The sequence below is a fragment of the Xyrauchen texanus genome, chromosome 9, assembly GCF_025860055.1.
Source record: "Xyrauchen texanus isolate HMW12.3.18 chromosome 9, RBS_HiC_50CHRs, whole genome shotgun sequence".
Taxonomy (NCBI): domain Eukaryota; kingdom Metazoa; phylum Chordata; class Actinopteri; order Cypriniformes; family Catostomidae; genus Xyrauchen; species Xyrauchen texanus.
Window position 1 is genome coordinate 34349180 of NC_068284.1, and position 131852 is coordinate 34481031.

At 38.3% G+C, this 131852-nt stretch overlaps 4 protein-coding genes, 1 long non-coding RNA gene and 1 pseudogene across 6 annotated transcripts in view; 1 reads left to right on the plus strand and 5 right to left on the minus strand.

The window, feature by feature from the left end:
- Positions 1–53207: 53207 nt before the first annotated feature.
- Positions 53208–65834, minus strand: LOC127649723 (programmed cell death protein 10-B-like; annotated as a pseudogene).
- A 157-nt stretch (positions 65835–65991) lies between these two features.
- On the minus strand, positions 65992–82430 carry LOC127649004 (Golgi integral membrane protein 4-like). Of its 2 annotated transcripts, none has more exons than XM_052133889.1 (14): positions 82000–82430; positions 81186–81260; positions 80969–81018; positions 80795–80848; positions 80464–80614; positions 79328–79404; positions 79101–79184; positions 73507–73674; positions 72940–73267; positions 72323–72402; positions 71678–71848; positions 69003–69071; positions 68818–68907; positions 65992–68590 (listed from the first exon to the last, which is right to left on the minus strand). In XM_052133889.1, the coding sequence occupies exons 1-14, from the start codon at positions 82184–82186 to the stop codon at positions 68579–68581; spliced, it is 1596 nt and encodes a 531-aa protein (XP_051989849.1). In that variant the 5' UTR covers positions 82187–82430; the 3' UTR covers positions 65992–68578. The 2 variants fall into 2 exon arrangements, with proteins under 2 accessions (XP_051989849.1, XP_051989848.1); XM_052133888.1 differs by having other exon boundaries at positions 79322–79404.
- A 2013-nt stretch (positions 82431–84443) lies between these two features.
- LOC127649008 (pentraxin-related protein PTX3-like) lies at positions 84444–91883 on the minus strand. The gene is made up of 3 exons (XM_052133892.1): positions 91575–91883; positions 87524–88084; positions 84444–85675 (listed from the first exon to the last, which is right to left on the minus strand). Exons 1-3 carry the CDS (start codon positions 91705–91707, stop codon positions 85059–85061), a joined length of 1311 nt encoding a protein of 436 aa, XP_051989852.1. The 5' UTR covers positions 91708–91883; the 3' UTR covers positions 84444–85058.
- Positions 91884–94922: 3039 nt separating this feature from the next.
- Positions 94923–99034, minus strand: LOC127649011 (uncharacterized). Its single transcript, XR_007971252.1, has 3 exons — positions 98828–99034; positions 95267–95461; positions 94923–95093 (listed from the first exon to the last, which is right to left on the minus strand). It is a non-coding gene; the product is annotated as an uncharacterized LOC127649011 (long non-coding RNA).
- An 8396-nt stretch (positions 99035–107430) lies between these two features.
- LOC127649006 (cyclin-L1-like) lies at positions 107431–114503 on the plus strand. Its single transcript, XM_052133891.1, has 11 exons — positions 107431–107734; positions 108027–108101; positions 108992–109101; positions 109214–109331; positions 109418–109482; positions 110535–110634; positions 112506–112610; positions 112727–112868; positions 112962–113061; positions 113173–113271; positions 113755–114503. Exons 1-11 carry the CDS (start codon positions 107495–107497, stop codon positions 114089–114091), a joined length of 1491 nt encoding a protein of 496 aa, XP_051989851.1. The 5' UTR covers positions 107431–107494; the 3' UTR covers positions 114092–114503.
- Positions 114504–125264: 10761 nt separating this feature from the next.
- Positions 125265–131852, minus strand: part of LOC127649005 (serine/threonine-protein kinase PAK 2-like) — a 14133-nt gene continuing 7545 nt past the window's right edge. Inside the window, exons 6-14 of the mRNA XM_052133890.1 lie at positions 131151–131283; positions 130946–131009; positions 130741–130789; positions 130484–130596; positions 128351–128468; positions 128167–128266; positions 127837–128033; positions 126103–126240; positions 125265–125950 (exon numbers count right to left, since the gene is read on the minus strand). Coding sequence (XP_051989850.1) covers positions 125864–125950; positions 126103–126240; positions 127837–128033; positions 128167–128266; positions 128351–128468; positions 130484–130596; positions 130741–130789; positions 130946–131009; positions 131151–131283 — 999 coding nt within the window. The 3' untranslated portion in view covers positions 125265–125863. The remainder of the gene's footprint in view (positions 125951–126102; positions 126241–127836; positions 128034–128166; positions 128267–128350; positions 128469–130483; positions 130597–130740; positions 130790–130945; positions 131010–131150; positions 131284–131852) is intronic.

The window sequence follows — 131852 nt, forward strand, 5'->3', positions numbered from 1 at the left end:
TTTGAAAACCGATACCTCATAGAGTGTTGGACTTTGGACTCAGAGACCCAGCCTCGAGTCCAGATAAGGAAAATGAATTGAAAGTGCCATCGAAGCGACACAAAATTACATGGTTTCTTCAGTAAATGTGCTTTTAATGTCGAATTTGCTTTTGAAACACTATTGGTAAGGTTTAGGTTAAAGTTTTAGGTTAGGGAGGTATGTTTTACTCATTTAATCCATCTGATATAATAATATACCTTAAAACCCTTTTCTGATTACAACATCATTTCACTCTCTTTTGGCGCCCCCCTGCTGGATATTTCCCTGTGAAACTGCTGCCAAACGTGTAATTATGCACGTAATTTTGGTTTGCAAAAATGTTGACATCGTCATGTAAATTTCATGAGATCAGGCTGAAATCAGTCTCCTTGGTGGGATCATGAGAGAAGCTTGATTACACGTTCTCTTGCTTGGTGTACATGCAGAGATTACTTTATGTCGCCTTTATGACATTTTTGGAGCTTGAAAGTTTTGGAACCCACTTGCATTGTATGGACAAGCACGCATTATAATATCCTTTAAAAATATTGCTTTGTGTTCTGTAGAAGAAAGAAAGTCTTATGAGTTTGAGACAGCATTAAATTGAGTAAATGATGAGGGAAATAACATATTTGGGTGAACTATCTCTTTATATAGTGACGGACACATATTTAGCTGGTTATTAGAGATAGGTGGCAACAGTGTTATGATAAGACATAACACACACACACACATTTTATGGGGACTTTCCATTGACATAATGGTTTTTATACTGTACAAACTATATATTCTATCCCCTAACACTACCCCTAAACCTAACCCTCACAGAAACGTTCTGCATTTTTACATTTTCAAAATACATAAATATCCTTGTAATTACCAGTTTGTAACCTAAAAAAAGTCCTCGTAAACCACTTAAACCTGCCCACACACGGACACTTAAAACTAGCTCCTTGCCCAGCTTGTTTAAATGCACATTGTCAAATCTGATATAAAATTTTGTTTTTTGTTTTATTAAGCATGCCTTACTGGAAAGCACTGCACTTCAAACAACTCGCCCCATGTGATATCTGATATGAATGATTGTTTTAGAGGAAACAATAAGGTTATTTTTCTACTTGCAAAACCTTCTGTCAGAATATATGTCAAATTCTGACCCATACTGCTAAACATTATGCATAACTTAAAATTCAAATACACAAAAAGAAAAAGAAACTATTTGTGGGTTTTCTTTATGAGACAGGATTAACAGTGGGTTGAGGTTAGCATTAAGACTGATCTGCCTTTTGTAATACACTATTAAAAAAATTATGTCAAGGATTACACAATAATTTTTAAGTGAATTATAGCCTACTACAATAAATTCGAATGACAGTACTATATTGGAATTATGGATTAAAACATTAATTCTCTAAGTATCCAGTATAATAATACCAGTGGATCTGGCCCTGTAATTTATTTTGCAAGCCTAGTTTAAATTCAAAGCACCACGCAATCCAAGAGTACAGTGGAGTGAGCAGGAATGGTAAAGTACTGCATTAGTACGTATTAATTCTTATGTTGATGACTGCAGAATGTTGATGATGGTTTGATGGTGTCAAGGGATGAGCTTGCATTATGACTTAGACTTCATAATGAGAGTGAGCAGATTCTCCACTCATTAGTACGCTAGTGAAAGGAAATTTGGTTCAGGGGTGAAAATAAAATTGTGCACAAGTTTGTTCCTTAATACTCAAATAAAACCTTAATGATTTCCTCAGCTGTAATGAATGGGTACTTCTATGCAGCCAGAGTTTAGCGGCTTTCATTATGAGTCTTTTTTACATTTCCTCCAAGCAGGGTGTTTGATTGTTCACATCATCGCTAGTCTCAATTCCAGAACGGTTTGTTTTTCAGAGCCTAGCGTCTTTAGAGAGTCTTCTCCACTCTAAGGCTTGCTGCCAACTGTCTCTTAACTCTGACTGCTGGAATAACACCTTCACCATATCAATTATTCCAGTCTGTTTCCCAGTCTGACACTTGCCATTATCCTATCAGATGCCATCGCTGTCATTGAAATTGAGCCAAGGCGGAAGCGTTTGTCTACCTGGGAATTTGCGTCTGTTCATCCCTAACATGGAATGGATGCACAGATGTCACATTAAAATGATGGCTCGTCTTTTGCACAACCCACATGTTCTATAGCACATCTATTGCTACACAGACCCCTGTAATAATTTGGTGAGCTTTAACTTTCTATAGACTCTTGAAGACTTGGAGGAGAGGTCAGATTACATGCATGTCATAGCGGTTTGCTTTGCATTAAATTCAAATTCTTTTTGAACTGTTTAGATTTGAGAGAGCAGCTCTTCATCCGGTAATGCATTAATGTAATTGCTCATTTGAGAAAACAAATAATTCTGTGAATAAGGGAAATCTGTTTGATTTCAGCCAGGCGGATTCTAGGAATTCATTGGAACCAGATATAATATATGTGACTGTTTTTCCAAAGGTAGTTTTGCATATGATTGAAATTCCATTAAGTTCAATTATAAAAGGCGCTGCAAAGTGAATACGGTAGTTATTTTACTGCTAGTATTGGCCTATAGTTATGAAATTATCAAGCCATCAAATATGTGAGTGCAAATAAGTCTGTGTGTGTGTGTGTGTGTGTGTGTGTGTGTGTGTTTGAGCAGGACTGACCTTGGCTAAAGCACCTGAAAGGGAAAATGACAGTGGCAGCAGTATGATATGCAGCGGTGCTGTCTCTTGCAGTCTCTTATTTAGGCCTAGTCCCCAAAGTCATTTGCAAGGATAATTAGAGAGGTACATGAATTGTATCTGCAGAGCTTCACTCCCCGTGTTTAATAAAATATTAAGTTTTAATGACAGTGTGGTGTTATGCACCATTCATTATTCATCACATTATGTAACCTTTATGTAAGTCCTTAATTAATAAGGACTTCAGTAAGTTTGAGGAATCAAATGTAAAGGTTTCACGGCTGTTTTTGATGTGGGTTCTGATTCAGAGTGGGACAGCCCTATGGAAATCCAGTTTTGAAGAGGAGCAAACAGTCCTGTATAACCATATCGTAGCTGAAAATGAAGAGATTAATCATTAAGTGGTTTTTGTTCATGTGCTAGATACATAATCTATTTCACACAGAAAGAGATTATTGTTGTACTTCAGCCGTGTTTCAAAGCATTGCATGCCTACCTGGTTAGCAGATTTCATGGCTATGGAGATAGAGATAGGGCGAATTTACATTTCCCTGAAAACAACACACAAACGCATGTTGTTTTAAGGGAATTAACCTTTGATGTTAATGAGGCACATTTCCAAAGCACATTTCAGCAGTCATATCTGAACTCTCCATTGCACACTATCAGCTACCATCAGTTGCCGCAAAGCAAACTGTATTCTCAATATCTCTCTCTCCTCAAGGCCACTAGCCAGGTTTTGTATCCCATAAGACCAAGAGGAAAGAGTTCACTGAATTATGGATGTTTTACAGTGCTAGGAATTCTGTGGAAATCTTCTGTAAATAAGCTTTAAATCACTGCAGAGTCAACGCAGATAAACTCACGGCCACTGAAATGCGGCCAAAAACCCTGCAAGCGCGACATTAAAGAAAGAATAGGAGGGCAATTTTGCAGACATTGCAGCACTAGAAGTAAAACAAAAATGCTTAGGCTAGTTGTTTTTTTGTTTGTTTGTTTAGGACATTTGTTGAGCAACAATTAAACCATGAATAGGATTATTAAAAAGATTTAAAGAAAGAAAATTAAATGAGGTTGAAACTTTAGCACACAGTGTAATTAAGACTTCCCTGCATTCCAACTGAACAAAGAGGTGAGCACTTGGCCACCGCATTGCCAATTCGGTTGAATATGCTTAAAAGAGATACTTCATTCATCATTTACTCACCCTCATGCCATCCAGATGTGTATGACTTTCTATCTGCTGCTGAAAACAAACAAAGTTGTTTAGAAGAATATCTCAGCTCTGGGGTTCCAGACAATGCAAGTGAATGGTGATCATACCTTTAAAGCTCCAAAACGGAGATAAAGTCAGCATAAAAGAATTCCATCAGACTCCATGTCTTCTGAAGCGATCCAGTTGGTTTTGTGTGTGAACAGACTAAAATATAACTCCTTTTTCACTATACATCTTATCAATGTAAGTGCAGCGTTGTTCTAGCGGGAAGACTAGCAGCTGTACATCATCGCACCATTAGCTAGGGAACTCCTAGCCAATCACTTGTAAACCAATGCTTTATAAGTTCACAATCATCTGACAATCTGCTCACAATCTATCACATTGCTGTTTCAGTGTGCCAACACGGCAACCTCCACCACCCCACCATCACCAGTCGAGTCCTGTCCTGCACGGTGGTAGGCTCCTTGACCCTGCCTCCTATCTCCGGCAGGATATGACGGTTTCAAGTACAACTTCTTCAGACCGCCAGATAGGGCTTACGCAAAAGAGAGACATTATATTTCTGTTTTATATTCATCAAATAAATGTCATCTTGAATTTCAATGAAGTCTGCAAGTCTTCAAATCAAATCAAATCACTTTATTGTCACACTACCATGTACACAAGTGCAACAGTAGGTGAAATTCTTGTGTGCAGTTCCGAGCAACATAGCAGTCATGACAGTGACGAGACATATACCAATTACAATAAACAACATACTTACACAAAACAATTTACAAATCAAATGTACACATACTTACACAACACAATAATTATATACAATGTACAGTAAACAATACACACAATATACAATGCAATAAGTAAGGAGTATATGAAATATATATATATATGAAGTAGTATATTGAGGAGAATATGTTGACAGTCCAGTGTGAGATTGTAGATGAATAAAGTGCAGAGCTAATTATTGATCGTGATAGATCAAGTGTTCAACAGTCTGATTGCTTGGGGGAAAAAGCTATCATGTAGTCGGCTGGTGCGGGTCCTGAAGCTGCGATACCGCCTGCCTGATGGTAGCAGTGAGAACAGCCCATGACTCGGGTGGCTGGAGTCTCTGATGATCCTTCGAGCTTTTTTCACACACCGCCTAGTGTATATGTCCTGGAGGGAGGGAAGCTCACCTCCGATGATGTTTCTGGCAGTTCGCACCATCCTTTGCAGGGCTTTGCAGTTGTGCGCGGTGCTATTGCCATACCAGGCGGTGATGCAGCCAGTCAGGATGCTCTCTACAGTACTGGTGTAGAACTGTGTGAGGATGAGGTGGTTCATTCCAAACTTCCTCAGCCGTCTCAGGAAGAAGAGGTGCTGGTGAGCCTTCTTCACAACGGCCTCAGTGTGGACGGACCATGTGAGTTCTTCAGTGATGTGGACACCGAGGAACTTGAAACTGCTGACTCTCTCCACCGGTATTCCATTAATGGTGATGGGGCTGTGTTCTCTGTCTTTCCTCCTGAAATCCACCACAAGCTCCTTGGTTTTACTGACGTTGAGGGAGAGGTTGTGCTCCTGACACCAGCGTGTCAGAGTGTGCACCTCCTCTCTGTAGGCTCTTTCATCATCGTCAGTGATCAGACCTACCACCGTCGTATCGTCAGCAAACTTAATGATGGCATTGGAGCTATGTGTTGCCACACAGTCATGTGTGTACAGGGAATACAGTAGGGGGCTGAGAACACAGCCCTGCGGGGCTGCAGTGTTGAGGGTCAGTGATGAGATGTTGCTGCCCATTCTAACCACCTGACGTCTGCCTGACAGGAAGTCCAGGATCCAGCTGCACAGCGAGCTGTTTAAGCCCAGAGCCCGGAGTTTCATATCAAGCTTGGAGGGCACTATGGTGTTGAATGCTGAGCTGTAGTCAACAAACAGCATTCTCACATATTACACTTCCTATCTTGCTCTATGCACGTGCGTCATACACTAGGAAGTGCAATCAAGCTTGAAATCATGATTGTGCTTAGATGATTGTGCTTAGAAACTGTAATTCTATCAGTTCCTGATAGAATTACAGTTTCTAAGCACAATCATGATGTCAAGCTTGACTGCACTTCCTAGTGTATGACGCACGTGCATAGAGCAAGATAGGAAGTGTAATCGAGCTTGAAATCATGATCACTGTCCAGACGTAGAGTGAAAAATTAGTTACATTTTGGTCTGTTCTCACCCAAAACCCACTGGATCACTTCAGAAGACATGTATTAAACCACTGGAGTCTGATAAATTACTTTTATGCTGACTTTATCTCCTTTATGGAGCTTCAAATGCCTGATTCACTTGCATTGTATGGACCAACAGAGCTGAAATATTCATCTAAACATCTTTGTTTGTGTTCTGCAGAAGAAAGGTCATGCACATCTGGAATGGCATGAGGGTGAGTAAATTATATTTTTAAATTACGTTTTTGGGTGAAATATCCCTTTAACATGCATTCTTGTGTTACTGTGGCAGGAACAAACCTATGGAGCCAGAATTATTTAAAAAATAATAATAATATTTTTTTTAAATAAAATTGTATAAAAATTATACAAAAATAAAATTAATAATGCACAGCACAATTCACATTCACAGTCAGATTCATAAATTCTAAATACAATTCATAAAAATTCAAGAGAGGGGACAAATATTTCCCCAAATTCCCACACAAATACATCTCACTTAAATAAATTCAAATAGTTTATACAAATATGTATCTATCAAGTTCTTGATTTAATTTGCATATAAACATTTGTGAATGTTGTTATAGTTATTTACATTGAATATGCATTTGCAAATTGTCATGTGTGTGGATCGCTATGGATTTGTGTGTGGCTTTTTTGTACACTTTCCTGCCAGGTTTCGATTCACATAATGCGTTTTCTTTATTTATATAATATATTTTAATATATATATATATATATATATATATATATATATATATATATATATATATATATTTTTTTATTTTATTTTTTTAGGAAGTCCGCTTTAGCAATCATGTTGAGCTTTTAATCCACCAATCATAACACGCCTAGCTGAACTCGCTGAACTTCGATCATGGTTTAGCATTTCCCCTTTACCATATTTACTCATTAATTTGTATGTATGAGAACAACAGGGAACAATATCTGTTAGATTTGGCTATTTTAAAAATGAAAAACATGACTAAAAGCTTTTGTGTAATTTTTTGCACTTCAGATAAAGCAATAAAACCCAGAACTGATTTTTATATTTTTTTTTTTATTAAATTTGATCGCATTTCAACCATAGAGAAGCGTAAAAAAAGAGCGCTGTGGCTGCAATTGACCAAATGCTGGATACATGGTTTAGTGTGTTTGAAAAACACTCAAGCGGATTCAAGACTAAATCAATCATCATATCATCACAACAGCGGTTCCAGCAGAAACATAATGATGAGTTAACACCAGAGAACAAGACAAGATACCTGAGAAAACTTGAGATGATCAAAGTGGAGTGCTGCTTATATTGGTCTTCATATTTTAATCATTATCAGTCTTCTCAGGGGATATTGTACTTACCGTTCAAGTACAGTTGCTGTAAATGTTTAGGTGCACCGTACAGTATGAATGTATACAAATTTCCATTAGCACTGTCTTTACTGCCAAACAAAGTACTTATTAAGACGAAATAATAATGAAGAATTATGATGAAGAATTATGCTTATGATTGTAGGATTAATTGTTATTACATTGCATGTTACTGCATATTTCGTGTTTAATAAAATTGATTTCATCCCCATATTTATTGAATTCCACTTCTATGTGTACTATTTTAACCTTACCAAAGCTTTCTTACATTGTCCGCTGAGGCTGTAAAATGTCTTGGTTATTTAAATTAATTTCAAAATATCATAAATGTGTGGACAAAACACTTTAAAAGATAAAAGTGACTTATACTGTCTGGATAGGCTGACCAATGCTACTGTATCCAGATAGTACTTTTAATTAGTCTCCATAGTTTCCTATGTACCCTTGGCTGGAATAATGTGAACAGTAATCAGAGGTAATGACTAACATTATTTAGGCTAACATTTTGTTGATCTAATGATTATATTTAGTCCCTACAGTCTAGGTACACTTAATTAATGCCAAATAGTTAGCCAGAATGCTAAGTTCTCAGAAGACATGCCCGATGCTCAATCAATGCTGAGCTGTTAATTTGTACTAAAACTGATCACAGATTTGTGTCAGCAAGGACTTAACAAATCTACTAAAGGCAAGAATTTCAGAATAAGTCAGATAAATATGTATCATGCCAATTACATAATTAATCATCCATCCATCCATCCATCGTCAACCGCTTATCCTGTGTACAGGGTCGCGGGGGGCTGGAGCCTATCCCAGCTAACATTGGGCGAAAGGCGGGGGACACCCTGGACAGGTCGCCAGTCCATCGCAGGGCCATAATTAATCAATTCAGACATAATCAATACAAAATATCAAATGCTCAAAGATGAATCTTAAGTGTAACAGATGCATACCTGGTTTCAGCAAAGTGCATAGCTAGAAACTACAGGGATTTCTGGCAACAGAAATTTCCAATGAATGTGCTAAATTTCCTTAACTAACCAGACCACAATAAAATGGAATGATGTGAAGTGGACCAAGGAAGGGACGGAAACAGATGTCAGCTTAAGGGGTAAGCTTTATTATTACAGTTAATTTAGTTTACAACTATTCTGTGCTTCGTGTCAGGCTCTCTCCCCATGCTCTGTGGCTGCTGGCTTTTTATCCGCTCTCCTCACGCTACTGCAATTAGAGACAGGTGTTAGACATAATTTAGCTCAGGTGTGGGCGCCCTTACCGCTTTTCTCTCCCGGACGGGCGCTTGACCACGCCCCCGCTGCCACATACCCCCACCGCCCGACTTTTCTGGAGAGGAAGTCAGCGGCAGCCATCTGCACCCCCGGTCTGTGGACCACCTTGAACTTAAAAGGCTGGAGGGCCAGATACCAACGGGTGATCCGGGCGTTAGTATCTTTCATGCGGTGGAGCCACTGCAGTGGGGCATGATCCGAGCAGAGGGTGAAGGCCCGCCCCAGCAGGTAGTATCGGAGGGTGAGGACCGCCCACTTGATGGCCAGACACTCCTTCTCCACGGTGCTGTACTTAGTCTCCCTTAAGGAGAGCTTCCGGCTAATGTACAGCACCGGGCGCTCCTCTCCCTCCACCACCTGCGAGAGTACGGCCCCCAGCCCTCTGTCTGAAGCGTCCGTCTGCAAAACAAAAGGGAGAGAGAAGTCAGGTGCATGCAAAAGCGGCCCCCCACAAAGTGCAGCTTTAATCTGTGTAAACGCCTGTTGGCACTGCTCTGACCATTGGACTGGATCTGGAGCCCCCTTTTTAGTGAGTTCAGTCAGCGGGCTGGTGACGTCCGAATAATTAGGCACAAATCTTCTGTAATAGCCAGCCAGCCCCAGGAACTGCCTCACCCTTTTTTGGTCTTAGGTCTAGGGCAAGTCGCAATCGCCGCTGTCTTATCAATTTGGGGACGCACCTGGCCATGACCCAAGTGGAACCCCAGATACCGTACCTCCACACGCCCAATCGCGCACTTCTTAGGGTTTGCTGTGAGCCCCGCCCGCCGCAGCGATCTCAGGACGGCCCTCAGATGTTGCATGTGCCGCTGCCAATCATTGCTATAAATGATAATGTCATCTAAATAGGCAGCGGCGTACGCGGTGTGCGGTCTGAGGATCTGATCCATGAGTCACTGAAACGTGGCCGGGGCCCCAAACAAACCGAAAGGAAGCGTCACAAATTGGTGTAATCCAAACGGCGTAGTGAAGGCTGTTTTCTCACGGGACATTGGTGTCAAGGGGATCTGCCAATAACCCTTTGTTAAATCCAAGGTCGAATAAAATCGAGCAGTACCTAACCGATCGAGCAGTTCATCAACACGGGGCATTGGGTACGTGTCAAATTTAGACACCGCGTTGACTTTTCTGTAATCCACACAGAATCGAACAGACCCATCACGCTTGGAAACAAGAACAACCGGGCTGGACCAATCACTGTGGGATTCCTCTATTACGCCCATATCAAGCATTGCATCTAATTCCTCCCGTACTATTTTCTTTTTATGTTCGGGTAAGCAATAGGGGCGGCAACGCACCACCGCGCCCGGCTCGGTCTCGATGTGGTGCTGTATGATGTCTGTACGGCCCGGTAGAGGGGAAAACACATCCACAAATTCCTTTTGTAATCCAGAAACCTCTGTGAGTTGCCGCGGTGAGAGTTGGTCTCCACAAGTAACCGGAGTGTTAAGATTGTAGTTTTTGTTTACCTCCGGTCCGAGCTCCGCCCTCTCCGGAACTACCGTGGCCAACGTCACAGAGGCCGCCTCCTCTCTCCATAATTTCAGGAGGTTGAGGTGATAAATTTGACGTGCGCCCCCTCTATCGGTACGTTTAACTTCATAATCGAGATCCCCTACTCGTCGTGTGACCTCAAAGGGTCCTTGCCACTTGGCGAGTAATTTAGAGCTCGATGTTGGGAGTAATACGAGTACCTTATCTCCCGGTGCAAATTCCCGTAGCCGAGCACCCCTGTCATACAGCTAGCGTTGGCGTTCTTGAGCTTGGAGCAAATTCTCCTGTGTTAGTCGCCCCAGTGTGTGGAGTTTTGCTCTAAGATCGAGAACGAACTGAATTTCATTTTTGCTATTAGAAGGTCCCTCCTCCCATACTTCGCGGATGACGTCAAGGACACCGCGGGGGCGTCGCCCGTACAGTAGCTCAAACGGGGAGAACCCTGTGGAGGCTTGTGGGACCTCTCGTACCGCAAACAACAGGGGGTCTAGCCACTTATCCCAATTTCTATCGTCATCGTGTACGAATTTACGAATCATGTTCTTGAGCGTTTTAATAAATCGCTCCACTAGGCCATCAGTCTGCGGGTGGTAAACGCTAGTGCGAATCGATTTAATGCCCAAGAGCTCGTAAAGTTCGCGAAGTGTTCGTGACATAAAAGTCGTGCCTTGATCGGTGAGGATTTCTTTCGGAATCCCCACCCGGGAGATTATCTTGAAGAGTGCCCCTGCAACACTACGTGCTGAGATGTTGCTCAGAGGCACTGCTTCCGGATATCGCGTCGCGTAATCCACTAGGACTAACACGAAGCGATGTCCGCGTGCTGACCGTTCTAATGGCACGACGAGGTCCATCCCAATTCTTTCGAAGGGGACCTCGATTAATGGTAGAGGGCGCAATGGCGCTTTTGGGGTGGCCGGTGGGTTTACCAGCTGACATTCACGGCACGCCGCACACCACCTGCGGACGTCACCGCCAATGCCCGGCCAATAGAAACGGGCTATTAGACGGAGAAGTGTTTTCCGTTCCCCTAGGTGACCGGCCATAGGATTATAGTGAGCCGCCTGGAAGACCATTTCCCGGCGGCTCCGTGGAACCAACAATTGCGTTACTTCCTCCTTTGTTTGAGCGTCCTGCGTCACTCTATATAACCGATCTCTAATCATGGCAAAATATGGGTATGAAATGGCGATGCCCGGCCGGAGCTGTTGACCATCAATTACTCTCACTTGGTCAAGAGCATGTTTGAGGGATTCGTCCCGCGACTGCTCCAGAGGAAAGTCCCCCTCAGGGAATTCCCTGAGAGGAGGGGCGGCCACCTCGCCCCTTCCCTCGTCATTCAGAGCAGCCGAGGACGGCCCCGGCTCCGCCTCCCCTGCCAAAGCATCGCACACCGCACACCTCTTTATGCAGGACCCATCCGCACAAATACCCTCTAAAATATCTTTAAAAATTCAGCCAATCGGTACCCAAGATTAGCGGATGGGTGAGGCGGGGACTAACCGCTGCCTCCACACTATGGTTTTTTCCCCTGAATTTAATCGCCAAGGTCACCACGGGATACTTGTGAACATCCCCATGCACACACCTCACCCTCACCAGTTTAGCTACACCCAAAGCCCCGGGTTGAACCAAGCGTTGGTGGATGGTGGTCTGGTTACAGCCGGTATCCAACAATGCTTGGTATGTACCCCCCTGGATCCTTACCGGAACACGGTACGCTCCAGCCCAATCAGGGGCAGCCTGCGGGAAGTCGGAGACCCGCACCACCGTCCCTATTTCCATCAGCGGACACTGATCCCGGAAGTGGTCCGGGTCTCCGCACCTCCAGCAGACCGGCCCAGGCGCCACGGCCGCACCCGTGCTGGCGGGTGCCACCACCTGAGGAGGAGAGCGGCTGAAGGACGGGGAAGGGGTAGGCAGGTTTTCCCACGGCCGGGAAGCTGGTCTCGTGAATCCTCCGCGCCTGCGGGGGGCAGGAACGGACCCTGGGGAGAGAGCAGAACGAGAGGGAAGAGGGGAGGGGAGAAAAACAGGGGAAGACACAGGGGAAGGGGAGAGAGAGAGAGAGGGCTCATCCGCCCTGGGAATCGCCGCCATGTGGTCCTCCGCGAGCCGTACGGCTTCCTCCAGCGACGCCGGGCGGTGGCACTGGACCCACTCCGCCGTTTTCCGGGGCAAGCGCTGGACAAACTGCTCCAGTACCACCCGATCGACCAGCTCCTCGACATCGCGGTCCTCCGCAAACAGCCACCTCCGACAGGCATCACGGAGCCGCTGGGCGAACGCAAACGGGCGGTCGGATTTATCCAGTTTCAAGGCCCGGAAGAGCTGGCGACTTTCTTCCGGACTCCGACCAACCCGTTGCATGATGGCTCTCCTCAGGTCGGTATAAGCCAGGAGGCTTGCTGCCGGAAGCTGTTGTGCCACGAGCTGTGCTTCCCCGGACAAGAGAGGGACGAGGCGGGCTGCCCACTGGTCGCGCGGCCAACCCCAAATTTCCGCCGTGCGTTCAAAGAGGTCCAGGAACGCCTCTGGATCATCTGCCGGCCCCATCTTCTGTAGCGAGGGTGGGGGCAGTGTGGCGCGGGGGTCCGGGGTCGCGGCTGCGTCTGGAGCAGCCTCCTGGCTGAGGAGGCTCCGGATGGCAAGCCGGTCTTCTGCTTGAGCCCGCATAATTTCAAAGAACCGGCGATCCTGGTCCTGTCGGAGCTCCACCAGAGCCTGTTGGTGTCCCTGATGGAGAGTAGCGAGGGACTGGAGGACTTCCGCCAGCTGGGAGGACTCTATGGGGCGACTCTGCTCCATAACTTGGGAAAAAAGATGTTCCTTCTAGTCCCGGGTTTCGGCACCAGTGTGAAGTGGACCAAGGAAGGGACGGAAACAGATGTCAGCTTAAGGGGTAAGCTTTATTATTACAGTTAATTTAGTTTACAACTATTCTGTGCTTCGTGTCAGGCTCTCTCCCCATGCTCTGTGGCTGCTGGCTTTTTATCCGCTCTCCTCACGCTACTGCAATTAGAGACAGGTGTTAGACATAACTTAGCTCAGGTGTGGGCGCCCTTACCGCTTTTCTCTCCCGGACGGGCGCTTGACCACGCCCCCGCTGCCACAAATGACAATAAGAATTTGGGGATGAATAAATTTGGAAGTCCTGGGGTCACACCGTATCTGCATACAGGATATAGGTACACCCCCAGAATGGTCAGAAATTCCTCCAAATTCTAAAAACTGGGTTATCATGTATTTTACTGTTAAGGTAATGAGACCTTCATAGCAGTCACACTGAAACTTTTTCAATGATATGAAACATGAATAGCCAGAGTGAGAATTAGACATGTGTTACTAAGATTTAAGTGTGTTTTAAGGTGGTTTTGAGCTGAGAGGGACAGGAGGGGGGAAGTAGAGAGAACAGATGTAGAAAGACAACGAGGCAATACTTGCTCAGTTGGGTGTGAGATGGTGTCTTTGCGTTCACGTTTCTTTGCTGATTTTCTCGGAGATCATATATTTGCTCTGCCTCCCTGGGGAGTTTTGTCCTGGCTTTGAATGCAAACACCTTGGCACCCCACCTTACAGTAGAATGAAAGGCAAATAAATAAATCAGTTCTGGGTTGTTGTTTTTTTTGGCTTCGTTTGAAGTGCACTTAGATTTTGAAAGAGAAAACTCCCAGTAGGTGCGGACTTCTCGACAGTTCACCCAAATCTCGCTATACCATCCCGTGGCGACGTTGAGAATGCAATGTGTACATGCGATTATTAATTGTGGTATGACAGATTTTGATACGCAGGTAACGCAACTACGCACAATGTCGAGCTTGTGTAGTTAGAACCATCTGCATTCATGTTTTTAAAATAATGTTTCTATGTAAACACACGGACATCTTTGACTGCTGTGTCTCGCTGTTTTTTTCAAATTCTCTCGAATGAGCACCGAGTTTTTGTTGTGTCAAGTTAGAGTATGTTCACTTCGTGTAAAAATTACTATAATTCCAACTTGTAAAAAGTATTCATGCCTTCATAGAACTCGTATTTACAAGTTGTAAACTTGGAATTCTAAGAAAGCTCGGACTTAAAAGTCGTGACGTCTGGTAAAAAGAACCAATATGGCAGTGATCTTAACAGGTGAATTTAGTGAACACATTTCAGTTTGATATGCCATTGTATTATGTTTTTGTTACCTAGATCACTTTCTATGTTGAACATTTTGCAAGGGCATTTAAAGGGACAGTTCACCAAAAAAAAAATATGTTCTCTCATAATTTACTCACCCTCATGCCATTCCAGATGTGTATGACTTTCTTTCTTCTGCTGAACATAAATTAAGATTTTTAGAAGAATATCTCAGCTTTGTAGGTCTTCACGATGCAAGTGAATGGTAGTCAGTCCTTTCAAGGTCCAAAATTCACATAAGGCAGCATAAAAGTAATTAGTATGATTCCAGTGGTTAAATCTATGTCTTCTGAAGTGATTTGATATGTGTGGTTGAGAAACAGATCAATAAGTACCTTTTTTCACTATAAATCTCCACTTTCACATTATTTCACATTCTGAAAGTGAAAGTTAAAGTGGAGATTTACAATGAAAATATATTCAAATTTGTATCCGTTTCTCATCCAAAGCTATTGCATTGCTTCAGAATACATATTAAATGTGAATTAAATTATTAATTTAGAACAGCTCAGAGAAGAATCTCAGAGTTGCCATTTTGTAAATAAAGTACAACGCAGACAGACACAAAAACACATTCAGTGTGAACAGCCCCTAAATCTTCATTTACTGGAGAAACAGCAACATTTTTTTTGCCAAGCTAACCCAGACGCTATACCCTTAGCCCAAGCTTAAATGTGTTCTCTCCACAGACCTCTGTGGCCCACTGTTAGACAGACAGCTACAATATGTTCCTGCCACAGGCCAGTTTTTATTCTTTTATTGGGTTTGGTCTGAGCTCTCTGGGTTATTCCTCTGTATCACTCTTCTCTCTGAAGCATCTGACGCTCCAGTTAAATCCTAAGAGATGTTTTTTCAGTGAAAGTTTAACCTCTCTAAAGGTTTAGAACAGAAGCTAAACAAAACAAGCAAACCACTCAGATGTATTTCTACACTTTGGTTAATAGAATTGCCATTTCATTTGTTGGATGTTGGCCACCTTTGAGGTTGCATCACATTCTCAGATCTTTTGAGAAGGTTTGAGCTTTCAATCTAATACTCTGCCTCAAAAATGCAAACAACAACCTTGGTTAGACGTTCTATGAGAACACATGGAACATTTCTTTGGTATCTCATATTGATATTGTGTGTGCAATGAAGCAATCTGATATGAAATATAAAAGAATCTGCCAGAGCAAAGTGAAAGATACTGGTGCAAGGGACTGCTGCAATGCAGAGAAATATTTATCTAGACTGTTCTTGAAAGGTCTGTTTGGTATATTATTTATACATATTTCATCATCGTTTCATCATCACCACAGTGATTGCATAATTTCTTGCTCTAAAATATTTGAACCCCCAGAATCCAGTAGAATTTCCCTTTGGTATTTTGTGGTTATTTTACTGCACTACTAATTTCAGCATTTATGTTTTGGATTTAATTTCAACACTCAAAGTTGAGTGTATATGTATGTGTGTGAGAGAATGTCTGAATATATTACAGCATTGGCTAAATTATTTCAATTCTGTTCCAAAGTTTGAGCATGATGAGTGTCAGAGTGTGCTATTAAGTATTGTGAAGTTCAGAGAATTCTGTGAGTTGCTTCGCACAATGGCTTTCATCTAGATTAATTGAAAACGACTTCAGCTGAGTACAGCCTTTACAGACATAATGTCTGTGCGGTGCTGTAATTATTATCCGTTGATTTGGACCATGCTGTACAATTTAGTCTTTCTCCTCGCTTTTTTCTTCTATCCATTATTGTTGTTTGGTAAAGTAGAACTACAATTTCACAGCTCAGAGGCTGGGTCAGGACTAGAATTATGATTAATAATATTCCACAGAAAATGATTCAGTCCTCTGTGTTTTGGTGAAAAATAATTACTCTTCTTAATTGTACAAAATAGTACTGCATGAGATACAGATAATTGAGGATTAGAAGCACTACGCTTGTGCAACTGGTGCTTTGTAATGTCCTCTCAAAGGCATGTCAGTTGTCTACAATTATTGATAATTTAAAGAGAATTTCCTATTGAATTATTCAAAAACATTCACATGGTCGTTTGGTTAATTTCTCAAGTTGTCTGCTTTATAGTCCCAGCTCCCCATTCAGATATTTGAGCCAATTAATTTGGCTTGGTAGGGTGATAAAGGCTTCAGCTGTGTGAGTCCAGTTATGACACTTCAGTTATTAATTACTGTATCTTATATTTGGTCATTGACTGTAATGCAAGGCTGTTAAATAGCCATCAGAACCCAGTTGAACATTGTTTCAATTTACATGAAGTTAGGACACTTTTGTAAATGCATCATCATTCTAACTTCTGCCCTGTAGCTCAGTTATTCTTCTCCTAATCTGATCCTTTACAGAAGCAAGCACACTTTATTTATCATATGACCAGTGTTGCTTGGCAACCCAAAGCCTTCAGTTGATCCACCAGCACAAGTAATATATCTATTATATGGAAAAGCAAAGTAACCTGCAAAGACATATACACTGCCTGGCCAAAAAGAAAACAAATTGCCGTTTGAAATTAAATTAGCAGATACTTAAGACCCTATGATTGGATCATTATTGCAGTGATTAATATATTTCAGCTGGCAACAATTCTTTTAACCCATACTGATGCAGTGTGTAGTTTCTCATTTCTTAACCATTTCAGAAGACGTATCCTGTGGTCGTGGAAAAGATGTTACGGTGTTTCAGAAGGGGTAAAATATTGGCCTGTATCATGCAAAGATAACAACTAAGGAAATGGCTGAAATCACTGTAATTGGGTTAATTGTCCAACTAATTATTAAAACCTTGAATGATCGTACATCACTAAAACATGTGGTGAAGTCACATTTTAATTAATCGACAGTAGAACTCATGGTTATGTATAATAGTAAAAGTAAGAGCATATCCACACGCACAATGTGACAAGAACTTAATGGATTGCGACTTAACAGCTGAGTGGCCACAAGAAGGCCACTTGTTAGTGAAGCTAATCTGAAAAATTACTTCAATTTGCTAGGGAGCATAAAGTTTGGAATGTGGAGCCATGGAAAACGGTAATGTGGTCTGATGAGTCCAGATTTACCCTATAGACGTGCGATGGGTGCTTCAAGGTAAGAAGGGAAGCGCATGAAGCGATGCACCCATCATGCATATTGCCCACTGTAGGCAGTGTTATGATCTGGGGTTGTTTCAATTGATCAGGTCTAGTCTCAGCAACGTTATGCACTACTTTAATGTATTAACACACTTTTTTTCAGGCAGTGTATACAACTCACTCCAGCATTTTGTGTGTCTATTTGTTGCCTAAAGATGAAATCTATTTAATGTATAATTGATGGGAGAAAACTGTGTATATGTAATGGGAGCCAGCTGGTAGGTAGCTGTGCAGTATGTAAACCTGATAGCTGTGCAGTATGTAAACCCCTGGCCTCAAGAGGCACATTAATGACTGATGCTAGAGGCTGTAGCCTTTAGCCTCCTCATTAGCACGCCTGCCTCCCATGCTGGAGATGCTGGTTCGAATCCTGTTTGGAGTGGGTCGAAAGGAACGGTAACAGTGGTGCCGTGAGCCAGATGGGAGTGATGTTTAGGGGAGTGAGTGTAATGGGAGCCAGTGTAATGAGAGTCAGCTTGTACGTGCTGTGCAGTGTGTGTAAACCTCACTCCCCTGGCCTCAAGCAACACACTAGCAATTGAAGCTAGAGGCTATAGCCTTTAGCCTCCTCGTTAGGGCATCCGCCTCCCATGCCGTAGATGTTGTGAGACTGTTGGGAGTGAGGTTTAGGGGGCTGTAGCCATTAGCCTCCTTGTTAGTGTGCCCGCCTCCCATGCCGGAGACGCTTGTTCGAATCCCATTCAGAGCAGGTTGAGCAGGACCGGTTACAGTGGTGCTGTGACCCAGATGGAAGTGAGGTTTAGGGGGGTGAGTGTAACGGTAGCCAACTGGTAGGTAGCTGTGCAGTGTGTAAACCTCAATCCCCTGGCCTCAAGAGGAGCACTAGTGACTGACACAAGAGAATCAGACTTGTTGGTCCAGCACATCCCACACTGGGGTTTTGAAGGCCAGGGCAACACCTTGAACTCTTCATCATGTTCCTCAAACCATTCCCGAACAATGCGTGCAGTGTGGCAGGAAGCATTATCCTGCTGAAAGAGTCTACTGCCATCAGGGAATAACATTTCTATGAAGGGGTGTACCTGGTCTGCAACGATGTTTAGGTAGGTGGTCAAATTGACATCCACATGAATGGCCGGACCCAGGGTTTCCCAACTGAACATTGCCCAGAGCATCACACTCCGTCCACCAGCTTGTCGTCTTCCCACAGTGCATCCTGGTGCCATCACTTCCCCAGGTAAATGGTGCACACGTACACGGCCGTACACGTGTTGTAAAACAAAATGGGACTCATCGGACAAGGCAGCCTTCTTCCACTACTATAAGGTCCAGTTCCGAGCTTGCATGCCCATTGTAGGCCCTTTCACTTGTGGATGGGGTCATCATGGGCACTCTGACTGGTCTGTAGCTCCATACACAGGAAGGTGTGTTGTGACACATTCCTCCCGTAACCATCATAAACATTTTTTGTGACTTATACCACAGTAGATCTTCTTTTGGTTAAAACCAGAAGGATAGCCTTCACTACCCTTGTGCATCGATGAGTCAGAGGAGGGACAAACCACAAACTGGTCGCCAACATCCTTTCGCCAGTTTGTGGTTTGTCCCTCCTCTTACCACTGTTGGTAGGTACTCACCACTGCTGACTGGGAGCACCCCAAAAGCCTTACTGTTTCAGAGCCCTGACCCAGTCATCTGGCCATAACAATTTGGCCCTTGTCAAAGTTGCTCAGGTCTTTACTCCTACCCATTTCTCCTGCATTCAACATGTTGGCTACGAGAACTGATTGTTTGCTTACCATCTAATCTGCCCAGACCTTGACATGTGGCCTTGTTAGGAGATGATCAACGTTATTGTCTTCACCTGTGAGTGTTCATAATGTTTTGGCTCATCAGTGTATGAGTGTGTGTATATATACTGATATATCAGATTAAGTCATGTACTTACAAGAGCTCATTGCTAAGTACACCTACAAATGTGACAATATTCTTGAAATATAAGTTTTGTGTTCAATCAATGGTATAACAAATTTTGTGGTATAGTAAATTCTGAGTGTAGATGAGACCAGCAAGTCTGTGCTATCTAAGATCTGTCTCTGGGACAAAGGATGAGTGTTGTCAATGCAGTTAATCTTTTCAAATAATACAAAAATTCTGTACAGGAGCCTCATAGATGCCTGTGAACCTCAGAGCAATCCAGAGTGTTTCAATACCAGATAAAAGAGAAACAATAGCTAGATACAATCTCTCTAAAGTGCCCACTTGATTTTTTAGATTGCCCCTGTGCTATCTGCTGGCAGATTATCCTGAGATCCTGTCACCAGTATGGGTGCACTGACTCATGTAAAAAAATAAATAAAAACACAGGTGAAGAGAGGCCATCTCAGCACTAATCTGTAAAAAATACCTCTGGATGTGTGGCGTATATTGCTTTATGCCACTTCACCCAAAGAGAACAAGAAAGTGAGCTGGCTTTGAATGTTTTCAGACTTCCAGCTTAATCTCTTCTACTTGGATGCACACATTCTGAAAAACGATCGAATGTGACCTTTTTTCCTACACAGAAGTGGGAGTATGTTTTTGAAAAGTTCATCTCACTGGCTTTGACTTGATTGCTCAAGCTGTGTTGTTTGTGCTCGCAGGCATCATAAAGAAACCTGGAAAATGGGGAATCTGAGTGCTTCTATTCATGTTGTAGAAACACAGGTCAATGGCAGAGCAGAAATTATTTACTTCCCAAAACAAAACTATACACCAAGTGCTTTATTTGAAACAGAAGCATTGTTCCATGTTCTAACCAGACGTGAAGTAATCGGATTCCAGTGACAAGCAATTTGTCTGTCCACACTGAACGTGGAACTGCTGTGCGACGTGCCACAATCACAACCAATCTGAAAATATTTGATGTTTAGTGTACAGTTTATAGGATTTTACAGTCAAAATAGAAACTTCATGTTGTGGTTGCGGCTGGCGAGGACAAAAAAAAAAAACAACTCTGATTAACATGCTTGTCAGCATAATCACACAGGAAGTCGGCATCAGTTCCTCTTCACTGTATTACATATTTTCCAGCTAAAACCAACTCACTTTACAAAAAATTTTGACACCCCTCTGTGGGCATTTCATCCAGAAACTGGAGCTCACATGCACCATTTCCTTTAAAAACACTTTCTGCTACGGCCACTGGGGGCAGTGCTTCGATTTTCAGTAAGCACAAACCGACTTTGCCTTATAAAAAGTCAACCTTCTGTTTCCAAATTCACTGTAAGATCATTTTCTGCTTGTTGCTTTAAGTGTTGCGTCTGGTTAGGACATGGTGGTATGGTATGTGGCCAAGGACGGATTACAGGACAAGCCAATGGCGCCCTTGGGCCTCTGACTATCAGGGGTCTCCAGCTAAGATGTTCATGTTGTTCTGAAAACAATTTTCCAGGATTTGTCCCGGTCGAGGCTTTCTAGCTGGTCTTGAGTGACGCAATCATGCTTTAAGTGACGTAATTTGAAAGCGAAGAGCGCGAGATCTTGCTGACAAGTCGACTGCCATTATCGCCACTATCACCATTGAGAAAGAGATCCTTATGGATTTAAAAACACAAGATGTTCTGCATGACCATGTGATTGTTTAATTTATTAATCAGGAAAGGAGGACTGATTTTCACTTCAAATTGGTAAGTGCTTTTTGCATTGTTATAGCAACATCAGGAGTTTTCTGAGTGTAAATTAGGTTGCTTGAGCATTCAGTGTCGGATCAAGTTTTGAAAAGTAGTGCTGCGTCCATTCAACTCGGAAAGTCGGATTTTCCAACTTCCTACTAGGAAAAGAACAATGGAATGCATCTTTAAGTCAGAATTACAACTTCTAGGCTCGTGTAGAAATACTTTTTCACAGAGATGCGGGGGCATGATGTCACACAAACATGTGGACAAGTTTCCACATTACATGATATGAAAGCTTGTTTAACAAATGCCTGCAGAAACAGGTGTATAAAACATTATAATCTCTTTTGATAATCGTACACCTGAAGCACAAATACTTGCACTTCAGCATTGTTTATCATTTGGGTTGCTAGGAGACATCTCTAATGAGAGTCAAACCCCTGCTAAGCTAACGGGAGCATTGCAGTTCTGAATGTCGGGGAATGGAATGCATTGATGGTTGGAGATATCAAGTAGGAATATCCCACATCCAACTTGAATGGAACGCAGCATAACCGAGTACTCTGATGAAACAAAATGTATTGCAAGCAACATTTAAATTGCAAATATTATTAGATAGATTTTCTCAGGTATTATCGACCTCCTTGGTAGATTCATATGAAAAATTATGATTTTTGAATGTCTGTTCGGGAGACAATCATTTCACAAACAGTCATGCTGCAGTTAAGGCTTGCTTGAGCATTAAGTGTCGTTTCAAGTTCTGGCTTTCGTGCGTGGACGTGTTTTTAAAATGTCAATTGGTATTACTAGTTAGCTGCAACATAATATATGATGCCCAAAGCATAGGGTATCCTATGTATGACATGTTATTAATTGTGAAACTGTGTTTTCTTAATGACATGAATCACACTGAAGGCCTAGACTTTTAATGCGTGGCCCGCCACTGGTATGTGCCAGTGACTTTGATCTTAATGTAAAAAATAAATAAATAAATTATGTTATCTGTTTCTGGACCCTCCTTAAAGGAATATTTGGGGTTCAATACAATCGACTTGAAAGGAAGGCCAATTTTCGGAGGGTATAATCACAGAAATATGAAGCTTATAAGAAAATGAGGAGCCATAACCACTGTCTCAGCTTGGATGGAAGGCTAGTAAAAAAGATGCTTTTTCAAACTAAAACGTATTAGTGTGAACATGGCCTTAATTTGTCAGGTTGATTTAATCGGATTAAATTACATATTTGACTGAAACCAGTGTATTTAGATATTTCCACATTTTGTAGGTTACCTGACAAAACAACTGTCCAACAACTGACTAGTGGATTAGTGGGGTCGATTACTAACATTAATATTATTAATGGTCTTAGATTTAATGGGAGACACAATTCTCAAATTAATTGAGAGACGCAACATCATGAAGAGCATTTTTGCATGATGATAGCTTGCTGTGCTTAACAGTGAATTATATTTGGTACAGTAAAACCCTCTGCAAAAATTTTGTTTCTGAAATGCTTTAGGCATTAGAAATGCTTCTGAATTGCTAAATCAACAATGCATTTCAAGATGATCACTGTCGGACATGAAATCCTCTGCTGAGTAATACTGTATTCCTGTATTTGCGAGGTGCTGTAGAGAGATTCAAGTATTTTTGCTGAGTCTGTCTGACACTGCCTAAATATCATGAACTAGATATTTACAATATATAACAATATTTTCTTGCAGTTCTGGACTTTTGAATGTGCAGCGAGGATCACTCTGAAGCACTCCGGTTACATTAAAGCCTGTCATTCTGCGTTCAGGATGCGCATTTACATTTTGAAAATAAAAATTTGGTGCCGCACTGTATTGGAGTCTTTCTTATTTCTTACCTATTTTACTTTGATAGTTTTGTGCAATATTAATATATGTAGTTATTTAGCCTATTTTATTTATTTGTTTAATATCAGTTCGTTACCAACGCATCTGATCAGGGATACAAAAACAATCCAGAGCATAATTACACATTATCTTCCTTAACAACGACTAGGCGATTATGAAAATGTATAGTTTTGCACATCTGTAATGGTCATGATATACTGTTTTTTCTTTTATAATGTACATAAAATTTTCATTCTTGTATTTGTAACTTTAAATCTCACATTTGTGAAAAGAGGGGGTCTCCAGAATATTGCAGAATCATAATCTGACCTTGTATGTGGCATGTGATATTAGATATTGAAAATGCCCTACTTGTTCACATGTAATTGGACTCCTTCAAAAATGTTACTGTAAGCTAAGTCTGTACGCAAATTAAGGTACTAACCAGGCAACCCTCGTTACAGAGCAGGCAAAAAGTGTACTCCTCTTTGTTTGTGGTCACTGGCTGTGAATGTAGTCAAGGTTTGAGGAATGCAGCGGCAAGAGTGGTGCTTACAGGAGGGTGCAGGAAGCCATTAGCTGTCTGACCGAGAAGTCTGACTAAATCACAATAATGCCTCCTACCTGTATTTCAATTATTTCTTTTCTTTTCTGCAATGATGTGGTGGGTTGACGTCCCCATGACTGTCTGCCAGCAGTGATTAAAATAATGGTCAATCACAGTGCATTGGATGGGCCCTCATCACGCTCATATTCCCACTGGGGCCCGAACACATTGATGAGTGCAGTTGATTCATTCACCAATAATTCAGAGCCGAGTTAGAGTCGAGACTTTTTACAATAACAGAATAACTCCTTATTTGCCACAGGAATGAGCTGTCTCTCACGTTTACAACAAATGGGGGTGATTTCTGTAGAACTTCAGCGCAAAAACCTCATGATGTCATTCTTTTGCATCCTTTCTGTGTAAATTAGGCCTGGCGCAAGTAATGTTATGCTGTTACCACCCATGGAAAGCAGGCAGTTAACATAATTTCATTGTAAAGAAATGGGCTGGGTTTCCAATTACATTTCAGCTTACACTTTCAATATCATCTTAAATAACATTGTACGCTATTTTACAAAGGATGTTGCCAAGACAGCATGTAGACTGCACGTAAGCAGAACCTAAATTCTTCTTTACAGGAGTTTTCCGGTCCAAAGGCTATATTAAAATATATTGAAATAAGGCACAACTTTCGCCAAAATGTCCAGAAGTTTGTCTTCTCAACATGAAAATGCTGCCAAATATGGAAACTGTAAGTAATCATGTAGTGATGCTGCAAGTTAATAAATATTTTCTATTAAATATTAAAACACTAAAAACAACAAAAACTACCACAGCACTTTCCTAAACACCTTTTGTCACTATTCACTGCTAAATGTTCCAGATCCATGAGGTCATTGTGTGCAATATGTAAAGGTTAATTTTGAGGTAATATGATATAACATTTAATAACGTTTCAAATGTTGCTAATTTATGTAGCTTATTGGAGTCTCTGAAACTGTCTCATTTATTTTGAGTAAAAATACATATTTGTTATTTTACATTTTATCCAAAGTGATCATTCAAAAGGTTTTCAATTAACTTTCAAATAAGTAAAATGATAGTATTTTGGGTAAAAAGTCCCCTTGTTGCAGGGGCTAAAGGCCCCCATAAAACACATTGTTTTAGTGGGGGCATAGATTTGTTATGATGAATGTTTAAATTGGGCTCACATTGACTGATCCAATCACATTAGAGATTAATTTGATTAGAGCGATGTTATGAAATGTCAAATGGGATCGAAATGGACAGAAAATGATGCATCCTTTTCAAAAGGAATTATGGTAATTTGTTACTCAAAAATGCATCTTGACTTCTCAAAAGTATGTGCATAAATGTATACATTTTGCTCTATAACTATAGCCCCAAATCTACACTATATCACTATGACTCTGCAGGTCTTCTACCACAAGTGTGCGGCCTTTGGCCCCATTGTACCCTAATGATGTTTTTGGTAAGACAGGGTTTCAGATATATTGATGCTCAACTTCATAGAGATTAATGAAAGTGACCCGCATATAATTTGATCGCACGCGGTGTGAATCATTATAAGGGGCTCTCACTTAGCCTTTAGCTAGTTTTGTTCCTTTGGCTGGAAACTTAACTGATGCACACAGTACAGGATTAAAATGATGACCATTAGTATTGAACTACTCATGGACATATCTCAATATAAGGAGACACTTGGTGCATTCATAGATCATATGGTTAGAGTTCAAGGCACTGTGCACTTGAAGCTTTACTGCCATTATGCAGCATGCAGTTGTGACTGCCATGTAAACAGAATAAGGTCCTAGAGCAGATTTGAAGCAGACACTGGAGGAAGGAAAAATAGGATGAAGTAGAGAGAGGAAATTGTTCATTGCACACTCTCACTCGAATTTCCTTTTCTAACAATATTCTGTTAAAATATGTATTTAGACCTGTTAACTTAAGTTTTAAACTGCTAATGATGCCTGTGGACTGACAATCTTAACATGAGGATGCACGCCTGGCATTGAATTGCCCAACCAGCGGTAGAGGGATAAAGGAGGAGCTGGTCCGCCAGAGAGAGAGAGAGAGAGAGAGAGAGAGAGAGAGAGACAGACACACACGGAGCTGAGTGTCGATCCATCTGCCAGGAGGCGAAATCCAGTGCCATCACCCAGCGTCGTGGAGGATTGCTGGACAGCTGGCTGAGGACCGAATGGTGGCGTGGTCAGGAACCAGAGTTATTTTCTACTATTCTCTCTTCCTTGCACTGTCTCTGTCTCTCTCGCTCCCCCTACCCAGGTTCCCAGGAGGCAGGAAAGACCGAAGTGGCCACTCCTCAGGTCAGGCCGGAGGCTTGTCTATTACAAAGACATAGAATAAACCACTCGAGTCATATGGATTAACTTTTATTGTCCTTTTTGGAGCTTGAAAGTTTTGGATCACATTAACTTACATTGTATGAACTTGATCAAATGATGAAGAATAATGTTATAACCAGACAGACATCCAGACCCATGATGTTCTTAAGCACAATTGCAGTGGTGGAATGATGCTGTACATTACCAGTATGTAAGTGTTCAAGATCGCAGTAGTCGGCTGCATCCTCCACAAAGAATCAACCTGTATGAGATAGAATTGCACAACTAAAATTGCATTCAGAATAGATTTTGTGGGAACATTTGGCCATTGCATGCTTGCATAATTGCTTTAGTGAACTGAGCACTAAAACAATGCAGACACAGCATGTGCAAATAAACTGTGGTAACAGGTGCTGTTGCTATCTAGTAAATTCCTCCTAAAGTATACTGTTGTTAAAGAAGTGCTCAAGTGGTGGCGCCAGTTCCAATTAAGCACGGAACTGTCATTATAAATAATTATAATAATAAAAAATGGTTTACAAATATTTTGCATGCTAATGAAAACTACTAAATATGTTCTCCGTTCACACACACTTGCTTGTGTGCACTACATCAGCATTCCCCTTCAAAACCCACAAAAACTTACTCTCTTTCACTGAGTATTTTTTATCTATTCTTTTATTTATTTATTTTTGTAAGGAAATTATGTGAAACTCTAAGCTTCTCATACTATAGCTACAGCATGTGTGGAAAGATAACAAAACAAATCTGCAATTGATTCTACAAACCATTTATAAATCCCTTTGGAACTGTATATATTTCATAAACCATTTCCCATAGACCCGGTACCAGAGCATTAAATAGATAAATCCAGTTTTTCAAAGAAATTAACAAACCAACTCTCTGCCTCATTACCCAGGAATTAAGCAGAATGGCTCTCAATCTGTTAAAAACTTAATAACCATAAGTTTACAGTCAAATTGTTTGGTATTTTTAGAATGGCTAAAAAGGTACTCTTGCAAAGATACTGTGTTGTTGTCCACCCAGCTATTGCTTGCTGTATAGGGGTGGTGCGCAGTGCAGTGCATTGTGTGTACAGCTGTGTTGCTTCTGTTTAGACATGACTCCAGGGACGTTGCTTGACAATAATCCTACCCCAGCTGCGATCTTTCAAACATACAACTACAGTGTACCATAACAAAACAAAGAAACACTTCAAACTCGAAATCGATTGCGTCTATAAATAACGCTAAATAGCCATTTGTTAAGGTCACATAGCTGAAAAACATCAATCACACAAACCATTCAATCAATAATTGAACTCATTAATGCTATCCATCATCATTATCTTCCTAGTGTTAAGTGCAGGACTTAACCTACAGAGGTGTGAATTTTCTTCAGTATCATCCTTACACATGCTTCATTTTCATCTATCCATTTATTTCATTAGTAATTCATGAGTTTGCATCATTTTTTCACACATGTGTGGAAGTGTCTTTGAAAGCTGGAGAAAGTGGCCAAATAAATTGAGCTGGAAAAATGGTGCTAATAAAACTATAAAAATGGTAAGCAAAAAGCATGCACATTCAGTGGCATAAACACTGGGAAAAAAAGAAAAAAGGGTAAAACAGTTAAAAAAAGAAAAAAGCCGGCACACCACCGCTCCAAAAATAGATAATTTATTACATTACCACCTTGGTGACACACACACACACACACACACACACACACACACACACATAGCCCTTAAATACCCCCAAACAATTTCTCAATTAATGTCACATTAAACGTAATCTCCAATATAAATACAGTAGAAATACTATACACCTGGACCAACAATCAAACTCCAACTGCAAGTAATATACAAATAATATATAAATAGACTCCCAAACATTCCTTTTGCAAATAGAATTGAATAGAAGAACAGGGAGCTCTGCAAGAAATGGCATGGCCCCCACAGAGCCCCCCTCTGAACATCGAGTCTTGAAGGATTACATGAAGAGACAGAAGACTGGCCAGACTGGTTTGAACTGACAAAGTCTACGGTTACTCAGATAACAGCTCTGTACAATTGTGGTGGGAAGAATAGCATCCTAGAATGCTATTCTGAGATGTGGGTTGGCGCTGTTTTGGCAGCACGAGGGGGACCAACACAATATTAGGCAGGTGGTTTTAATGTTGTGGCTGATCTGTGTGTGTGTGTGTGTGTGTGTGTGTGTGTGTGTGTGTATATATATATATATATATATATATATATATATATATATATATATTCATGTACACACACTGATGAGCCAAAACATTATGACCATTAAGAGGTGAAGCGAATAACGTTAATCATCTCCTAACAAGGCCATATGTCAAGGTCTGGGTAGAACAATTTGTCAACATATTGAATGCAGGTGAAATGGGCAGGAGTAAAGACCTGAGTGACTTTGACAAGGGCCAAATTGTTATGGCCAGACAACTGGGTCAGAGCATCTCTGAAACAGCAAGGCTTCTGGGGTGCTCCCAGTCAACAGTGGTGATTACCTACTGACAGTGGTCTGAGGAGGGACAAACCACAATCCGACGACAGGGTGTTGGGCGCCCAAGGCTCATCAATGCACGAGGGCAACGAAGTCTATACCGTATGGTCTGAAATGACAGAAGGTCTACTGTGGCACAAGTCACAGAAAATGTTAATGATGGTTACATGAGGAATGTGTCACAACACACAGTGCATCGCACCCTGCTGCGTATGGGGCTGTGTAGCCCCCAGAGTGTCAGAGTGCCCAGTCCACCATCGAAAGCGCCTACAATGGGCATGCAAGCATCGGAACTGGAGCTTGGAGCAGAGGAAAAAGGTTGCCTGGTCCGTAAAGTCCCATTTTCTTATACATCATGTGGACGGCCGTGTGCGTGTGTGCCGTTAATTGGGAAAGAGATGGCACCAGTATGCACTGTGGGAATACGACATGCCGGTGGAGGGAGGGCGATGATCTGGGCAATGTTCTGCAGGGAAACACTGGGTCCGGCCATTCCTGTGGACATCAATTTGACACGTGGCAATGATATTTCCTGATGGCAGTGGCCTCATTCAGCAGGATAATGTGCCCTGCCACACTGGACACATTGTTTGGGAATGGTTTGAGGAACATGATGAAGAGTTCAGGGTGTTGCCCTGGCCTTCAAATTCCCCAGATATGAATCCGATTGAGCATCTGTTGGATGTGCTGGACCAACAAGTCCGATCCATGGCGGCTCCACCGTCAGGGGTCATGTAGAGTCAATGCATTGACGGGTCGGCGTTGTTTTGGTGGCCCACAGAGGACCAACAGCATGTTAGGCACGTGGTCATAATGTTTTGGCTCATCTATCTATATATCTATATATATATATATATATATATATATATATATATATATATATATATATATATATATATATATATATATATAGGCTATATACATAATTTAATTCTTGTTGCATCTTGGATGCTATTTTTTTTATGCAATTGAAACTTTGTAATGCAGCACTTCTTGCACTACTGTCTCCTTAAGATTAATTGCTTTTGTTAGTTGCATTGGATAAAAGCATCTGCCAAATGAATAAATGTGAATGTAAAATGTAATGTAAATGTTTTCATCCTTGAATAGGAAAATACAGGAATATTTTTAAAATGTCTATAGCAAAACTGTCCTTCCGTCACTGTAACCTTGCATCATCCCTATTTATCTTTTTCTTGTCTGAGCTTTTATGCATTTACAATTATTAAAATACTTTAATGAAGCTCAGCATGCAATAACAATCTTGGAGTGTTTAATTAATTTAATAGTTTTGATTCAGCTGTAGTACTTCACAACGCTCTTCAAGGGTGAATTGAATGTCCCATTTATTACAAGCTTTAATGGCTTATTTAGCAGAATCATAGCATAACTATTAATAAAGGTCCTCTTGTGTTGTTTTTGAGGATTGTAGTTTGTTTTAAATCCAGGCTTAAGAAATATATTGATGCCTATGGGCTTTGAAAGAAAATGAAATATTTTGATAAAAAAAGCATCTTTATACATACTTTTAAACATAAAACACTTCTTTACCTTGGTGGTTCCCTAACTTTCAAAAATATTTCTATGGAATTTTATTGAAGCAAACCAAATGTAGAATTTTTTTTGGGGTGAATTAATATTATTACAATTGGTATCATACTGGTAGGAAAATATACATATGCATAACTAAGACTTAAACCAAGTACATTTATGGGTTTTTATTATGGAAATATATCCTTTAGACGGCTTTCGCATAAAAAGATTTACACCATGACTACAGCTTAGAAAAATAAGGCTTTAACTTTTTTATGACAATTATATTGTATTACTTTTTGACATAATAATGTGGGCCATGAGTCATCACCGTTAATTAATGCTTGACAAAGCCCAATGTTGCACTGCGCTTCAGTAAGTCAAAGTATTCATAAGGTATTAGGCGAAGCATTCTTCTAAATACTCACTTTTAAAAACGTATTCATTTGAAACAGATCAAACTGTGAGCTCAAAATGAGGTTCTGAGAGAGAGGGAAAAGAGCGAGGAGGCTGAAGCCACAGCTCCAGTATTGAGCAAAAGGCCTGTTTTGTATGTACAGACACATAGCTCATTACCGAAGAGGCAGAAGCCAAATCCTTCAGTGCCCGTAGGCAGGGATTTACTGAGGAGGAGATAAAAGCTGGTTCATGATCTCAGTAGAAGTACATGCTTGGTCACTGCACTTAAACACTTCATTGTTTTGGCATTCAGTTGAAATAGTGCTTTGAGGAGTGAGAACACAATAGTTTCTGTCAAATTACATCTCTGTTCTCATTATAAAGACAGTTTTTGCTGTTGCTATGAAGAATGTGAAATATACAGTATGTGCAGATCAGCTAAGTTAGGAATCTGTAAGAGGGAATGTTAAGAAGTGGTTTACAAACATCGAAGCAGTCACTGTCAACACCTCAGTGTGCTTCGCTATTGCTTCTAAAATGTGTGATCCCTAGTTGTATAATGCAATTCATTAACACAATGCAAGGGGTAACACAAAATCAAGGCTTCATCTGAAAATAGCTGTAAGACTTTTTTAATTTTTTTCCGTGAATATGAAGCTTGGATTTCTCTACACAGATGAAGTAAAATAAACATTTTTGCAATACCAACAAAATCACTTTCTTCAGTACTCTTTTTCTACTGCATGCATTGACATCGATTCCTAGATGCATTCGATTTGCTCCCCTTCATTCTCTTTAATTGTGTAAGCTGTGTGGCATTCCCTGAAGAGTCAACAATTGTTAGGAATTTAGCAAGAAATACATCAAGGCAAGTCTGCGTATATGACAGATATTCTTATTAGACTAAACTGGTTTTGTAATCCCACTGAAGGATAACTACCTAGAGGCTGCGCTTATGTAGGCTGATAAAAACAGTATGTTTTTCTTGCTGTCTGATTATAGAAAAATATGCCGAAAGTCAAACCTTAATGACGAGCAAGGGGGTTGAACAACAAATAAGCAGACATACTGTATAATGTATAGACTGCTTCCGTGTTGGGGCCTTTGTTTCTCCTGTTTTCCATACTATGTTTAACATAGAGGAAAGAACATTGCATTGTATTGATGAGAGCAGTCACAGAATATAGGTATCATTACAAACCCTTCACCAGTCTTATATTTCATTTTTGTTGGACATTGTATAATGATGGAAATTAAACTGCTAAACTAGCTCTGTGTGTTGCAGCAATAAGAAAGTATTTAAACCACTGCAGGCATAATAGTGTTCCCATTAAGTAAGAGACCAAGTTCTCTGAAATTGTTTGTGCTGTAGTGAAAAATTAATTGGCAGATTTTTGGGTAATGTTATTTTAAAACAGCAGGAACATAAGAGCAAAAAGTTTTTTTTTTTTTTTTTAAGCACTTACATATTTACAGTGGTCTTAATGTTTGTACTTTTCAGCAAAAATGTACAAATAAATGAGAAAAGCAGCAGCTAAAGCAGAAAGCAAAAGTAACAACAGAAAGAACGATATGAGGACAAGATTTCATGCTATAGAAGAACAGTGTTTCATGGGCTTGTTTATTGAAGATGCCGAAAAACCCATTTTATGAATAATAATAAACCTCTCTGTTTATTGAATACACAGATCAATTATAGACCGGGGAATCAAAACTAATCTTTTTTTCTTCCTGTGAGCATAGACCCACACTTTTCGGTTGATGAAAAACAAATGAACCTCTGTCTAGGAGTTTTATTTCAGAGTCTAGATATAAAAGAACACAATGATAACAAAGGTTGAAATGAATTCTCTTTGTCTATGTCTTTTTGTAAAGAAACTCTTTTTTTTTTAATCTCGCTTGTGTCAGGACTGTTTCATGTTTTTTATCCATCTCTTTCCAGAGAGCTTTGTCATGAGGCTTTTATCTGTACTCTATTTCACTGCATTTGTTCTGACCCCAACAAGAACAAACATAATTGAACATTCCTTGTTCAGAGAAACATAAACATTCTGTTGCAATTAGACTTGGGGATGAAGCATGCTAAAACTGCAGTAGCAATGCTGGAAGTCTGATATAAAACAAACATAAAACATGTTTGAGAAATATGGTAATTGCATAACACATAGTTCAGGGAGATCCCTTGATATCCTGTAGTTAAAAAATGAGACAAAAAGGCCCCTTAATACAGTTTTGTATAGTTAAAGCTTCTTAAGACATCGATAAGAGCTGTTGGTTCATGGGTACCCATGTTTGAGTTACAGATATCCATGCTTTCACCCCTACATTTCTGTCTTCACCCTACTGTCTTATAAATAAAGGCATATATATATATATATATATAAAAATAATACAGTTTATAAAACATTTAGTTATATGGACTTAACTAAATAAATGACTAAATTCAGTCATGCAACTCTGAATGTTGTAAGCTGATAGGTCCTTTGATGTGTATGTAATCTGGTAGCCAGTCAACTTGCATACACTCTCTTTGCCTAACATTGACATTTTCTCAGTTTGCAAGTAAGCACTAAGAGTGTTCTCAGAAAATGCTATTTACTCAAGAGGTTGCTGTGGCTTTTTCTTCTATCAGCTTGCATGGTACAATCTGCTTTGGCCATGACACAGAGAAGAACGCTTTTATCAAGGTAAGGCGTAGCGAAATCAGGCTCATGCACACATTGCTATCTTAGGTCATTAGTTTAAATATATCCACACATGGATTGGCTAGTTAAATTATTTCTGGGCATTCCTAGTCCTGATACACATTATGAGTCAAGCCACTAAGCAGGCTCAGCCACACATAGAGACTGAGTTCATTAGCGTTATGCCATTCGGCCACACACTCATTGCACATAGCTCTTAGTAGCAGCAGCAGTACACAAGTCTTGGTGGAAGATCTGCTTGTTTTTTTTTTGGGGGGCAGTGTTTTGTGCAGTTTCCATACTTTGTTGGGGGATGTATTTATGTCTAATTGTGCAGCAGCATGTCATGCATTCTTGATGCTGCATGTCTTGTGTTTTTCTAACCATGCAGCAGCGTATCCACATGCTTAACTCAGAATGTCTGTGTATGTTCTAGCAGTAACAAGTTTCCATACTTGCTCTGCAGCTACATAGCAGATCTAGTCCGCCAAGACCAATATCCTATTAATATGTCATGCCCACATAAAAATATTTTTTATTATACATAAATAGCTAAAATATATTCAATAATAGCTTATGCAACTGGTCAAACCGGTGTCAGCCGGCATGGCAGGCAGGCATGCTAATGAGGAGGCTAAAGGCTACAGCCTCTAGCATCAGTCGCTAGTGTAAAAAAAAGCTCAGTTTAAGTACACGATCAAAATGGGAAGACAATTTATTTTTAAGAAAAATACAGCAAACCACAGCTTCAAAGAATAATTAATGTATTATAATTCTACAATGGCTCTCCATTATAATGTTTTCCTTGGAGATGTGGTGTGCTGACATTTTTCTTTAAAAATCATCCTTAAATAGCTTCAATGTAGTGAGGTACTTTTTGTTTGTAAAGTGTCATGTAACAAACTACTTTTTCAAAAGAGTCGCTTGACTGTAGTTTAGCTATTTTAAGTAATGAGTAGCTTGGGAAGCTACATTTTCAAAGTAGGCCCTCAGCATGTGTTGCTTGGTTGATCCTGCTTTGGCTTTGTGTGGAACTATTTTCATTATAAATGCAAATACAGAAAAAACACTGGTCATATTATGTCTACAATAAAAATGACTTAATATTATCTTTGTGTTTATAGAAAAACAAAAAAGAAAAAGAAAAAGAGCTATCACACTTACAGTTGTGTTGTTACGTCCTACGGCCAAATCACAGCATTGCTGTTATATCCAGTACAGCAGCACTCTTCCTCAAGTTATTTTGCTTTAATATGCACAGATTCGAAAAGCAGCTTCCAAAAGCAGCTCTGACTATTGCTGGGGACTGTGACGGCAAATTAGCATTGCTGAGACTTATAATGCTTTAAATCATGTAAACCCCCTGCTGATGCCTTTCCTGCATGTGTGCTCTGATCTGAACGGCTGGCTGAATTTTAAAATCTGCCTATTTGATTTATGTCAAAAAACAATAACCATAAATTTCATTTGCAGCAACAAACTGACATCTAGTTGCCCATAAGCTACAATATTTGACATCATATTACCCAACTGTTTACAAGAACTGTGGCACATTTCATGGTAGCTGGCATTTCACTGTCTGTTGGCAAATCTGTTACTTATTAATGTAAATAACTGGCAATCGTGACATCCCCTTGCGTAAATAAAACACAATGTAAAGACATGTATGCTCTCTCCAAATTGCACTTTGTGACAAGGTGATGTAAATTGTTTAAACATATATTCAATGCAGATATGTCAATGGTAAAGTGTGTGTTGATTTATTTATTAATAACAATGCTAAGTCAGGTCATAAACCTTACCGTTCTCTGAAACTTGGTTGAAAAATCAGAAAGTCTGAAATAATTCTTGCTAGGACAAAAACATGGAGAGAGGCTTTGTAGCTAATTGTTGTAGCACATTTGCATGGCATTGAAGCAATTTTAGCGTAGCACACTTATAAGAAAACAGTACTGAACAAGTGTCTACATCTTTGTGTTATTGTTACTCTATAGCAAATTTGAACTTGAGGAATGAAGTAAAGGTATTATTATTGATCATTATTGATCATTCCCACAAGCAGTAATTAGCTAGACCTGAATCCCCGCCAACACCTGTCATGCGGTACTGTAAAAACAGGAGTGAGAAAGTCAATGAGAAAGAATAAAAAAGAAAGGAAGAGAGAAAGAGAGAGAGTGTGTGGGTAGGAGGAGAGACCTTTTGAGAATCGACTCCTCTCTGTAAATCAATTCTCAGACAGGTTTCTCAACAGCCTGAAATCTTCTATCATCATGATGAAGTACGAAACCACAGAGGAGAAGAAAAGACATGACTTTTGGTAAGTTTTAAACATCAATACACTTTCTGTGCTTCTACTGTATATAAGAACAGTGGTGCTCATATGCACGACGAGGCCAAAAGAAGGATTATGGACAGATTGTGGTTCAGTGTGGAAGAACTTGACCCCATTGAACACTGGTGGGATGAACTGAAATGCCAAATGCAAGCCCCATTGCCCAAAATCAGTATCTGACCTCAATGAAGCCATTGTGTCCGTATGTGAGCAAATCCCTTCACCTCTGTTCCAAAAGCCTGCCTAGAAGAGTGAAAGCTGTTAGGGAAGTCCAACTCCCTATTAATGCAAATTGTTTTGCAATTAAATGCTTAACAAGCAGATATAGGTGTGGTGTTTGGAAGTACTCAAATGTTTGGCCTGAGGAAGTATGAGGTGTATGTAGCCTGGAGTACCAAAAATCTGACCAAGAACTACTTAAAAACCTTTGTCTTCCAACCAAGGCCTCCTCAAATCAGATTGCATTTTGGGGATTAGTCCAGGCTGCACAACTGAATGATGTTGGATGTAACTCATCTTATTCACTTCTATTGTATGGCAAAAACCACAGAACAATAGCAACTCATTAAAGTGACATTTTTTTGGACAATGTTGTGGCTTTTATTTGGAGCTCTGGGGGAAATTGAATCTATTTCATGAAGATTACTTTCCCAGAGGCTGCAGATGGCTCTCACCGGGTTACATGCTTTTGATAATTGCTACTGCAGAGAGGCCTGAGGTTACAGCAGAGTAACGGAGCATCCCGAATGAGAGCCATCAAAGTGCTTTTCATTAGCCTCCTCCAGTCTCCTTATCAATTAACTTCTTTAAAATCACACATTCATAAAGCTACCCAGACGCTTTCCGAATGTGGAATGGAACTTGAACGTCGTTATCATGGAGTACCTTCATCAAGACAACATCAAGACATCTCACTGTTATTCTAGCGGGATCCGTATTCAGAGCCTTTTACATCATGGTGGTATAATTGCCGTGATTATGTGTTATTAGTTATGCAGACATGTTGGATTGACTTTATCAGCTCGAAAAACACAGTAAGGTGGGAGTTTGAGAATGAGAATTTTGTCCCTGCTTGACAATGAGGTTACAATTACTGATTTGCCATTTCCAGTGAGTCCCATGCCCATTGTTTTAAAAGGTGCCGAGGCGATGATTGATGCGGATGTTTTTGTAGTATTAATAGAAGCCCTGTCACTGACAGTGAAGATGTGATGGCTGCATTGTGTTTTGTGGGGTATCCATCTATCAGATTGGCATGTGGTGGCATGCTTTGCACAGATAAGCTAATTGCCTTGTATCCAATAAAAGAAGGCAAAAATTGTCTGATCAATAAGTATATCATTAAAGTTGCCTAATTACTTAAAAAAGGGGAGGAGAACATATGAATGTGCAGAAAGATGGCTATTAGAAATGTTTGGAGGAATAATGCACTCATTAATCCATGCCTCGATCCTCAGATGTACTGATACATTTGCCACTGAAATGTATATGTTCTACATGCCAGAGCTTCAACTAATCATTGAAAGCATGTATGATGGAGGAACATTGCAGTCTTATAATGACTCGCGATAACCCTTAACTTGTCTAGCACATTTATAATTCCTTTCCTCTAGCACAACATGTCAGTTCTTATATATAGTTCAACCAAAAATGAAAATGTTGTCATCATTTTCTCATCCTTATGTTGTTTCAACCCATATGACTTTCTGTCTTCTGTGGAACTTAACATTCTTCCTTACATCTCCTTTTGTGTTCCACGGAAGTAAGTCGTATTAGTTAATACTTTTCAGAGAAAGGTTTTTGTTTTTGTAAAATTATGTCATCCAATAAGTTTCACATAACTAATATTACTTTAGACATTTGTGTAACCCCAAATAATGCATTTGTTACATACTGAATGTAATTGTAATCTGATTAGAAGAATTTAAAATGTAATTTGTTACACTACCAACCTGATCTTAAATTTACATGACAATGGCAACATTTTTGCAAACCAAAATTACATGCTTCATTACAAATTTGGCTACAGTTTTCCAGTGAAATGTCCAGTGTGGGGTGCCAAAAGAAAGTAAAATGATGTTGCAAACAGACAAGATTTTAAAGGTGAATATTAAATGGTTGTTTTAATGAGTAAAACGTACCTCCCTAACCTAAAACTAAGCAACAGTGTCCTAAAAGATAAATGAGAGGTGAACAAAACAGACATAATTACACTAAACCAATGTCTAAACATAAAGGCCACAGTATACTTCAGATATGCGCATTGCGGATCCCTCCGCACACAGTATTTGTGAGGCAAATTGCATCATCAGAACCGGCTTGACTGCACGCTGCCTAGATTTTCTTGGGCCCTCGCCTGTGCACGTCGTCTGTGCATGTGCTGGCTAGTGATTGTACTAAAAGAGTGTCACAGAGCAGTTGTATTGCGTATGTGTCGAACACTTTCCTATTCCTTTGCGGTCGTAAAAGTATATGCAGAAAGGCGACGTGGTTGACCAGGCGCGAAGATATCCGGAACATGCAAAAATGAAGTATGCTCGGGCTTCAACCGATAGTGTTTTTAAAAGCAAATTTCGTGTTGCATGTTTGGCACTTTTGCTTCACTTTCACTTCAGTTTCAAGCATCCTTGACTGGGCTGAAACCTAGGTCCTCCAAGTCCAAAGACCAACACTATATGGGGAGCTACTGAGGAAGTTAATCACATTGGAATTAGTATGTAAATGTGCAGTAGGTTGGTCTGTAATACATGCATTAGAATGTATCGTTTATCAAATAACATAGCAGGATGTGAGTCATAGAGCAAAAAATAAGTGTAACATATAAAGTCATAAACAGCCATAGTACCATTGATTTGTGAGAAAGTGAATAAAACACAGTTTTATTAGTGTTGTAGCACCTCTAGTGCTAAATTCACCAATAAACTGCAGCAAAACATAGAAAGCAACATGTAAAACTCAGTTTGCACAAATGTAGATCTAGTAATGTTCAGAGATATAAAATGGCTTACTTTGGTCTTCAGAGAACTTGATGAGAAATGTTTGAGTTTATACTGAAACCTCTGACTTGTTATAGCAGATGTCAGTGTTTTGGCAAATCTGAGCATAGTTTGAGACATTGTTGAGATTGCTGAAACTCTAGTGGAGACACATGACTACTATAGGGTCTTTTTTTAGAGAACAAATCAGAGAAGCAAAAAAACACGGTGCATCTTGTCCCTTTCTGACAAGACAACATTTGGACAAGAAATTATTAGTTCGACATAATTATTTTGTCTCATCCGCGGACCTCTAGTCACAGCTATAAGGAGATGCAGCAATGAGCTAATTTACTGTATTGTCAGAGGGCATATCATGGTTTCTGGTCAGGCTGCATGGCAAATCCTAAGCTAAATGATATGTGTCTGGCCTTTAGAGGGAGAAAACTGCATTCTACTACAAAATTCTGCCAACATAATTGAGATGCAATAATTAAAAAATACCTCTCTTCTACACAGATATAAATGCAAAGATGAGCACGATGCAGACGCTCTTGTATACGCTTCACCAGCTCTGTGAACCTGTGAAAATACAACACTATTTTCACAAGACTAAAGTGATGGAAAATGTAAAAATGTAAGCACACAATTAACTGTTAGCCTGCACTTAAACCTACAGTTTATCACATAAATGCCAGATAAACCTATCCACTATACGAACATTTGCAGCTCCAATTGTGCCAAACACAAAAGCTTTAATTAATCTAATGTTCTTGTGGCAGACTCACACAGTCGCACATGCAATCACGCTGTGGGAGTGATTTGTGAAGCACCATGTGGGGTTCTAATCTGCATGTTGCAGCGGGAACTTTACAGCCTGCTCGCAGGGACCGAGTGGCAGAAATTAGGCACAAATTCAATCATTCGTCCAGGCAGGCCTGGGCTTCTCCTACAGGCCTCGAAATGCACGGAGGCGCCTTGGGACTCGAGGAAAAGCGCAAGCTCCATCTGCAGTGGGGGTAAGGAGAGCTCCTGCTCGCTGCACTAAGGAGTTATGAGTATTGCAGGCTGCCATCTCTCCTCACATTAGTGTCACAGCTAAACTACATAAGGACCCAGAGTCTGAGTGTTTAGCTAAGGAGTAATTTAATTTAGAGAATGACGTGGTGTTGTAAATCACAAGGATGAGACAGTGGACTACAGTAGGAGAGGAGTATTTATCTCAAGGCAATAAGACGAGATCAGAACATTGAGTTAAAAAGAAATCACACACTAAAGATTATATTTCTGCAGACAGCATTTGGATCTCTGTATTTCTTGTTTTTGGAATTGCTCACAAAGAGGCCCAGCAGAGCCAAAAGAAATAATGCTGGAGAGAAATGTTGCTCTCTGAGCTAAACAGCTCCTATTTTTCGAGTAAGTTAACTTTCATACTGTCATTGTTGAGGGATTTTGCAGAGGCGTCGAGCACCACTGAAAAGAGCACTGTATTACCCGATTGCATCAACTAATCCTCCAACCTATTTGCTGAGGAATATACACAGCAAGACACTGGAGAACGTATACACATTTGACTCAGTCGTCTGTAAAATTGATAAGCCACAAGAGATTGACCATTTCTTACAAAATGTGCCAGGCCACAAACATGCATAAAACACGTTGGAACACAGAAGAAACAGAAGACCAGGCGCCATATGTATCATAACCAGGTAAAATGTCTGCATATCTCATGGAAACATAGTTCATCGTCTCCAGCTGCAGTCCTGACATATTCATTTTTGTCTCTCTCTAGGTACTCTGAAGGATTGTAGCCGTAGGGTGCACAGGTTGTCCCTTGAGGCCAAACTGACATAATTGTATCTCCTATTAAAACCAGAATGAAATGTCTTCACAATGAGAGAAACCCTTGGGAGCAAAATCGAACCTGGAGACTGCACAAATATCCGTGTTTCCATCAGCAGGAGGATGGTGTGAGTGCTATCACACATACCTTTGCAGCATCTGTGTTAAATGCAATTCTGAAGATTATGTTAGATATGTACAAACTAGAAATATGTGAGTAAAAAGTTTAGGGTGACTTTAAATAAAATACTAATGCCTGGCCAGATTGTGATCCTTTCGTGCAAACGGAGTGCAGTTTAGCCGCACAATCAGTGCAGAGGTTTGTGATGCACTGCTCCACTGGGAACTAATTTACAGAGAGAGGTGCTTCACAATACTACAGAGCAAAACCCAACAAAACAAACTACTTACCAATTCATTTATTCCGACATTCATGCACAGGAGACACAACTATTTTCACTTTTTACCTTGTGCTTCAGGAGCATTGTTTCAAATTCGAAAGGCTTTTTTTCTCTGCAAAGATATAAAGTCGACATGCAAATAATATTTAGGTTTTTAGCAGCATACATTTATGCGTATGGATCCAAGTAAGGTTTGGGCTGAGATGGCAATCTGTAAATATACCTGTAAATATCAATATCGAGTTTGAAAGCACGTATTGTAGAATCAGAGAAATGTGCAAACGTCCTTCAACACAGTAGGGCAACATTGCATTGCTCTTGTAATGTTTATTTGACTTTTTTCACACGGAGCTGTTTTTAAATAGTTTGGATGGTGATTTTGAGATTAAAATACCTTAATTCAATTCAATTCAATTTTATTTGTATAGCGCCTTTCACAACACACATCGTTTCAAAGCAGCTTTACAGAATATCAGCATTAACAGACGATAAAACTGTAATGTCTATAAAGTCGATTAATCATCATTGTGTAATTTCAATAAAATACGATTTTTAATAGTGTTTAAAAATAATTAAATGATAATTGTATTAATAACCCCAGTGAGCAAGCTGAAGGCGACTGTGGCAAGGAACACAAAACTCCATAAGATGTAGATTAATGGAGAAAAATAACCTTGGGAGAAACCAGACTCACTGTGGGGGCCAGTTCCCCTCTGGCTAACATTTTGAATGTAATGTAAATATTAATTATGTATAGGTAAAATCATGGTTTAAAATTATTAAACTAAGTGTTAAGGGTCAGTGATTAAACATCGATTGTGTTTGAACTGTAAAATTAATGACCAAAGTCTTTGAAGTCCATCTTAAGAATACATTTATATATCTAGTGTATTGGCTGGATGCTTCATATGCCATCTCTCTCATTTTCTTCCAAATGTGAATGGAGTGTACATTTGAATTCACAATAAACCTGTCATATATAACTACTATGGAATATAATAGGTTTGGAGGTTTGGGAATATTATTCAATTTTACAGTCCACCGCGAAGGAGGATTTTTATTTCCCTCACAGATATGAACACATCTGCCCAATTGCTCTTCCTGGTAATACATAATAAACAATATAAAAATGCATTTTTGCAGAGCAGAAGGACAGGAATTGATCACACAAACAGCAGGCTAACAGAGAGGAGGGGAGATGAAAGAACATCAATGCAGGGAAAATGTGCAAAGCCACAGAGAGGCACTGCCCGGCATAATGACTCAGCTGCCGCACAGGGACCAACAACTTTCGAAAGCATCTTAGATATTAAGCAGAGAGAAAAGAGACTCTCGCCCAGTACTCTGGCTGTAGGCGCTGCCATGCAATTAATACAAGTCCACAGAGCCAGTGAGGTTTCTTACTACTGAAGCACCACATTGGTGTTGTAAGGCCGACCGGCCCCTAATCTACACTTTTCAACAGCCGGCGCCCCATGCATAATTAAAACACATTACTAATTTATACCTAAAGTGGTTCCCATGTAATCTACTGCAGTTTACTTTAATTAAACACATGTACTCTTGAAACGATCTGCAACTGTGTAATGTGTAGTGAATGACTAAAAACTGCAGTGAGCTAGTGGTCATGTGCAGCTATGGACACTCATCTCATATACTCAATAAGCCCCAAAGCCCAGAAGAACTTGATGAAATAACAAAAAATTTAAATGCAGTCTTCTCTAGCACCCTTGATGTTGTCGCCCCACTTCGATTAAAGAAAATTAAAGAAATAAGCCCTGCACCATGGTACAATGATCACACTCATGCTCTCAAGAGAGCAGCTCGGAAAATGGAGCGCATGTGGAAAAATACAAAATTGGAGTATTTCAGGGTACATGGAAGGATAGTGTCTGTAGCTACAAACACGCACTCAAAGCTGCCAGGTCAGCATATTTTAGTAAACTCATAGAAAATAACCACAACAATCCTAGATGTTTATTCAGTACTGTGGCTAAATTGGTTAGGAATAAAGCCTCAACCGAACCAGATATTACGTCACAGCTCAAGAGTAATGACTTCATGAATTTCTTTACAGATAAAATTGAAATAATCAGAAATAAAATTAGAATTATGCAATCATCTGTCATAGCACCTCAGAAAACAGTGTCGAATAATTTCCCTCATGTGCAACTTCAATCCTTCGCTATCATAGGTCATGAAGAGCTAACAAAACTTATCGAAACATCAAAAGCCACAACTTGTTTGTTAGATCCTATACCAACTAAGCTCTTAAAAGAGGTATCTCCTGTAATATCAGAACCTCTTCTTAATATCATTAACTCCTCGCTATGCTTAGGACATGTCCCAAGAAACTTTAAAATGGCAATTATCAAACCGTTAATTAAGAAGCCACAACTTGATCCTGGAGAAATTGCTAATTATAGACTGATTTCAAATCTCCCGTTTATGTCAAAAATACTAGAAAAGGTAGTATCCTCCCAAATATGTTCATTTCTACAGAGAAATAGTATATATGAAGAATTTCAATCAGGATTTAGGCCTCATCACAGTACAGAGACTGCACTTATCAGAGTTACAAATGACTTGCTCTTATCATCTGATCACGGCTGCATTTCTCTTCTAGTGCTTTTAGATCTTAGTGCTGCATTCGACACGATAGATCACAACATTCTCTTGAATAGGCTGGAGAATTATGTTGGAATTTGTGGAGTGGCATTAGCATGGTTTAGGTCATATTTAGCAGACCGCTACCACTTTGTCTATTTAAATGAGGAATTGTCAAACCAAACAAAAGTATGGAGTGCCACAGAGATCAGTTTTAGGGCCTCTGCTTTTCTCCATGTATATGCTTCCCCTGGGAGATATTATCAGGAATCGTGGAATAAGTTTCCACTGCTATGCTGACGATACACAACTTTATATTTCTTCAAAACCTGATGAGATTTCACAATTCTCAAAATTAGCAGAGTGTATCAATGAAATAAAAGATTGGATGGCCAGAAATTTCCTTCTACTCAATTCTGACAAAACAGAGGTTCTAATTATTGGACCAAAAAACTCTAAAAATAAGCCACTAAAATATAATTTGACTCTAGATGGATGTACTGTTACATCATCTTCAACAGCAAATAACTTAGGTGTTATATTTGATACCAATCTGTCCTTTGAAAATCAAATTACAAATGTTTGTAGAACAGCATTCTTCCACCTAAGAAATATTGCTAAATTAAGGCATATGCTCTCGGTTGCTGATGCTGAAAAACTAATTCATGCGTTCATGACCTCAAGACTAGATTATTGTAATGCATTACTGGGAGGATGTCCAGCAAGATCAATAAATAACCTTCAATTGGTTCAAAATGCAGCAGCCAGAGTGCTGGCGAGAACCAAGAAATATGATCATATTAGCCCCATTTTATCATCGTTACATTGGCTACCTGTTAAATTCAGTATTGATTTTAAAATTCTGTTAACTACGTACAAAGCTTTGAATGGTCTAGCTCCATAGTACTTAAGTGATCTTCTAACACGCTATATTCCAACACGTTCATTAAGATCGCAAAATTCTGGCCTATTAATAGTTCCTAGAATATCAAAATCCACTAAAGGAGGAAGATCCTTTTCATATTTGGCTCCTAAACTATGGAATAGTCTCCCAAACACTGTTCGAGATGCAGACACACTCTCTCAGTTTAAGTCTAGACTAAAGACTCATCTATTTAGCCAGGCATACACCTAATTTATCCCACAATTAGGCTGCTTTAGTTGGGTCTGCGGAACCAGAAACCAGAAACATTGAGCATGATATCTAACTCTGCAATAAATTCAATGGCATCTACGCTTACATCTTTTTATTTGTTTCCCTGTCTCAACCTCGGGACTCCTATCCTGAGGTCACCAGAACCGGCTGGATCCAGCACCATTCCTGCTTCATGTTGGACTCCACTGCTACATGTCGCAGAATGATGATGACTAAATGCAGCCGGTGCCAGCCAAACATCACTTCAATCTATTATGACCGGACTTCAGAGGATGAAATTATGCCAACTCCAACCTGCATCACCTCGGTCTATTTATGGACTACGATCCTGAAATGAAATGCTTAGACTAACAATTGCCAACAAAAGCCTTCATCAGCCAATTAACAAGGACAATTGCATCTATGTGAACTTCTGCAATTAATCAAGATGGACTTCAAAGACTTTGGTCATTAATCTTACAGTTCAAACACAATCTATGTTTAATCAATGACCCTTATCACTTAGTTTAATAATTTTAAACCATGATTTTACCTATACATAATTAATATTTACATTACATTCATAATGTTAGCCAGAGGGAACTGGCCCCCACAGTGAGTCTGGTTTCTCCCAAGGTTATTTTTCTCCATTAATCAACATCTTATGGAGTTCTGTGTTCCTTGCCACAGTCGCCTACAGCTTGCTCACTGGGGTTATTAATACAATTATCATTTAATTATTTATAAACACTATTAAAATTCGTATTTTATCTAAATTACACAATGATGATTAATCGACTTTATAGACATTACAGTTCTTATCGTCTGTTAATGCTAATATTCTGTAAAGCTGCTTTGAAACGATGTGTGTTGTGAAAGGCGCTATACAAATAAAATTGTCTTGACTTGACTTGACACATAAACTAAAAATGGGATGGGGTAATTTCAGTGTACATTAATATTAGATTTGCATTCTGCATGACAAGGTATAGTTCACCCCCCACAAATTATTCTGTCATCATTTACTCACTTTCATGTTGTTCCAAACCCATTAGAATTAAGTCCAATAACATTCTGTCTAACATCTACTTGTGTGTTCCACAGAAGAAAGAAAATCTGATGGGTTTGGAACAACATGAGTGTGAGCACATAATTATATTATTTTCATTTCACAAAAGTATTAATTGTCATCATTTACCACCCTTATACCATCTCAAACTCGTGTTACTTTTCTTCTTCTTCTGCTGAACCCAAAGAAAGTTTTTTGAAAGATATATTATGTTTTTGTCCATACACTGCAAGTCAATGGGGCCAAACTTTCAAGCTTTAAAAATGACTTAAAGGCAGCATAAAGGTAATTCATAGTGAAATGATTAATCCATGTCTTCAGAAGCTATACAATCGTTTTTTGTGTGAACAGACCAAACTATAACTACTTTTTTTAGGATCAGTCTTGACAACTGCAGTCTCCTTGGCGGGTTCACAAAAGAAGCTTGTTCACACTTCCTTGCGATTGATGCATGCACTGTGAATAATCTTTACTTGTGTTTCACAAAAGAAAGAAAGTTATATAAGTTTGGAACAACATGACAGTGAGTACATGATAGCAGAATTTAAATTTTCTTTGGTGAACTGTCCAAAGAATTTAAATTATATACACTCACTGAGCACTTTATTAGGAACACATGTACACCTATTTATTCATGCGATTATCTAATTAGCCAATCATGTGGCAGCATGCAATGCATAAAATCATGCATATATAGGTCAGGAGCTTCAGTTAATGTGCACATCAACCATCAGAATGGGGGAAAAATGTGATCTCAGTGATTTCGACCGTGGCATGATTGTTGGTAGCAAATGGCCTGGTTTGAGAATTTCTGTAACTGCTGATCTCCTGGGATTTTCACACAACAGTCTCTAGAGTTTACTCAGAATGTTGCCAAAACAAAAAACATCCAGTGAGCGGCAGAGAATAGCCAGACTGGTTTGAGCTGACAGAAATGCTACGGTGTCTCAGATAACCACTCTGTACAAATGTAGTGAGCAGAATAGCATCTCAGACAAACCTTGAGGCGGATGGGCCACAACAGCAGAAGACCACATCAGGCACTTTATTAGGACCATAGTGTTTCTAATAAAGTGCTGTGTGAGTGTATAAGGAAATCATGGGAGGGCAGGACGGTGGCTAAACAGGACGTTTTCAAAAGCACAACAATTATCAGCTGGTGTCCATAAAGTAAATGCTGAAACTCTGATGTGATTTGTTAAAGAGCACTGATGATTGCCAGGTGCAAGGCTGACCTTTGACCTATCCTGTAACGCATTATTAAGATAATAGTTTTCAAGGATAGTCGAGAGAGAGAGAGGACTTACTCTGGTGTGCTTTAAATACAGTAATGGAAACAACCCCAGTGGGTTAGCCTTTGCTGGAAAGCGTTATCAGACATTTGACTTACTGAAATTTCAGTGTTACAACCCACGCTGCCCCTGCATTATAAAAAGCTTGCTCCTTATGCAACAAAACAGACACATTTTATAAATTATACTTAGTTCTAAAAATACATATGTTCAAAATATAAATAAAGGGATAGTCCACCCAGAAATGTAATTTCTTTCTTCCAAATTGAACACAAAAGGAGATATATGAGAATATTACCCTCAATCCCCAATCACTTTCATTGAATGGAGGTGGTGGGGGCGGGTGGCGGGGGTGGTAGTGGTGGGGGGTGCAATGAAGTTGAATGAGGCTAACAATATGCCTAACGTCTTTTATTTTCCATGGTAGAAAGTTGGTCCTATGGATTTGAAACAACATGAGGGTGAGTAAATGATGACAGAATATTCATTTTTGTGGGAACTATCCCTTTAATTTATTGCCTTATCTGCTCTTTACAGTTGTGATTCTGCACAGGCTTGTACAGCTCTTTCTTTCTAGAAATTCTTTGGCTGTTGAGGGTGTTACAAAGATGACGTTCAAAGGGAAATTATGGAGGTGTAAAAACAAAAGAAAAGAATACATCAGGTTTATTACGGTCCAAACATGTACTTTGGCACAATTACGTTGTGTTAGTGAATTTTCACCCTTCCGCTTGTGAGAAGAAAAGTGTTATGGCAGGTGGGAACAGAGGCAGGCAGAGGATTGCCTCCAAAGTGCTCGGAGAAATGGAAAGCATCATGGTCAACCTAAATCTCTTGATGTCATTGCAGAAGCTTTTAGTGTCTAACTGGTTTTTATGTCATAGACTGGCAGCATACATCCTCTTAATGACTAGTGAAATGATTTTAATTGGCCACATTAGGCTAATAAGCTCTACAAGTTTAGAAATTTAAATAAGAATCCCATTAGGTTGCTGCCATGGAATCAGTCAGTACTATACTGGCATCCAGTGGCTGAAATGAGAAGATTGAGGGAATGCCCAAAGCCGTTCTACCTCCCTACCCTGACACACCAACAAATTACCCTCTCTTACATATACATATGACCACTCTCACACACACTTGTCCATGCCTGTGGAAAGAAGCCTGAATTATTCATGATTCATTCTAACTTGGTCAGCGTTTTAAATATCAAATATCAAAGTTCATGTTTACCATGTTACCCTCGACCTACGAGTGTGAAGGGGATGAAAAGGAGATCCATCTTACAGATCATCAAAAAGATACGTTTTTCTACAATCTTGACGTTAGAATTGCGCAAAGACTGAGGACCGTATTAATATTAAACAACGTACCATTTATTATGTGCTGTGTGCTGAGACAGTAGTCAGGATACACTACTATGAATGTGCTTATGCTTGTGTATTCAATTACCTCGCCCCAAGTTAATCCATGGTTCAACAACAATTTTAATTTCATGGAAGAGTACACAAATACCTGGGGATTGAAAGACTTCTGCATTTTAATGACCTGGGTTAAAGTATGACATCTGCCAACACTGTCTGCAGACCTTTTTGCACCCACACACCCATTCAGGCGGGCAAAAATAAACAAGCACTCAGCAATCAATCAAACATGTTGCAATGATAACTAATGGTGTAAGGAGGTCCCACATCTCCTCAAAAGTGCTCTCTCCAGCAGTAATATCAGCAGGGATTCTGATGGGACTTTATACATCCTGGCAAGAGAAACCCAGAGTGTTTCATCTAAAAATCGATGTATGATTGAACAGATATAACTGACATGAAACGTGCCTCTAAAAATGATTGAAAGTCTCAGTGCACAAGCACACTTGTGAGAATCATATAAGTTATAAACTTTGAGATATATTTAATATGAAAGCGAGCATAAAAGTTACAATACACTGTATTTCCAAGCAGTATAACATCCATAAAACTTACCCTAACTGACTTGGAATGAATCCTACATTGACAATTAGATCTTATTTGTGAGTGAACTCATCCTTTTTAGACCTGTAGACATTTGTGACATCTTTCAGCTACAAATTTTGATATGGATGAATTAACGTAGGCATAGAAAAGGTACATTTGAATAAGTTATTTCTGAGCCGTATAAGACAAGCACAAAACTCTCCCCTGTAGTGAAATCAATGCTTAAATTTACAACTCTAATTTCAGAGTAAATGCACAAAAATATCTTACTGGTATACACTTTGAGATGGATAAAATTCAAGTGAGCATAGAAAAGAAAGCAAAACTGTACTTCTGCACAGAATAACATAACCATAAAACTTTCCCAAATGAACTTGGAATGAAAGCTATATTGACAATTATAACTGTGAGTGAACTCCTGAATCTAAGACTTGTGTCCAAATGTGTAAATTTTTTGCTCTGATCTTCCAAGAATGCAGACAAAAACAAAGCTGTCCCTGGTAGAGGCTCATTAAACTCAACTCGGACCATTTTAAATGCTAATTCTGCACTGACTCGTGGGCATTCCGCATTAATGCCAGCACTTTTTTCTAAATCCAGAAGACTGGAGGAGCATCACATGAATATCAAACATTGTGTATAAATTAAATTGGAGAAGTTGACTGGAATGACTTTGAGCATCTGATTTAAATTTAAAATTCCAAATGCAAAGGCCACTTTGGAAAATGAAATAGAATTTGTACTTCAGAGCTATCAACTCTCAGGGTTGTTTTTATTCTATAACAAGCACTTATTATGATGAGAGCTATTACAACAGGCAGTGGAGGAGACTGTGGAGGGCTTCCAATGTCAAAAGCCACAGTGAAACGTCAGACTGGTGGCCTCTATTCATAAAGAGGGTTTTTCAGCAGGTTCTGCTAAAGCCAAAGGCCAGACAACGTGCTGTTTCACCACATACCACTGTCGCTTTATCAGACGCACATAAAGAAGCCCAACTAAACCCATCACCAGAAAGCAGCAGTTCTCAGTCTTATATCGACAGGTAGAAAACAAATTATGAATACAATAATCGACACAGACAGGGACGCCTGCTGACATTTCCAATCAATGAGTCTCTATGATTGATCAATCTGCTACAGCTACAAACTTCGGAACTTTTTCAACAAATGGCTTTAGACAAATAGTTTTCACAAGACAAATCGGTGAGCCTAAAAGGGCATCATTAGTTATTAAAGCAGAGGCAGCATCTTGTCTGTGCTAGCCTTGGGCGTTCTATTTAGAGTCAGTAATAAATGGTTTGCTCACCAGTATCATCTGTCGCACTGCCTTATCAGTCACTTGCTTTCCGCTGAAGGATTTAACCCCACGCGAAACTGAGGCAGCAGCAAAGGGTATATAAAGGCATTAATGGGATATTTAAAGGAACACTTCACCTAAAAATGTAAACTCTGTCATCATTTGCTCACCCTCGTGTTGTTCCATGTGTTCATTCTGTCTAACATCTCTTTTTTTGTTCCACAGAAGAAAGACAATTAGACAGGGTTGGAGTAACATGAGGGCGAGTGAATGACAACTAAACTTAAATTTTTGAAAATAAGTTGAATCAGGAATCAAAATTGACCCTCTAAAGCAGGGGTGGGGAACCCTGCTCCAGAAGGGCCACGGTCCTGCAGAGATTATTTCATACCCTAATCAAACTTTTGAACAGTAAACTTTACCGAGCACTTTATTTTGAAATTATACTAAATTATACTAAAACTGGGTAGGGCCTCCCTTTGCTCTCAATTCTTTGTGGCATGGATTCCAGAAACATTCCTTTGAGAGATTCTGGTCCGTGTTGACATGATTGCATCACGCAATTTCTACAGATTTGTCAGCTGCACATTCATGCTGTGTATCTCCCGTTCTACCACATCCCAAAGGTGTTGTATTAGATTCAGATCCGGTGACTGAGAAGGCCACTGAAGAACAGTGATCTCATGGGCATAGTCATGAAAACAGTTTGAGACGACTTTTGCTTTGTGACATGGCGCATTATTATGCTAGGAATAGACATTAGAAGATGGGTAAATTGTGGCGATGAAGGGGTGCATATGGTCAGCAACAATTTAAAAATAGGCTGTGGCATTCAAGCGATAACTGATTGATATTAATGGGCCCAAAGTGTGCCAAGAAAACATTCCCCACACCCTTACACCACTGCCACCAGCCTGGACTGTTGACACAAGGCAGGTTGGGTCGATGGATTCGTGCTGTTGGTGCCAAATTCTAACCCTACCATCTGTGTGCCTCAGCAAAAATCGAGGTTCATCAGACCAGGCTATGTTTTTCTTGTCCAGTTTTGGTGAGCCTGTGCCCAGTGCAGCCTCAGCTTTCTGTTCTTGGCTGACAGAAGAGGAACATAATATGGTCTTCTACTGTTGTAGCCCATCCACCTCAAGTTTCGATGTGTTGTGCATTCTGAGACACTATTCCGCTTACCACAATTGTACAGAGTGGTTATCTGAGTTACCCTAGCCTTTCTATCAGACTGAACCAGTCTGGACATTCTCTGTTGACCTCTCTCAACAAGAAGGCATTTACGTCCGCAAAACTGCAACTCACTGGATGCTTTTTGTTTTTGGCACCATTCTGAGTAAACTCAAGAGACTGTTGTGCATGAAAATCCCAGGAGATCAGCAGTTACAGAAACCAGCCCGTCTGGCGCCAACAATCATGCTGCATTCGAATCACAGAGATCCATTTTTCCACATTATGATGGTTGATGTGAGTCAAGCTCCTGACTTCATCTACATGATTTTATGCACTGCACTGCTGCCATCACATGGTTGATTAGAGTATCACATGAATAATTATGTGTACAGGTGTTCCTAAAAAAAGTGCTCAGTGAGATATTTTATATTGTATAGTGTATATGTTATTATAGAATAATTTAAAGGGGTCATGACATGGGTTTTTTATTGTATTATTATGTTCCCTTAGGTGCAATTATAGTATTAATATTTTTTTTTAAGAAAAACTTTTAAAATCTAGTGATTTATGACCTTTTCCCACCCTGTTTCTCATCCTCTGATTCAAACAGTCTGTTTTGGGGGCGTTTTCCATTTAAGACCTCAGTGTTAACGCCCACTGTTATGATTGGCTAACGTCAGTGCCTATGTATCAATTATTGACGCCCCCAGCCAGAACAATATGCAAGTAAACTAAGTAAAAACACTGTGATTATTCATAATGAATGAAATTGCGCTTTAAAAAGTAGTTTAAAGTTTAAAATAGATTACTTACAGTTTAGCGTCGTCGTTGTTCCCAGAATAGTCGGCACGGACTTATCTTTGAGCAACAGTTTTCTGGCAAAGCCAGCATCATATTGAGATTTGTTCTCAAAACAGTCATCCTTAAAATGTACAGAACAAACGCTTAAGTTAACACTGCCGTGACTGGGACGTCCGCAAAAAATAAACTGCATCCATTTTTCCCTGGCGTCTGGATCTTTCGGCAGCTTATTCAGAGGTTTTGTTTGACCACAGCCAGGAACAGCACATCTGTGTGGCATCGTAATTTTCCTGTGCACAAGTAGTCTCTGTCAGAGCTCGCTGTCCATCGACTGAACACTTGTGAGGCGCACGGCGATACGAAATGAGCGTAGTTGTCTTGCGCTTATAGCGTAGTTATCTTGTGCTGGAGGCGGTCATATGCAAACGCTGTTACGTCACTTCTAACCGTCACGTCACTTCTAACCATGAATCCAGAACGAGCTGTATTTTGAGCTTGATTAAATAAATGATTCGTTTAGAATGGGCAGGACGTTTTAATGATACAAAGACCTCTTATATACCAAAAGATCAAGGCAAATTTGGTTTCTCATGTCATGACCCCTTTAATTTTATTCATTACCTGGCACTTTATTTTTATTCTATTTTTATTGTTATTTGTTCCTGTTTTATTGTTATTTTGTCTTGTCATTATCTGTTTAGTGTATATATTCTTTGGCAATATTGTATGGAAACACAATCATGCTAATAAAGTACTTTAAAATTGAAATAAATAAAAAAAAACATTGTTTAATTGAGTGAATGTAGGATGAATATAGATAGGTTTAGTAAGAAACCATTCATCTAATGACAAAAGTATCCCACTTTACCTGTATTCACCCTATATAAAAATAGGCCTTAAAAGTTTAGAATTAAAGATTCATGTTATTGCTTTTTTCAGTTTCAAAAGCAATAGCATTATGAGGTTAAGCTACACTATTAGATTATACTTGGCATCTTTCAGCCCAGGACACCCCCTTCTGTCTCTACTCAGATGTTACATTGATCATTAAATTTCCACTTAAACACACAGAGTCCAATATTTCTTCCATTAACTGTGCTTCTTAATGTACATTATGGAGTAGACATAATAAAAGTAGTGTTTTGAACTTCCTTGGTGCATTTCTGGTGATTTATTTATGTGAATAAATCAAAATCTTTCGGGACAGAGTATATTAAAAATCTCAACATTTGGAAACTATTTATTGAACATTTATAACAAAATATCTGTTAAATACACCATTTTCATTTCTTATTCTTTATGCCTGAATGTCAAAGAAAGAATACATATTTACACTTTGTATATGGAATGTTGCATAACACTTTAAGGCGCAAAGTCTTTTGGCTTTCATTTGAGTGGAACAACAGTGAGAGAAAAGGTAATGAAGCTGTCAAGAATGTTGAAAATCATGATTATTGTAAGCTTTCCACGTTTTGTCTTGAACTTCTCATTTTAGGTTCCTGCAAACGAAGCACGGTTTATAAATCATACTTTCAAGACTCATTTATATTACATATAACTAGTTCAACACTCGTGCATATATTGCAACTTTGTCTCCTAGCCGACAGTTTTGAAGGCCTGTAGTATCAAGTTAGTTTGGTGGATAAGTCTGTTGGCACTGATAAAGACGTTTATTGCCCTGTGAGTGAGAAAGAGAAAAAAGTCAGAGCTACATCAATTGGCTGTTCATTTTTCATTGAGAAATGCACTTTCAGCTAACAAGTACTGAAGATCTGTAAAACTACCAACAGATGACAGCTTGAAGCATCTGTCACTGCCTGCTTGTTTACTTTCCATCTTTGAAGAATGTTTTCAGTGTATCACTGAAGCTTTTTCAGTGTACTTTATACTTAAACTCCTTTTGGTGTTCAAGTGCCTGTAAATAATATATAATATATATATATATATACACTCACCTAAAGGATTATTAGGAACACCTGTTCAATTTCTCATTAATGCAATTATCTAATCAACCAATCACATGGCAGTTGCTTCAATGCATTTAGGGGTGTGGTCCTGGTCAAGACAATCTCCTGAACTCCAAACTGAATGTCAGAATGGGAAAGAAAGGTGATTTAAGCAATTTTGAGCGTGGCATGGTTGTTGGTGCCAGACGGGCCGGTCTGAGTTTTTCACAATCTGCTCAGTTACTGGGATTTTCACGCACAACCATTTTTAGGGTTTACAAAGAATGGTGTGAAAAGGGAAAAACATCCAGTATGCGGCAGTCCTGTGGGCGAAAATGCCTTGTTGATGCTAGAGGTCAGAGGAGAATGGGCCGACTGATTCAAGCTGATAGAAGAGCAACTTTGCCTGAAATAACCACTCGTTACAACCGAGGTATGCAGCAAAGCATTTGTGAAGCCACAACACGCACAACCTTGAGGCGGATGGGCTACAACAGCAGAAGACCCCACCGGGTACCACTCATCTCCACTACAAATAGGAAAAAGAGGCTACAATTTGCAGGAGCTCACCAAAATTGGACAGTTGAAGACTGGAAAAATGTTGCCTGGTCTGATGAGTCTCGATTTCTGTTGAGACATTCAGATGGTAGAGTCAGAATTTGGCGTAAACAGAATGACAGCATGGATCCATCATGCCTTGTTACCACTGTGCAGGCTGGTGGTGTTGGTGTAATGGTGTGGGGGATGTTTTCTTGGCACACTTTAGGCCCCTTAGTGCCAATTGGGCATCGTTTAAATGCCACAGCCTACCTGAGCATTGTTTCTGACCATGTCCATCCCTTTATGGCCACCACGTACCCATCCTCTGATGGCTACTTCCAGCAGGATAATGCACCATGTCACAAAGCTCGAATCATTTCAAATTGGTTTCTTGAACATGACAATGAGTTCACTGTACTAAAATGGCCCCCACAGTCACCAGATCTCAACCCAATAGAGCATCTTTGGGATGTGGTGAAACGGGAGCTTCGTGCCCTGGATGTGCATCCCACAAATCTCCATCAACTGCAAGATGCTATCCTATCAATAGGGGCCAACATTTCTAAAGAATGCTTTCAGCACCTTGTTGAATCAATGCCACGTAGAATTAAGGCAGTTCTGAAGGCGAAAGGGGTCAAACACAGTATTAGTATGGTGTTACTAATAATCCTTTAGGTGAGTATATATATATATATATATATATATATATATATATATATATATATATATATATATATATATATACTCTAAAACTATCTCCACATTAACCAATTACATTTTATTTTTATCCAAGAAGGACAAACTTCAGCCACATCTGGCGAATGCAGACAGGTAAAAGAAGTTTTGTCCCAACTTGCAACTGTGGAAGCAGTTTCTGTGAAGTAAAAAATACTTACTCTGCAATTCTGATACTGATATGTTAACACATTGTTGACTGTGTCCAGCAGCTCCTTTATAGCACTGGCTATGTCTCTGTGGAAATCAGCGAGAGGTCTGGAGTGATAAATACATTTATGAACTGAAAGAAGCACTGACTCAGCAGTCAGACAGTAGAGAATGGGCAGATAATAGTGAAGGGTGAGGGTCAAAATCCCTTGGCTCTTCAGCTATATCAATACATATATATATATATATATCCTTTTATATCAATATCTATCTGTATTCTGTTGCTTAACTTCTTTAATAAAGTGATGAATTAACTATATGCATGATCACATAATCAATTCTATTTTCTTATGCATAATTGAAATATACTTTAAATCATATGTGTGTTGAATGTTAGTGAGTCTCTTTTAGGAACATTCCAGAGTCTCTCTGTCCTGCACGTCGGCTGAAGGTCTTTTGGGGGATAAGCTTATTTGTGACGCTCTCCAGCCTCTCAGGGGAGGGGGTCAGGGGGAATGCGTTAAACATGTGTTCCAGATGTATTCTGTGTTTGATTGTTACCTTTCCATGACTAATTATATGGTTTAAAGTCCTATGTAATAATACCTGAATAGTAGAAGTGTGATTTTCTCTTATTATTTCTTTAGGGAAGAAATGTATGTTATTTCAACCCTCACCTCTGCCGAGGAGTGAATATTTTATCTCTCTGTTTTGATTTAAATGGCCTGATAATGTGTGCTCTAGCTGTCTTGTGCCCAGAGAAGGACTGTCGTTCGTCAGTGTTTTGTGTGTGCGTTTGACCTTCTACCTAGGTTTTGAACCAGGGATGCACACCAGGCCGACTCGAAGACGCCCCGCGACCATCTGCGAGGTCACTTCAGACGTAAATCTCGGGCGCGGACGACAAGTGCGCTGATTAATGTTGATAGGCCATTTAACTATCTATATGTTGTGACTTTATGTTCTTTTAGCCAATCAGGAGTAAAATAGTGGAATGTACGTCCTTGCAAATGGTATAATTGATGTAAGATTTTGTGTAAGGTACGAGTTAGCTTTCGATCTCCTCGTGAGACTTTGTCGCTGGCTCTACCAATTTCACTGCAAACTATTCTTCAGTAAATTTTGATTCTTTAATTGAATTTCTCGACTCCTGGTTTTCTTTCTCCATATCTGGTCCGGGTCACAACTGTTATACCCCTAACAGTTTGGTGGAGAATGCGGGCAATCACTCCGTGGTGACATCTCTGGCAAATCAGCAAACAAGGTAGGAAGCTTTTATTAATTGTTAGGGCTGTCTGACTGGAAGAGATTTTGAAGGGGAGCGGGAGAGCTTCACTCCGACGAGGCGAGTGAAGAGTAATTTAATTATACTATTGAGAGTATAAGAAGTCGCTGAGAGAGCTGTTAAGGGTTAAAACAGCAAACAGCGCAAGAGAAACGTGCTCTGTGGGGTGCTCAGGTGGGCATTGGTGTAGCACCACCCCGGCAGAGTGCGTCCCTGGACGGGAGGTCCAGTGGCACCGTAAACCTGCTTAATCTCTTCCACCTCAGATAGGGGTACCCCGAGCTTAGTGAATCAGGCAGTTAGGGATTCAGATATTAGTTATAAAATAAAATAAAATACAATAGGGATTGTTTTGCCAGAGATGCATCAGGAGCGGTCCCAAGTAAATAAATAAATTGTGACCCGAATTGGTATGGATCAGTATATGTGACCAGGATGTTTGTGAAGAGTACTTTGTGGTGAAATTGGTAGAAATCCAGTATTGTTGCTGCTATAGTTAATTTATTCACGTAAAATATTTGCTGCTAAAATCTTTTCGGTAGTGATTTTCAACTGTGACCAAGAAAAATGTCTGATAAAGGGAATTTTCTGAGTAGTTCTGACCAAAACGAGGAGGGCACACGCTGTAAACAGCTCTGCTCTGACGAGCTCAAATCAAAGAAATGTGCACAGCTCATTAAGAAAATGGTCAGTCAGGGGTTTGATTCTGATTGGAAAGTCATGCAGCAGATTGACTGGCTGCAGAACAAAAAGACGCTGATAGGGCCAAATATCTATCCGTGTTTGCCTATTCATGGATGTGTAAACTGGGTGGTATACCATTAAACCATGAAAAGGCAATTCCAAATGTGATGGACGGATGGTCTAGTTTGATTGCCCAGCGTGATAGAGTGGCAAAAATTATTGGGCAGGAAGTCGGCTGTGATCTGTGTAGTTTGAGTAAGGGTTTCGAGGCTGTTTGTGAAAAAGCAGAAAATACTGTGAAAAATGAGACTGTGAAATGTGATAAGATTTTCTGGGAAAAGTGTGTGTGTGTGCTCTCAGCTTGCCTGACAGAAAAACAAATGCAGTTCTATTTTGATAGCAGGGAACACTGAGACACTTTATCAGTGATCAAGGCCAAAGAGCTTTCAGGCTCAGTCACCATTCACTTTCATTGAAAAAAAAAAAAAAACACAATGAAGATGAATGTGGTCTGAGGTGATCAGTCTCTAGCAATCTTCTTAACATTTCATTTTGTATTCCAGCTAGCCGATGATGAGTGTGAAGGATGCCTTATTTTGATTGACATGGACGCGACTGTATCAATTACAGATCTCGATCTTGAGATCACTTCTGAAACTTTGTATATAGAAGGTCTAAATGGCACAAATGTATATCATAAATCTGTTCCTGTCCCTCTAACCATTTCTAACTCTGAAAAAGTATATTGGACTGAATTTTGGGTAGGGAGAAATACTGTAGGGACTCTAATCGGTGTTGACATTCTGAAAGAACTCGAAGCTGATGTTTTGCTTTCTCAAGATAAGCTAGTGCTTGGCTGCAATGAAACAATTCGCTTATCTCAGAGTGGCCCCCACCATGAGCAGAGATGTGCAGTGGCTGAACCTGCTAGTCTAACTGAGACTCGCTCTGAGTGGAAGTTTATAATTTCCAAATTTCCTGATGTATGGGCAAAAGATAAATATGATTGTGGTTTAGCACAGATTCAGCCACTGAGCATCCCAGGTCCTTTGCATGAAGCCAAAAGACAATATCCTTTGAAAAATGAAGCTCGACAGGGGGCTGACACTGTTGTAGATGAATTATGCAAACGGGGAATTGTGATTCCTTGTGCCTCTCCCACTAACTCTCCCATGTGGCCTGTCAAAAAGCCAGATGGGAGCTGGCGTTTGACCATTGATTACACTTCTCTGAATTCAGTGTCTGAGAAAATGCACCCTCTGGTGGCCAACCCCGCAACTATCCTACACGAGATAGGATCTGAACGTTGTCTTTTTACTGCTTTAGACATTTCTAACGGTTTTTGGACTTGTCTCCTAGCCAAGGAGGACCAAGGCAGATTTGCTTTCACCAGCAGGGGTCGCCAATGGACATGGAGTCGTTTGCCACAAGGTTTCTGCAACTCACCCACACTGTTTCATCAGGTACTAGCATCCTTCATCGATCCGGTAAGAAAACAACTTGAATATGACGGATCTGTTGTCCTACAATATGTGGATGACATTTTAATTGCTAGTCCAACCAAGTTCAAACATTTGACTGCTGTACAGACTGTTTTGAATGCCCTCCAAAACGGGGGATTCAAAGTAAACTTGAAGAAAGTACAGCTAGCACGGCCTGAAGTGACTTATTTGGGGCAACTTGTGGGTGTGCACGGCAGACGCATCACTCCTGAACGAGTTAAAGCTATCATTGAACTTCCAAAACCAAACACGGTCACTGGTCTAAGGCAAGTAATGGGTCTTTTGAATTATTGCCGCCAGTATGTTTCTGAATACACTGAACTTTCTAAACCACTCACAGAGGCGCTGAAAGGAGGAAAACCTGGATCGGAGCTGATCGACTGGACTGAGGAGATGGAGGAGGCGTTTGTGAGTATCAAAGAAACTCTTGCTTCCTCCCCAGCATTATGTCATGCCGATGCCAGCAGGCCGTTCCATCTATGGACATGGGTGGGAACTCGATCCTATTCAGCGGCCCTGGGTCAAAGGGTTCCAGGAAGAAACTCCTATGGGATGGTAGGATATTATTCTGCTCCTATTCCTGTTTCAATGGCAGGACAGCATCCGTGCCTGTTGATATGCGACTGTGCAGAGTGGGCTGTAAAGATTACCGAGGACATTGTGACTCATCAGAAGGTGATACTGCACACTAGACACCAGATTCTGAAACTGTTAACAAACACTCGTTTAGGCTCTATCTCTAATCAAAGACGAGCTAAATGGGAGGCCACTCTCTTGAGTAAAAATGTGGATATAAATATTGACATTGAAACTGCTATCAACCCTGCCTCCTTGCTTCCAGAAGAAGGAACTGCACACAACTGTGCCCGACTGATCGAAACGGACAGCCAGTGCCCTCTTCAATCTGAACCACTTTCTGATGCCATGAAGCTGTTCGTGGATGGTTCCAGCTTTCATGAACAGGGAAAACGCTTCACTGGCTGGGCTGTTGTAAATGAACATGGTGAAACTGTTGACTGTGGTTCTCTTTCAGGAGGAGGGGCTCAAGTGGCCGAGCTGGTCGCATTGACACGAGCATTGCAGTATGGCCAGGGGAAACGAGTCAATGTTTACACTGACAGCCGTTATGCATATGGTGCTGTTCATGACTTCGGCCCTGTGTGGAGACGCAGAGGATTTATAACCACTGCCGGTCTGCCAATCTCTCATCAACAGCAGGTAAAAAACTTATGAATGCCTGTGATCTTCCTGCAACAGGAGCAGTTATCAAAGTCACTGGACATGCAACGGACAATTCTCCTGAGGCCACAGGAAACCGAGCTGCTGACACAGCTGCCAGAGAGGCTGCAACACGGACTGAGACTTGCGTGAGTGTTATGGCTCTTGCTCCTCAGGAGAGTGAGACCCCCAGAGACATTTTTAAACTCTATGATGAGGATGACCCTGAAGAGATAGAACAATGGACAAAATTAGGAGCTCAGAAAAATGCAGAAGGACTGTGGAAATTTAATGAGCGTTTTGTTTGTCCTGTTTCTGCTAGAACTGAACTAATGTCTTTGTATCATGGTTTGGCACATGCAGGTCCTGAAAAACTACATGCAATGATTTCCAAAACCTGGTGGTGGCCACGACTGAGGGCTTCTTGCAATGATTTTTGTAAGAGATGTCTAGTATGCCTTAAGGTTAATTCTTCTTCTAAGCTGAAAATTCCCTTAGGACATGCCCCTCGACCTCAAGGGCCGTGGACACACCTCCAAATTGATTTCATAGGTCCACTGCCCCCTAGTGGAGGTTTTACATACATTCTAATGATTGTTGATCTGTTTTCCAGATGGGTTGAGGCATTTCCACTGAGAAACTGCACCGCAGATGCAACCGCCAAGATTATGTTGAATTAAGTTTTCCCAAGATGGGGTTTGCCCTTACAAATTGATTCATGCATATAGTTAATTCATCACTTTATTAAAGAAGTTAAGCAACAGAATACAGATAGATATTGATATAAAAGGATATATATATATATATATATCAGGGTACACATTTTACTGGGAAGGTGATGAAAAATGTCATGAAATTGATGGGGGTGAGGCAACACTTTCACATTCCATTTAGGCCCCAATCTAGCGGATCTATTGAACGCACTAATCGTACGCTTAAAACTTCATTGAGAAAGAGATTGTTGGAATGGGGGAAAGAGTGGCATGCAGCTGTCCCAGCGATTTTGTTAAGCATGAGAGCCAGCCCTAACAAGACTACACAGCTCAGCCCTTTTGAGGTAATGACAGGTCGCTACATGCGGCTGCCCTGGGATGCCCCCTTGCAACATGAGGGACCATCCGGGCCTTTGAAAGACGCTTTACAAAATTATCCGAAAGCTTTGGATGACAGTCTGCGAGACACACGGGTTAGTGTTAGCACACGACAAGCAGATCGAGATAATGTTGAGCAAAAAGACATGCCTGCTTTGCCTGAAATAGGTGACAATGTAATGTTACAGCGGGAGATAGTTTCCCCCTTAGGTCCGAAATTTGATGGGCCTTATCAGGTGGTATTGACCACTAACACCTCTGTTCTACTGGACAGGGGGGTTTTGGGTACCGTATGGAGACATTGGTCACAGGTGAAACCACTTGAAAAGTGTAACAACTTACTACCTCGGGATCATTAAATGTCTGTCGTGTATGTTAAAATTCTAGAATTCTAGAACAAATGTTTTATCATTACAGATGGCTGAATCCGACGACATACTGAAGCTGCTAATTCTTCAAGAAGAAGTGCGTAGTGAGAGACGACTGAAAGTGAAACGAGCTTTCATCCGATTGGTACTTCCGCTCTCGTTGGTATTTTTAATTCTGATTGCTTTATCATTTTTGATGTGGATTCAAATTTCAATTTGGACAGGGAGATTCCATGCGTTTTCAACTCATTGGGATTGCGAGGAGATCGATAACCGTCCATCATGGGTACAATACCCATGTCTAAATTCAACTGAGGGTCTAAATTTAATTCCGACTATGTACCAAAAGGTAAATGATCGTTGTTAGCGTCTGGACGGAAATGAGACAGTGACCTATTGGCTTGGTCACTCCCCAAATTATCCCGATACTACCCTCATTATGCAAAAAGGTTGGTGGAGGGGGAGTGGGTGTCCTCTGTCTGTGTGTGTGGATGTGTGTTCGTTTCTGTTTTTCTTATGTATGCAGGTCTGCTTGCAGTAACTTGAACCCTTCCGAGGAGGAGAACCGACTGAGAAAACTGACGACACGCTTGGAAGAGAAACTTAAGAAGGATAACATCCATGCCCTGTTGTGAGTGGAAGGTGGGAGAGCCTTTGTGTGGGGACTGGGAATTTTAGTATCCAGCATGTCCGCAATGAGGCGAAGAGACAAGTGTGACCCGTCAGGGAAGCATGCGTTACCACTCCACCTTCCGTAGTGACCTCACTTGGTAGACCAGACGTGGCGGTATTGGACCCCACATTGGTCTAAAACGGGGGACTGAAGGGTGAGGGTCAAAATCCCTTGGCTCTTCAGATATATCAATACATATATATATATATATATATATATATATATATATATATATATATATATATATATCCTTTTATATCAATATCTATCTGTATTCTGTTGCTTAACTTCTTTAATAAAGTGATGAATTAACTATATGCATGATCACATAATCAATTCTATTTTCTTATGCATAATTGAAATATACTTTGAATCATATGTGTGTTGAATGTTAGTGAGTCTCTTTTAGGAACATTCCAGAGTCTCTCTGTCCTGCACGTCGGCTGAAGGTCTTTTGGGGGATAAGCTTATTTGTGACACTCTCCAGCCTCTCAGGGGAGGGGGTCAGGGGGAATGCGTTAAACATGTGTTCCAGATGTATTCTGTGTTTGATTGTTACCTTTCCATAACTAATTATATGGTTTAAAGTCCTATGTAATAATACCTGAATAGTAGAAGTGTGATTTTCTCTTATTATTTCTTTAGGGAAGAAATGTATGTTATTTCAACCCTCTCCTCTGCCCGAGGAGCAGGGTTTCCGTTGTCTGGTAATTACCGGACATTGGCCGGTAAAAAAATTAAATGTCCGACAAAATTAAATCTCTCCGGTCAAATTGTCCGATTAAAATTGCCTAATAATCCCGTCCCCCTAACACAATCTGAATTTGAGAATAAGCCTAAACTGTATAAAGCAAAAATACACCGATCTCTTGCTATGTTATAAAGGAACAGGCTCTATCGTTTGAAAGTTATGAAACAACATTGCATGCTGCATTTCAAATAAAGCGCACGCCTAAAACGGCTGCAATATAGACCTAAACAACGAACGATTGAGTGAGACGTTTCAAATATGGCCAGGCCCAGGCAGACTAGCTTTAAAAGCTTTTTTCAGAGGCCAGACGATGGTGAATCAGGAACATCTCATTATAGATAGATCAGTGCTTCTAATCCGCGCATTCGTGCAGTTTTTTTTCACTATCATCAAAACTGAATAGCCTATGTTCATCAGTGCATGGTTACAGTCTATATCAAGCAGGGACACGTTTGTGTGCATTTTATTTTGTGATTTCACCGGAATTAATAGAGAGTCTCCGCAACGGCGATAGATTGAAACGCGCGTCCTAGTGAAGATTGTGCAACTCGCGCAGCGCGTCGTCCATGCAACTGATAGCAGCGGACACGAACGCTCAGCTTGATTTCAAAAACAACAGATTTTAGCGCTAGATCTCTTATTTAATAACGGACTAAATGAATGATCTGCTAGTTAACTGGAGATGTTTTATTTATTTGTATTAGGTACATCCGTGCCTCAATGTTTCAAAAAGTGAATGTGTGTGAAACCACAGTAAAAAACAATTGGCGTTGATTGACGCCAATCGGACGTTCATGTTTTTTTTTCGTCTATTTGAAAGTTAAGCTAATAATAATATGTTGCATTCTATACGGCCTGATTATGTCATTTTTTAAGTTACATAGACTGCCTCCAGTTTTCCTCAACTTGACTAATTAAGAGGCGATATATTTGACCGGCATATCATCAAAATGTCCGTAAAACGAAACCTCTGCCGGTCACTTTGACCGGCACCATTTTTTTCTAGCGGAAACTCTGCCGAGGAGTGAATATTTTATCTCTCTGTTTTGGTTTAAATGGCCTGATAATGTGTGCTCTAGCTGTCTTGTGCCCAGAGAAGGACTGTCGTTCGTCAGTGTTTTGTGTGTGCGTTTGACCTTCTACCTAGGTTTTGAACCAGGGATGCACACCAGGCCGACTCGAAGACGCCCCGCGACCATCTGCGAGGTCACTTCAGACGTAAATCTCGGGCGCGGACGACAAGTGCGCTGATTAATGTTGATAGGCCATTTAACTATCTATATGTTGTGACTTTATGTTCTTTTAGCCAATCAGGAGTAAAATAGTGGAATGTACGTCCTTGCAAATGGTATAATTGATGTAAGATTTTGTGTAAGGTACGAGTTAGCTTTCGATCTCCTCGTGAGACTTTGTCGCTGGCTCTACCAATTTCACTGCAAACTATTCTTCAGTAAATTTTGATTCTTTAATTGAATTTCTCGACTCCTGGTTTTCTTTCTCCATATCTGGTCCGGGTCACAACTGTTATACCCCTAACAATAGAGAACAGGTCCCGTTAAAATGTCTACTAATCTTGTACATTTAAACATCGCCTGAGGTCTATTTATCCATGTTATTGTAAGCTTTATGAGACTGCTTAGTCGATTATTCGTTGGCTGAATACTTGAATAAATCTAAAGAACTAGTCTTTATGCAAAGCTATAAGGGAAAAAACCCATGGGCTCCAAGAGTTTTATTCTGCAGTTAGTGACCAAGCGTCACACCAGTAAGTATCGATTTAGAAAATGCTTTTATCCAAAGCAAATTACAGTGCATTTATTACAGGGACAATCCCACTAAAGAAGCTGAGGTTAAGTGTCTTGCTCAAGCAGATAACAGTGATAGCTCGTGGTTCGCTCGCTCCTTGTAGGGTTTGACCATGTAGCCTTTCTATCACCAGCACAGCTCTTTAACCACTATAAAACTAAGGTTAAGACAAAGGAAGAAACACTCACTTTATGGTCTGTAGAAAGCACACTCTGTCATTGATCTCGTCTGGGATTTTTTTCTCAGGATATGTTTGAGGGCTCTTGCTTTCTCATCCAGGTCCTGGAATTATTGCTCTGGTCTTTCAATCATGCACTCTGCAAAATATGTTACATAAGTTCTTACATTAGAGTCATCGTATACACCTTTCAGGTTCAGATCCTACAATAGTGCATATGATGTCTTGATTTTTAACTCTGAATGAAAGGGACTCCACAGATTATTACTGGAAAGATAGATCATAACGAGTATTATTTTGAGCCTTACTGCCATCTAATTCATTTCAGAATAACCCAACAGGAAAGATGCTGTTTGAGAAAGACAGAAGTTACCAGAGACAGATGGTGTTTTTTTACCCTCCATATCATCTGCAGCCATGTGCAGTAGTGACTCTGTGAAGTTGATCTCCACATTCTTCTTCTCCAGGATCTTTATTATGATATCCTGAGTGAGTCATGGGTTCTCCTTCTCTGCCTTATGAGAAAGAATGTTAGGCCTCTTTTTTGGTAATACACAGAAATGTATTATCAAATGACTCAGATGCATGTCACAATCAAATCATGTTAAGGATTTGCCTAAGTGATGACGAATGGACACATTCTAAAGGAATATAAGACATAACCAGAAAATCTTACTTTGATAAATGCTGTCCGTAATGTCTGTGCTGCTGACAGGTTTATCCTCTCCAGCTGTCGTATAAAATACTTTTAATATTCACAGACCACTGTTAAAAATGGGAAAATACCTCATTAAAGACATGGTACATGACTGCATATAATGTCACAGAGACTATTGAATTTGTCTCAGCTTCATTCTTCATCTCATCCATTGTCACCCTGAAAGGAGGGACCACCATAGGTAAAAATGGGCAGTTGAGCCAGGCAACTCACTTGCAGTTATCAATAGAGCCCTGTAAACCTTTATTAATGTGTTTTGAACTTCCTTGGTGCATTTCTGGTGATTTATTATGTGAATAAATCAAAATCTATATATATATATATATATATATATATATATATATATATATATATATATATACTATTTTTCAAGAATGTATTATAAAGTACAAATAATAATAACCATAGAAACAAAAAATAGCATAATAAACATTGGAATGTACATGTGTTTGATCAACTGAAAACTTGTTTAGGCCAGTGAATGATTTGAAGTGGTTCCCAACCCTGATCCTGGAGGCCCCCCAACACTGCACATTTTGTATATCTCCTTTTCTGACACACCCAATTCAGGTCTTGGAGTCTCAACTAACGAGCTGATGAGTTGAATCAGGTGTGTTTGATTAGGGAGATATCCAAAATGTGTAGTATTGGTGGGCCTCCAGGAACAGGGTTGCACTGAATCAGTCACATTGAGATTAAAAATGTTTTATGTAGGGTGGGTGGACACCTTCATTACACCCAACTGTCTTCATTCGTGGTCAAACTAATTGTGTATTGCTACAACAGTGTCCTATATTATTGTGAGAGGACAGGAGAGGGTTTGCACCTTTACGCTATAGTATCTAACACTTTTGTTATTTTGTGGACGAAAAGATCAAGGTGAACCTAAGTGTAAAGAGAGTAGCTGTGGTTAATAACTTAACCTGCTATCCCATACATTATTACGGAGGATGTGTCTTATTAGACATTTCTTTTTATCTACCGATTTATGTATGATAAAAGACCTCGTCATGTGGTTATTTGAGCTTTACTTTTGTGCTCAGATGGTTTTAGAGTTAGCAACCTAGCTGAATCTCCCATAGGAAGATAGTAGCAAGCTAGCTATCGAAGTTACCAGATAAATGTTTCCATCTCGACGTCGTCGAGGTAATATGATCATAACGCAGTCTTCAGCATGAAGAAATACCTGCTCTCGCCTTCGTCTTTAAAGTCACATAGCGGAGGGGTCAGTACTAAGGGCATCCGTGATGCTAAACTAACAGAATTTTGCTATATATTTTTTTGTTTTCATCTTCGGTAGTCGGAAGTTTTATGCATGAACAGTTAGAAAGGTGACGATGTGGGGGGTGACGACTTCCGTCCCCTGGCAAATCAGCTTGCGCGGTCTATCTGGCGTTCATTTGAGCGTATGTTATTGTTATAAGAATATTTTTATTGATTTTATATGAAAAACAATACACATACAAAATCCCTATGCCATACCATATGTGTATGACATTCTTTCTTCTGCTGAACGCAAACGAAGAGTTTTAGAAGAATATCTCAGCTCTGTTTTGATCCCAAAACTTTGAAGCTCTAAAACACAAAGTAATCAATAGGACTCCAGTTGTTAAATCATGTCTTCTGAAACGATATGACAAGTGTGTGTGAGAAACAGATAAATATTTAAGTCACTTTTTGCTATGAATCTCAATTTTCACTTCCACGTTCTTCTTCTTTTGTTTTTGGCGATTCACATTCTTTGTGCATATAGCCACCTACTGGGCAGGGAGGAGAATTTATAGCAAAGGACTTAAATATTGATCTGTTTTTCACCCACACCTATCATATAGCATCTGATGATATGGTTTAACCACTGGAGTCATATGGATTACTTTTATGCTGGTTTTATTTGCTTTTTGGACCTTCAAATTTCTGGCCACCATTCACTTGCATTGTATGGACCTACAGAGCTAAAATAGTCTTCTAAAAATCTTAGTTTGTGTTCAGCAGAAGAAAGTCATACACATCTGGGTGTTGCATGAGGATGAGTAAATGATGAGAGAATTATTATTTTAGGTTGAACTATTCCTTAAAGTAAATTTTTTAAGTCCTTGTGTTTCAAATTTAAAATAAATGACCATATCCTTCCAAAGTACATATAAATGATATCTCTGTAAGACTAATTTCTATTTTCTGTAATTCTTAATGTTTAATAATTCTTCCATTCCACTTCTAATTCCCAAATTATTATATAAAGGTTCCTATTTATAAGCATAAAGATTGCATAGGATTTTAATTCACAACAATAGATCTGATGGTAATAATTAGAGAGTTATATTTTGTTATACTTGATAGGGAAAGACAATGTGTGCACGAAGTTATCAAATATAAGTAATATACCTAAACGAAGGTTTAAAATAAAAGTTACATTTGAAAAGACTGGAAGCATTAACAGTCTATACTACATGTTATTTTTAAAAAAATGTGCTTAATTCAAACAAATTGCATAAAATAAATCATTGAAACATTTATATATACATGTAACTCCTACATTTCTTTCAATTGGTAGGATACCAGTTCATATTGCCCTAGTAAGATTGCACCGAAAAGATACAATACTTTGATTAAATATAAATGCTGACCAAATATTTGTCATTGCTTCTATATAAAAAAAAAGAATATATATATATATATATATATATATATATATATATATATATATATATATATATATTCTTAAAATTAGAAAATATTGTATGTTTTTCTGACAGTCAAAAAAGGAAGTGTAAGTGTAAGTCTTCGTCACATCTCAGGTCTTTGATTGGATTCCTTAAGATCTCCTTCATCCTCTTTATCACTTTTACTTGGATGCTCTCTTTCCAAGTGACGCCAGTTTCTGCCTCTGATTTTTCATTCAGGCTAGGTCCTGAAACAATTCATTATTCATGCAGTTGTTATGACATTTATCATTTTCTGTGCTCAAAATATACAATGTAACATGTTTATCCACAACATATAAAACATTCTTGTACATTTACAAATATGTTCTAAATACATATTTGACTAATACAGAAGAAAGTTTATATTCTTCTCTAACATTTCCACTACTTGTGTAAGGTTGATATGAAAAGACTTCTTGAGCATTGGACTGACCTCTGCTCCATTATTCTCACTGTAGGGATCTTCTTCATTCTCTTCCTTCTCTGTGCTCTTCTCTCTATCATGCACTGAGTCATCAAAAGTCTAATGGAGGTTGCAGTGGGAACAAGTCATTTGTCATGTATCATTTTATATCACCTCCTCGGGAAACTAGTCAATCAATGCCTGCGTTTCCTCACCCCATTTTCTAACTCATCCTCATATTGCTCGTCTGGCTGCTCCTCTTGCTGCTCTGGATTGCCTGCCACCTATAAAAAATACAGTGTATCATTATTCTGTTAAGCGTTAAAATCAGTTAGGTTTAATTCTACTTTCAGACAACTACTAACACTAACTTAGTAAAGAGGATTCAATTAACTAAATAATAATGAAACATAATAATATTTTGACAATAATTAGATATTTGATATTTTTAAAACTGGTGTTTAATTTCTAATGAAACTGATTGGAAAAAATAATTAATGTTTTTAAACAGGTTTCCTGAACATCCCAATCTTCCATTGGTCACCAAACATATAGTCCCACCCCAAACCCATTCCATTGGTTGACCCAATGTTGCTATGTAGGGTCAGGATACTCAACCAAACAGTGCAATGTTTTTATAGTACCATTTAGTACCACTGCCACAGTGCTTACACTTCAGGTAAATCAGCTCACGAATGGCTTACTTGTAGTTGTCTTTGCACCTTAAAAGGATATTCTGGGTTAAAAACAAGTCAAGGTCAATTAACAGCATTTTTATTTGCCCTTCATTTTCTCAAAAAAACCAAAAAGAAGCAAAAATCTGGGTTACAGTGAAGCACTTACAATGGAAGTGAATGGGGCCAATCCGTAAACGTTAAAATATGAACTATTTGAAAAATATAGCCACAAAACAACATAAACTATATGCATGTTAACATGATTTTAATGTGATAAAATCACTTACTAACCATTTCTGTGTAAAGTTATAGCCAATTTTACTACTTCGTTGCCATGACGATGTAATGTCAACAAACCCTAAAACCCCAAAATTACAATTTAAATAATTTTGCAGCTCAAATAATACATTAGTTCTTACAGCAGAATTAATGTAAGTGCTTTTATAAAATTTTAAGCAACACATTTCTGCCTTTAAGCCCATTGTAAGTGCCTCACTGTAACTTTGATTTGAGATTTTTTTAAAGAAAAGGAGGGACGATTTGAAATAATCTTAACATTATGCCACAAATGCAGTCCATTGAGCCTAACTTGTATTGAACACTTAATATTCATTTAAGATGGTATAGAAAGTATGTTAACAACAACAAAAAGTACACACTTCGGCTTTAAATGTAAAATATGTGAAAATGCCAAAGGTCATAATCACTACAAACGTTTTGCACTCAGAATAGAAGTATGAAAACACTCAAAAGGGTAGTTTTCAATCTGATCTCTGCCTGATCTCTGCTGCTGGATGACAATCAGTCAGGCTTCACAAATAGATATTCCACCAAGATTGCCCTGCTGTCTGTCACCGTTCGCTGAGACAGGCGAGAGCTGGATCCAGATCATCCATCCTTATTCTGCTGGACCTATCTGCAGCCTCTGACACATTCAACCATCAGATCCTCCTGTCCACCCTCTCTACTCTGTGCTTAGCTGGTTCAAGTCCTATCTCTCATGTAGGTCTTTTAAGGAAGCCTCAGGAGGTGATGGGTCCAAGTCACATCAGCTACTTACTGGGGTACCTCAGAGCTCAGTGCTTGGACCACTTATCTTCTCTATACACACATCATCACTGAGACCCATTATTAAAGCACATAGGTTCTCTTACCACTGCTACACAGATGACACACAGCTCTACTTGTCTTTCCAGCCCAACAACCTCACTGTGACTTCTCTGATCTCAGATGCTAGGCAGACGTCTCGACCTGGATGAAAGAACACCACCTGCAACTCACCTGGCAAAGACGGAGCTCCTGGTCTTTCCAGCCAACCCTGCTGTTGAGAACAACATCACTTTTCAGCTGGGTTCATCTACAATAATGCCTTCCAAAACAGTCAGAAACCCAGGTGTAACCATCGACAACTAACTAAATTTCACAGATCACATCTCAAAGACAGCACAATCATGTAGATTTACACTCTATACATCGGAAAAATAAGACCTTTCCTCTCTGAACATGCTACACAACTGCTTGTTCAGTCACTTGTCATAACTAGACTAAATTACTGTACTCATTGCAGGCCTCCCTGCATGCGCAATTAGGCATCTGCAAATTATCCAGAATGCAGCACCACTCCTTGTCTCACTTCACTGGCTTCCATTTGATGCACGTATCAAATTGAAGGCTCTGATGCTGGCATACAGAACAGTCACTGGGTCTGTTTCAGCATACCTAAAATATTTAGTGTAGAGCTACGTTCCCACCAGAAGCCAAAGGTCGGCTAATGAGAGGCGTCTTATTGAACCAACACAAAGTGGCACCAAATCACTTTCCCAGACTTTCAGCTTCACTGTACCTCATTGGTGGTATGACCTTCCAAACTCCATCCGTGACACACTCTCTGTCTTCAAATAACAGCTAAAATCACATCTTTTCCATGAGCACTTGACCATGCACTAATAAAAACTAAAACTAAACTATATATATATATATATATATATATATATATAATATATTTTTTTTAACATTCTAGTCTGTCTTGCATACTATTATTCTGATGAAATTGAAACTATGTGATGCAGCACTTTTCATGCTACTGTCTCCTTAAGATGAATTGCTTATGATGTATTATTCCTCTTTTGTAAGTCGCTTTGGATAAAAATGTCTGCCAAGTGAATAATTGTAAATGTAAGTAAAGTGGAGCTTGTTTTTGTCCTTTAGTAGACCTCATCCTGATGTTTCACCACAATCTGCTCATCCTCCTCAGGCCTGTCCTTGTTCATATTGGGTTTATCCTCTGTTTCTTCTTCTGCCACTTCATCCTCTTTTTTTAGATTGTTGGCCTCAATCTCAGAGTTCAGGTCCCTTACTCCCAGGCTTTTCTCAAATAAGCCATTCTAAGAGAGAGAAAATTTTTATTAATTGTTAAGTGTCTCATAAAAGTTTTAACTCAAATGGTGTGATATTTATATGTTAAAACTTTGAAGAAAGTGATTTTCTTTTCAAAGTCAACTAACTGACAGTACAACCACAGTTTACACTCTTTACACAACAATGGCTTGATTTTAAGTCATTCATTTAAAACTCTGCATCCAATTTGTCTATGTTCACACTGGGTGGAAAGTGGCCCAAATTCTATTTGTGTGGACAGTGACACGGATCTCGTTTCTGAGCAGCATCAACACAAACATCAATCTTTTCAAATCCAATTTGGGGAACTTTCATATGTAATCATGCAGTTCTTACTGCAAAGACTTTGATCTGTGGAGAAAAAGCTCAAATGTCCAGAAAATTCAATGTTACATAAGATGAAATGGACAACAAAGATACTGAGACACTAAATAACATGTAAACGGTCTTATCGGATGTACCTTATCATGCTTTTGAGTGTTCTCAATATTTTTCACACCTTCTCGTCCAGCCAAATCATGGTGTAATTGCACAGCATTCCCTGTATTTCATCAGAAATCATTATGTAAAGTTAACATATGTAACAAAATGTAAATTGTTTTTTTTTGCAGTCAACTGCAAGTTTGAGGACCAAAAATGGCCATATGACTTTTTGGCTATAGTATCGTTTACTAGTGCATTTTGCTAGCTTTGGTTTCAGAGCCCTTTGCCTAGTGGGATAGTTCATCAAAAAATGAACATTCTGTCATCATTTTCTTACCCTTATGTTTTTTCAAACTCGTATAACTTTCTTTCTTCCATGGAACACCAAAGGAGGTGTTGGGCAGAATAATTGTATGGGTGAAAAGATGCAATAAAAGTGAAAGGTGGTGACTGAGACTAACATTCCAGCAAGCATCTCATTTTGAGTTTAATGAATAAAGAGATTCATATGGGTTTGAAACAACATGATGGTGAGAAATTAATGAAAGAATTTTCGATTTTCAGTGAACTATCCCTTTAATAAAAGATTGTACATTCAGAAAAACCCTTTATCACCACAAAAAAAATTAAAAATAATAATAATAATTTTCCTTACGTTCAGCAATAACTTGATCCAAAGCCTCAAAGTGTTCTTTGGTTCTGTGGAGTGTCTCTGTCTGTGTCTTTTTCTCCAAGGTTTGGCTTAGAGTGTTACTCAGGTTAATGCTCTGCTCTTCTAGATTTGATAAGGAATGTTCCAGCGCTGCCTGTTTCCTCTCATCCTCTCCTCCTCCATCCTTTGATGTGCTTCTTTCCTCTTTCTGCCCTTTTCCCTCTGCAAAAACATCAATTTGAGGCGGCTGCTTCATTTCAACTTTGGTCTCATTGATATCCAACACACCGTGAGGGGGTAACACATTTTCCTTTCCCTGATATCCTTCCACCTGTAAAGCACAAACATCCATATGACCAAAGTGTAGTGTGGCTTGGTGATAAGACATTCATATTAGCCACAGTCACATGCTAACATTATTGTTGTATTACATCTCATCTGGAAGTTGAAAAACCAGCCAAAATGGCCTAAAAATATATATACTTAAAACTAATGTAGGAAATGAGAATAATGAGAATAAAGCATTGCTGGTCACAACATCTATTGTGAATAAGTGATTTTCTTGTGTACCACATTAGGCTTAAAATCCAGTTCCTGGATCCTCTTCCTGTGTTCTACTGCCTCCAGTTCATGGCTGTGCGTGGTTGCAGTGGGTAATGTATCGATCTTAGCTGCTTGGACTGCATTGGATGCTTTATAGTGATTCCCCTTTAATTGCCTCAGTTCTTCCACCTGAAGCTTTATTCAAACAATAAAAATTATTGAAAAGATAATTTCTGATCCTTAGATAAGGCATGAATGTCATACAGAATGAGACTTGATGCAATGAAACAAAGCTGAGAGAGACTCTAAGACATGTAGTGAAGTCATGATTTGAAATATATTTCTATGTCATATATTCTAACCTTGATAAATAATTGTTGTAAATAAGGAGAATCTTAAGGAATTAAAACATTCTGGTTCCAATTCCTCTTAATGATTCTGATACCTTAATATCATTCATAATTCTTTTAATACTTTTGAGGAAAAGAATAAGAAATTTACAGTAAAATGCAGTTACTATTTAAGTCTCGCAAGATGGACATGGTGAAATGAAAGACTTGCGATTCAGCAAGCGTATGATTCACTTAAACAAACTGGTTTATAAGAGTTATTCTTTCGGGAGGTAGAGTTGTATATTTAGTGGTTTAGAGGTATTGAGTTATGATGCTTTAAACAATGTATTTAAAATAAATTGGATTATTCAATATTTAAAGAACAAAGACAGCATTTGGAATTCATTTCCCAACTATCTGTTCAAGCAAATGGGTGACCTCATTTTTATTGAAGTGTAATTATTCAATTGACAAAATACCAGTTAAGCTTGCAAAATTCCATAAAGAAGCTCTCATGGCATGGACACTGGCCTGCATAATCTTTATCCAAGGAGATACTATATTTGGAACAACAAAGACATTCTATATAAAAATAAATCTCTATTTTTAGATCTATGGTTTGAGAATGATATTATTTTAGTCAGTCATTTATCAAACAGTGACGGAATTCTGTTAACATATAGAGAATTTTTGGATATATTTAAAATACCAGTTAGACCTAAGGAATTTGCGGTTGTAATTGACGCAATCCCCAAAAAGGTATTGATTCTCCCAAGAATCATTTCATTTTTTTCAAACAATATTGTAATGTTCTATACAAATGTAAAGGTAAAAAGGTGAGTAGAGCCTGCAGTATTATAAGCAAGTATGATATTTTTCCATAAGTGGCACCCCTTTCCTCTTTGTCTTATTCCTTTTATTGTACTCTGGCACCTGTTTACTACTGTTTTTTGGTTTTGTTACTTCCAACATCTGAAATGTACAACACCTGTGTGTGTGTGTGTGTGTGTGTGTGTGTGTGTGTGTGTGTGTGTGTGTGTGTGTGTGTGTGTATATATATATATATATATATATATATATATATATATATATATACAGGTGTTAGTTATTCAATTAGTTATTAATTTGCTGTAGATTTGCCGTAGTACGTACTTCAGCTATGCATGCTGTAATGATTCACTGTTGTCTGCGCTGTGTTTTACCCATGTCATCTGTTCCCCCCGGACTACACTTCCCATAATCCCCTGCTCTTATCACTTCCAGCTGTTCCCCATTTTTTTCACCTTTGTGTCATTTACCTAATTATCACTCATGTATACAATGCCCTGTTTTTCTGTTCTCCTTTGTCGGTTGTTAATGTTTTCTGTAGCAATGAGAGAGATCACAGGAGCAGGAACTAAACGCAGCTACTTTAATAACAATAGAACAGAATACAGGGCAGGATAAGTGCGGAAACAGGGCAAGACAAGAAACCAGGATGTAAAACAAAAGTAAACAAACTGAACTGGAACTGGCACATGAACAGGGGAGAAACATTAACAACCAACCAAAAAAGAAGAACAGATAAACAGGGCATTATATACATAAGGGATGATTAGGTAAATGACACACAGGTGAAAACAATGGGGAACAGCTAGAAGTGATACGAGCAGGGGATTATGGGAAGTGTAGTCCGGGGGAACACTGGTAAAACACAAGGCAGACGACAACGGTGAATTGTAGCACATGCGAGTAGTATGAATAAATTATGGATATACTGTACTTCCTCCAGGGATATGGGTATTGCCCCGTGAACCAAATATATAATGTAATAACAACAACTGTGAAAATAATGTACTCTGGTTTTGTAAAAAAAAATAAAAAATCACCATTTATGCACAATGAACAACTTTCTTAGTATACAGTATATGGCACTTACAGTTGGAACGAGCTGTCCAACTTGCAATTCACTGGCGTTCTTTCAAATCCACCTTTTTAAAGTGGTCATGACCATGTCCTTTTTTATTACTTTAATATGTTCCTTGAGGTTCACTTGTAAAATTAGCTAAATAAATAAATAAAAAGACATATTTGTAAAACATGGTAATTTTCTACCTTTATTCTGACCCGCTGTAAGAAATACTCAGTTTTGATGCTGCTTCTCCTTTAAAGGGGTCATGAAATGCTCTTTTTTTTATATATACATCGATTCATAATCTTCCCTGGGGTCCACTGATAATGTTAGTAAAGTTTTTTTTTTTCAACAACACAGTCATAATTTTGTAATATATGATAATTTTCCACTCTGTCTCTAACCATCTTTCTGAAAAGCTACATTTTTGCCTCAGCTCCTCCTTTAAACTTAAAATGTAAATGCCCTCTATTATGACTGGCTAACAGTGTGCAGCCCCTCATATTCAGCCATTTTTTAAACTCAATCTGAAGAGAATAAACAAGCAACAAAACATTAGAAATGTACATTTCAAGGTTTACACATAATGCACATCCAACACGCTGCATCCGAATATATTACACTATTCATCTCAAGCAAGACTGTTAACACTCACACCCTGTCTACGTCGGATGCTATAATCAATGATGCTGTCTACCATGGAAGCATCCATTGCGGCGTGTCACTCTAACAGCAAACAAACAGATGTCTCGTTCCATTTTCAATTCCCGTCAATGGGCGCGGCCTGTGTAGACAGCGTTTAAGCATCATAAACAATCATGACACTTGAAATATTAATGAATGGAACTGTTTAATTACGAGTCCAATAGTGTTTTTAACTGTCCCATATCCTTCAGTGACAATTCCTTGGCAATGACTCATTTATGACTGTTTCACAAGATGCAAACATCCAGTTTATTATCCTGCACTGATGATCAAAATCAAAATGGTCAAAGACCTCAATCTAGTGCATGTTTACATACATCAACAATTAAAAATACCGCTGATAGGCGAAAGGACAGTTTGCTGAGCAGTTTACACATCTTCTCTTCAGAGTTTAAACTTGACACTGCGTCTTTTAAAAGCATGCCAGAGAGATGACAACAGTCAAAGATGTCTGTGTGGTACATGTTTGTATACAAAAATAATTCAAAATAGTCCAGATGGGTCCCCTTTTGTGTTCATGAGAAGTTAGGCCACAGGCAGTAGCCCTTTTGTCCTTCTCTCTGTCTCTGTTAATGAGCCAAGTGAGCACCAGTGGGAGGGCCATGGGTACGATGGTTTTAAAATAGGCATTGACTTTTTGTTGTAGAGGCCGTCTTGAATGAATGAGTACCCCAAGTGACGTAGGGTTGTCACGGAAGTAGAGAATGGGGCATTTTGACAGCTTGGTTTCAATAAATGCTTTTGGGGATTAAGTTTTGAGTTCTGGAATTTACAGTATTTGTTTATAGTTGAATGACATCTTATATGTCAAAATATCAAGGAAAATTTGATTCCTCATGACATGACCCCTTTAAAACTTGACAGTAAACACTCACTGTTATGATTAGCTCTCTGATGTTGACTGACCTACTTTGTCCTTGCCATCTCACTGCTCACCGCTACTGGGCGGGGCTAAGGAAGTGATTAAAGGTTAAGTAGGTGTTGACAAAGGCAATCAGAAGCAAATGTCTACCACAGTGTGACATCACAATTTTGAGGAAATAGAGTGTGGCAGCGGGGATGTGTTCAAGTGCCTGTCCGGAGAGAGGGAAGCGCTAAGGGCACTTACACCTGAGCTAAATTATGTCTAACACCTGTCTCTAATTCCAGTGAGCACGGGTTAGTGGATAAAAGACCTACGCCACTAACACTTGAGAGAGAGTGTCTGGGAGTGAACGGATTTCTATATAAAAAACCTGTGTAAAATTATAATAAAGTTTTACCTTGAGAGGAGCTACTCGCCTTCGTGTCCTCCTTAACCACAGAACCCGTTACATAGAGAATGAGTGATTTTGGCAGCTTGTTTTCTACAAATGCCCTTTTTGCAGTGTGGAGGAAGTTTTGAGTTCTGAAACTTACAATATGTTTTTATAGCACAATAACCTCTTATATGTCAAAAGATTGAGGAATATTTGTTTCCCCAATGTGACATCTCCTCAGCTCCTGAGGGATTATTATGGAATCGTGAAGTGTCCAGTCGATCCGCACTTCAGAATCTCGCTGTAAATAGTATAATCCAGGTATTCCTCACATACTGTTTTATAAATACTGAGGATTCAGCTCCATTGGACTACTGTTTTTGGCATAATATATAGTAAGGAAGTATGGATATACAGACGTAGTTAGAGTATATTATTACAGAGTTACGTTGGTAGAAGAATGGTCATTCGTGAATCGTTAACGAAAGAGTAAACCAGGAAAATCAATCGGTTCCAGTTCTGAATAAGGATCGGTTCACGGTTCCCAACCATAGTTGCCAAGGAACCCCCTTATTTTTATTTGAAAATGTTCTATCTCTAAAGGAAGTCTGGAGACTGGAGCACTTTCTGAAATAATGGTAATTGCCTGCTACATATTATACTACACATTATATGATGCATAAATGTACACCATATTTCTTTTTGTATCACATGATGTTATTGCAGAAATGTTATGCCATTTGATGTAAATATATATATATATATATATAAAATAAAAGGTGTAAAAGCCATTTTAATGTTAGAATGCATCACACAGAGGCACTTAGGGAGTATATCTAAATATTCAATCAGCTCAAACTGTTCAGTCACTGATGTCAGTAGAATGTTAATGGCTGGCAAACATGCATCACTCACACAGGGTCAACTGTCAGGATGGGAACACATCTGTAGTCATCTGTTATCTGAGTCTTTAGACATACTCAGGAGGTATGCATAGCTAGACATGTCCTACGAAATAAAGCTCCATCTGTATCCACATTTTATCTGATTGTCTCCGTTGGACTAGATGGTATGGAATCTTAGGGAAGAACACAATTAGTAGTTGCAGACAGCTCTTTAATGTTGTTTAATTATGTGGAATTCATTCAAAATAGTCAACAGATGAACATCTACCTTGACTACGATCAGTAATGAGCAATATTTTCTCACATTAATAGTAAACATTGTATATTAGGCACTGAGAATTAGTATGTTGACAGCCAGAGTTAAACTGGGTAGCATTGCTCCAGTTACCTGGAGATATAAATAACGTACAAGAATTGTTCTGTTATTTGCTGAGTTAAAAGTGTTGCAACATGCAGTGAAGGAATGTGATATACACCAAGCATGAGACATGCACAAAAAATACATCCTGATCACAATAAGCCTAAAGCAGCAGTCAGGACTGTGAATTACCTGGGCTGCAACAAGTGCATTTTTATGGTCTTCTAATGTGAGTGTGAGATCATCTTTTGAAGCTTTTAGGTTCTTGTGCAGCTCCTGCAATTTTAAGAAAGAATTTCACTGTAATTTTTTGTATGTTAATGTTTAATAGTAAGAGTTCACAATTATGAGAGACAGCAATTATCTTTCCAAATCACATAATATATCCCAGAATCTTTTGTACATTCTCTAACCCGCACGTCAAGTAACTGTGTGTAGATGTCCTGATGAGCTTTCCGCAGCTGTCTGTTCTCCTCTTGAAGATTGTATACATTCTCTACAAGGGGAAAATTAAGAGATAAAGGATTCTAGCAAAGGTATACAGAGGGGTGCTTTTTAAATGGATAGAAAAGGATCCTAAAATTAATAGTTTCACAAAAATACAAATTCTATCATAATTTACTCATCCTCATGTTGCTCCAAAAATACAAGTGACTTTCTGTCTTCAATGAAAAAAAAGTATTCTTATGTCTTCAGAAGACTTGGAATATAGTGCATGAGTCATATTTTTTTTTATATTCAATGTCATTTTCATAGAAAAGAGTGGATTGGGAATATTACAACATTTCTCTTTTTGTTTTACATGTATGAAAAAGTCATACAGATTCTTTAATATTAAACATTTTTATTTTTGGGTAAACTATTCCTTTAAATGTGAGGACTTAAAGGGATAGTTCACCCAAAAATGCTAATTCTTGCATCCAATTCATGCATGCCAAATGTGGCACAAAAACACAACGAAGATTTTTTAGAAGAATATTCCAGCTCTGTACGTCCTCACAATGCAAGTGAAAAGGTACCAACATTTTGAAGCTCCAAAATGCACATAAAAGCAGCATAAAAGTAATCCATATGACTCCAGTGTTTAAATCCATATCTTCAGATGTGATGTGAAAGGTGTGGGTGAGGAACAGATCAATAATTAAGTCCTTTTTTTACAATCAATATCCACTTTCACATTGTTCTTCTTTTGTTTTTGGCAATTCACATTCTTCGTGCATATCCCCACCTACTAAACAGGGTGGCAAATTTATGGTCAAAACTGACTTAAATATTGGTCTGTTTTTCACCCACATATCATATCACTTCTGAAGACGAGTCTTATAGATTACTTTTATGCTGCTTTTATGTGCCTTTCAGAGCTTTAAAATGTTGGTATCCTTTCACTTGCATTGTGAGGACCTACAGAGCTGAGATATTCTTCTAAAAATCTTAATTTGTGTTCAGCAGAAGAAAGAAAGTCATACACATTTCAGATGACATGAAGCTCAGTAAATGATTAATTTTTGGGTGAACTATCCCTTAAAAGAGGAATATGAGTAATACACTGGATTACCTTTCAGTCTGGATATATCAGCCTCCTTCTCTCTCTGCATGTGGTCCATTTCCTGCTTGTGCTCATCCAGAACATGTTCGTGATCTTCCCCTTGATTTTGGTGCTTTTCTTGAAGTTCATAATATTCCATTCTCAAGTCTTCATGCTGGGCCTGATCGTATCGAAGTCGACAACCAAGAGAAGAATTATTGTTATGTTTCACATTACATTTATATGGTTGCATCAGATACAGTTTCAACAATTAACGCAGCGAAGAAAATTACAATTTGCATATACTGTATAATTGCATTTTAGAAATGTATTAAATGCTTTTTTAATAACTCCATCTCACCTTTAGGATCTGGTGCTCCGTCTGCAGAGAATTCAGTCGATAGTTCGACTCTTGCTGTTAGGTCAAACCAAACGTAGTTATTTTGCATCTTAAAACCATGTCAGCTATAACAGCTCTGTCATGTTTACACATAATTAGTAATCAAACTCTATCAGCTTTAGATTCTAGTCTTACCTTCTCTTTGTTGAGGGCCTTTTGTGATTCCCGTTTAAACAAAAGGAAATCTATGATGTATTGACATTCAATAAACAGCTTTTAAAAACAAACTTACAGCACACTGTAGTCAGTGAAACGCAATCATTATCATTATCTTTCATTATCAATTCACATTCAGATAAAGTGGGTTGTGTATATCAGGAAATAAATGATTGAATAATAAACAGGACATTACCCTCTTCAGCCTTCTTATGCTCAAGTCGCTCTTTATGGAGGGATTTTTCTAGTTTAGAATGATGCTCGTATACCACTGAAGACAGAAGAGAAAGTCAGAGAGTAAATATGAGCACAAGTAGCCCCCAAAATGGCACAGAGAGGTGAAAATTCTCAATGTAGTGTTATCTAAGTTTCTCAAAGACCCCATTCAGATGGGTGATTTCCATAAAACCTGTTAGGGAAAATTACCAGTCATATTTTTACCTTAAAATCTATACAAAAATGCAATTATAAATTGTATAAATTAAATATATAATTCTATATTTAGGACCATTAGGATTTTTTTTAACAACACTTGAGCACAGTTTACCACTCAGTTCTCATTACCGTAACATGTGCAGACATTTAACTTACATTTTTTCTATTAAAAATAGTCTGTGATATGCTTAATAAAATGTATTATTTCTTTATAGGACCAGGACATTTTCTTGACATTTTTTTTTGTTGTTGTTGAGAGAATTACCCATAGACACCAACTGAAATAAATTGAATGCAAATAACTAAAGGAACCAGGATTAAGTGTGTAAACAATTAAATTTGTATCTGCCAGTTTAATGTAATAATATTTTACAATATTATATTATATTATTAATGATATGTCTGTTTTCAGATTCCGAACGAAGTGTTATGATGATGTAGCCTATTATATAATGATGACGTGACATTCGAACTAAATTGGGCAAGTCAGTTTGAATGGAAATCTCCAGAGAACCGATAATCCATAATCAGGCTAATGCAAAGTGCCGTTTTATGTTTTCATTCATTTTCGTTACCTTGCAGCTGTGCAGAAAGTGACTCCTGATGCTGTTGGTACTTCAACGCTGTCGCTTCTGTCTTTTTCAACTCTTTGTGCATCTCATAAGAGATCATGAAGGCACATATCGTCCCGCAGACAAAGATGAGAAGTAAGAAAGACTGAAATATTGTTCTCTGTCGTCTCGAGCAAATGCCTTTCCCCATCCTTTCCTCATCGGGAGTTGTCGGTAAAGACTATGTTCCATCCGATTCTTCAGTGACATAAAATGTTTACGAAACGCACATTTATTTCCCTATGTCGTCGTGATGCTGTCCCTTTAATGGACGCAGCTATTTCTTTATCAAATACTTCTCATGTTAGCTCTAATTATAGATACTTAGTCCTAACGTGAAATGTTGCCTCTATAAGGCAAATGTCTATGAATTGGCTGTTTTCTAAACTCTCATACGTGTCATTCAGAAAGAACCATCATTATATTTGCCAGTTTGTTCTCCTCAACTCCTCCCTTTTGAGTACACTACCACCCTGAGGCCAATGCGCAGACGACAACATTTGAGAGCATAGCCTTGCCTTTGTAATCGAGATCTGTTCTTAATATGCTGGTACTACTTAATCCTTTATCCTTAAGAAGGAAAGTATCAAAACGACAATTTTGTATTTATCTATATCAAAATTCAGTTTGATACTACTGTTGTGAAGTTATGTTAGTGAAGTTACTTTGAAAACGATAGCAACTTCCTATTTTAAGTCTTAAATTAAGATGTTGAAATACACATGTTCAAAGTCTAGTATATCCTGATGGAAGCGCTCGCCTTGCTCCTCCGAGTATGCTCCCATTTTCTCCTTGAATTTATCAAGATGACATCAAGGATATGGACTTTGAGGGACATACTACAGCCCATCGTGCTGTAGTTCTTCACCGGAGTCTCAACCAGTTCCCCATAGTTTTCTGCCTTGTGATTGCCCAAGAATCCCCCAACCACTGTGACAAAGCTGTTCCTAGCTGCTTTCTCCTTACTAGTGAGCTTCCTGGGGAATGAATTGCACTCCAGGATCTTCTTTATCTGTGGTCCGACGAAGACACCGGCTTTGACCTTTGCCTCAGACAGCTTAGGGAAGAAGTCTTGAAGGTACTTGAAGGCTGCCGACTCCTTATCTAGAGCTCTGACAAGTTGTTTCTTAAGGCCCAATTTGATGTGCAGTGGTGGCATCAGCACCTGCCTGGGGTCCACCAGTGGCTCCCACTTGACGTTGTTCCTCCCCACAGAGAAATCGGTCTGCTGTGGCCAGTCCCGCCTGTGGTAGTGCGAATTGGTGTCCCTGCTGTCCAAAAGGCATCCCCCCAAAAAACATTTTAAAATTAAAAACTTTTGCAATTTAAAAAATTAACACAATTTTATATCATAAAATTCTGAGCAACAATGGTCCATCTTACCTCCCAGAGTTTTTCTGCAGTGCTCGCAGGTGAAATGCCCAGGGTTTGTCTTGATCCCGACAGGCATGCCGAAATATGCCTTGTAGGCCTCACACATCTTAGCAGATGCTTCCACGGAGTACATTTTCACTCTTGTCTTGATAAATTGGCCACAGACATTGCAAAATGTGTCTGCCGGATGCTTGCAGCCTCTTGATGCCATCTCAGAAAAATGCATGTATCCACTTAGGCAGCTGGAACTAAACTGAACTGGTGGGCTTAAGGCTCCTGTATTTACACTACTATTTATATTACTGAAAGTTCTAGAAGTTACCCCATGTTTACTCAGCACTGAATCTGTCTGGAATGATCTGGAAAATAGGTACATTTCTAAATATTAATATATTTAAAAATAAATTTTGCTATTTTCCAGATCATTCCAGATAGATTCGGTGTTGAGTAAACTTGGAGTAAAGGAAAGTTTGTTGGGAATAATTTTCTATACTTAGGAAAAATTAGGAAAAAACACTTATTACACAGGAACCAAACAATAAAAATAAAAGATTTGTTACATGGTGCTATAATTAAATTCTCTCCCTCTCTCTCTCTCTCTCTCTCTCTCTCTCTCTCTCTCTCATATATATATATATATATATATATATATATATATATATATATATATATATATAAAATCACCTTGGTTACAAACAGAGTTAGGATGAAAATATATAAATAAAATATATAATATAACAATAAGGTTCCATTTGTTAACATTAGTTAAAAGCATTCGTTAACGTGAGCTAACAACGAACAATTATTTTACAGCATTTATTAATTATATACTAAAACATTTAAAATATTAAAAGTTGTATATGTTAACAATAGTTAATGCACTATGAAATAACATGAACAAACAATGAACAATTGTATTTGAATTAACATTAACAAATATTAATATTAATAAATTAAATATATTAATAAATTAACAAATATTAATTAATAAATTAGGGCTATTATGATCTTATGACTGCACTGGAAAACACAGCTCATTGTAATAAACATTTAATGTACAGGGTGTAATTTAATAGATGTCACAATGGTTTAGGCATACGCCTTGTTTGGGATTATTTTGTATTATTTGAAGTCAGACTGAACCAACTGGCAATAGTCACATTAGAATAACACCAATGCAGCATTAAACCAGCCACGTTGTAAATTGCACATAAACTTCAAGAGAGGGCAAATCTGTTTCAAATTATTGGTGAACAATGTAAACAGTCATGACCAGCATGGTGCTGTAAATAAATCCAGACTTGCCCCACCTTAAGTCATTAAAATGTAAAATTGGGAACAACAGAAACAGATTTGCTATTTGTAGTCTATTAATTAGGTTCACTAAGGCACACCACAAGAATTTAATACAATTAATATCATTCTAATGCAAGTTTCTCATTTATGCATTAAAACAAAAACAAACAAAACAACACAAAATTAAACTGTTTTGATTAACTTTGTGTAAAGTGTTTAAGCTTTATTTGAAATGAACAAGAATTAAAAGCAGTGGTATAAAACATTTAGGTCAATACAAACTCATTGATACTTTACAATATCTCTTATTTATTTATCTCTTTGTTATCTTAATGTACAAAAATGGTGTAGCTTCAGTTAATGTACTGAGAACCTCCTTGTGGAATGATCTCTGAGACACCCCATCCAATCACATTCCCAAGATTATCACATGATCCGTCTTCTTTGGCATACTCTTTTATCCTTCCAGCTTCCAGCACATGGTCCCACATGTTGACTCCTGTCATCTTTCCTGTGAAGGCTACCGATGAGTCCATATTTTTGTAGATACCCGACCGGCTGCGCTCCTGCCCAAGAAGAATGAATCCATCACCAGGCAATATGTGCCCCTCGGCTACCCCAGCGACACTGGCAACTCTCTCTCCATTCACCCACAAAGTGGCCAGCCCCTGGTCTGAGCTCCAGGCTCCACAGAAGTGTGTCCACTGCCCATCTGTTACTAGGTTGTGAGCTTCCACTAGATGAGTCTCACCACCCACTGTTAGGAGCACAGAGCGCCTTGCCAAGAGAAGCTGGAGCTCCTGAGTGTTTTTCCTGGTGCCATAAGAGAAAAGCACTGTTCTATTCAGAGACTGAGTCACCTTGGCCCACATGCAGATTGTAAATGATCGTAGTGAGAATGACTTGGAGGGTGTCACCTCTGCAAAGATGTGCTTGGAACGCATTGGAAATAATAAAGCCATTTCACAGCCTTTGGAAGAGAGAGAGAGAGAGAGAGAGAGAGAGCGCAAATATTAAGGTTGCAAAGATTCATTAGGGCAATAAGCATGCAAATCAGCATGCAAATGGGTAGTTGATGCATAACATGTCCACTGACTTTTTTGTTTTGTTTTGTTTTTTGCTCAATGCCAAGAATTTTAACAAAGAGGTTCAAATGTACTGTATATATAAGGGAAAGTAGGTCCTATGACTGGTAACTACTGCTTTTAAAGGAATAGTTCACACAAAAAAGAAAATGCTCTCATCCACTCCCTCATACCATCCCAGATGTGTATGACTTTCTTTCTCCTGCAGATAACAAATTAAGATTTTTAGAAGAATATTTCAGCTCTGTAGGTCCATACAATGCAAGTGAATGGTGACTAGAACTTTGAATCTCCAAACAACACATAAAAGTCAGCATAATAATCCATTCGACTCCAGTGGTGAAATCCATATCTTCAGAAGTGATATGATAGGTTGGTAAGAAACAGATCAATATTTAAATCCTTTTTTGCTATATATTTTCCTCCCTGCCCAGTAGGTAGCAATATGCTTGAAGAATGTGAATCGCAAAAACACAAGAAAAATGTTGAAGTGAAAGTGAAAGATTTAATTGTGAAAAAGGTGTTATATATTGATCTGTTTCTCACCCACACACATCATATAGCTTCAGAAGATATGGATTTAACCAGTGGAGTCTTTTGGATTACTTTTATTCTGCCTTTATGTCATTTTTTTAAGATTCAAATTTCTGGTCACCATTCACTTGCATTGTATGGATCTCAGAGCTGAAAATATTGTATGATGTGTTTTTGTCCATACAATGTAAGTCAGTCTTATCCAAAACATTCAAGCTCCAAAAGGACATAAAGGCAGCATACAAGCAATCCACATGACTCCAAAAGTGTGAACGAGCTTAATCCGCCAAGGAGACTGCATATGTCAAGATTTATAGTGAATAAGAACTTACATTTTAATCTGTTTCTCATCCAAAGCAGTCACTTCAGAAGACATGGATTAAACCACTCAAGTCCTAAGGATTACTTTTTGGCTGCCTTTATGTCTTTTTCTTGAAAGTTTTGGATCCCATAGACTTACAATGTATAGACAAAAACACACCATAGGCCTACATACTTCAAAATATCTTTGTTTGTGTTCACAGAAGAACGAAAGTCATATAAGTTTGAGACAACATAAGGGTGAGTAAACGATGAGAGAATTATCATTTTTTGGTGAAGTATCCCATTTTAAATAACACTTTTGCCTTCACAATTTAATTTCAAAAGTTCCTGTGGTATGACAAATGATTAGAAAATATATATTTTTTGTGCATTAAACTGTATGACATGTGGACACAACATGTGGAGGCTCAGGCTATTCTCCACAATCCACGCACAATTTACCACACGCCCCATTTAGAGCAAGAACCACTAATAGTGACCACAAGGAGGTTACCCCATGTGACTCTACCCTCCCTAGCAACTGTGGAAATTTGGTTGCTTAGGAGACCTGGCTGGAGTCACTCAGCACATCCTGGATTTGAGCTTTGGACTCTATGGGTGGTAGTCAGCGTCAATACTACCCAGCTACCCAGGCCCCAACAAATTATTTTTTAAACATACAAATATTCAATAGGCTCTCAATTAATATATAGCCATGAAAGCTGAATGTAAACTAATTGGAAAACTATTAGCAAAATGCTGTTTAAAATCATTTTAGATGGAGTATAGCATGCCACACCACAGGACATATCAAATTCCTAAAATTATTTCAGACCAACTATCCATATAGAGTGGTTCTAAGCTAATTCTTTCTAAAATCTGAAGCAGATATTCACCTGATGGCATATAATGGTGTGCATTTGCTCTTTGGAAAAGGGCTAGCTGGGCATGCACCCTTTGCAGATCTGCAGCGGTGGCAATTAACATTCTCTCCAGCTTCCCGCTATCGGCACTGCTTGCCTCTTGTTCCTTTGGGTATGTGGGTAAAGATTTCATGGCCACTTGTGTCAGACCTACTCCTTGCAGGAAGTTGCTCTCAAGTTTGGTGAGACGTGTGGCCTGGCTCTTGCTGAACTGCAGAAGCTGCTGCAATGTTTCATTGTTTTGGGCTTGAAACTTATCTGCAGTCTCTCGAAACTGCTCCATGACTTTGTTTAGTTTGAGGTTCATCTGCTCCTTTATACCTTTGCAGGTTTTCTCTAAGGCTTGTGTACATGCTTTGTTATTAGAACTAAGCTTCTGGAGTTCCTTTCGTATGTCGTTCATCTCCACCTTAGCCATGTCTTCACTCTGTTGCAAGAGCATGTTTTGCCTCATCTGAGAGTCCTCCAGCATGATAAAAAGTTTGTCCCAGTGCAAGACATCTTGGGACTGGCAGGGACTTTGTGTGGCTCCAGCTGTGAGGAGAGAGGGTGAATGTTACTGCTCTGTGTTGGAATGTGAGGTGAGACGATCCTTCAGAAGGTAAAACCAATCACATGATACAGCTTGAAATCTGATCAAAATCTACTCACTGTAAAAATGATAATTGAGGCACCTTTTGGAGTTCTTCAGAATGCCACACTGGCGTAGCCCTCTGTTAAACCTATAGGCAACCTTTCAAGTTTTAAATGCTTAATGGAACTCATATGTTTTGCAAGACCTCTAAAGACTGTCAAAAGTTCCTCCTAAATCTAATAAAGGAAAGGTTTTGAGGCACTTGATATACAGTATACTGTATTAAAGTTCCATGAGCGCACTATAGAATATTTGAGGCACTTTCAAAAGGAACATTTAGAAACCTTTTCATTTTTAGAGTTTATCTTCAAATACAGACATAAACAACAATAACATTTAAGAGATTTGTTGTAGTCTTTTCTTCTTGCTCAGCATTGATGCAGCTTAACTACACGAGCAAGAGTGTGATATGGTCCTACATCTGTGATTCGGTAGGTAATTACAGCAGTGCTGATGTAGGGCCATATAGCACGATTGCGAGTGTGATATTGCTTATACAACTGTTCAATGAACAAGTACATTAGGAAAAAAATTTGGAAAAATTAGGACAAAAAGAGTACTGTCAAAAAAACGCATTTGAGCATGGAACTACTTTATTATGCGACCGATCAGAATCTTCCTTTGCAGATTCAAAACAAACGATGTCCAAGCCTCCATTAGTAATTCAAAATGTTCACTTCAGAAATAGAATCACGGCTTGTGCTGTTTCTAACAAGTCATTGGATAAACAAGGATAGACGGATGGATGGAAGTATGTGTGTGTTTGTGTGTGTGTGAGAGAGAGAGAGAGAGAGAGAGAGAGAGAGATGGAGAGTGTGCGATCACATGTTGCCACACCCAATCAGTGATGCTTACAGCTTTCTGAATGTCAGCTTTCTCGGTGGAATATAGACGTTCAAGCGGGGTATTCCTCTCTATTTTGGGTAACAGTGATGTCCTCCGCCATTTTAAACTGTATGTATCCAATGTGGAAACTCACAGAGCGCTGTTCTATGTAAACAATGACTAACGGATTCACTTTACATCACCAACTGGCTCATATTACACACAAAAATGATTTTTTGCCACCACCTGCTGGCTAACATATGTAATTTAAAAAATAAAGACAGTAACTCCAAACACATATGCACTACGCTTACACTTTAGTTTAGAACATCACGAACACAAGCAGAGTGATACACACAGTGAAGCGTCTGAGTGCTGATGCTATCACACCATCAGAGATCATGGAACGTCTCTCATCCAATCAGATTCGAGGACCGGAACTAACTGTGGTGTATATATATATATATATATATATATATATATATATATATATATATATATATATATATATACCTAAAAAATTACTTCACATTAATGTGAAAGAGGACCAAAAAAGAGGCATAGGATTTCAAGAGAGTGCAGTGCTGGGTAGTAACAGATTGCATGTAATCTGAATTATATAATCAGATTACATAAATAGAGTGTTTGTAATTAGACTAAATTACTTTTTAATATAATTGTAATCAGATTACAGTTACTTTGATGAATGACATTATTACAGATTTATCAGGCATTGGCAGTAAATTGTTCATAATTTATAGATCCCCCTAATTCTTTTTTTTATTTTTTAAACCTTTTACATTTTTCATTCTAAATCAGCCTACTGGTGATACATACAATATTCATTAGACCATACCTTTTAATGACAAATAATCATGCAAGTTACTAAACACTGCAAATGAAATACTATGACTACAACATATCCAGTGATATTAACTCATTACTGATTCTGAAAGTCTGAAAAATTCAAACTTGGAAGATAATAATTAAAAGAAATCTTCTAAATAAGAAAAATTCACACCATCTTTTTCTGCTATCTTGGCCAAAACATACATATCATTCATGACCCTTTAAGAGCCTTTTGTTATTTCACTCGGTAAAAGAAAAATAGCAAATAAGGCAGAAAATCATATAAATTATAATATTTTCATTCATTAAGTGTTATCCTTAATGCAACATTATGTCAAAATAGTATAGATTATCCTTCTCAAATACATGTGACATCAAATAAACAAAAGTTAGATCAGAGGTAATCCATAAACAGTGCTGGGTGGATTACTTGTGAATTGTAATTAGGTACTGATAACAAATTACATGACAAATATTAAATCAGTAACACAATCTCATAGATTACATTTTGGGGTAATCTAATCATATTACTTTAAAATTACTTGTGGATTACTTTTAACAATCATTTTAACATAAAAGTACAAAGAGGATTCTTTGAACTATTGTGTACCTTGCGGGCAGTATCCAGAGATGGCATCCACTAGATCCTTTAAATCAATTAGGTTCAATGTGTGAGCTGCACACCATTGGTGAGGCAGTAAGAAATAATACTTTTTTAAAAAACCCATATATCTAGTTTGTTTTGAGTGCATTAAACAATAGAAACATTACACAAAAAACATTAATGAACCTGAAATCAACAGCAATGACATTGCTAAGCCAAAGCTAACAGTTCAAATCTCTGAAACACTTACTTTTAACCCTTACTACTTATTAATAGTCTATTACCTATTACTTAGTTGAGGTGCATATCTTACTGTTGTAACGTAAAAGGAGCACATGCTCAAAATGTTCATCTGTGAGACTATTGCACTTCGGGGTTAGAATATGATGATATTGATATGAAAATGGTCAATAAATTATCAACAATTTACTGCTGTTGCCTTGTTAATATGTAATCATGTAATCTACGAAAAAGTAACTGTAGTCCAATTTTGAGTATTTTAAAATGTAATTTAACCCAATTACAAGTACTTGCTTTTTTATCCAATTACATAAAGCAGATTACATGTAATCAGTTACTACAGCACTGTCCATAAGTAATCAAAAAATTATCAGATTATATTAACTAAAAAATACAATACAAGATTGTATTGTACGTTACGGATTGCAATTTTTAGTCATGTAATTTGTAATCAGTACCAGATTTCAATTCAGAAGTAATCTACCCAGCGCTTTTCAAAACTTTTTTATTTGTGAATGCCATGGTAGGTCATGACATTGTGCTTTTATTGCATTGTGCATTATAAATATAGATATACAAGGGTGAATACAGGTAAAGTTAGACACTTTTTGCCCTTCATCTCAATGACAAAAAGTGTATCACTTTACTTCTATTCACCCTATTTAAATAGATTTACAGAATGGTTGATGTAGTTCATTTGAAAATAATTTACAATTACAATTTGGAATTGCACTCAAATAGATGAGAGACTGACAGTGCTGCTTTGAAACAGTGTATTGCTTTTCATTTGAGAAGCAGTATTTCTGTATAATATTCATAAATAAAAATGTAATTATGAGAGACCTCAAAAAGGCATCTTGAATTTTACTTACTTTGCGGGTGGTCACCATTAATGATTTCATTGTAGTAGAGATCAGAGTAATCCTCTCCATATGCATAACCAAACGCATTCCCATTCAAAATGCAAGACAAACAGAGGGCGAACGCAGCCCCAGGTGCATACATACTGATGTTAATATTGGTATGTATTTTTGCCTTACTCAGAATGCAACAAGATTATTGTTAGGTAAATCAGATGTTCCACTGCCACCGTTTCCCCCTGTGGCTTCTTCCTGTGTTGTTCCTGAGCAATTCTTTGGCTACCATCCAGCACTGGAAGCCCACTGAGCGTACATGAGGCTGAGCAGGCTCTTTTAAACTTAACACACAGAGGAGGGGTGTCACAGTGTGAGCAATACTTTGTTGGATGTGGGCAGAATATGTTATGTACTCAAATTTCACAACCCTTTACTGTTGGTTGGGCAAGATATTGTCATATGGATGTGGAAAATAAAAGTAAGAAAGGGGCTGGGAGTCCCCTTCACTGAGAAATCTGTCTCAGGTCAAGTCAAAGAGTAAGAGAAACTTGGGTTAATCCATAGGGAGCTTTCCTCTTGCTTTTAACCATCAAGTTGTTCCAAATCCCTATCATTTCCATGAATTATCTAGCAGAATAGCCAAGCAGCTCTGTCCTTGATCACCTTTCACTTTCATTATTTTGCAAAGAATGACAATGGAAATGAAATGTGACCAGAAACAGAGCAGTTTAGGCATTCTGCTGAATGTCTCTTTGTGTTCCATGACCAAAAAAAAAGTAAGTCATATGGGATTGGAATGACATAAGGGTTAGTTAATGAAGACAGAATTTTCATTTTTGGGTGGACTATCCCTATAGCTCTTTGAACATTAACAGGTCCCGTAAATATTAACATTGAGTGCATTAGAGCATCAACTCTTCTGACTTCAGCTGAACTGATTGGACAGTTTGCAGAGAGAGAAAAGAACCTTTGGGAATAATTGCTCAAACAAAATGTTGAGCTAATTGAGCATTTGGCATTTCCAAAGATCTCCAGACTGGCTCAACATGTTTAAGATTGTCATGGTTTCTGTTATATTTAGACCCCTTATGCCAAACTGTTAATAATAACATAAATCACTTAATAAGCACAGTACAAAACAACAAATTAACATTCAGAATTCCAGATTTTGTTGTCTTGAACATAGTTTTCCATGACACAAAGTTGATCTCTAATATCAGTGTATTGAAAAGTGGATGTAATCTGCTGAACATATAGTTACAATATAGTTACATTGAATTCATTATAATGCATAATGTGTATTTGTGTAGAGCAATCACTTTGACACATGTATTCTTGTTTTAACAGATGCAAATGATGTTGACCTCAATAAATTTTAAAATAACACACATTTGAATATAATAAAAACCATAGAGGACAATCCAGTTATCCCTTATGCAATATTGTGGCTTGAACACCTGAAACATATTTTTTTATTATTCTTTTTCCAGCAGAATTATTTTTGTCAGTGTAAACCAGATGTAATCAATCAATTAAAATAAACGTTCCAGCCACTGCTTATGAGCAGGGAGAAATAGAAACAGACAAATGTTTTTTCAAAGGGACAACAAACATCTGTTAAATACTGCCACACTGAACTAGGGTGATCTCCCTTGTCTGGAGCGTGTCTCCAATAGGCTGTTATGAGAGTAACAGAAATAGCTTTGCTTAAGTGTGGACTCATTTAGTGTTTGTCTGCTCTGGTGTTGTGCGTATATCAGTGCTTAAACAAAATAGACACTGGAAATATGGACTCTGAATTCCATGTTTAAGTGATTAACTTGAAATTATGAAGTGTTAAAATAAAGGGGTAGAACTTTTATTCATGTGACCTGCTAGAACACCAGCCTTGCTTAAGCCATATTGTCCAATGGAAAAAATGTTTAAGCTACAATGTCAATCTACTTTACATGGAAACTTCATCCATTTTGTAGCACTGAAGTATCACTATAATACATGCTTTTTTCGAGTCCTTTTTTCAGATCTGTTTTTAGCGTATTGCAAGGTATATTTTATGTTAAAAAATGGGCATGTTTGGCACAATCAAAATTATTTATTTGGCACCCAAAACAAAATATATTTATAGGCTACATTTACAATCTGGAAATCTGAAACCTGTTTGAGATTATGAAAAATGTCCACAGTTTTTATTGCTGCTTTAAAGAGATCCTAGACTCTTTGCCTTTATAAAATGTTGGCTTATGTACAAATGTTAGTTTATCTGTTTCAGTGGTTGACTCTGACTTGACTCTTATTAGTCTTCTAATTTGTGCATCTTGCCACAGAACTTTAAAGTTTTGTCTTTATTGTTTTTTTGGTTTTTGTTTGTTTGTTTTTTTGGTGAGTGTTTGTATTGTTTGAGTTATGCCGAGAATTTCTCATAATGCAATTTGTTTGTTTTCTGTGTTTTTCAATAAAGAAATATTATAAATATACTCCTTTTTGCAATATCAACAATCTGCAGAGAAAAGCAATAATTGATAAAGTTGCCGTTCAATCAAGATATGTAAAAATGATCTCAGAATGTTATAATGTTTTGAGTTATAAAATGTTTCATCATTTGAGTATAGCAGGCACTAACTCTGTGTCTCTTTTCCCTTGCACTCAATGACTGGCACATTCATTTGTTGACACTGAGCAGAACAGCTTTATTTATGCTAAATCTAAATCATGCATGTTGCTTTAATCCTGAATTTGAAGCAGTACAACCAGACACCCTAACCCTTTTGTATAAAATAAAATATAGGCACTTATAGGCAAGAATGTATGAATTGATAAATGTATAATTCACCCAAAATTGAAAATTCTCTCATCTCTTTCACACCTTCATGCCATCCCAGATGTGTATGACTGACTTTCTTCTGCTGAACACAAACAGATTTTTTTTAAAGATATTTCAGCTCTGTAGGTCCATTCAATGCCAGTGAATGGTGGCCAGAACTTTGAAGGTCCAAAAAGCAGATAAAAGCAGCTTAAAAATAATCAATTTGCCTCCAGCTGTTACATCCATACCTTCAGAAGCGATATGACAGGTGTGGGTAAGAAAAAGATAGATATTTAAGTCCCTTTTTACCATTAATCTCCACATTCACTTCCAAATTCTACTTCTTTTGTTTAAAAGAAGTAGAAAATAACCATTTGTCCATTTCATTATTAAAGATATTTATGTTCTATTATGAATTATAAAAAAAATAACAAATCAAGTTTTCTAATTACTCACTTGTTACATTGTAACTCACAGAATGACACATTTTTGACCAAACAATTTGGTTTAATTATTAAAGTGATATACAGTACATTTAGAAAGTATTCAGACCAATTCATTTCTTCACATTTTGTTATGCTGCAGCCTTATGCTAAAAGGCTTTCAATTATTATTTGCCACACCCTCCGCCCTGCCACATTCCTCCCCTGTTCTCTCAGGCCGGGGAGCCCCTTTCCCTGGGGTGGGGGCATGCCTTGCGACCTGTCTGCCGGTAGGTCATCCCTGTCTACCTGGATCAGGGGAGGGGACAAGCGGAGGGAAACCAAAAAAAAAAGTGCCAAATTAACAAAACATTTAAAAAGAGGCAAAAGGGCAACATGGAGCGGCAGTGGGAGAGAGAGAGGAGAGAGAGAGAGAGAGAGAGAGAGAGAGAGACAGAGAGAGAGAAAATAAAAACACTTACTCGCCGGTTCTCCGATACGGCGTAGCTTGGTCCTCGGCCAACGCCTCTAGGGAGACCCTCCTCCCCTTGTGTTTGGCGGCCATTCCTCCGCTTCCAGGCGGCCGGCTCCTCCATTCTCTTGCGGATGGCCGCGGCTGCACCTTTGGGGTGGATAGTAGTGGCGAGAACTCCACTACGGCGCATCCCTCCTCCTTCCTAGGTTTTGGCACCAGTGTAAAGGGATACAAGGGAAAAGAGGAGGCGAGAACTGGCTTGATAATATAAATAATAATTTCATATAAAACTTAACCAAAAGACACAAACACACACACAGGTGCCGGGCAGCTGCCCATAAATCTCTCTCTCTATCGCACTGCGGTCTCCAGTTGGCCCTTATCACTGTCGGGCTAATCAGCCCAAATAGGTGACGGGTGTGCGAAATCATGGCCCGGCCCAGCCCTCTGCCCTGCCATGACCAGATTTTTGATAACTTTGAAAATGTATTAAAAAGAAAAAACTGAAATATCGCATTGACATGAGCATGATTGCTATGACACTTGAAATTGAGCTCAGGTGCATCCCATTTTTCTTGATCATCTTTGAGATGATTCTACACTTTGATTGGAGTTCACCTGTGGAAAATTCAATTGATTGGACATGATTTGGAAAGGTACACACCTGTCTATATAAGGTCTCACATATGAAAATGCATATCAGAGCAAAAACCAAGCTATGAGGTCAAAGGAACTGCCTGCAGAGCTCAGAGACAGGATTGTGTCGAGGCACAGATATGGGAAAGGCTACAAATATTCTTCCCAAGAGGTTCCCAAGAGCACTTGGAAGAACTTTGGAACAACCAGGACTCTCCCAAGAGTTGGCTGCCTGGCCAAACTGAGCAATCATGGGAAAAGGCCTTGAATAGAGAGGTGACCAAGAACCCGATGGTCACTCTGGTTGAGCTCCAGAGATCATGTGTGGCGATGGGAGAAACTTGCAGAAGGACAACCATCACTGCAACATTTCACCGATCTGGGCTTTATGGCAGAGTGGCCAGACAGAAGTCTCTCCCCGGAAGCAAGACATATAAAAATATACATAAAGGACTCTCAGACTGTGAGAAACAAGATTCTCTGGTCTGATGAAACGAAGATTGAACTGTTTGGCCTCAATTCCAAGTGTCACGTCTGGAGGAAACCAGGCACCGGTCATCACCTGTGCAATACCATCCCAACAGTGTGGTGGCAGCATCATGCTGTGGGGGGTGTTTTTCAGTGACATGGACTGGGGGAACTGGTCAGGGTTGAAGGAAAGCTGAACACAGAAAAATACAGAGATATCCTTAATGAAAACCTGGTCCAGAGCGCTCAGGGCACCAGACTGTGCTGAAGGTTCACCTTCCAACAGGACAATGGCCCTAAGCACACAGCCAAGACAACAGAAGTGTGGCTTAGAGACAACTCTGTGAATGTCCTTGAGTGGCCCAGCCAGAGCCCAGACTTAAACCCAATCAATATTTACTTTTTTTTCTTTTTAATGAATTTGTAAATGTATAAAAAAAATGGGGTATGGAGTGTAGATTGATGGTGAAAAATTTTATAATTTACAGCATTTAAGCATCAGGCTACAACATAATAAAATGTGAAAAAATGAAGGGGTCTGAATACTTTCTGAATGCACTGATGTGTTTTGATATAGTAAACTTATAATTAGTACTTTGTCCAATTATAAGTTTAATATAATTTAAGGCACTGCTGATATCCTCTAAGAAATAATGTAGATAAATAAAACCATATGTTTTGTAGCAGGGAGCTGTGGTTTTTCTTGTTATAATGTCCTCAGTTGTTGCATTTAGCCCAATAAAACATTCTGGTATGAAACAATAAAAAACAGAGCTTTCTTGGTTCTGCACTATGGACTACGTTCAAAATACATAACTATGTGATTTTAATTAATATCTGCTCACTAAGACAATCAGCGTGAGCAGGCAAAATATGATCCCTTTTTAAGTAGAATTTATATATTCTATAGACTTAATTCTTAACTTAAAATTAGCTTGTCAAAGTTGGGAATGATAAATATTGTTGTGTTTCTCCAGTCAGTAAACAAAGTGTATACAAATTCCAAAAGACAGAAATTCTGAGAAGCAGTCATTAAGCTGAATGTTTATGAAATTCCTCCTTCAGAGATTCATCATTTGCTGGCAGATCAGTCGTGGCGTAACATTCCATTCTTCTTTAAACTATTTGTTTACTTTTTATGCAAGTCTTACAGTCATACCACCTAATATGTGTAAAGTAGAAACAGAAATCTATGATCACATGGTTGTGTTCTCTAGCTGGTTATAGTTCAGTACTCAGTCCACAGCTCATACAGAACACAGCGCTCTTAGTCAGAACATTCACAAAAACAAATTGAGAACATGTGTAGATGGAAATATCTACACATGCTTTGCCTTCTAAGGGGTGAGGTGGGAATTATACCTCAGCATGAATTGGGTAACACCAGATCTGGCCTGTTTCTATAAATGGGTTTTGGAATTTGAGTTATTCAGGGACTGTGCAGGTGTTCAATAAAATGTAACTTAGTATGTAAATCATTGCAACAAAATGTCATCCTCAGGAAATCTAGGACTGAAAAGTTAATTTAAACCTTGAAATAAATAGAATGTTTTAGATACTGCACTATTTCTAGATCACTAACCAAGCTGCAAATTCATGACATAGACCATCAAAAACAGTAGGTTGACTTTTCTTTGGCTAATATCGGTCTGTGCTTACTGAAATTCTAAACACTGCCCCCAGTGGCCAAAGCAGTAAGTGTTGTTGGGGAAAAGGGCACGCGTGAGCAATATTTTCACAAATGTCCATTAACGGGTGCCAAAAGCGAGTTGTTTTTAGCTGTGTGGGCTATAATACAGAGAAAAGGAATACATATTTTATTAACTGAACCCCAACCCATACCCGAAACGTAAACCTAACTATCAGTGGAGTAAAAATGTAATGTAAGAGGGAAAAATGCAACCTCCGAATCACGTGCATCACTGATTATGCACATGCGATTACTTCCTGGTTTCAACACGGGATCTGAACCCGGGTCTCCCGTGCTACAGATCCATTGTGCTTGAATGTGATGCTTGTCATTGCATCGGCATAATGTGTCTAATCTTGGGGTATGGAACTCTCAGAAACAAAATGCAGACTTCCCGTGTGATCATGTTTATGGGAACACAAAAGATACTTGGAACAGTAGCATATGGAATACATACCAAACACCACAAAATTCTGAAATTCAGGTTCATTTTTCAGTTTACATTAGCAATAGATGCTATTTACACTAAGTGTAAATGGAAACAAAAAGCATTTTTTTATTGCACTAAGTGGAAACTAAAAGCATCTTCTTTGCACTATGTGCAAAAAGTGTTGTTATTTAATCATAAAATAAAATATGAAGCATATAATAGGAGCATTTTCACTATAGTCCCACACTGTATACCAGAGATTCTAATGTACTTAAACAAGTAAATAATGTATTTATGTTTCAATATGTACAAATGAGAGCAGGCATTCAGTATACCTTACACACCTTTCTGGTTTCCTGCTTCTGCCCACGCCCGCTTTAAAGTGTCTCACCTTTGCCTGCCTCCACTGACACACACATTACAGAATGGAAAATGACCTCAGGCCATTACCGTCTGAAATGTGGTGCATTGAGGAGAGAGGTGAGGGGTTCAATATGCTTCGAACAGGAGGAGTTTGTATGTTCACCATCAGCTGCCAAGGCTCTGTGAGGTGATTCTCTGTTGCTGCTGCTGTATGTCACTGCCACAGGTTTTAGGAAATCATTACCATACAAAGAAAACATAGCTGGCTTTGCTTTTCTAAAATAGAAAACAGAGTTAGTGCTCACTGGTATTCAAGCAGCCAATCAAATGTACGTGGGATAAAGGTGGGTGGAGATTTGGGGAATAAACAGTCATAAGCATTCCTCAGGTGAAAGGAGCATGTTCGCCATTAAGTGAGATACAGAAACATGCTGAATTCTGTCACCTGGCTGTCGACGCATAGTTGCCTACAGGAGTGACCTAGAGGCGACGACTCAACTATTCCTAATTTTGGGGAGCTACCCCAAGGGCTGCTACATAAATCTATCTCATAGAATTGAGTAGTTTAGTTTTAACAGTGCATTAATGCTAATGTCATTTGTTTCCTGTGGACCTGCGGTTGTAGAAAATAGCTGCATAAAAGGTATTTTATCCAGCGGGGTGATTCACATATGATGTCTCATTCATAATGGTGGTTAGTTGCATCCCGGAGGGTTGTAATGGGTCTGTGTGGGGGGTGATGGGTTTAGAAAGTAAATGATACAAGGTCCCTCTACATTGCATGGTGAAATAAAGCACTCATAAAGAATTAGTGAGTTCAAAGAAAACATTTGAGCAAAGTACTGTAAGTAAGCCATTCATAAGTTATTTTATACACAAAATGTCAAAACTGTGCCCAATAAAGCAACTATGGCCACAGATTCACCCCTGATAATCAAAACAAGCATTATTTAAACAGTTATCAATGGATGAATGCATCATGCTCCAATCTTCAATCTTATATTATAGATAGTGATATAAAAAATTGCTAGAGGCCCCTAGCAAAGGTTCATATCCTTACTATTGATGAACTTTGGAGTACATGTGTCCCCCTGAAGCAATGAGGTGAAACATTACAGTTCTCTAACTAAATCCCAGTAGTGCCATTGAAGCCAGCAAATCTGGAGTACATTATGAATCTCCCAGTCCCTGACAGAGAGGATGAATCATTACCTGATTAAAATGTCCCAGTGAGTGATTTATGGAAGAAGAAGCTGCAAGATGATTCCCCTCTGGGACACTTGGTTTATTCAGTGCTACTCAGCAGCCAATAATACATTGTATGTACTGTATATGAATATTATACTTTGCACTTGCATGAGCTAATTTTCTGTACTCAGAAGTAAAAAACAAAACAGTTACAATCATCTGATGTGAAAAAAAACTGCATTCAGAAGCAAATGAGATGGAGTTTAAATTAAATAAGCTCTCCCTCTTAGAGGGCACCTTGTGAGCAATCCTTTATTTAAAGTACATCATAGAATTGATGCTAGAGAAGGACATTTTGTCTAGGTCTTGTTTTCTGTTTAGCTCTCAGTGACATGCATTTAGCAAAAACAACCACAGGCAAAAAAGAAAAAAGAAAGCTTGTGAAAATATTCATCAAAAATGATTTACAATTCATGCATTTAAATCAAAAAGTTATTTCCATTTGAGACTGAGCAAAAAGCATTTGCACAACTGTTCCATAAAACATTAATTTTGCCTCTGTACATTTCTCAGAAATATATATTTGGCAGTAGATTTAAGAAAAGTGCTGAAATAAATACAAGAGATACATAGATCAAATTAGATTTAATCTTCTTTTCATTGCAATCAGTGCTGTTTTGAAATAATCATATGTGGCAAAAAGAGAGCAGAGGGTCGAGGGGTCAAAACGTGTCTCAATGACAGTTGGCATCTCTCCTACTTACTGACTGAAGTACAGGAAAGACCAAGGCTAGCCTTTATCCTATTAGCAAAGCAAGATATAACCGGAACAGCTGCAATACACTGAATTTGAAAGTCTATCAGATTTTCTGTTTACATTCACAATTGGTATTATAAACTACACACAAAAAAGCATGATTAAACAAAATCATAGAGTAAATAGAGATATAACAATAGACTATTAAAATGACAACATTATAAAATGTAAAGAGGAGTCCTGTTGAAGGAAGCATTACAACACTGATGTTTGAAAAAAATAAATAAAATAATGTCAATCACATTCACAGTTATTGCAACACCTACCACTCTTTTCAGTGTGGGAAGATAGAGGCCAGAGAGTGGCAGGTAGTGTTGTTGACTATTATTGCATCATGCTGTTTGTATTTCCTGGAGGGTAGTGGTGCAAAACACCCAAAGCAAGGAGGGTAGTGTCATGATGCAGGGCTCCAGACTAAAAAAATTACTTAGGAGCCAAATGGCTGATTTTAGTCACAAAATCATATAATTGCTCTATTTAGATTGTTGTTCAGAAACAAGATGGAAAGCAGAAGAAAAGGATTCAATAAAGAGTATATATAGTTGAGAAGCTACTGTACATAAGTTTGCATTCCCCTTTGGTCTCATTACTGTTCACACCCCTTTCATAATTTATACAAATAACTAGAGGTTGACCGATATATCGGTTTTGCTGATTAATCGGCACCGATAACAGATTTCTGGAACTATCGTTATCTGCAAAAATCCACACCAATAGTTTTTCCCCGCTATCATTATACAGTATGAGAACGGCCTCTAGAGGCGAAATCAAACTATCACTTCACTGATGCCTTGTGGTGTTTGTTTTGACACGTGAGACTACACTCTGCATCAGCGGAACACTTCAGATGTGGATTTATAACATCAACAATGAAAAGGTATGTATACAGTACACTACAGTACACACTGTCATATCATTATAAAGTCATTCATTGTTGACTGCATTAGTAGAGAACAGCTGTATGTTTGCCGACAAGGCTGAGAGGACACTAACATTAAAGCTAACCACAAGCAGTTAAAATAATATGACAAAAATACATGCAAGTCCTAAATGTTTAAATGGCACGTTTGTTACCATCTATTACATCTATTTGCATTAGTTTATATCCAGCTGGTCACATTTATGCATTCGTTAGCCACCTAAGTTGCATATTTAATCAAATTAATACCTTCATGCAGCCGAGAGAAACGTATAAACAAATCAGTAACGTATCTTATTTCAATTCAATTTTTTTTTTATTCTCACTGTAATATATCAGGGGTGTAGTAGTCATATTAAAAGTGTGTGGGGGGCACACAGTAGGTGATTTGCACAGACCCAACACTTACAGTGCAGTACTTCTATATTACAGTATATATTAATATATAAGTATGATATAAATATTATATTAATATATACATATTATGTTATTTTAATATTTGTAGTATTTTAAAGGTTCAAGTATTGCACAATAATTGCAAAATTCTGTAAAATTAGCTCCAAAAATAAAGGGCATCTTGTGCAGAACTTGCTTCTGTTTCACACATGACAATAAAAGACTGAGCACAAGCTGGTCCTGAATAAATTATTTAATCATTTACAATAATGACAATTGTGCGTGTGCATTGTGGGATTTAAATGTGGCTCGAGTCTTATGTTCACCAAAGTTTGTTCAGATCCATTTAATGATTCAGTGACCATTTTTGCGATGCCAGAAGGTGGTGACAAATTAGTGCCTTAGTGACTAACTGTGAAATTAGTTAGTCACTGAATCAACGATCAAAAGAATATTTTAATCCTTTAAAATGTGTATGTCTACAGACCTACAAAGAGACATTAGTAGAGGTTCTAAGCATTATAAGAACAAAGCAAATCTATCATTTCCCTACTGTTTGTGAGCTGCTGAGCATGTCTTTGATCAAAAGACAACAATAATAGTTTTAGAATAAGAGTTTCAATAACGTCTGTAGGTTTTCATGTATACAAAGCATGACTACATATCTATTCACTTCAGTAAAATTCTAACAACACATCAGATCTATCTTTTTTCCTACAGTTTGTCGACTGCACACCAACATAGAGGTAAAAAACAGGAGCTGATATTAAAAATAGCTTTACATATTTAACACAGACCTAGTAAATTGGCAAAACAACCGATCAAACCATTATCTCACAAACATAATGTAAAAATTATAACTTAATGAAGACTCATGAGCTGATATAAACTCCACTTAAAATGTGTGCTTAAAAGGATTGTCCTTTGTTCTTTTTCCTGCAGTGCATTTTACTTGTCCCCCACGGCTGCTACACCCTTGAAGATGACTTCAAATCGTTCACATTCTTGCGCTAAATAAGGCTAGACATAGCGCAACAAATGCAATAAAAAAAGCAGGTTTTAAATTATGCTTTTAAAGTTCTTTTTAACTAGACACATCATCTAAAAAACAGCTAGAATAGGAATGTTATATGCAATAGAATAACGGTGCTGAATGGTTTATGTATTTATTGCGCCCTCTTGTGGACTAAGGAAACAACGTCAATTTAAAAATCATCTGACTTTAAAATTAGAATATTCGTTCATATATATTCATATTTATATATTTATCTCATTTAAAAAAAAGTACAATACAATTTCATGGTTCAGTCAGTACTGTTTATTTTTTCAATAACGTTCAGCACTATTTTACTGTGTTATTTTATTCATTTAAAACCTATCTGTGGATTAATCTGTTATTATCGGCAGGTAATGTCCATGTATCATCATATAATGTTTACCACAGACCTTATTTTACTAATAAGTAAAATAAATAATAAAAAAAAAACAACTTATAAAAACAATGGAATATCAAGAGGAATCCCATTTGGAATTAGACTTCCGAGTTCGCCTATAAATTCACGTGCACCTTACTCCTACCTCCGAGTCGGGCATTCTTACTGCATGTCACGCATTCAAGTGGCAAACAAAATATGGAAGAAGCCAATCTTAAACAATTACGAAATTAAAGACGGCAAAAGCAATGTTTTCTGTTGTACAGGTAAATAAACATTAGTGAATTAACTTGCATCTTAAAACATAATCGCCATATATGATTTATTAATGCATGGTATCTAACATATTATTAATTAATTTGCATGAAAATAAACCACGAAGGGTGAGTCATTATTTGATTATCATATAAAACAATTTAATATTAAAGAAATAAATTACAGAAGTTGAAATAATTTTGCAAAAGCATTACTTCCAATCATCTTTAATGTTAACACATCCCTTCCAATGTCCCAACTTGAAAACTCATGTATCATCTAGAGTTTCCCACTCGTTAATACGACTTTCTGGGCCCATTCATGTGCTCGGAACTCATAATTACATTTTCCTGAATGCGGAAGTGTTCCACGGTTCTCTTGTTTTCAATTTCCGTCCACTAGTGTTTTCACCCGCAACCGTGCTTATTCTTAGCGTGTATTTTTTAATATACAATATATAAGATAATTTACAGAGTGGAGTAAAAGAGGTATAAGATCTTTTTTATTCTTTATTTAAAAAAATAAAATAAAAAACAGATAGAGAAAACAGTTACATATGGGGTACAATAAGGTACAATTATTCATACCAAGAATAAATTAAAATAAGAAGAGTAACAAATGTCTACATACTTATTTTTCTCATTTGTAAACAGAACAGTGCCTGTGGAAAAACACATTTGATTACTAGACTGGCTTTCACATTTCCAAAGGAACCACTGATGTCACTTCCGTCAATGTATAGATGAAGTTACTATAGCCCCTTCCTGGTTCTTTTGGTAGCCGAAAAGAACGGCTTTGTGATGGCCACTCCAATACCTTGACTTTGTTGTCCGTTAGCCATTTTGCCACAACTTTTGAGGTATGCTTTGGGTTCATTGTCCATGAAGACCCATTTGCGACCAAGCTTTAACTTCATGGCTGATGTCTTGAGAAGTTGCTTTAATATATCCACATAATTTTGCTTCATCATGATGCTATCTATTTTGTGAAGTGCACCAGTCCCTTCTGCAGCCCACCTCCACAACATGATGCTGCTACCCCCGTGCTTCACGGTAGGGATGGTGTTCTTCGGCTTTCAAGCCTCACCCTTTTTCCTCCAAACATAAAGATGGCCATTATGGCCAAACAGTTCAGTTTTCGTTTCATTAGACCAGAGGACATTTCTCCAAAAAGTAAGATCTTTGTCCCCATGTGCACTTGCAGACTGTAATCTGTCTTTTTAATGGCAGTTTTGGAGCAGTTGCTTCTTCCTTCCTGAGCAGCCTTTCAGGTTATTTCAATATAGGACTCATTTTACTGTGGATATAGATACTTGTCTACCTGTTTCCTCCAGCATCTTCACAAGGTCCTTTACTGTTGTTCTGGGATTTATTCAACTTTACACACCAAATGATGTTCATCTCTAGGAGACCGAATGCGTCTCCTTCTTGAGCGGTATGATGGCTGCGTGATCCCATAGTGTTTATGTATAGTTGAACGTGGTACCTTCAGGCATTTGGAAATTGCTCCCAATGATGAACCAGAATTGTGGAGGTTCACAATTTCTTTTCTGAGGTCTTGGCTGATTTCTTTAGATTTTCCCATGAAGTCAAGAAAAGAAGCACTGAGTTTGAAGGTAGGCCATAAAATACATCCACAGGTACACCTCCAATTCAGCACCCCTCCTATCAGAAGCTAACTGTCTAAAGGCTTGACATAATTTTCTGAAATTTTCCAAGCTGCTTAAAGACACAGTTAACTTGGTGTATGTAAACTTCTGACCCACTGGAATTGTGATATAGTTAATTGAAAGTGAAACAATCTGTCTGTAAACAATTGTTGGAAATATTACTTGTGTCGTGCACAAAGTAGTTATTCTAAACGACTATAGTTTGCCAATATTAAATATGTGGAATGGTAAAAAAAAAAAGAAAAAAAAAAGAGTTTTAACTACTTCATCTTAGGTATATGTAAACTTCTGACTTTAACTATATAATCTAACAATGATATTATATTTTCAGGACCACTACATAAGATATAATGGGAGGAACAGATCTTGTCCCCACCACCACAGCGCATGGACTACTGTTTGTGAAAGGATAAATGAATAAAAATAAGGTCATGCTGCTAAAATTATGTCTTTGCATTTATTTTTAATGCAGTAAATAATATTGTTCAATCGAAAACAGCTGTTTTTAAGTCTTGATATGGAATATTATCACATTGAAGAATAATAAAGTATTATTTATTGTATGTGGGTTAATAATTTAAGCAGTAAAGACACATATCGCATGTCTAGTGGTAGTTTTTATTTTTATATATAACATTTCTTAGACTTTAGAAGTGTGTTAAACATGTGAGGATGTGTATTCATCAACTTGTTTACCAAGTTTAAAACTTGTAAAACCCAAATCATTTCTTCACTGTAAACTATAGATAACCCATTTATAATAACTTTTAATTTTAACATTAAAAGACATAATTACATTATATAAAGCTTAAAGGGGTCATATAATGGTACATGCACTTTTTCAAGTTGATTGTACTGAAATGTGTGTTGGCTGTGCCTGTACACAACCATCCTATTATGATAAAAATCCATCCAGTGTTTTTGTTTTAATCTCCTTATATATTTTCCCCTGCCTCAAATCGAGCCGTTCGACCGTGTGACGTCACACGGTCGGACGCCCCTCCCAGGATTGTTGATTGACAGCAGTGTTTCAACACAGACCCGCCCTCGCTCGTGAGCGAGCTGTCAATCATAGTCCGTCATCATTGTTAATACACTGGAGCAGAATGGTGCCTAAGCGATTGTGGTGTTCTGTTCTTCGATTGTAATAACGAACACAGCAGTCATTTTGATGTTCCTAAATCTGAACTGCTGAAGACGCAGTGGCTGAGTTTTGTTTACGATGGGAATATTCCCCACGAGCAACGTCAATGCGTTCATGTTTGCGCGAATCATTTTTCACCAGACTGCTTTATAAGCGAGGGTCAGTATAAAGCTGGTTTTGCTAAGAAGCTGCTGCTGAAAAAGATTAGGTACCAACTATTTATATTCCCTCTGCACCTCCAGAAGAAGTAAGTGTAACGTTTTATTAACCTTTATATTAATCTTTGCAAATCGCTTGCAGGCTTCACAATGAATGTGGCTAATGTTTACACTCAGGGTACATTACGGCATGTTTTCCATAACGTTACGACGTTCTCAATATAATTCATAATCCCACGTTTATAATGAACAACGTGTTGTGGTTATTGTGTTATTAAAAACTGTGTACGGAGGGGCGGGGTGACCAAAGCTCATTATCATTTAAAGTCATATGCACTGAACCGGCGTGATGAAAACAGAGCTGTTTTTGAGCAGGTAAAATTAGTGTTTTCTTAAAATACTAATGAAAATTTTTAATAAAAGTATATTACAAAGTTTTCATTTAGACCCTAAAGATTCATATTAACTTGTACAAAAATGGCATTATATGACCCCTTTAAAGGATTGTTAAAACTGCAGTTTCCACTATTGAAATCTGCTGCTCGAAAGAACCCGGAAGAGCGGTGTTACGTCAGATAATTCCATCTATTGCGTCAATTACGAAACGTAGTCATTTCCGCCTGGCAGAGGAAAGGTCTACGTTTCGCGATACAGATTTACTCCATCAAAATGTCTCTGGGTGTTTTATCTCCAAATGTTATCGTTCCATCAAATAACCAAGGCATTCTCATCGGTGATAAAGTGTATTCGGAGGTGTATCTTGCCATCGACAACTCGACAATACCCGAGGAAAGACTCGCCACGACCCCGTCCATGCTGGATGGCCTCGACCATGAGACAGAGACAGATCTTCGGATTCTGGGCTGCGAACTCATCCAATCGGCCGGGATTCTTCTACGTCTGCCACAGGTCACTGTTTAACTGTTTCAAAACGTTTATTTGTGAATTAGGTGACGGATAAACAATCTAAAGGGTGGTGTTGATGTTAGCACGACTGGCTAGCTCTAGCCGGCATTTTGGAACCGACGGCCTTTTGTCTTCCGAGTCCTACAGATTTCGCGAAGAGTGTGTTTTTGAGATGTTAATTACGTCTAACCGTTTGCTTTTCCACGTTGTTAAACATTCTTACAGATTTGTGTTGCCCAATGCTAATTTCATAGTAAATACACGTCTGATGTTTGTTTTGCCTACCTTTTTATAGGTGGCGATGGCGACTGGACAAGTGCTTTTTCAACGATTGTTTTACTCGAAGTCGTTTATCAAGCACAACTATGAGGTAAATCAGAAGTACAAACTGTAAAAACTGAATCAATGGAGTCTGGAAAATAAGTAGTACAAGACCTTTAAGTTCAATCGACAGCATTAGTGGCATAATGTTGATTACGACAAATTATTTTGACTCGTTCCTCCTCTTTTAAAAAAGCAAAAATGGAGGTTACAGTAAGGTACTTTTATAGAAGTAAATGGGGCCAATTTCTGGAGGGTTTAAAGGCAGAAATGTGAAGCTTATAATTTTATAAAAGCACTTGCAATAATTCTTCTGTTAAAACTCTCATTATTTAAGCTGTAAAGTTGTTTAAATCAGTGGTCCTCAACCTTTTTGTCTCCAACTTTTGTCTGTCTATTCTAGAGGTTTCAGAAAGAGTTTATCATTTGTAGACATACATCTTAAAGTATTTTTTAGCATTTTAATTTAGTTGAATTATAATTTTAATCAACTTGATGCCCCTTTTGAAGTGTGCTAAGGCCCCCAGTGGGTCCCGGGCCCCTGGTCGAGTACCACTGGTTTAAAAAAAAAAAATTGTAAAGTAGTTTTTGTGCTTGACTACATCGTCATGGCAATTAAGTTGTAAAATTGGGTATAATTTTACACAGAAAATGAAAGCTTTTTTAATCACACTAAAATCATGTTAACGCACTGGTTGTGTGTGTATTGTAGTGATTATTTTAAAGTTTACTGATAGGCCTCATTCACTTCCAATGCAAGTGCCTCATTGGAACTTGGATTTTGTAATTATTTTTTTAAGAAAATGGTGGGCAAGTCAAAAAAAAATGTGTTTTGTTTGTGGTAATCATCATTATGTAAAAAATGCTGTCAATTGTGATAAAATCACTTACCTTGTATTGAACCTGGAATATTCCTTTAATGTTTACACTTTTAAACAGATTGTTGCTATGGCGTGTGTGAATTTGGCATCGAAGATTGAGGAATCACCAAGACGAGTGAGAGATGTGATCAACGTGTTTCATCATTTGAAACAAGGAAAGGGCAAAAGGTTTGTTGATCTAATAGTTTTATTATTTAAGGTGGTGTAGCTATTGGAAGTGGTTTATGTTAGATTTTTAAATGAGTCACTTTAATTTATTTATATTTGTGTCTTGAACCAGGAGCATCCCTATTGTTCTTGATCAAAATTACATTAATACCAAGAACCAAGTGATCAAAGCGGAGCGTCGTGTTCTTAAGGAGCTGGGCTTCTGCGTGCACGTCAAACATCCACACAAGGTGAGTTTGGTTTGGTGAACTTTTAATTATCCATTTTTTGTATTTGAAAAGCCTGATTAGTCATCCATGATTTTCATTTATTTCAGATTGTAGTGATGTACCTGCAAGTTCTTGAATGTGAAAAGAATCAGATACTGGTTCAAACAGCATGGTAAGTCTTGTTCTTTGTCACTGGAGTTTATGAAAATGTCCTTAAAATCATGACTTGGAATTTTACCCTTTTTAGAGGAAAAATTGGATCAAGTTTATGGTTGGACTTCAGCCGTGTTTCCATTAGTAGACCCAAAACGTTGTTATTATTTGCTGCTAAAAGATTGAAATTGTAAGCGATAATACCTTGCCATGCTACTGGGGGCTCAGGTATCAACAGGATCTAGTGAAATTGTAAGAGATAGTACCTTGCAGTGCTGCTGGTGGCTCAGGTTATCAACAGGATCTAGTGGAAACACTGCATTATAAAGCATGAGTTGCATTATAGCTTGCTATACCTAAAAGGTAAGATAGGTTCATATTATTCTGGAATCAATCCTTAATTAATTGCAAGATTGATTTCCAGGTCATATTCTGTTAATCTTTTGCTCACATCATTGAGGTTAAGGCTTATGGGGAACTCTTTTTAACTTTGTCCTTTCTCTACTCCTTAATTAAAGGGTAGCCCATGGTGGTAAGTGTTACAGAAAACATCCGAACTCCTCAGGCACAAGACTCCAGAGCCCTCCCACCTCAATGGAAGGCCTTGGCCACCAGGCACCATCAGCCTATTTTGCTGGGTGGTCCAGGATTTGTTTTTGTTCTTTCCAGAGCTCAAAAAAGTGCTAGTAGTTAATAATGCACGTTTTGCTCTTTATATTAAAATCCCCCCTCTTTTTTTAGCATTGACACGGTATGTTACTTTTTCATATGAACCAGATGTTCATGTGAATTTTGCTACAGTAAGTTGTCCCCTGACCATTGCTGCTTGCCTCTCCTTAAATTGTTTTGATTTGGGATATGATAAAGTTCGGTTTCGTCAAGCAAGCACGTTATTTGTGCTTTCATTGTAGAATTGAGATTACTTGTTTACTCAAATTGGTATAAATTACATGCTTTTCTATCATGGCTTTATAAGAGAGGGAAAGGACATCAAGTTAAAGAGTCTCCAGAAAAAGCCATATGAGCAATAGAATGGCAGGTTTTGCATAGGTATATCTCCTTGTGTTATAGGAACTACATGAATGATGCCCTCAGAACCGATGCATTTGTGAGATTTGAACCTGAGACCATTGCATGTGCCTGTATCTACCTTGCCGCTCGAGTACTACAGGTAAGACCGTGGATTTTTCTTGGCAAAATGCATTCTTCTAATTTATCTTCTCTCTTAATGTAGAACTAAATTGCATTGCATGCTGTATTATGCACGGTAGTTAAAAGAATATTCCAGGTTCAATACAAGTTTTTCAATACAACTGAACCCCAAGTTGCTCCCAATGGCAGGCTAGCGCCTTGCATGGCAACTCTGCCGCCATTGGTGTATGAGTGTGAATGGGACACAGTGTAAAGTGCTTTGGTAACTTCTAAGGTTAAAAAAGGCTATATATATATATATATATGTATGTGCTTACCATTTAATAGGATTTAAGTTGATAAAACCATGTCATTTTTTTACATAAATGTTTTTGTGTAAAGTTACACTGATCAGCCACAACATTAAAACCCCCTGCCTAATATCGTGTAGGTCCCCCTTGTGTCGCCAGAACAGCTCTGACCCATCGAGGTATGAACCTCTGAAGGGGTCCCGTGGTATCTGGCCTGTATGTTGTGAGGTGGAGCCTCCATGGATCGGATTTGTTGGTCCAGCACATCCCATAGATGCTCAATTGGGTTGAGATCTGAGAAATCTGAGGCCAAGTCAACACCTTGGAATCTTTGGGATGTTCCTCAAACCATTCCTGAACAATTATTGCAGTGTGGCAGGTCGCATTATCCTGCTGAAAGAGGCCACTGCCATCAAGGAATACCATTGCCACGAAGGAGTGTACGTGGTCTGCAACAATCTCTAGGTAGATGGTATATGAAACATCCACATGATTGCCAGGACCCAAGGTTTACCAGCAGAACATTGCACAAAGCATCACACTTCCTCCATCGGCCTGCCTTTTTCCATGGTGCATCTTGCTGCCATGTCTTCCCCAGGTAAACGACTTGCACGCACCCGGCTGTCCACATGATCTAAAAGAGAAAAAGATTTATCAGACCAGGCCACCTTCTTCCATTGCTCTATGGTCCAGTTCTGATGCTCACATGCCCATTGTAGGCGCTTTCAGCAGTGGACAGGGATTAACATGGGCACTCTGACCAGTCTGCGGCTACGCAGCCCCATACGTAGCAAGCTGCGATGCACTGTGTGTTCTGACACCTTTGTATCATGGCCAGCATTAAGTTTTTCAGCAATTTGTGCTACAGTAGCTCTTGTGTGGGATCGGACCAGACGGGTTAGCCTTTGCTTCCCATGTGCATCTTTAAGCCTTGGTCACCACTGCATATCGGGAACACCCCTCAAGACCTGCCGTTTTGGAGATGCTCTGACCCAGTTGTCTAGCCATAACAATTTGGCCCTTTACAAAGTCGCTCAGATCCTTACACTTGCCCATGTTTCCTGCATCACATGAAATTCAAGAACTGACTGTTGACTTGCTGCCTAATATATATATATATATATATATATTATCACCCCTTGACAGGTGCCATTGTAACGAGATAATAAATGTTATTAACTTCACCTTTTGTCAGTGGTTTTAATGTTGTGGCTGATCACTGTATTTCCAAGTTTACAACTTCATTGCCATGTCTACATAAAGCTGTAAACACTAAAAGGACCATAAGAATTATACTTTATAGCTCAAGTACTGCACAGTTTTTACATAAGGATCAATGTAAGTGCTTTTATTAAAATAAAAGCTTCATATTTCTGTTTTTTAAACCCTCCAAAATTGTGCCCATTCACTTTGATTTTTGCTTTTTTTAAAGAAAAGGCGGGAGGAGTCTAAATTAGTTTTTGTGGTAATCAACATTTTCACTAATGCTGATTGTGCTCAGTATATATTGAACCATATTCCTGTAAAATACAGTGGCATATTGTGTATTGCATTAATTATTGTTGAACCTTGACCATTACATGTCTGTAAATTGCCTCAGATTCCCCTTCCGGCAAAGCCACACTGGTATCTTCTGTTTGGCGCTACAAAGGAGGACATCAAAGACATCTGTATCAGCACAGTGAAGCTTTATTCTAGGAAAAAGGTAGCTTGCACACATGTAATAGAGTGCACATAGATCTGGAGTTTTGTAAATAAGTCCATCCTTATTTCTGCTTTGTTGTTGGTTTGCTGTCATTAATACCCTTATTCATCTCTCAGCCAAACAGTGAGAAGCTTGACAAAGAGGTGGAAAAAAGAAAGCTTGTCCTGGAGGAGGCTAGACTTAAAGCCAGGGGTCAAAATCCCAATGGCACACCAGCTCTCATTGTCATTGGTAGCTTTTCCCCAGCATCAAAACCCTGTAAGTTGTGTGTCAGTTTGCCTTTTTCTGTTGACTGAGCTTTCTGCAAGTACTTGTCAATTCACAGGGAGCTAAAATGTTTTCTTTGTCCAGCTTCTCCACGAGACGTGAAGGTTGAAGAAAAATCACCAAACTCTAAACTAGTAAAGGAGTCTGAGACCAGACAATTGTTCACCAAAAGCCCCTTGAATGGGTAGGTGCTTTAATATTCACTGCCTCACAGCCAAATAAGATTTGATTAATATATTACGATTCGTATATTATTCTAAAAGGTATTGTTCACTCTTGTATATCTTTTGTATAGCACCATGAAAAAGGAGGAAAGCAAAGTGTTTCAGAATGGCAAGAACCACAGTCGGTCTCGATCCCGATCTCGCTCCCAGTCTCGTTCTCCACACAGACAGTAAGCTTACAAGATGTATTTTAATCTATGGGAAAAGTTCATAATAGACAATTTAAGGGTGCACATGGTCTGTTTTTTTGTTGTTGCGTTTTCGCTTAAATTAATAGTACTCTTGAACTTGTTATTTATATTAAAAGATTTGGACACTCGCATGAGATTAATCCAGTCATATAAGTAGGTCCATTTAATAAAAGCTGATTTATTTTGTATGGAAATGGGCTGCCTCATGGGGGACACTATGTTGAGATCACATAACCAGTTTAATACTACTAACTTTTTCCTAAGTCACTGGTAACTTTGATTTTGCTTGATGCTGCATCCACAACATATTAGGTGTCAGTATACAGCCAAGGGGACTCATGGCAGTGCATCTTTAACATGTTCATATTTATACTTGTTGGCTGGCTTGTTTCCCAAGATACATAATTGAATGTCAAGTAAATGATGAATACTTCTTCATTGAAATTTGTCGTCTTTTTTTAGTCTGAGAAGCCACTCGGGTACATACAGCTCTCACAGCAGCCACAGCCCATCTCCACGGCAACACAAAGGTCGCAGGACTTCACCAATTACGCAACTCAGGCCGGAGCACAGACAGAGCAAATCTAGTCGGCATGGTAACAAAAGGAGGAGGTCACAAAGCCATTCTCGCAGTAATTCCCACGAACGAGGCCATGACCGCAACTACACGAAACATAAGCCTGATCGTGGCAGTGGTCAACACTGGGACCATCGTGATCGTGAGCATGACCGTTCACATGATCACGGCAGAAGCAAACACCAGAGTAGATCACATTCTGGACACAGACACAGGAGATGAGGCACCCAACACCGCTAAAAGAAATTGAGAACTATTATGGCATTGGACAACAGGACTAAACTTTAGATTGTGGGAAAATGCTGACTTCAAACAATGATTTCTAAGAAGTGGATGTTCTCTTGATAATGAATGGTTCTTGCTTCTGATTGGGTTCAGGAAGGCAAGGTAGTGGTGCCTTTTTATATATTTGACAATTGCATTTTACTTGAACGTGAAAGTGAACAGCAAACTGCTAAAAGTCTGCCAATATCAGGGATCACATTTGCACAAGTGTAAGGAGCTTACGAGATCTGTGCATGTTAATTTACAAATAATGTACAGCTATGTGTTTTTTTGTGCACTGTACATATATAGCTTATTTTTATGTCAGAAATGGAAGACGTCTTTGTATTCGTCTTAAAATAAAATTGATTGTCATAACTTTTAGATTTTGTAGACTTTGTTGCATACATTAAATTATTACTCAAAAAAATTTAATGTTTTTCAGAACTACTGCATAACAATAGATTCTTAATATAAGCATTGGTATATTTCATACATTGATCACATGACAATTATAATCAAATGTGTCCATCTCTAACGTACCTTTTATATGTTAAATTTAAACAAAGCTAGGTTTTTATTGTTAAGATATTGTGAAAATATTCTCCAAAAGAAACAATATTTTATTAAAGCATTTGCTACAATGCAAGTAGTCAAAGAGGTGGAGTTACCAACACTAAGGTTTAAGCAGGTTTAATATGTGCTGTAAGGGGGTGGCCACCCAAAGGCCCAAGAACTGTATCCAATGGCATGGATAAAGGTCTTCTGCGCGTTCTGTCTTGTCGCGCACAAAGTTTATTTCATTCCGATTAAGTAACTATATTATTCGTTTTTATGATCCCCGTTTATTTTATCTGACTCTAATTCTAAAAGGATATATTAATGTTCCAAACTTTATTATTATTACATTTGGTTTAACATTTGATCATCGTATTTAACTCTTTATTTTATATTGTACTCCTTCATTTGGATTCCTGTCTTGCTCTGGCCGTGCATATGGATGTCACGATCACAAACATGCCAGTCTTGGTCATTAGACAGAGGTAATTGACTAAATACCACTATCTTATCTAGAAGTATTTTGTTTAGTCCACTTAGATAGTAGACACTTAATTAGAGTAACATTATTTCTACTCTTTTATTTCTGTCATGACTGATAAAATTTACAAAGACCAACATTACCAAAGTTAAAAATAGCTTTATATAATCATGCCATAGTTTCCGATGCACACTTGGCTAGAAAAATATTACAATAAGAGGTTTAAACTTCACCCCATTTATTTTGGTCAATCCTGTACACTTGATCTAATGCCAATTTGTCAGTTGGAGCTCTGAAGTCTCAGTCGGTGTGCCCCATGATCCACTCAGAACTGAGCTTTAGTCCACTACTAACCTGGTCGTCGATTTGTGGAAACATGGATTTAACGTAATCTACTAAAGACAATAATTTCAGAGATAATCAGAATAAACTCAAATGTAACTTTATTTTCCAGGTAATATAATACATTCTTCAATTCCGATTAAACAATAAGTCAAATTCAAACATTTCATACAGAATTGCATACCTGGTAGAGAAAACTTCACACAGCAATTGTCTCGCAGAGTTCTTTGACTTTTTACCGGAAATGGCGCCTTTTGGGCATAGACATCCTGGTGCCAGCCTTACAGTGCAAAGTCTAGTGACTGCTGCAAATGAAGCGGGACAAATTTATGTGTAAACTGAAGGTAAAACCATTCTTGAGTAATTCTCCCCATTGAATTCAATAAAAAAAATAAAATAACGATTGCACACACTCGCGTTTGGGACTCCAAATAAACATAATAGGACTTATTCATGTAGCAAAAATCGTATGTAAATGACCCCATTCATTTCATTAGAAAAATTTACATAAGAATTAATTCATTAACATTTTCATACAAATTTGTTTTGCTCGTGTTTCATGAATAAGGCCCATTTTGTGTTTATTTTGGAGTCTCACAGAAACCCTAAACCTGACCCTAACCTTTAAGGTTTAGGCTTAGGTTACAGAGACTTTCACAGATCGAGGTACACCTTCCAGACACCTTTGATGATTTGGGGTCTGGGTCCAGTTGCAAGAAACCTGATAAGTTATAAAAATCATTAGTGACAATAGCTTTACTTGTAGAATCATATTTTATGTGTGGCAGGGCGGGGCCGAGTCGTCATTATACACACCCGGTACCTTATCAGGCTTATTAAGGGATAAAGGCCTATTGCGGACGGTGGTGCGAGAGAGAGAGAGAGAGAGAGAGAGAGAGAGAGAGAGATCGCTTACAGACGTGTGTTGTTGTCTTTTAAGTTCATCATTAAAATATTATTTATATTACCAAGCCGGTTCTCGCCGCCTCCTTTCCACTGAACTGCTTTACAATATGATAATCACAAAACAATGCATAGTTTTGTCAGTAAAGCTGCCATATATCATCCATTGACTGTTCCAGGTGCTATCCTGTGTATATGCATGTAGGATTTCCTGAGTGTCATGATGAGACACCACACAGCAACACACACTCCTCAGTTAACTTTTTCACCTCTGGATCCCAGCACAATACAGTTGCGATAACCTTATTCTTTTCGTCACGACTGCCAGTAATAAAGAGCTTGTTGCTGCATGCAGCAATGCCACAGCTGGCCCTCTCACATCCCAGTTTGGTAATTAGTGTCCAGGAGTTTTAAAGAGGGCTATAGGAATACAAGGCCTTCATCACTCCACCTTTATTGTAGTGACAGTTGCATAGTGTCCCAAATGTATTTGATCAAAAATATTACAGTAATCTCTAGTTGGCTAGTGTATGGTATACACACTGTAACATCAAGACAAAAAGAAGAGCAGAGTACAACAAATACCAACCAACAACATAGATGGAATGCTTAGAAGTTACATTTGGCCTCAGTGGGCATTGGGCACTTTAATGTCCATGTATTTGATATTGAATCAAAGCACTGCATGCTGTTAGTTGCTAACTTGCCATTGGGGCCTCCACTGATCACAAAGTTCCACTTGTCATAGATGGCACCAGAGAAGGAGCTTACTCTTAGCATGAGGCGTGCTGCCTTGGAAAAAAAAAAGCCTCGAGAAGTGCAATTAGGACTTCTGTATGTATTACTTTTTATAATAAGTTGAAGTAAACATGATAAATACACTCAAAAGATGTCATAATAGGTTGTTAAAGATAGCTTAGATGGCCTAGTGCTAAGCCTTCATTCATTATCACATGGCTAAATGAAAGAATTTAGGGTGGGTCTTTTATTGTAGTATATTAATAAACCCTTGCCCTGACTTACAGAACATGCTGAACCATTACATTAAATGAGCTGGATAATATGGACAGTCAAGTGCATAAACAATATATATGCAAAGGTTTTGGCACTCTGGAACGGTCAATTAACGTATGAAACCATACAAAAATAATAATGATAAAAAAAATACAGTATTTACAGTTGTCTTCAGAACCAACCTCTGTCCAGAAGTTGTGAAATGGATCAAATGCCCTGACACTGTTCACTCTTTGGATTCCAACAAATCCACCAAATACATAAACCTTTCCTCCAACAAATGCCAACTTGTGTCTCCAGTGTCGAGAAACTCAATCTGGATCCACTTGTTTAGTGATGCCTTATACTTCCACACATCATGCAACGTTTCATTGCCATCTGTTTTAGTGTAAGGTCATAACCTACATCAGGGACTAAAAACAAAATAAAGCCACTTGCCTCACCAAAATATGTGGAAATAAGCAATTCATTGTTTTCCTGTGTGGTGTATTGATCAGCATAGAAATCATAACAAGAAGTTAATTAAAAGTATAATTTTATTTACAGATCTGCTTTGAGTCAAATCCCGGCAGCATCAAGTCTGTGTTAATGCATCATATCTAACAATAATTCAGAGAAGACTTGGAAAGAACTAAGAAATTTACTTTTTACCTCTAACAATGTTTTTCTTGTATCCTGCGCAGTGGGTCCAGACAGGTCATCTCAGATACGAACTTCTCAAACTTTGTGCACCCTCCAATGATCATGAACACCTCTGAATGGAACTCTCGCACTCTTGGTAGTGCGCATAGAGATCAGAGCCGGCTCTCCCTATAAGCGAACTAAGCGGCTGCTTAGGGCCCCGCCACCACTAGGGGGCCCCCTAACTACAGATGGTAGTCGCCGGCGTCGCCGCGGTTTAAGCATAGACAGTAAAAGAAGGGTTTAAGTCAACAACCAACTGTCAAATCGTTGTCTTCCCTGAACTTTGAAATTTGACCGAATGAACTTTGAAAAATGAAACGAGTCTATCCATCGGGTGCAGAAAAAAGGAAAAAGAAGAAGGATGATGATGAGAAGAGACATATGCAAGGTAAGGTAATTTTTAATAATGTAATTTAAGTTAAGGCTTGGTAACGTTACGCCAGGCGACTCAGGCCTAATAATAACGGACACGTCCTTAAACTGTTAGTTATTATTACTTTATCTTTACTTATTTAATTTGCAAGTTGATGTTTAGTCATTACTGTAATAGAGACAGAGTAACTAATGAAAAAAGTCGGTAGCTGTCCGTCAATTATGCTGAATCAACATTGCTTGCTTGCAGTAACGTTATGGTCCAGTCCAGCCGTCAGGCCCAGCTCTGGGCTACAGACCACGAAGAGACAGACCCAGCTCCTATGAATGCATTTTCTTTTTAACAGTTAACGTTACATGACCCACCTACACTAGTTCTGGGAAAGAAAAAACTTGTCTCAATAGACACTTATTACAATAAAAATAGTTTGATTATTAAACATTAGAGAGAAAGAAAGTAAAAAAGAAGAGAAAGGGCAATAATTTGACAGTCAAAATCAAAATGAAGTTTAAAATAAAGCGGTTAAATACAAGCTTTTTCTTCTGGTCTTTATTGAATATGTAATTAAAGATTATTAATAAACATTAATCTATATACTAATATGAAATATTTTATATATTGTTAAGCTAAAACACTCTGTGTCCTCTCTGAAACATTACTGAATGATGATCGATACAAGATATCTAAAAGCAAAATGGATTTGTGGTACATTTTAGGTAAGAATGTATTACTGTATGTAATCATAAAAGGTGAAAAATGTCTCAATCCATGCTGTGAAGGTTTAAAATATGAACTTATGAAATGAGTTAATCAACCAATAATTAAATAATATCATTTAACCTTTGATTTCTTTTAATTTACTTTTAACATTATTTTCTGCTCACAATGTAAAAAACTAAATTTCACTTTCTCAAGAGGAGCCATTCTTAAATATTTTGGTGGTCGTGGAGAAACATCTCAGGAGGCTGACACCAGAGATGACACAAGTAAATATGTCCCACTACCTTTCTTTTGAATAGTTTTGTGCAACTTCAACATAGCTAATTGTCCTCTAGCCAATACAATTTTTTGTTTTATAATCACAATTCAATATGTTGTCTTATTGTACTTCTATATTAATTTAAGATGAATGTGTTTTATCTAATCTGCATACTGTATTAATGATTATATTATAATCTCAACAGCTGGAGGAGGTGACTCTACTGCTGTTTCAGTAGAGCACAGCAGCGGCATACCACAATGGATAATGTTGCTGAAGCTGAAGCTTATAAAAACGTACCTAAGGTCCTCCATGGCACAAGAACGCCTCAGTGGTCTGTCAATCATCAGTGTCAACCACCAGGTTGGAAGTAAGATGTCCTATGATGACATTATAGAGGACTTTGCATCTCAAAAAGCAAGAAGACACACATTCTGAGAGAACAATTCATTAGAAGGAACAGGGAATAAAAAGCAGATGGGGTGAAGAGAAAGTTTGTGTTTTTTGGGGGGGTTTAGACTTATTTTCTTCCTTTTTTCTTATTTATATTATTTGCTTATTTATTTGATTAATTAATTTATCATTCATTGCATTTTATATGCACATTTATTTGGCTAATGATTGTTCAGCTGAAATAGTGTTTTTGTAGTTGGAATATATAAAAAATAAACACCAACTCAAACTTGAATCTTTTGTAGAATTTGTAATCTCTTTGATACATCAATGCAAGAATGTTTAAATCACTTTAGAAGGAAGCAAAGAAATTACTGGTCTAACTTCTCCCTCTTTTTAAAGTGTGGAAAAGGGAAAAGAAGTTCAAAGATCGAGACTCCAGCAACACCTGTAGTATATGCAACAACTTTATTGAAGATTTGTTAAATTGGGGTTAGATTGTATACAGTTACTGGTTTGCGGTGGCAAAACTCCATTATTCACTGCAAGGCAGGGCCCCAAAATTTCCTGCTTAGGGCCCCCAGATTTACAGAGCCGGCCCTGATAGAGATCACCTATTAACCAAGATTCAGGGTGTGTCATTTAATATATTTGAAGAAAGGAACAGCTCTTTCAATCACAAATTGAAATGAGTGTGTAATGGACCATTTGCTAAGCCCCGTCTTAAAAGCATTTCTGACCAATCCTATCTTACCAGCCAGAGATCTCCAAATGGGGGTGTTATCTCCAAAAGAGAGCAGTTCTCTTCACTTACACTAATGTTATCAGTGTGTAATCGCCATCAAATGTCGCTTTTTTTTTTTTTTTTTAAAAGTTCAAATCGTTTTCAATTAAATTAATGCGTAATTTAAAAATTGTTTTAACAAAAAAACTGTCAGATAAATATTCAATAAAATCTCACTCTTCATTCCAGCCCATGTAAGAATATTATCAATTCCGTCTATGAGAATATTTAGCCAAAAACAGCGTTGTTCAAGACCATCTCAAATTCATTCTTATGGGAAGTTCTGTAAAACTTTTCAGAGCAAACGTTAACCAAGGGGGTGGAGCTTAGCGTCAATTAGACCATTTCACATGAGCAGGAGGAGCACTGTTGTATAAAGGGTTACCAACTTTTTAGTATGTGTTTACGGAAGCTTTTTGGCTCTTCAATACGAGACAAAGCGTGCGTTCTACTTCACTTTTAACATCCAATGGCTTACCCCCCTGAGCACTTTATCCCCGCTGCCATTTTGGAAATCTGTTCCACTTCGTTAAGTGAGCGAGGGAAGTTTCTGTTGTCAGACTCTCAACCGCTCGATTTTGACCGAGGGAGCGAGCCTACTCTGATGTACGCTTCCGGCAGCTCCATATCCCACAATACAACTCTTCTTCTTCTTCTTCTTCTGGTGTTTAATGGCGGATTGGCAGACCAACATAAATGGTGCATTCCCGCCACCTACTGATCTGGAGTGTGGAGTATACTTGGCTTTGGAAGAAACGAGAGGAGAGAGAGAAGAAAAAAAAAAAAATAATAATTTAAATTCTATTTATTATTCCTGTTTTATTTAAATATCTAAATATTAATTCGTGAATTCTTGATTGTCTTGACCCATTTCCTAACAATACTCTTATTGAAATTGTATCAACTCCCATCCATTGTAGCTCTTGAATTAACTGTTGTCTCTCCCATTCGTATGCAGCACATTCTAAAAGAATATGCTGCACTGTTTCTAAATCCCCACACTTATCACAGTTTCCTGTATCATGCTTCCCTATTTTATAAAGACTATAATTCAATGCAGTGTGACCAATTCTTAACCTTGTAATAATGACATCTTTTTTCCTATTTCCATATCTTTTCCTCTCATTTCCAACCTGTTCTTGAATTTGATAAAGATGTCTTCCTTTAGAGTCACTATTCCATATCTTTTGCCATCTTTTATTAATTTCAATTGCTATTAATCTCTTGATTTCTGATTTACTTAATGATACATTCATTTCTATTTGTGCATGATTTAATGCTTTCTTTGCCAACCGGTCTACCTCCTCATTACCATCCACACCCACATGTGCAGGCACCCAGAGAAAAATACCAGTATCCCTAACTGCCTTGCTCTAAATAAACATTGCAAAACTTCAAATATTAAATCTTGCCGAGATTCCGATTTTCCACTCATAAGACTAGTAAGAGCAGCCATTGAATCCGTACATATCACGGTTCTAGCTGGTTGAACTTCTTCAATCCACTGTAGTGCTAATATGATAGCAATTAATTCAGTAGTAAATACCGATACATGATCCGATATTCTTTTTGTAATTTTTAAATTAAATGTAGGAATGAATACTGCTGCTGCAGTTCTTCCAGACTCTGGTTCCTTTGACCCATCTGTAAATACCTGTAATACTGAATAGTACTCTCGATTTACGTACTGTTTAACTACTAATTCAGTTGATATGCTAATTGGTTTATTTATTTCTTTATGTATTTGTAAGTCAATTAATGGCATGGGATACATCCAAGGAGGAATTGCTGGTATTGGAACAGAGGGGGCTATTAAATAATCTTTCAATCCCAAGCTGTTTGCCTCCTTCCCTACTAACCAACCAAAGCTTGCTATTTCTTTGTATTCATACTCCCAACATTCCTTCAACAATATTTTTACTGGATGACTTTCCAGATGTCCACATACACCTGACCAGTATCTCATCCTCAATTGAAGTCTGCGTTGTTCCAACGGTAATTCTCCCAATTCAACTTGTAGTGATACTACCGGAGAAGATTTAAATGCTCCACAACAAATTCGTAAGGCCTGATTTTGTATAACTTGTATTTTTTTAAGTAAAGTTTTCTTCGCAGAACTGTATACCATACTTCCATAGTCTATATTTGACCTGATCACTGCATAATAAATTCTTTTCAGTGACTGGCAACTTGCCCCCCAATCAGCACCTGACAAGCATCTTAAAACATTTATTCCTTTTTTACACTTTTCTATCAATTTCTGAATATGGACTCCAAAATTTAATTTAGAATCCATCCACATACCTAGAAATCTCACTAATTTAACTTGTTCCAGCTGATGACCATACATTTTAATATTTAACTTAGGAATATTTTTCTTATTAGAAAAACAAATTACTTGTGTCTTTACCACAGAAAACCGAAAACCCCAACTATTCGCCCATTTCTCCACCTCCTTCACTGCTTTTTGCATTTTATTTTCTACAAACAGCATATTACGTCCCCTTTTCCACAATGCCCCGTCGTCTGCATACAATGATCTTCCTATTCCAGTTTCAATATTACTAAATATGTCACTAATCATTAAGTTAAAAACAATAGGGCTGCTCACACTTCCCTGAGGAGTTCCATTCTCAATTGAGAGAATCCTAGAGTATTCAGACCCCACTCTAACTTATCGTTCTTCCAAACAAAAAACTTGAAATCCAGTTCTACATTTTTCCCTCAGTTCCCAAACTTTCTAATTTCATTAACAGCCCTTCTTTCCACAACATATCATAAGCCTTTTCAACATCGAAAAATACTCCCATCAACATTTCTTTATTAATTTGAGCTTTTCGAATTTCCGCCTCCAAACTCAGAATTGAGTCCATCGTATTTCTCCCTTTTCTAAATCCGCTTTGACATGCTGACAGAATGTTTTTACTCTCCATTTCATACGTCAACCTATTCATAACCATCCGTTCCATAAGTTTGCATAAATTAGATGTCAACGCAATGGGTCTATAACTAACTGGCTGAGAATGGTCTTTTCCAGGTTTAGCGATTGGAACTATTACTCCATGTTTCCAATTCACAGGAATATTCCCTGAATCCCAAATTTTATTAAAAAGTCTTAAAATTATATTCAATGATATATTTGACAATTGCGTAATCATCTCAACATATTTCATCCTTTCCTGGTGAAGTATGTTTAACCCCTACAAGCGCTCTCTTTAACTCATATAAGGTAAATTTTGAGTCTAACCTACTTCCTGATGTAATCTTCTTTTCATATATATGCTCATTCTCTTTCACTTTCTGTTCCCTATACTTCTTCATATTATCTGTAATATTATCATTACTATGCACCTTAACAAATGCTTCCACTAACATCTCTGCTTTATCACTATCTTTTATCGCTATTTTCCCTTTCCTACTAAAACTGGAATATTATTATTTCTCTGGATCCCTCCCATCTTTCTAATCATGTTCCAAACTTCATTTATTTCAATGTCTTCCCCTATTCTATTACAGTATTCCCTCCAGAACATTCTTTTTGCTATTCTTATTTCTCTCCTTACCATAGCCTGAGCTCTCTTAAAAATAATATAATCAGTAAACAATATCGATTTTCTGGCTTTCTTCATTGCTTTATTTCTTTGCCTTACTGCCTTACTACATTTTTCGTTCCACCATGGGACTGCTTTTCTACTACTTATAGTTTTCTTTTTTCCTATTACTTCCTCTGCCGTATTTCTTAACGCTTTAGTTATTTCCATACTTAACTCTTCTATTTCTTCAATTTCTCTCATTTCATTCATTTTGTTATTACACAGTTCTTTAAAAAGCTCCCAATTAGCTGCCTTAAATTTCCATCTTGGCATTCTCTCCACCACAGTTTGTACAATATCCATACCAATTTGACACCACAATACAACTCGATTATGACGTGACAGCAGATTGCACTTCATAAACCCCACCCCCCACACAACTCTAATGTATGATGGAAATCATATTAGGTCAATTAAGCATTTTAGAAAAGATTAAAGAATAAAGTTATGATGTGCGGCAAAAGATTGTTGAGATTCACAAAATGGGAAGTGGCTATAAGAAAATAGCTAAAGCATTGAAAATGCCCATTTCCACCATCAGTTAGCAAGTTCCAATCAACTGGAGATGTTAAGAATCGGCCTGGAAGAGGACGGGTGTCTTGTTTCCTAGCATGGTGAGGAGTTTGGTTTGAGTGGTCAAAAATTCTACAAGGTTCACAGCTGAAGAATTGCAGAAATTTGTTGGGTCTTGGGGTCAGAAAGTCTCCAAAATTACAATCAGATGTCACCTACTTCACAAGTTGTTTGGGAGTACAAGGAAGAAGCCTCTGCTCTCATCCAACAACAAACTCAAGCATCTGAAATAAAATAAAATAAAAACTCTCCATTACTGTATACTTTGTCCTTTCTGAAAACTCAAATTTTCAGTTTTCTAATGTCATAATTTTCCATAGTGTGGACGTGGCCTAACTTCACAAAATGATTCAGTGTTTGGAAGTTCTATTTTGGAATGCCTCTTCCAATCAGATTAGTGGACTGGAATGAACTGTTGTGTATATATAATATACAAAAACACTTTATTAAACTGTGGATCTTTATTTTTTGTGCTAACCAAGGCAACAAAAAAAACGTAGAAATTGTTAATTTAATATCATATAGCAAAATTGTTTTTTAAGACATGTGAAGGCAAATAGGTAGTAGGCAAGTGACAGGTCATTATGAGACGAGGGAAATACAACTGTTCAAGTATTAAAAAAACTTTTCTGAAAGATTAAAAAAAAGACAAAATACTTTGTTAGGTAAGAATGCACAGATTCTCATAACTAATACAATTCAAGAGGATTTTGACAGAAATACATTACATTTTCAGGTACACACACAGACTGATGAACATGTAACAAATAAAATAAGAGATATCAGCAGAAAACAAGAAAGTTTACAGTTTTGGCTCCTCTGGTATTTTGGCCCCTTCAGGCACATTAAAAGAGAGTTTGGTGTGAGGAGGCATGGCATAATGATTGTGCAACTCTGTAGCCCAGGTGGAGATGACTAAGGTCCTCAGGCCTGAATAGCAAAGGTCCTTCACTGGGCTAGAAGAGGGACTCTGCTGGAGTGATAGATGTCTTCACAGAACTGGTCATAAGAAAGAATTTGGACATTGGCACATAGTGACAAATGGTTCTGATGCTAGCGATTACTCTTCATTGCCTCCTTGGCCGCAAGTATGAGAGGAGTGAGACTGGAAAGGGGCTTTGCCAACTTGAGGAAAGGATGCTGCAAAACAGACATTGGATAGATGGAAATGAATAGATTCTTCATAAGATTACCTAGTCATCAATATCAGGTAGTATCAACATTTCAAGTAGAGTTGTAAATAGACAAAACTCATTTAGATATTTGTTGGGGCTTTCAAATTTGTTTCTTACTTGCAAAAGTTCTTTTCCTCCACCTCTTTTCTCCACATCCATTTCAAGGCAGCGGTTGAGGAAGTCTCTAAAAATGGGTGACAGCTTCTCGGGGTTCTGCAGCTCTGGGGTGCCATTAGTGGCAATGAGGTACAGCGCCTGGAGATGGAGATGATGGACATTAACCACAACATCAGATTGTAATTGAATAAATACAGAATGTTTTGCAGAAGTTATACAGTAGGGTTGGGCGATGTCCCCTAAATTGGCAGTTGACGATGTTGACAGTAAAACATCGCGATGGATGATGATATCGTCGGTGGGGTGGGGCGGGGCGGGTTATATAATTTCATATCATTTTCAAAAATGATATGAAAAATTATAATTTCATTATTTTACTAACCCAACTAATGACTCGTCGGTGCTTTATCAGTAGGTTGCACGACACGTGAAGCATTTTTTTTTTAGCTTTCACTTAAGAAGAGTTGTGCACTTTTTATTTTAATATATCTCTTTACATAAATACTATTTTCCACTTAAAAACTATAATTTCGTTATTTTACTCACTGATGAGCAAAAGGTCGAGGCAGAAATGACCATGTACCTGCAGGAAATGGCCATTGATGGGGAAGAGGACCCGCTGACTTGGTGGAAAACGAACGACAAAAGGTTTCCATTCATGGCAAGATTAGCACGGAAATATCTGTGCATATGTGCTACCAGTACTCCATCAGAGCGGGTCTTCAGCACAGCGGGTAGTGAAGTTACTCCAATCCGCAGCTTATTAAAACCAGATAAAGTATGTTGGTATTTCTGGCCAGAAACATCAAAATTTAAACATGGTCTATGGTGAAAGATATTAGACTTCTTTACGCATTTTTAGCCATCCGTTGCGGAGCTATTCGATTTTGCATATTATTTTTTAAACGTTCATTTGTGTAGTTCATATGACCACTTTACAATATTTCAATAACATAATTTATTTTGTAGCCTGTACTGAAGTTAATTGTGCTGCTAATTATAAGTGAAATGTTAATGCCGAGTTTCGGTCTGAGTGTTGTTCCCGTCTTCTTGTTCTTTATTTGTTGTTCTTCTATGTTTTAATAAATGTGTGTTATTCATATTCACCTTGTTTCTTTCATTTGATTTGACATTATGGATTTATGGCCAAGGACATTTTTCTTTAAAAGTATTAACCAGACAAAAGTTATTTGACGTTCGCTGGTCTGGGTTTATCTTAAACTGCCGCTTCAGTGTATACAAGAGCTATGTGACAATGAGCAAGATTTTCTGAGACACTACAACTACTAATAATTAATTAATAAAGGCTATTTTCTTGTAGCCTACAACATAAAATATTTTAATCTAAATGTACATCCATTAGTTATATTCTCAATTTAATTTACAGAGCAATCCCTGCAAAGTTTTTAGGTTAACTATAGAAGAGACTAGGATTAGTGAGTCACACTAGCAAGACTCGCAAAAGGGGGCGTGGCATCACGATGGTGGCTCTACATCGTGATGTTGGTCAGCCATCACGATGGACGATGATATTGTCCATCGGCACAACCCTATTATACAGATCACTTGAGTCATCATATTTACAAAAAGCTTCCAAAGCTCAAGCTGTGTAGTTATTTTTTTGTCATTGCTCAAAAATACCTTTACACTCCTAATTTTATTCCATATTATTTAGGAATGCGTTTACAAATAAAAGACTTCTCGTAGTAATGTATAGGACAACAAAAGGCATACCCTAAGCGGATTCTCATTGAGGTAAGGGGGTTCACCCTCTACCATCTCAATGGCCATGATACCCAGGGACCATATGTCCACTTTGGGTCCGTAGGCCTTACGTGTGACCACCTCAGGAGCCATCCAATAGGGTGTTCCCACCATGGTGCTCCTCTTACTTTGCTCAGGTGTGATCTGAGCACAGAACCCAAAATCAGCTAAGAAGAAGAGAGACAAATATATGCATAATGTTAGTTGTGTATCCCAAGAATGTGTTACATTTTTTTCTACTCTTTCTACATTGCTAACTTGTAAGGAATAGAGCACTTCACAGTAGGACCATGAACTCACTTAGTTTGACAGATCCATCCATTCCTAATAGCACGTTGTCACTTTTAATGTCTCGATGAATGACCTGGTTTGCATGGAGAAACTCCAAGGCCTGTATACACTGTGAAGGAGCCAGACTACAATACTCAGACAATGATGGGAAAAACATCTGTCTGATCTCATAATTATGCCCAAAATACAATACCTCTCTGCAGACAGCAGCAATCTGTGCCTCATCCATACAGGTTTCTGTTACCACATCAGTAAGAGAGCCTCCAGCAAGGTACTCCATCACCACAAAGAGCTCATCTCCTACCAAGAAGCTACACAAATGTGAAAGAAAACCAAAGGTACATGATACTGTGATTAATGGATTTGAAACATTTTAAATGAATGCTCCAGGTTCAACACAAGTAAAGCTCAATAGACAGCATTTGTGGCATAATGTTGATCATCACAAAAAAATATTTTTACTCATATCTTCAATCAAGTTTATAGCCAGGAACTTACAATGGACGTGAATAGGGGCAATCTATAAATGCTAAAATTCCCAATAGTATAGCCACAATATGTAAACGTTATACATGTTAACATGGTTTAAGTGTTTTACAGCAGTTAACAGATTAAAGGGTTTTCCGGATTATATTGTCATGACAATAAAGTAGTAATAATGGATATAACTTTACACAGATAGGATTAGTAAGTCATTTTCATCTCACTAAAATTATGTTTAACATGTATAATATTTATAGTACTGTGCAACACTTTTAGGCACTTAAGATGTTTCACAAAAACATTTGTTTAAGATGGTTATTTATATCCTCAGCTTTAGTGTGTCAATAGGAAAATACATTTTCTACAACCAAACATTCATTTTGCAAATAGAAAAGATTAGAACAGGGTACTCTGCAAGAGATGGCATTGCCCCCACAAAGCCCCCCACTGAACATCGTGTCAGTCTGAGATTAGATAAAGAGACAGAAGCAACTGAGACAGCCTAAATAGATAGAAGAACTGTGGCAAATTCTCCAAGAAGCCAGGTGTATTTAGGAGAATTGGTGCTGTTTTAAAGGCAAAGGAGGCCACACTGATTTATTGATTTAGATTTTTTATGTTTACTGGAATTTGTATGATATTAATTGATAAATGAAAACAATATATGGCATTTATTTATGAAGACATCCTCACTATGAAACATCTTTCACAACCACAATTTTTGCTTCTTTTTTTAGTAAACAAGAAGCGAAGGTCAAAACTATTTTTTGCAGTAATCAACATTATGCCACATATAATGTTGATTGAGCTTTACTTATTTTGAACCCAGAACATTAATTTAAGGAACACTGCATAGTGCTATAATGACTTGATTTTAAAAGTTTGATTTCGTTTAACCCTTAAACGCTCTATAGTGAACCCGGGTCCTCATTCCACACCCTGTACCCAATCCATTTTCTGGAGTTGTGCCCACACCTCTTTAGTATTCCTCAATCTCTCTATTAGAAATTGTGTAATATATATATATATATTTTTAGAATTGTTTAACTACCAGAAATGTAAAATTTCATTTTTGTTTTTGGCACTTCCATGAAATATATTTTTATGATTATTTCATATCTATACAAGTTTACTATCACATGATATCTATTTCTTTGTTTATTACAAGAGAAATTAGTACTATATTCATACAAATAAATACTATGTCCCGTTGATTTTCTGTGCAACAATGAATTATCAACAATTGTGAATTATCAGTATTCCATTTGCTTGTTCACATATATTTTATGCATGTTATTTCTTAAGGTGAAACAGTTGTTTCAATGATTGACATGGTTTACATTTGGCAATGCTATTTGATAAAGAAACAATGTGGAAGTAAACTATAGCAAGTACAACACATGAACAGTTTGATATATCTAGTCATTTAAATGTACTATTTAAATTATGTAAGTTGTCCATGTATTTAGACAATAAGTACTTGATGTGCAACTTATGTGTAGCTCAATATGCATTTGACAGCCAGTTGCGTCTTACAAAATTTCAGTGTGAAAGTAATAAATCCTGTTCTAGATTTGTCCTGATTTGTTGCATTTTCTTTTTAATAAATTAAAAATAAAACATCAAAATATATTAAAAAATATTTTATTATATTATTTTCTACTTGTCTTGAAAATCTTTTGTACATTTGACACTATCTGGGCATTTTGTAGATCCATTTGTGATATACATAAGTGCCGGGTCTCTAAAGAATATGCAAGACTGTTTGGTGAAATTCCCATGCATATAAGGGTTAACTGGGAGACATAACATTTTTAAATCATCCCTTGAGCAATGCAAGTACCTGTCTACAAAGTTGACGATGTTTGGGTTCTTGAGCTCCTTCATCACCAGGATCTCATTAATGATCAGCTCCTTCTTAGGCTGCTTCTGGAGGTTAATCTGCTTTATGGCAACCTAAATAAACACATCACTGTTAGTTCACATAATCCAGTTTATTTGTCCTATTTCAACTAAATCAGAAGTAAAAAAGAGAAAAGAAAAAAGGAGAAATTCAAAATTAAATTCAATAGTCAATAAACAATACAGAAAAAAACCTACTTCTTGACCAGTAGCAACATCAATGGCTGTGTACACTGTGCCAGATGCACTGTGGAGACACAACATTCAATTCAAGCACATTGATTCAAGCTACAACCAATGCAGTTATTGACTAATAAATCAGTAATAAACTATTCCTGAGATAAAGACTGATAGTATAAACGTAAAACTTGCAAAATGAGAATAGATCATTAAGTATATTTACCCTTGTCCGATTTTTTCGAATCGTGTGTACTTTTTCTTTGGGTCTCCAATACTGACAATAGTTCCTGAGATCAATCAAAAACAACCATCATGCATTGTTTGACACTTCTGTGCTAAATCATGTCTAATATACTGAGATGTGTTTAGAATTCCTGTACTAATAATGCAACACTCAAGGCTGAACAGGGAAAGTCAGAGAGACATACTAAGTTTTTCCATGATCTCCTCGTCGGTCATCTTGCCCTTGCTCTTCTTCTGTTTATCAGCGGCTTTGGAGGCTTCTGTGTCTGCGATGGCTGCAGGTGCTGGAATGGGATCGATGACAGAGCGTGTGTATACCTATCCAGACAACAGAGAACAATGGTTTTTACTTCAATCCACAATTTATGAAAGGAATACAAAATGAAGTAATCATGACTATTTGGATCAATGATATGAATTGAAATCATATCACTATGTGCTGATGAGACAATTGGGCTAAGAGACGTTCCTGTCAACCAGGGTCATCTAATATTTTATGTATTTCGGGATATGTTATTTTGATTTGCAATGAGTTTAATGCATCGGCAGGCACATCCCTGTCTCTATCACATTAGATTTATTCGCTGTCGTAAAGGAATATTCTGGGATCAATACAAGTTAAACTCATACAACAGCATTTGTGGCATAATTTTGATTACCACAAATTAATTGCGACCCATCCATCCTTTTCTTAAAAAAAAAAAAAAAAAAAAAAAAGGTTAGAGTGAGGAATACAGCGAAGTTGTAAAATTGGCAATAACTTTACAAATAAAAAGTGAGCGATTTTATAATACTAAAATCATGTTAACATGCATATTGTTTACATCTTGTGGCTATACTTTTGAAACAGTGAGTATTAACATTTACAGATTGGCCCCACTGACTTC

Bases quoted from the DNA above. Each gene is read 5' to 3' on its own strand.
- LOC127649004 (XM_052133888.1), bottom strand. From the start codon at position 82,186: ATGGGGAAAGGCATTTGCTCGAGACGACAGAGAACAATATTTCAGTCT. The intron at 81,261-81,999 runs GTAACGAAAATG...TTCTGTCTTCAG, and splicing joins ACTTTCTGCACAGCTGCAAG to TGGTATACGAGCATCATTCT. The intron at 81,019-81,185 runs GTAATGTCCTGT...AATACATCATAG, and splicing joins GCATAAGAAGGCTGAAGAGG to ATTTCCTTTTGTTTAAACGG.
- LOC127649008 (XM_052133892.1), bottom strand. From the start codon at position 91,707: ATGTATGCACCTGGGGCTGCGTTCGCCCTCTGTTTGTCTTGCATTTTG. The intron at 88,085-91,574 runs GTAAGTAAAATT...CTCTCCTCACAG, and splicing joins TAATGGTGACCACCCGCAAA to CTGGAGCCACACAAAGTCCC. The intron at 85,676-87,523 runs GTGAATATCTGC...TCTCTTCCAAAG, and splicing joins ACACCATTATATGCCATCAG to GCTGTGAAATGGCTTTATTA.
- LOC127649006 (XM_052133891.1), top strand. From the start codon at position 107,495: ATGTCTCTGGGTGTTTTATCTCCAAATGTTATCGTTCCATCAAATAAC. The intron at 109,483-110,534 runs GTAAGTCTTGTT...CTTGTGTTATAG, and splicing joins ATACTGGTTCAAACAGCATG to GAACTACATGAATGATGCCC. The intron at 110,635-112,505 runs GTAAGACCGTGG...AAATTGCCTCAG, and splicing joins TTGCCGCTCGAGTACTACAG to ATTCCCCTTCCGGCAAAGCC.